This window comes from Dreissena polymorpha, chromosome 1 (assembly GCF_020536995.1).
Source record: "Dreissena polymorpha isolate Duluth1 chromosome 1, UMN_Dpol_1.0, whole genome shotgun sequence".
Taxonomy (NCBI): Eukaryota; Metazoa; Mollusca; class Bivalvia; order Myida; family Dreissenidae; genus Dreissena; species Dreissena polymorpha.
This window is the reverse complement of record NC_068355.1, coordinates 52,004,868-52,149,046: the sequence shown is the minus strand read 5'-3', so window position 1 is coordinate 52,149,046 and position 144,179 is coordinate 52,004,868. Positions and strand designations below refer to the sequence as shown.

General features: G+C 34.7%; 4 protein-coding genes and 1 long non-coding RNA gene across 8 annotated transcripts in view; 3 read left to right on the top strand and 2 right to left on the bottom strand.

Annotated features, from left to right (window-relative positions):
- LOC127880765 (uncharacterized) overlaps positions 1 to 9,662 on the top strand; it is a 9,667-nt gene extending 5 nt beyond the window's left edge. Inside the window, exons 1-9 of one of the 4 annotated variants that reach the window (XM_052428148.1) lie at positions 1 to 99; positions 395 to 477; positions 1,350 to 1,446; positions 2,984 to 3,124; positions 4,359 to 4,472; positions 4,775 to 4,867; positions 5,167 to 5,384; positions 5,741 to 6,002; positions 6,743 to 9,662. The exon at positions 1 to 99 is cut by the window's left edge and continues 5 nt beyond it. In XM_052428148.1, coding sequence (XP_052284108.1) covers positions 1,419 to 1,446; positions 2,984 to 3,124; positions 4,359 to 4,472; positions 4,775 to 4,867; positions 5,167 to 5,384; positions 5,741 to 6,002; positions 6,743 to 7,011 — 1,125 coding nt within the window. In that variant the 5' untranslated portion in view covers positions 1 to 99; positions 395 to 477; positions 1,350 to 1,418 and the 3' untranslated portion in view covers positions 7,012 to 9,662. Of the gene's footprint in view, positions 100 to 394; positions 478 to 1,349; positions 1,447 to 1,537; positions 1,744 to 2,983; positions 3,125 to 4,358; positions 4,473 to 4,756; positions 4,868 to 5,166; positions 5,385 to 5,740; positions 6,003 to 6,742 lie in introns of those variants that run through there. The other 3 variants (XM_052428138.1, XM_052428159.1, XM_052428170.1) reach the window with 3 other exon arrangements.
- Positions 9,663 to 65,404: 55,742 nt separating this feature from the next.
- Positions 65,405 to 68,457, top strand: LOC127873920 (uncharacterized). The gene is made up of 4 exons (XM_052418055.1): positions 65,405 to 65,481; positions 66,959 to 67,137; positions 67,539 to 67,700; positions 67,935 to 68,457. Exons 1-4 carry the CDS (start codon positions 65,405 to 65,407, stop codon positions 68,099 to 68,101), a joined length of 585 nt encoding a protein of 194 aa, XP_052274015.1. The 3' UTR covers positions 68,102 to 68,457.
- A 526-nt stretch (positions 68,458 to 68,983) lies between these two features.
- LOC127871767 (uncharacterized) lies at positions 68,984 to 69,491 on the bottom strand. The gene is made up of 2 exons (XR_008045549.1): positions 69,455 to 69,491; positions 68,984 to 69,170 (listed from the first exon to the last, which is right to left on the bottom strand). It is a non-coding gene; the product is annotated as an uncharacterized LOC127871767 (long non-coding RNA).
- Positions 69,492 to 70,779: 1,288 nt separating this feature from the next.
- On the bottom strand, positions 70,780 to 117,098 carry LOC127880698 (MAP kinase-activated protein kinase 2-like). Its single transcript, XM_052428037.1, has 10 exons — positions 116,838 to 117,098; positions 104,635 to 104,774; positions 97,781 to 97,845; positions 97,308 to 97,387; positions 92,027 to 92,153; positions 85,766 to 85,841; positions 82,253 to 82,377; positions 79,002 to 79,087; positions 76,413 to 76,493; positions 70,780 to 73,074 (listed from the first exon to the last, which is right to left on the bottom strand). The coding sequence occupies exons 1-10, from the start codon at positions 116,997 to 116,999 to the stop codon at positions 72,913 to 72,915; spliced, it is 1,104 nt and encodes a 367-aa protein (XP_052283997.1). The 5' UTR covers positions 117,000 to 117,098; the 3' UTR covers positions 70,780 to 72,912.
- A 1,734-nt stretch (positions 117,099 to 118,832) lies between these two features.
- Positions 118,833 to 143,898, top strand: LOC127880663 (protein mono-ADP-ribosyltransferase PARP3-like). Its single transcript, XM_052427994.1, has 12 exons — positions 118,833 to 118,974; positions 123,863 to 124,051; positions 125,634 to 125,759; positions 126,376 to 126,433; positions 127,666 to 127,787; positions 129,906 to 130,044; positions 133,513 to 133,733; positions 134,561 to 134,719; positions 136,046 to 136,132; positions 137,703 to 137,880; positions 139,573 to 139,716; positions 142,001 to 143,898. Exons 2-12 carry the CDS (start codon positions 123,863 to 123,865, stop codon positions 142,168 to 142,170), a joined length of 1,593 nt encoding a protein of 530 aa, XP_052283954.1. The 5' UTR covers positions 118,833 to 118,974; the 3' UTR covers positions 142,171 to 143,898.
- Positions 143,899 to 144,179: the final 281 nt, after the last annotated feature.

Genomic DNA, 144,179 nt, shown 5'->3' with positions numbered 1-144,179 from the left:
GGGGGGGGGGTACTCGATCATCTACTGCAGTGCGTCTGCATAGAGTTCTGTGTTGATGCAATTATAATTTCCAAATAATTTGCAGATATAACTTATATGGTATGATTTTTTTGTAATTTGTTATTAGCTTAGTATCTTTGATTTAATTGTAGTTCATGTTTATGCTTTATTTTGATTTTGTTGTGTTTAAAGTAGGTAAAAACGAAACATGCCAAAAGCGGGTGGGGTATGGAAAAATATATTATTTGTTAAGTTTGGGCAAATTAGAAGCTTGATTACCTTTGGCAAAATACTTTTCTTTGAAAAGAACAATTATTTTAAAACAGAAAACTATGTTGTCTTTAAATGTTATTGAATGGTTTATTGTTATAACTTATAGAAACCTTTTTTTCAGGAACATCACAGTGTCAACAGAAGTCAGAAACTGGAATACTGTATCTCATTCTGCATGAAGCTCAAGAATTCTACACCTGAAATGTTATTAACTCTTGCAATTAATAGTATACATCACCACAGTTACATAACTATCTTCTTTGAAAAAAATAAAATAAAGATACATCAGATGTGTGTCTACTTCATACCCTTACATTAAAAAATATACTACACATTCAGAAATATAATAAAATGGATGGTGGTTTAAGTTGCTACACATCCAATGTTGTCATGTAGTCATTTAACATAACGTGTGATGTGTTGACATGACTTTTAACACTGCTAAGAAAACATTTACTTCGAATTAAATAAAGTGTCCCTGGTCAAATGTCCATTGGCTAAATATCCATATTGGTGAAACTTTCAGCAGTATCACAGTCATCCTTAACTGGTTGTTTGTTGGGCTATCCCCATTAACTACCCGTCATGGCAGATTTGTTCAAAACAAGACAAGCATCAATGTTTGAAGAATTGTTATTGCTTTTACAGTCTTGACGCTAATCCCTAGCCCAACAGCCCGGGGCTAGTGAAATGTATTAAATTTGGGCTATTAAAGTTTCCTGATTCATATAGTCGGGCTAGTGGGTATTTTAATCTGTTCTATTAATGCATAAAGATTCAGGCTAGTTGTTCAAAAATGCTAAAGTGAAGACTGCTTGTATATCCTGGTTAGTCTGAGACATTCCAACAAGCAATATTCGTGAGTCCAAATACTTGCTCATTAAAGTGTGTATAAAATTTACAGGAGCTTGTGTGTGTGTGTGTGTGTTTGGTACAAGCTCATCTCAAAAGCTGATTCACTATTTAGTTTTTAACCTAATAGAAGTAAAACCTGACTGTAAAATGAATACTATCATTATAAAGATTTTGTTGTTGGGATGAAATATAATAAATTGTAATCCCTATGATTAACACAGAAAACATGAACCCAACGCTAATTCCTGTTGATGTAGCAGAACCAAAAGACCTGAAAGTATAGATGGTTAATGGATGATGTTCCTTATGAAAGTACTAGTAGGTACTAGTTGGTTGGTCTGTTTGATACATCTAATAGTATATTTATTTATTTTTCATTAATAATATGGGGTTAACTTAGTTATCCTGCTCAGTGGTTGAATCTTCAGGAAATGTTAACATAAGCACATACATTGTATTTGATACATGTATGTCGGTGACCCTCGACTGCAATTTGGGTTACGGACAGGGTAGCCTAAGTGGAATTATTTCTAAGAGATAACCCGAGTTGAGGCTTAAACTTACCAACCCATGAGCGAGTCAGAGATCAGCACTCTACCGGTTTAGCTGGCCGGGGTAAGCTGTCGGTCAAAAGCTATTCATAGCTTAAGTTATAATGTTTGTATACCATACCGACAATAAATAAATATTGATTTGATTTGATTTGATTTGGGGGACTTACTTTTGCTTAATAATGATCTTAAATTATATTATAGTCGTCAGCAATATGATTTTTATGTATTTTAAAAACACAAGTTAGGCTTGCAACAGAACTAATAAAAATAAATGGATTATTATACAATTTACAAATGTACATGTACCATTTTGTTGGGAAAAGTTGCCTCGTGACGAACTATGACCCCGAACGGCTACTTGCCAACATAAACTACAAGAAAACACTTCTCGAACTCGTAGAAATGCTAGGTCGGCTCTCGTCTGACCGAACGTTCAGTGCCGATTTTTAAAAGAGTAAAACTATCGAAATATCCCAGCACTGTATCATAACGAGCGCCGTCGGTCATCGTGCGGAGGCCCTCCGGCAATCAGACGGTCGCCGGCCGATGTATATACCCCTTGGAAATACCTTAAATTTAGCCGATACACGTTAAATGAATCCGATATCGGGCGATATCGTGCGTTGATCCTCCAATATTTTTTTCGATCTCAATTCGAATCCTTCCCGGGCCCGACGTCGGATAAAATTCTAAGTGAGACTTAAAATTACTCCGGACGCCGCTCGATTCTACAAAATGACCCGGTGTCCGTGCGATCATCGGCCAAGCGCCATGGCGCCCGATGAGCGAAAAAATAAGTCTTCCGCTGATAGGACGGTGATCGGTCTCTATTTGTGACTGAAGTAAAAGCAATCCACGCATATTTAACGATACATATAGAAGTTTTCTAATGATTAAATCAATTCGCGGTTGTAACGCACCATAATGATTGCAATTGTTAACGATGGTTATTCGTAAAAGTACATATATTTACAGTACGAGTACCCGTCAACAGTGCCTTTTCGCTCACTGATGTAAATTGTCCATTTATTAATTTGAATATGTGACGAAAAGTTCTCGTTTTGACAAACTGTGACTAAGTTATATTAGAACGAACACAGAATTGAATTTTAAATGCACACACTTTACATCGTTATGTTTTCTTTATCGAAAATAATGTTTTATAGACTGGACATGAGTCCATGCCCAAATATTAGAACTACGGGAAACTCGAGCATACCATGACGCATCTGACCATGTTATGCTTCGTTTTATATGCTGTTATGCAAGTTATAAAAACCAATTGTAGTCTTCTCGTTAAGGAGACCGTTCGCACTGGGCCGGTCCTAACAGTCAGTCTTCGTTTGTGGTGAACATCCGGGTACGCTGCTGGGCCGCGCTTGCGCTTCCACCTCCGTGCTTCAATCAGTCGAACATATACATGCAAGCCAAGTCATCTAACAGTACGTAAACGAACCTGTTTGACTAGTATTGCATAAACTCTATCTCTAATGCCCTCCGGCGGGGTGCAGAAACTTGGCGAAAGGAGGGCTTGATCGGGAGAAATCGTGTATTAACAAGGCGATTCACGTGCCGTTCAAGCCCTGTTATGTGTTTTTCATATTCATAATCTGGTCCACGCGCAGTTACTTCCCTTCTCCAGCCTTCTGCACTCTCTTGACAACAGCTTTATTTTATTGGAGACGTCAATGACGTTAATCCTTAAGGTTATTTACTAAACACTTTCAAAAGACTATGCTGTAAATGTAAGTGTTTATGAACCGTCAACGTTCCTGCTGTAAATTCCAACATAATTCCTCATTTCTTACTTTGCGCGGCTGCATTTCAACTTTGCATTAATCCACTGTTTAAACACATTTAAATCGAAAACTGCCTATCCGAAGGTAAAGCCTCGTCATTTCGAATGATGACCGAGTGAGGCATATGTAAAACACAACCTTAAACTGTATTGAAATAATCGAATTATTTTGTCGATGTCGAATGAACAAGACATATTGTTTTCAATGTTATTTTAATTTATTTTGGTATGTGTGATTTGTTTATGCCATAATAGCGAAAATACACATGCGCACTCGGACAGGAACGGATTTTTCGAGGCCCGCAGATGATCATGCCCTCGAAAACGTGTATTATCCGCATAAACATATCAAGAATAAAACTTCTAATAGATGACGTTATATATTAGCTAAAAAGTGTTACTTAAAATAATTGTTTAAATATGCAGTGAGACATATGTCTTTATGATATCGAAAATTAGAGAGAAAAAAACATTACGTTTTGTGATATTTCATTCGTCTGTCGGTAAGTGAGGTAAAGGCCGAATTATTTGGCCGTAGTTTGTGAGTCAAACACACCGTAGTTTGTGAGTCAAACATCTACTTTCGTGCAAACCAATCTTGACTGAGTGAACAACTAAAAGGCGAATGCATTTCCAATTGTTCGAATAAAACTTCTAAAAGTTACGTTGTATATGAAATGTTGCTCACCTCTTCTTTATCCATACAAATGCAATAAATACAATTTATTTCCATCATGGCGTCACCATTTTGAACACTATTAACTATATTTTTACGAAAACAAGTGTGTACATATAGTATTTAAAGACAACATGAGTCATGTCTGAATAACATAAATGACTAAACATACGCATCTGACTCTAACACACGTATGCCACAGTTGACAACACGTTTGTGGAGCTGCATCATGGTCTATCAAAGTACCCGGATTTAGTGAAGGTGCGTGCAAGGCTGATTGACAGTTTGGACAAGAACTGGTACACGGACGCACAGGGTGAGCTGCTTCTTAAATAATAGTGTTCGTGATTAATGTGAATGGATGCATGTATTTTGCATTTCAATGACGCTCTTATTTATTTTTATTTTATCAATTGTGAAAGTAGTGTTAGTTATTGTATTGTTGTCAACGAAACATATACATGTCATATTAATTGGATTATTATTTATTATGCATAAGTGTTGTTGCTGATGATGACAATTTGATGAGCATTGGACATTCATTAATACGTACATCCAAATATCTATTTTTGACGAATTCCACCTTTATTATGATTTTAGCTGACTATTGTCATACAGGTACGTCGCTATGGCATCGCATAGTGCCAAAAAACGATCCAACTGGCGGGTTCGGTTATAGCAATGCCTCAATCAGGATATGGACTTCTAGAGGTATATCCGCCTTTCACGATATTGCTGATTTTAATGCAAACAGTTCATTGTGTTACCATTTTAAGTGGCATACACTACCAAAATATTTAGTGATGACATTTATTAATATATTCTATAAAATAATTAACATAATACCCACCAGTTTACAACATCTATTTTTAAAGACATGTTCAAACTTTAATTGAATACCATATACAATTTTGCAATTTTGTAATGTTTGTTCAACGTTTCAATAGATATTCAATAGTTTATTAACATTGTAGCAATATGACTACAAACTGTACATAATTTTATTCTAGCAAGTATACTCTACAAGCGAGAAGATGGGTGGGGTTCTCGTAACGTTCTAGGGTACGCATATGAGGGCGACGTTGAGGTCATTGCTTGGTGTGACGTAGCTTCTCCACGGGTCTTTAGTGGTACTACAAACATAGGCCCAAATGCCGTCAACGAGACATTGGAACTCACATTGCCGGGAGAGAGAGTGCTAGTGGAAGATGTTCTCGTGCACGCAATGGTAAACATGCTAAATTTTTCAAAAGATATGTTATTGGAGCCTAAATGTATGTATGATCTTGTGCTCATTGCATGTTTTTGCGACAACTGTTAACACTTGAGCGGCTTGTACCAATCAAAGTGTCGCTTTTAAGGATTTCTTCAACTTCTTACGCTAGTGATATTTCATGTCTTCTTTATTTTCAGATTATAATTGTAAAACACATGCACATACATTAAACATTTACTATTTACTTACAGGATTGAACGTATTTTAAACAAAGTATTTCCTGAAGTAATTATGACTTACCAAACGAGTGTTTGCGACTGATATTTTCATTTTATGTAATCTTTTCTTCCTTACGTTTCGTTTTACAGATGAAAGTACAAGATGGCAATAATGAAGGCTTCATGTTTGAAACGATTGGTAGCGCCATGACTAACACCATGTTCCATGGAACCCCGTGCATGTACGGTGGGGTCATCGTCGCCTTCGACGGGAGTGTCGTGCGAATTTGGCGCCCTGATAATGTAAATGGATCTGCTGTGTGTATTCCGGACACCATGGGGGACGGGAGGTACAGCCAGGCGGCTTTCGGTGGGAAGTTGACTGTTGTTGTGTACGTGATTGGAATTGCAGGTGAGATCAAATCGCATTAGCTTGAATTATCTTCATGCAGGTAGACACACGGCTGACAAATATTGTTGAGTCAGCGCCAGGATCAAGCGGCGACCGGGGCTCGTAACATGTGTACGATTTGTCATGAATTCCTTTCTTACTCAATTCTTACCCTATCTCTGATTCAAAAGGGGCAGAAGATTATTATTGAAATAAGTCTGGGCACAAAGTACAGGTAAACCAGCTTTCCCAGGAAACGTGTGCTTTGTGTCGCCGTGATATAGGCGAGAAACTGCTGAAAACGGCGTTGTCAAACAACTTAACAACCAAAAGCATACTAAGCATACAAAGTCTACTCACATACCGTACGATTTGTGCGATTATGGTTTGTCATTAAATATTTTTTCTTTTCCTTAATCTATAGTGCAGGAGATATTCTAATATGATTGATGCATTCCGGTTTTGAGGAAACTATTAGAAAAATGTTTATGCTTGACCTACCCAGTCTTTCTAGGATAGTTACATAGGCCCTTCGGTTATGTTTCCACATTAAAAACGGTCTCTCAGACTGGTACTCAAATTTCATCGATGAAGTTCAAGTGTATTTATGCCAATACGTCACAACCAAATATGATTCAGACGTTCTAGTATTTTTGAAACAATTTCGATTGCTCTTGTTGCCTCAATAATCTTTAAACTGTATGTAGTTGTACAAGCTTTAAATAAATCGAAACTTAATTTTAAAAATCTACGTTTTGCAGACGAAAACGTTTATGTACCATCGATATATATGTGCAACCACTTTCAAAGAAACTCGACCAACACCGGATACAACTCTTCTGCAATTGCGACAACTAATGCTACTTCATTGCTAGCATGTAACACCGACTGTCGCACGCACTACGCATGCGCACTGTACACATTCAACATGGCTCTCGGATGCAGAATGTACAACGATACTGACTGGAATCTGGTGTATGCAGAACCCAATACAGAGCTGTGGACACTTCAGCGGAGACAATATTGCTAACACATGTATTTTTAAACTTTTTTTTAAAGATCCAACCCATTTTTAGCAGAACATACGGGTTTATAGAATGTACGTACCCTATGCTACATCGCGATCGAAAGAACATACCATTTTTGTGCCAACTAGCGCAAGTAGTACAATTCTGTTATAATGAAAAATCCTTATTTAAATACAGAAGTTTGTGATCTAGTGGTTTAATTGGCTGCGTAAAGTGTTATTCTTTTGGCAGTTATTCAAAATAAAGTACTGTTTATGTATTGACAATACCAACACACAAGTTAATGAAATATCAAGCACGAATAGTTCGTCCAAATGAATACAATGTTCTACAAAACAATGTATACGCTAATACAGCTCTCTTTTCGTTTTTTATGTTTGGGGGGAACATATAGTCGCCGCTTCGTCTGTCCGTCCGTGTGTCCGTCCGTGCACAATTTTTGTCCGGGCTATTTCTTAGAAACTAATGACCGGAATTCAATGAAACTTTATGGGAAGCTTCACTACCATGATGAGATGTGCATATTATCAGCAAGTTCTGGTCGGATGATTTTTCACAGAGTTATGGCCCTTTGAAATTTTCTATAAAAAAATTATTGTCCCCCCAACTACTGTGCCCTCAAGACGTTTCCTTTTATCTGAATATATAGTGCAATATTGTGACAAAAACACTTTGGGGAGCATCACCCGTCTCCGACGGTTTCTTGTTTACATTAGTGAATTCGTAAGTGTTTTAGCAGATACTAAGCTTCAGCAGTTAAAGTAAGTAGTGATTTTACATTGCGAACTAAGTTCGCAAATGATAAATAGAGAATTACCTCGACGTCCCCAATTTTAACGACATAATGAAACAAAAATCACTAAACATTGCAGTTTGGGCCGGAAAGAATATGACTTTTGTCGTTTGACGTGTTAATAATGACGTCATGAGCACGCGAGCTAAATATTTGTAAAAAAATGTTTTGTTTGCTGTTTGTGTAGCATACTGTGTTTAAAATATATTACATCTTGGTATCAAATTGTTTGTTTTGTGGGATCTGATTCGATTTTACTAAAAATGATTACTTTTTAGTTGATTCTGAGTTATATGACCATCCTCCATATATGACTGATATAAGAACTTCTGGTTGACCATGATATAAAAAAAATATATCAGGCAACGTTATATCAGGCATATATCAATGCGGTGGTACGATAAAGTAGTGTACATGCTTCTACCACACATAATATAAGCAATATTTTAGTGTAGTTTAAGACATTGTTATGAAATTATAGGTAGTACTTATGTGGCATAAATCACAATAACATATACCTATTTTTGTTTGTCTATGCATATTTGCATCTGAATATGAAAAAACAACAACTATTTGCTTACTACAATTTATTCATACTTTAAATATGTATACATCCTGGAAAATGTCTTTATTTTGAAAATATACTTAGTATTGCTTTTTATGCCTTTTATTCATCTGAATACGCAGATATTATTTGCTTATAACAATATATACATTCTTTACATATGTATTTATATACTCTAAAATATACATTTCTACTATTTCGTCTATGCTCTTTATAATATTTTTTATTGTTTTTCGAACACTAAATTACATACAACTGTCTTATATTTACATCATTCTTTTCAGTTTGTAAACTTTAAATGTCTGTTGACATGAAGGGATGTTTTTACCTTGAACATATTTGTTATGTAATCGCTAACAAAGACATACATGTAATATTGTTTCTGATTTTGTTTATTAACAAACGTTATATTTACACCCTTAAGGGTATAATGTATAGCGGAAATGAACTCATTTTGTATAATATTTCAATAAAAAATTAAACATGATCTAAGACATTAAGCACTAGCTCTAAATTCTGTGTTTTTGTGTACGTCATTCTTTCTCTTATTGTAAATGTAGGGATTTTTTCCACCTTCTATGCTAATTGCTCTGACTGTGTAGGTCACTGTCTACAATTATATATATATATAGCGTATTACTTTAGATGTGTTGAATATGTATTTCTTGATATGTTTATAATTATATGGTAATATTGTGTTTCATATGTATTTATATATGTATCTGTTTCCAATCTTGTAATAAAACGCGTTGAAAAAAACAACAAATAAATATGTTACTAAAACTAAAACAAAAATAGATTACGTAATTTCTCAACAACCACATAATATATGATTATAGAACTTGGTTAACGAATTGTGCGAAATTTCTAGCTTATATATGTATGTCAATATGTTGTAAAACATAGATGAAATCTTTTTAAAACATAAGCTGCCGAACCCACTGATGCCTATGTTGACGGAAAATGATTTTCCAACTTGAATAATCTAGAGAGTTTCGCCGTGAACTAGTTACCTTGTCAGAAACCTTACATTCGAAACCAAATGGCATGCTATTTGTTTAATATGTGGTCATAATAATTGTTGCGTGTATGTGTTAAGTCATCCAAATATTTATATCAGACGACAATTGATCAACAAAAGGTTAAAAAACGCTCAAACATGATCTGAAATCAAAAGGAAAGACATAATATACCTTTTCTTTTGCCCATTACATGTTTTGGTGATCTCTTGAACGTAAAGCATATAGCAACTTTGTCATGGTCTTTACACGTGTCTTGGAGTGAAATTCAATAAATGCTGCAAATTTTACTTTATCAAATGTCTTCATAGTTGTTTAATAATTTCACAGCTTGAAACAATTATTCATTGATAAATTGTGTATTGTTTTCCTTCAACCATCGTCGATCTTCCCAACTATTTCGTCTACATTTATATTACTGACAATCTAGACTCAGCATTTAACGTACAGTCTATATGAAATTTACGTTGAGCATTTGGCTGTTATCGCAAATATGTTGTAAGAAACAACTCGTAACATCTTAAAGGCTCTATACAGGTGACAAATCCAATTATTATGCATATCAACTGGTCTAATTTTTACCGGATTTCAGTTACTCTTGCATAAAATCTGCTTATAACACAGCTTAGGTAAAACGTTGTCAAGAATTATGGAAGATATACCCGTTTCATTATTGGAAGAAATGTTTACATTTTTGCAACTAACGTGATGTGTAGCCTCAGAGCGGTGACATATGCTAAAAATAAACGAAAGAAAATTCAATTTTAATTATATTTTAAACAACTTTTTACCAGCAGAAAGTAACTTATTAGTTAACAACAAACGTTTTAACCATTTAGAAGAGACCTACTTTGTGAGTAATACCGGAAAACGTTAAAAATCATCGATATATTTTTGGTGACCTGAGTCACTTTCTCTTTCCCGAGTAAACAGCGATGTAAATAAACGGTTTGTTTGTAAACACAATTGACTTGGAGGACACTTTATTTTGAGCTCAACACAAGTTATATTGCTCATTTTTTATTGTAATGCCCAATAGCATTTATATCTATTGTTTTTTGATAACCTTTATAAATAAAATATGAAAATAATATTTAAAAATCGGTAAATAATTACGGATCTTCACCTTTATAGAGCCTTTAACGTAAACACGACGGATATTCTTATATAAAAAGTCTATGTGTAAAAAGACGAAACTAACAACACAATATGTTCAACTGAAGTGAAACAGATCCTATGCGATGATTTATTTTCTGGAATGCATATCGGACTTCCTTATTCTTATCAATTACGTAACAAAACTAAGAGCATAGGAATATAGACATAGTTGTAGTATATTGATATTCGCTGTATCCAAACTGATTTTTTTTACCTAGAATTATCACTTCAAGAAGAAGTGTACGAATGTAATGTTATTATTAGTTTATTTAGCCATATTTATGTACAAAATGATAATAAATAAAACAATCAATTATACACGGACGTATATAGGACAGTACTGAAAAAACTTATTCACGTGCCATCCCGGTTTTAAGCATACACAAACATATGCAAAGGTTGCATACAACCAATTCCGAACAAAATATATACGTACTGAAGAGTTTACGTATGCATTATAATTGAAACCGGAATATTTCACATGTAAGCTATGACTAAGAAGTATTTATGAACAGTATTAACTATTTCAAAGTTACATATGGATAATAAAACAAAATCCGAAGTCGTTTGCACAAAAGATTTTGAATTTAATCCTAAAATATATATACATAAATATGCACTAATTATGCGTTATAACAAAGACATTTATAAAATAACATGGTTGTACACATAAATAAAGTGCAATAAAAATGCGTGTGTATCCTTTAAGTGAATCTTCAACTTAGCCGACGTCCACTAAGAAGACAAGAAGTAGGTACGAAAAAAACGCAACTATGAAAACTTACTTGATAATACATACACTTATTATAACTGCTAACTACAATGGAGAAACAATCTGAATACTATAGAGAATGCTTTTATAGAAATACGTGTACATTTTTAAAACAGGAATTCATAATTGCATTGTTAGAAATCGCAATAACATATGCATCATATCTTTAGTAAATCTACGTGCATCATTTGCTATCAAGATTGTCTATGTTTTCTGTAAACTGTCGTCGTATACCGAGTTCACTAATTTCCTCACTGCCATAAACGGACGTACATTCTCTACTCGAGTCAAAGCTTGACGAAACTTCTTCGCATGACCAGCGGTTTCTCTCATGGTCACGCAAATACTGCAAGGTAGCGGCCTAATCGTACCAGTAGATAAAAATTCTTGTGAACTCCTTATCTATTTCTTCTTGGTGCAACTAGGCTTCTTGAAGGCTCCAAGTATCACCGAGACAAGTTTTCAGAACCAAGAATGTAAGTAGTCTTATAATCGAACCATTCACGTGAGATGAACGATTAATTCCTGCGTGTATTATCAATAGTAGCACTTTCCCGATCTGCATTACGCGCTGTTTGTATGTTGTTGTTTTTAAAAATCGTGTGTTTGTGCAGTTACCAATAACTACAGAATAAAAATCAATAAAAACGTAATACCTCTTTATTAGCAACGAAGCCATACTTAAAGGTTTCTATTATCTCTCGCACAATATGCCACAGCTTATGTATTGTTCGCGAGCCATTAATTTCATCTTCTTAAGTCGCTCTTTTGTCTAGCAGCTCTATATTCCTTTTTACACGGAGTCGTCTGACGCACTATATGCGTTCAACATCTCTCGATACTGCGAATCAAACCAATACAACTGCCTTTGATCAAGAGAGCCTAGATAAAGTTATAAGAATAAAGGCAAACCAAAATGAATAAATGATTATTATTAAAATTAAATTAAATTGAAATATTTTTACCTTGACACAAACAACGAATTTTAATACAGCATTTCAACTTACAGCTTTTGTACGAACACAGCTAAAAACTTTGAAATATCTCGAATTACACCGTAAATTATAATGCGCCACATTGAAGTTGAGCAATGCATATGGACTTTTTTTACCATGTCATGTGATTTTGCAACATTTTCGATGATACTCAATAAATCAATGCAAAATCTGCATTATATGTTATTTTTTATACAAAACCCTCATATATAAAACACAAAATATATAGCCCTTGTTCACATTATCATTTATTAAATATTATAATAATATTATTGTATAACTAAATCCTTCAAATCCGGTATGATGATGTCATAAACGATTTTTATAGCGAGGTAACCGACTGTTGAAGCAGCCATAAAACGTGAGATGATATATGTTCGTCATGCTATCGGAAAGAAACGACTTTTACATCCAAGATTAAACATGTAACGTATTCAGATATATACTTTGTTTGTTTAGGCCATTATTATAAGTGGTTTATGTTTTAAAATAAAACGATTATTTATTTAGATACACAGATACGGGCAGCTTAATTTGAAGTGAACCTCAGTGGCTTTATAATGAGTATTTTGTATGATTAGCTACACCTAACCTATAGTTTAAGAGCTTTATCTTTGTTAAAAAACTGCTTATGTGGAATTTTATTTCCTTCATGGTATTAATTGCATGTCTTAACCATTTGGAAGCATTATACAAATGAATTGTTTCATTACGTGCTAAACCTTTTAATAGCATATATGTTCAAACAACACTATAAACATCATTTATCAAACAAAGGTTTATTAACAGTTTGGGTTGCACACAAATAAATCAACAAAACCACCTAATACACGTGTGTTCCTTTTGTTTATTATGCACATTCTATGTGACATCCTTCTATATTTTATCAGTTAGAGTATGAATAACTGAAGACAAAACAAAATTAAACACGCATGTGTATACCTTATAACGATTAACATGCAACGGGAAATACAATGTTTTGGCTTGTAGCAACAATTAAACATAAATATATTTTACGTTTTCAAAGTGTATTTATATTCGTTTACACATACACATGCAAGTTTAAATACTGTTTTACATAAATCAGATGGTTTTCATCTTCAAAATCCACGGAATAAATCCGATAACCTAGCCAAAAGTGTAAAAGGCCGGAAAACCGCCAAATTAATGTAGGAAATGTGTGTATCAAACTATATGCACCATAAATTATACGACAAATCTGAATTGTGTATTTGAACGGATAAATTCTTAGGGAGGCGGGCTTTGTTTTTTTAAACTATTTAATGAACTTACCTCGGTATAGCGCATCGCCAAAAAAATCTTCGGACATATGTTTTATAATAAGTGTTCGAATAAATTCAGAGCTGAACGCCAACCATTTTAATTACTTCTGAGTTAAGTACATTCTGACATCATAGTTGTTACTGAATCTTGGCTACGAGACAGTATACATTTGAAGGAAGTTGTTCACACTGGTTACCAAATTATTCCATGGACTAATTGGCAAAACAATCCACATGGCGACGGTATCATCAACATAACTAAGCTCGATATTTCAGAATCAAATCTGTGCACCATCACACGCACTGAACTTGCTACGTCAAAATTGCAATATCAAAAAGGATCGGATAAGCACTGCGTTGTTCAAATCACCAAAAACTTACATGTATATATGAGACAGTCGCGTGAGCTCCACCTCTTGTATCCCAGTGCTACTTTTTGGACTTGGCGACAATAATAAATAAACATTAATTGCCACGCCAACATATCGACATCGTTAAAATATAGTCTGGAAATCAGCAATTGTCTGGACCATCCACTATCGGTTCAACTTCCTCTCGTCGTTTCCCGTTAGGACCTTGTTTTAAAAACCATAGTGCTCAATTTTTTTAAGGCGTCGGAAAAGGTCCTCGACCAATGTCTGCTTCAGAAACTAAAGCATTACAGTGTCCACGAGAACACGCTTTCCGGAGTTTCCGGGCCAAGCGGTGTCAAAAGTTCTAAATTGACAGCCACATACGTGAGATGTCAAGTGGTTAAGGGGCTACAACCCGCCCGCTTCTCGTCTCTCTGTACCTCAATGGCAAGCAAGGACTAGTCATCGCTATTTATAAAGTTATCGCGGAAGCATCCCCACTAGACTTGTCACCCACAAAGAAAATCTGCAGAGTCTCGGGACGTGGGAGGAAGACTTGCCGATGGAGAACGACTTATCGATATTTGGGTTCACGAATTACCAGAAAACGATTTCCACTGATGACAAAATATCAAATGCATGGTCATCCAATTGAAAACAGCCCAAGACGCCGTACAATTGGTGTTACTATTCAAAGGAAGCTTCTCAAGAGTTCCAACGTGGACTCTGTCACGAAATAATCAAACAAAATCCATGCATACCTGTGACAGATCAGATCCTCGAGCAATTAAAAAGGGGTCTTAAATTCACCAATTAGATTAATGGTCAAAAACGCATTCCCAGTTTGAATTCCACCATCAAACTCAGAAATACAAAAAAAATGCAGTCTCTTTAAAAGAATATTAAGATAATGGCCCTGTTACACACTTAAACGCACAATAAGATAACGTTTCTGCACTAAATAAACTCAAACAAACGTTATATTTTCCAAGATATTTCAATTGTATCGTAGTAAATGAATATTGATAGGGACGTTATTTGAGTCACAATTAAGTGCAAACTTACGCAGTCTTCATATTTTTCTACTAGCCTGTTTTTGCAACTGACAAATCACTATATTACTTTTTTTCACAAAGAAACGAATATCCTGGATTACACTAATGCAATAGTTGTATTCCTAACACGTCATTGGAATTTTTTTATTATGAATAAACCATCAGGGAGCTTGTACATTGCTATGTAAATATATTTCCTTTAGACGATGATACTTTGTAGAACATGGTTAATCTGGGCCACCCAACTCATTAAGTCAACCAGAAGAAAATATTTTTCCGCAGAAAAGACTCTCTGTTTTAACATTAAATGTAGTTCGTTATGAACAGTGTATTAGTATTCTATTGTTATTTTCGTTAAAGCATCAATGGATAGAATGGGATGTCAAAAGAAGATAAATGTAAAGTTTATACAGCATCAACGACATCTTATCAATACTCTTTAGTGTATTATATTATTTTGTTTACAAAGAGGCGTGCAGTGCTTTTCGAGGTATGCCATGAAATGAGGACCATCGATTACCTTTTCCATATGTGACGAGACAAACATGTGATTTTGCAATTTTCATAATGGGCAATGCCTATTTGTAGTTAATCTACACAAACTTAACACAATATAAGAATATTCAATTGGCTTTTTATATTACAAATACACAATCACAAACAACAGTGATAATGATACCGTAAAGTCGTTTCATTTAAAAAAATCATTTAAATATAAATCATTATATAAGCATCAAAGCCATGTGCTCTACAATCAATATTAAAGTAAAAAAACAAGCAATGCTAGTGTAACCGAAACCTTGTTTGTTCCCATTTCAAATATTGCAAATGGATTCAGTTAATTCACCTTATGTCCATATCAAACATTTCACAATTATTCTTTTTTGTCTAACCTATTTTTTGTTTATACCATATGTGTACGTGTTTATTTGATTTTTGTCGTAATCAATGACTGTGACCAGATTGGGAAATGGTGAATGAAGCCTTACATGCAGGCATTTTTTCTTTTTCATACGTTCAGTATATTGAAATATAGTTGTAATGAATACGCAGGCTATAATGCATATATTGAATGGACGTCACAATAAAGCGTGTAATTTGAATAAAACCGTCGTGCAATTTATATCATACGCAACTCGACTTCTTTGAGCTGCCCGTGTGAGGTCATACTAGAACATTGCGGTATGACTCGTCAATATTGTATAAAACATGTTTAGCTAATAATATTATTAACATAGAACTTTATAAAATTAAAATTTTCGACGACAGAGTGATGCCAATATTAAAAGAAAAATTATCCGTGTAACGTCAGTGTTTCATACAGATTGGTTTTGAAGTAAACACAAGTGTTTTTTTTATCGGAAATTACATTATTATGAATAAATGCCCCTTACATATTAAAAATATATTCTATTCAAATCTATTAGCTCTGCAAATATAGTTAATTACGCTTGTTCCTGGTAGTGTCAGTACATTCACGTTTGTTTAAAAGCATGCATGACAATGTTGAAAAGAAACGTGACATGCAAGACAGTTATAGCATTTTTGAAATAAACGTGTCAAACGCATATTGTTAAAATCTGAATGTTGACAATTCATCACTCTGCTGCCTTGTATTTGTAGTTGTGTATTTTAAAGGCCAACGTTTACTTAATTTTAATAACAGCCAATGTCTCGGACTTTAGAAAGTCACTTCTGAAAAAGTTGCATTCTTCTGTTTGGGCTAGTTTAGACTTTCTGACTTGAAATTTATGTTTTTGATTTCAGGATTTTGTTCGTATCTGATGAGGAAATAAACACATTTTTTTTTCAAATATATTTTGAATGAAATATCAATCAACTATTTTACATAAATTCATGTCATACGCGATTGCCAAAGTCTTAACACGTCACTATCACAATTCGCCTTCTTTGAGACATCGACAGTAAAAGCGTTCATTTGTGAACACACAGAATAGTCCCTCGTTATTTGATAACGAAGTATAGCTTGACTTTTATTGCAGCATCTTGCAATGCAGTCACCAACGCATTATTTGACTTTAGAATAACGAGTAGACCAAGGTATATTTATGGAACGCCATAGCGGCCTTCTGATGGTACTTGTCTTTACGTTCTGTGCATTTGCTCAGTTGTTTTGTGTAAACTACATTTGTCTGTAGAAAAATCATTTTGTTCTGTACATTTTTCAGTATTGTCCATTTGCTATATCGTTTTGTACTAACGACATTTATTTTGTTAGGTGAATACATCATTTCGTTCTGTGCATTCGTCATTATGATGTGTGCATTTACTATCTCGTTCTGTACTAAGGACATTTTATTTTGTGCATACAACATTTCGTTCTGTGCCTTTGCCATAATGTTATGTGCTTTTACTAACTCGTTCTGTATTAACGATATTTTTTATACCTTATGATAAAATATGAAATTTCTGCAGTGAAATAACAGCAGTGAAAATAAGCTAATTGTTATTTTTACCGGTGAAAATAACACATTTTCGGAACTACTTTTTTATTTTTAGATTATCCACGGACAGCGTTTTGCTTTAAACGGCAGGTCGCTGGACGTGTTCCAGTTCTTTACAAATAGACAGTTCCCGAGACGACAGCCAAGGGAAGATAGCTACGCGGCGGACAATAATTCGGAAAATTAGTGTTTAATTCTCTTTTGTTGTGACTGCGGATTGATATGTTTAATGTGTAAGTTTAATGATCGTGATAATTTGCATTCATGGGACGCTATTAATGCGCCAGATTTTGTTAAGACTTGGATTAAGGCTCTTTTAAGGATTCCATTTCGGGTAAATAGTGACACTTGCAGTTTTGAATTGGCAAACATACCATTTAATAGAAAAGAATCTGTTTTCTTAGAAAATGAGATTTCTCGTTGAGTATTACTAGATTATGTACAACATAGTACTGTCAAACCAATTTGTGTAAATCCCATACATTGTGTTCCAAAGCGTACTAGTTTAGGCTTATTACGGACCTCAGACGTATAAACTCATTGTGTAAAGTGCCTCATTATAGAAACGAGGATATCAGAGACGCTTCTCAGTTTTTGAAGGCTGATGATAAGTTTGTATCAAGGGCGGTTTTTTCATGTGCCAACTGCAAAAGAACACAGAGCTTATTTGGGGTTCAGCTACAAAGGCGTTTATTACCGCTGGTGAGTTTTGCCTTTTGGTCTTTGCTGTAGCTGTATTATGTTTGCAAGATTGTTAGGCCTTTGGTTACATATCTAAGGTCTATCGGTTTGCGGATCACAGTTTACGTTGACGATTTTCTATAAGCAGTCGAGAGATCCTGTGCCACTGATCACATTGATCAATTGATACATACCCTTACGGAGTTAGGATTTGTCATTAACTTTGAGAAATCTACACTTGTTGCGTCCAATAAGATCAATTATATTGGCTACACGCTTTGTAGTGACCAGGGTCAAGTACAAATTAAGACTCAGGCGACCCGTGTATTGAAACTTGAGCGCAGTATTTGAAGAGTTCTTAAGCAGAAAAGTGTCAAATACAGATTTTTAGCGCAAATTTGCGGTCAGTGTGTCTCGGTAGCTTGGGTGGTTCAACCGGGAAACTTTTTCTTCTGCATGCTTTAAGGTTGTTAGGAACGCGTGATAGTTGGTCGAGTCAAGTGGTTTTTTCACTTGAAGTGATTCAAGAGCTTGAGTTGTGGTTAGAATCCGTTGATCAGTGGAACGAAAGTTCAATATGTTCCGAATCGGTGCAGGGGCAAATGGAAACGGACGCGAGTTACCTCGGTTGGGGTGCAGTGTACGAGGGACGGATTGCATCCGGCGATTGGAACCTCCGAGATTCTTATCTGTTATCAAACGAACGCGAAATGCTCGCAATATTAATGGCATTGAAAGCTTTATAAAAGTTTGATACAGGGAACGAACATACAAATCCTTACTGACACTATTTCAGCCATGGCTTATGTGAATTCCAAGGGAGGACCCAGCCCTACACTGTCAAAATAGCTATAGCCATTTGGACCGAGGCAATCGAGATTGGAGTCTTGATCAGGTGCGCTCATATAGCAGGAGTAGAGAACCAGGAGGCTCTTGTCCAGAAAACCCGACAAACACAATTGGCTGCTTCATCCACGATTTTTTGCGTACATCGACCGTCTATGGGGTCCGCACACCATAGACAGGTTCGTGAATTGGCACAATGTGCAGGTTCCGCGCTTCAACAGCAGGTATAGGGAACCAATGTCAAAAGCTGTATACGCACTTTCTCAGGCCAACTGGTTTTACGAGAACAATTTTGTCAACGCGCCGTATTGTCTGCTTTACAGAGTTTAGATGTAATTCAAGATCAAAGCGCTCAAGCAACAGTCATTGCGTCCAAATGGATAGCTCAACCGTGGTACAATCGCCTTGTCAAAATGTCCGTAGCACCGCCGTTAAAACTCCCGAACAACCCGCGTTTGTGTCGGTCGATTGGAGTAGCAGAACATTGCCGGAACTGGAAATGGGCACTTTTTGCCTAGATAATTTCTGGAAATTCCACCTCGAGCTGAGAGGTTGGTCGATTAATTGCATGAATAGATTTGGTTTTGTCTCGCTCCGAACACGTTGAATTCTTACAATGGTGCACTAGAAAAGTTGCATTCATTCTGTCGTATAATAAGTTGTTAATTTCCGCCCGTAGACGTTAGTTTGGTTGCTGAGTATCTTGCTAGTTTGGCGGAAAATTCAGAACGACCGCCTGCAGTATTGAACAATGCCATGTCAGCGCTCGGTCACGTGTACCGCGCTTTAGGTTTACCGAACGTCACAGAACATTATAAAATCAGAATGTTGACAGTAGCGCTTGTGAAATCGAGGACAGTTGTGCATATGGTTAGGTCAAAGAAAATTCCATAAAGCAATTTTCATGGCTAATCTATGAGTTGGTCAGACAATGGCGCGCTTGATTCGAAATCATTGCGGCTAAGGTCGTTACACTTTTGGCGCTTACTGCGACGCTTAGGCCTACTGATATTTCCCCGAAAGCACGATATATTGATGATCAAGGTAGTGAATGAAGGATAGTCTTCTCTGTCGACCAGGTATCACGTTCTTTTTGGTATAAAAATGGCACCGCGCGTTCAGGATTCGAAGTTCAAATTCCGCGATGCAGTTATGCCAAAATAGATCCTGTGCAAACACCCAAGGATTACATCGCGCGTAACGAGTCTCAAAGGCCAGCCAACCGAGCCGCTTTTATTTTTCTTAGGACTCAATGCAAAGCTTTAGAGGCGTCATCAATCGCTAAAATAATGGAACAGTTCATTTGGCTGGCAGAGCTTGGTTAGCAGGGTTTCTCGGCTAAGTCTTTTCGACCTACCGGTGCAACTTCTGCGATTGAGCATGGAGTAAATCCAGAGGTTGTTAGGAAGGTCGGTCGCTGGAAAAATTCTGAAGTGTTTTTTTTTCCGCACATTATGTGCATGCTAGAACCCCAGATAGTTTTTTCGACAATATACTGAACCATGATTAGTTACCTGGTGTGACCAAGACTTACAATACAGCAAATAAAGGGACATTATGAGTTGACTTGTATTTTCTGTTTTACATGAATAATTTCATCTTTAATTTGATTATTTGATGGGTTTTTTCATTTTGTTCATGATTACTTCTCATCATTATGGCAAATAGGCTATTTTGTTTATGAATACACATTAAAAATCGTGTATGTTTGGGTTATTGATCCCAGTTACGTATATTATGTTATGTGCTTTTACTACCTCGTTCTGTATTAAAACATTTTGTTAGGTGCATACATCATTTCGTTTTGTGCATGCGTCATTATGTTATATGCTTTAACTTACTCGTTCTGTACTAAAAACATTTTGTTAGGTGCATGCATCGTTTATATATATATATATATATATAGGGGTGGCAAAATTATTCGAATATTCGATTGAATGGTCAGTATTTGAATAACAAAATTTATATTTGCATATTCGCAGTTTTTTCAAACGTAATTGCCCTAATATTTAATGACCTGCGATCCGCTTACTAATTGGCACCCGAAATCATTTGGGATTAACATGTTTGATGTGACGTTCTTCGTGTCAAACTGATAACGCGGCCCGTATAAGCGTTGATTGCGCAATGCAATCTACACACTCAAAGGCCCCGAACTGTTTGTCAATGGGGTGACATTTAACAGCTTCAATTGACTAGCGAATAATAATTAAGTTTTTGTGATCACAGTATGAACAACCATTAAGATGTGTGAATTACTCCAATGCGCTATGCAATATACACACTCTAAGAAAGGGCCCGAATTGTTGTTTGTCAATAAGGTGCCAATTAAGGGCTTCAATTGACTGGCGAATAATAAGTTAGTTTCTGTGATCACAGTTTGAACAGAAACAAAACTATGTGAATTACTAAAATTTAACAAATAATATAAACTGAATAAACATACAGGATATCGTTATTTTAAAAATTTCAAATAAAAATAAAATTCTATGACATGATAGTTGTCCTTATATTTTTTCTTGAATATTTGGTATACTTTGCATGCCTTATTGATATGTTTTTTATATAAGCGTACATGCAATCGGTACTTTAAATTTCAAATAAAAATACAATTCTATGACATGATGTTTTTCTGTCTATTTGTGCCCGATTACAGTATCGGTGTCATAGTATTAGCCGACAGCGATACAATTATTCGATAGCAACGTTTATAAACAGCCTCGTATTCAGCAAACGGATATAACTTACACAACAATGGAAGTTAACACAGAACAAGTTTCACTCTTTCCTAAAATATATATCGCCTAAATAGGCTTTTTCAAAGTTTCTTTTTACCACTCAGATACAGTTTATTTCTATTTCTCAACACAACAATTGTATATTCAAATGTATCTCTGTGGCAATGTATATGTATTATCCCTAGTGATTACGAAACTGAGAAATAAAAGTTAAACCAATCCAGCCGTTTTATGCGAATATTCGAATATTCGATTGAATGGATTTGCGAATATTCGAATACCGATATAGGTACTCGATGTCATCCCTAATATATATATATATACATATATATATATATATATATATATATATATATATATATATTTTAAGAAGCGAATATAAAAGTCTTTGTTTTTTTGGGCAAAATTTAGGATAGGAACGTCCAACGTCCAAAATGCTAAAATCAAACAGCTCTGGCCTAAAGTACCTTCAGACGTATGCTACGCCGCCCAGCGTTCAAATATTGTCAATGTTACCAGTGAAGCTTTTTTATTCGGGGTATTATTGTCCAAGCTTCACAATTTTGGCATAGATTTCTTGCAAATGTGGACATATGAAATGGCGCGAATAGTAAATTATGCTGCTGTACAATTAAATATCATTATTCGTTTTTTGCGCGGGAGGATTTTATCAAATTATAACTAACTACAGTGTTTTAATGTCAATCAATCTTAAAATGTCCTGATTTTAGAATCATTAAGAATCTAAGCACACGAAAAAGTAACATAAAAGAATATAACAATAATAAAGGGTTTAGTCTTATTTAGTATGTGTGTAGTATGTGCTTTACTGATCTAGTCTAACATGTGATAAATGAGTACATTATAAGTGAAAATCCTCAATTACAAATACATTCAAACACCGTTGTTTTGAAGTCGTCGGTACCGGCGAGAAAACGTGAATATTATTCGCTATAACGCTGACTGTGAATGAACTTAGATCCAAATAACGATGTTCAAATGTATATCAGTTTCCAATATTTATGAAGCAAAGCCAATGGACACTCATTCTTTTTCAAACTTTCCATTTACGCCGAACATCTTTTTAAAATATGTTTCTTGTTGTTTCAGAATCTGATTTGAATGCAAGAAACTAATTGCAACATAAATTTATTCACAAACAGCTGTCGTCTTAAAGTGGTGTAAACTCTCAAATCTGAAATGGCTACAGAAATGGAAAAAAATATCTTAATATATTGGGTCTTGGATCAAATATTTCATCATTTCAACAAGAGAAGATAACCCCAGATATTTTGTGCAAATTATCAGTGCATGAATTTAAATAGTTGGGGATTAAATATAGCAGCGATATGATGCGACCTCGAATTGAGTGTATGAAATATGGTCAAGGGTAAAGGAATATTTCTAGGGATTTGGATGAGCCAAAATAGCATATTCCTTACGAGATACCTTTATAAAAGCAAGATTGAAAATTACAGAAATTTCGAAACTGCTGTCTGTAGTTAAGAGGACAATTTACAGGCGGATGAACTAATTCAACATCACCTGTTATGATTTCACTGACACAGATGATTTAAACCTTGAGACAGAAGTCAGGCATGCGATAGCAGAGTTCCCGAGAGCAGGCGAAACAATGACTCGACAGATTATTCATGAAAATGCAATAAAGGTATTTACATATTATGTTTTCGTAGTATGATATGATAATTAAATAAAATTAATAAAAGTTGGTGATACATGCACGTACCTCTTATAGACAGGCCGGAAGGCAGACAGAAAGACACAGAGACAGACAAACAGACAGACAGACAGACTGACAGACAGAAAGACACAGACAGACAGACAGACGGAAAGACAGACAGACAGACATACTGACAGACACACACACAGACACACACGCGCACACCCGCACACACAAAGGCAGAGATATTATGGCACTTCTTGTTTTGTCTGAAACAGTATCTACCGTTTAGTAAAAACTAATATAAATCATAAATTTTATTTTAATTGCATGTTACAAGATCATGTTTGCGATAGGTTTTGCACAATATAGACCAGGTTGGTTTAACAGAAAGGCTACGTCGTAGGCTGCATCGTATAGTATACAACGTGTCAGTCCAAAACCATTTATGGCATTTGGACACCAACTATAAACTTATCAGGTAGCATTTTATCATTTGTTGTGGTATTGATTGATTTAGTAGGTTTATCGTGTATTTGAAATTTAAAAATAACAATAAAGCCGAAACCATTCTGCGGTGTGTTTGGGATGCTGTTTCCTCTTATGGAACAGACCAAGGAATGGAAAACATAACAATTGCCGAATATATGATTCGTGCACGTGGGTTGAATAGGAAGAGTGTAATTGCAGGCAAGAGTACAACCAAAGAATAGAAAGACTTTGGAGGGATGTGTTTGAAGGAGTGCTTTGTTTCTATTACAACCTGTTCCACATTATGGAAGAAAATGGAATACTTGATCCTTTGGACAAGACTCACATTTATGCACTTCATTTTGTCTTTAATGACCGAGTTAATGAAAAGCTTCAACTGAAGATGGCATGTGCAAGACATCGGTTTCGAATAGCACGATCGTCGCCTCTGCGGCTATTCACTGCGGGATCCTTATACTGCTCAGTTGACATACCAGATGCAGATCTAAATATGTATGGCGTAGATGGAAATATAGAGCTACATTCAGCTGAAATGAATGATACCAGACCGGCACTGGGTGCTCTTGACTTTCAATTAACCGATGATTGTAGGCAAGAATAAGACAGATATTGTTCACCAAACTAGAACTCGAATAATTACGGTATAGATATTTACATAAAAGCAGTAAAATTATCGGGAGAAAAATGCTATAAATATTTTGAAGAAAATTCATATTATCAGAATGTAGGAATTAACCTTGTTGGTATTTAAAGCATTCTCAGCTAGTAAGCAGATGCCGCTTCAGAACCACTTCTGTCTTTTATATTGGAAAGAATGTTAACGTGTTCACAATTTGTTCGTGATTGTTCCAAGTATGAAAATAGACTTGGCCGCTCTTCCTCAATGGATAAAACGGGATTGGAAGCTAGTCTTATAATGCAAAAGTACTTTACGTAAGTCTTTTTATTTACGTGACTTATATGGGATCATATGCAGCGGGTGGTTTTCTTCCATTTAACGGGTTTGCGCTCTAAATCAAACACTTTAACCACGATCAAACTAGATAACAGTGTAAGTGGGAAAACATCTCTGTTAAGTTCCAGAACCATCCACATAGTCCCATACATAACATGTTCTAGTTTTACTTTAACCTGTATGTTCATACATTTTTCAGGATTATATTTTTTCTTAATAAGTGTTGTTCAAAGAAAAATTGAACAATGCTTAATGCACTGTATTTGGCGTGTTGTACAAATGCTGAAGATCTGAACGGAGCTTTATACGCGGATGATTGTAAATTAATGTTAAAAATGCAATGTTAAGGCTTTTATGGTCATGAAATACCTCGACTATCGTCAACTACATTACATTGAAACAACAAAAACGTTTTTTTGTATTTACCCAACAGAATAACCAAGAACAAGGGCCGTGAAGCAGTTCTTTAAAATAGATTCCCAGATGGTGATGTGTAACCAGATGAGGCCGAAACAAACAATCTCTTAGTGTTAAGAACCTTCATTTGTGTTTAAAGAATTTAAAAAGATTCGAAATATGGACCTTTTTTCCAAGATCCGTTTAAACATTAAGCCACAATATACACAATTTTAACAAGTTTGATCTAGTTTTTGAACTGACCTGACCCATGTTCAGATCAGGCCTAGATATTATCAGGCAAACGTTCTCAAATGTGTCACAAAGAGCCATTCAAAATCAAAGAATATTTTGTTATTACAAACATTTGGACGTGTGAACTAATTTTCCCCAACGTGACCCATATTTAACATTCATACCTAGTTTTCGACCAAATTTTGAACTTTAGCTACGTATCGTTGTGAACAAACTATCACACTTTTATGAAGATTGACTGCAAAATATATTTGATATTGTGAAGACAATGTTTATTTTACGATTTTACATACTGACCTAGTTTTCGACCGATATTTTCCATTTTAAATATAAAAGAGGAAAACTTCAGTAGCTCCAGCAGTACTGCTCTCTCATTATACACACGCACGTGGTCCTTTATTTATGGCAAGTGACCAATTGCCCAAACAGCACTGCACGATACAAAAAAAACAGCATTGCACGATACAAAACAACATACAAACATAATATAATACAACTGGAGTCACCGCCTCAAAACGGTCAATGCTAAGCATTGAGGTTTTACCCCGGTTTTAGAGCGCTCAACCTCACACTTGGTCCAGCAGTATTACTATACACTTAATTGTAAATAAATATTAACCTCAGAGCATTGTAGCTGAAATTAAACAGCAATAAAAGAGAATAAAATGTTGTCAATTTAATTACCATTTAATTACTCAATGGTACGAAGGAAACCAGAGCAGCAGACTTACAACTTTTTTAGAGCCGATGACATGAAAGAACTAACAAGTATCAACTATATATCTTCTTTTAAAAAAGATTTTAGGATACAACAGCATGTAGTTAATTTAACAGATCATCGTCGTAAAATACAGAAAGAAGTCGAATACAAAGAGATCCAAATTACAAAGCTTAAAAACTTAAACTAGTAAGTATCACAACTAAATACATACCTGACAGTGTTTCTTCAAGAAAATAATGCAATGCAACCTCTATTGTTTGAGCTAAAACTGGGTATTTACAGATATTAAACTTCAAAATGGTCCACCTGACCGAAAACAGAAACTTGTCAAAAATACATGAATATTTGACATAATCTATAGAAAACCATAACAAAAAGAGACATGTATTTTGTATTTATTTCAAAAGACTCGAATCTCTTAACAGCATTGTTTCTAAGTAAAAACGAGTGTTTGTCAATTTTTCAATGTGCTTTAATGTTAAATATACATGCACTTTTGATATATTTCCCAAACAATTTGACCATTCTGGAGTTCATTACAATTAACATCATATGCATTTAGATTGTGTCAATTTGGAATTTGGAATTGTTATTTAACGAGGAGTAAATATAATAAGGTATCATCGGCCCTTATTTAAAGGCCAACCTACCTTTTTGCAATAACACCACCATAGCTGCTTTTTGCAATAACACGACCGTAGCTCTTCTAGACCAGTTTTTGTTATTTTTTCATGCATTATTTAATTTTAGGCAATTCTTCAAATAGGCTGATGCAGGCTTTGCCACGAATAGATTAAACTCCTCCCGAGCTGTTGTTAAAGGATACATTTCCATTATCAAAAATCACAAACATTACCACATGCGCTGTTGAGTACCACACGTTCTCTTTAGAAAGAACATGTGATATCCAATATGAAGTGCGATTATTGTGTAATATTGCAGAGTAATTTGAACATCATTAACATTTGTGGACGTGTCTACAGTCGTGATGTATGCTTAGCAGTTCTTGTTTTAGAACTGAATAAAGACACATCAATACTTTTATTCAGTTATGTAATTTATAAAACTGAAACATTTAATTCTTTATACAATAACTTTCGAATAATAAATGTGTTCATAACAATTAACTAAACATAGAAAATATTTCAAAGAGTTCTCAAGTTATTGAGGGAAAAACGTTTTACTCCTTTAAGTAATGGTGACCTTGACCCCACCCAACCTATATGAATCCCAAGCGAGGCTCGATATACGGTATCTATGTATGAAGTTTCATTAAAATATATCGATGCATTCTCATGTTATTGTTATTATGTTGGTTTTCTATTTTTAGTAACAGGAACATTGACATTGACCCCATCCAACCCATATCCAGTCCCAAATAAGATCTAGATATAAGGTACTAGATAGTAAGTTTCATTAGAATATATTTTCCATATTTTTCCCAAACCGTTTTTCGTTGTTTTTGTGACGGTGACATTGACCCCACCGATCTAAAATGCTATCACAAACAAGGTTTCGATAAAAGGTATCTTTTAAAAAATAAAAAAAAATCACGATGTTTTCTCAAGTTATTTAGCAGAAATTGCTTTTTTATTTAAGCAACGCAACCACCCCATATGTGATCCCAAACGAGGTCTCGATATAAGGTATCTATGTATGCATTTTCCTCACAATATCTCAATCCATTATGAAGTTAGAGGGTTGACCCAAAAAGTGGTCTGCGACATAACGACATACCCCAATCTAATAACCGATTTTTTTTTAAATTTTGTTTAAACAATAAAACACAAATACCAACATTGTAACAAACCAGCTTAATGAAAGTACTTTATGAAACATAAATATTTGATTTCTATGTTCTTTTTTATTTTTGAACTCTGCTGAGATATCATTAGAACAAATGGTCTAGTGACCTAAACTTGGCTGCGATTTCATTGGAACAAATGTTCTGACCACGTTTCACGATAATTGGCCAATAAATGTGACCAACATAGCGTTAAGAAGGTTTCACTATAGCCATATTACGAAAATCTGCTTCGCCCCCCTGGTGGTTATGTTTTTTAACGAACCGGAACCATTTTCGAACTCAGCAAAGAATTAATTAGAAAAGAGTTCTGACCAACGTTCATGACGAATTGACTATAAATGAGACTTATAGAGTGTTAACAATGGTTTACTTTAGCCATATAAGGAAAACTGTCCCGCCACTTGGCGGCCATGTTTGTTCAACGGACCGGAACCATCTTCAAACTCGCCCCAAATATCATAAGAGCAAATGCTCTGACCAAGTGTAATGAAGACTTGACTAAAAAAATGTGACTTCTAGAGTGTTAACAAGATTTTACTATAGACATAGAAGGAAAATAATGTTGTCATAAGTTATAATACACATAGATTTAAACAGGACCCAGTAGTTATTGCCTAAAACCCTACGCATTTATATCCCATCTTTCGAAGAATATTGATTTTTGTTTGCGCGAATTAGTACGACTCCTAAAATTTCACAAAATAACCGCACCTTCATGTATGTAGACTTTCAATTGGGATAAACCAATAATTATTATATACCTTTAGTGTACTGCCTAAGTGCATTACAGCATGTACTCCTGTTTGATACAGTGTTTAAAAGCAAGTTTCTTTATTTTCATAGTATAGAATATTCATTAAAAAACAGTTGGAATTGAGTACATGTTTGATAAAAATCACTTGTTTGTTATGATATCGTCCAAATAATTTTATGATAAACATATTATTTCAGAGAAATTCAACCCGGCTTGAATGTTGTAAGCGTACAAAACTCAAATAAGGGAGACATCGGGTTTGACTTTACAGCGGATCCTGGAAATAATTTCGGCCCAAAATTCGGCGTGTTTATTGCAGACAAGCCTTCCGGTGACACACTTAGGTACTGTCTTAGCGGGATAGACAGTGGCAATGGCGTTGGAAGCACAATGCGTCCAAACGTTAACCCTGCAGTCACCTTTGACTGTATGGGGTAAATAAAGACCTCCGATGTTTGTTTGAAGACGTACAATACCGTTTCTGTTGTGTATTTTGTTTTGTTCAAATCCCAATCAATCACACTATAAAATCAGACTTTCAATGTTTTAGAAATATGTCGAGTATTTGTATGTCGTTTGTAAAACAATAAAGGTTATTTGATTCATTTTCAATTGTGATTACGTGACTATGATTTTCAAAATGAAAGCCATGGGCGGACTTTGACGGGGCCGGAAACGGCCTACACGCCTATACCCTTATAAAATTTGCTGATTTCAATCACTTGAAGACGATTTATATGAAAATATGTGTTATTATATGTTTCTGTAGTACGTAAATTTTGCTAAATCACTTTTTTTCGTTCAACAGTTTGTGTCTTTAATCATGCAATAAAAGATAACAGGCAAAAGTCGTCCGCACAATAGCGAAAACAAACATGCTTCAGAGAAAATAACATCCTAGATTTATGTGCTTTATCTATCGGAACTTTTTGTGTGGTTCAAATAACAAAAGTTAAAGGTAAATTGTACACATGTACACATTAATTTGGCTTTGCTTAAATATGTGTTTGTGCCCATTACACGCTACTATTACATGTGTTGTGCAGTTGTCCAATGGTTGGCATGTGGTGCTGGTTAATAATACCGCCAAGTAACCCAAAACCAGTAGCCGCACCTGAAGCTACCATTCCAATTTTAAATTTTACCTTTTTGGAACATGCAATCATATAGCATGGAAATAAAATGTGTTGCAAGTTTGGTTGCTTATATAAGTCATAATTGAGTAATAAACAGGCACGCACTAGACGGGTTTTACTTCTTTAAAGTATTATAAACGTTTCGTTTTGTTGATACTAAACATTCATTTGTATACACACAATATATTTACTTACTATATGTGTTTTGTGAGTTTACAGTACTCTTTGATTGAAACCTGTCAACTTGATTAGATTGTGTTTTTCCAACAATTTGCTTAAATTTGTTCATTTAACTGTCTATGGTATTTTGATATTTTACGGACGACTAACTAGCCTATGTGTAGGTAACAATAAATGTGTAGTATTTTCATGTGATATTCTGTGTTTATAAACTTTCTCAAGTTCGAGTATACTTAGCTGTAAAGGAATCCTGTATTCGTATAAGTGTCGGTTGATTGTAAAAAAAAATACAATACAATAATTGAAGACATGTCAGTTGTTCAGTTGTTTATTAATCCGTTAAACAGTTCAGCATTTAAAATGTTAATCGCAATACACATTAAATTTAATAAAGCATACTCGTCAAGTACGGCTATGGTTTTGTCATAATTTGCTTTAAGATTCAATTATAAGAATCACATACAAGCAAATACAAGCATGATAAAAGCAAATGCAAGCATGATCACTTTTTTTTTTTTAAATACCATTTGTTTCCATTGTTTCCATTTTATCAACATAACTTGAACAAAGACATTGCTTGACGATTCGTGCATAGTCCAAATTATATGGGGGGTTTTAATATGCACAGGATAAATCGTGTTTCATTATCACAGGTATGCAGCACTTTCATACATCTATTTTGTAAAACGTACACATGAAAATGACTTAGGAAGTTTACTGTTTTGAACAAGTAACATTCTTACATTTTATTACAGTAATATATTTCATTACATTCCTCCACATTATCCGCCACTATATTTGTACAACGAATACACAGTGTGTATTCATATGCATGCATACATTAGTAAATCAAAATGACGCAACTGTAGAAAAAGAATTGCTGCATGAACAACTTATTTCTCTGGTTTTTGACTGAAATTTAATTACCGACCACTTAACTTGATAATGTGTCTTGTTTTTCATGGAGCATGCGACATCGTTATAAATAAAAATTCCTTTAAACAGATATGCTGCATTGGTTTTAACAGTATATTTTGAAGTATAGAAAAGGTAAATAAATAAAAAATGAATACATTTCATGAATGTAACTAAAAAAAAAGGCTAGCGCCAAATGTTTAAAAGCATTGTTTATAATCAAATATCACATCTTATCCGACAGTAGAAGACCACACCACAATTGAATATCTGTCAGCAAAAATTAATAGCTGGAAATTGCAGCTTTAATTCTTAATTCGTCCCAATTTGTGTGAGTCTACTTAGTTAATCAAGAGGTAGAGATGGGACACACTACATGCCCTCGCCAAATTCAGCTTCTGACGATAAAGGACAACATAAACTTCAAATTACAAATTGGTGCATGCTGCAGCAACATAAAAACATGCGTTTGAGTATAATGCTTTGAAGAGAAGTGTTATATAAAACGCATATTTTGAAAGTGAGCATGTATTTAAGATTAACAACAGGTTTAACTGCCGTAAGGCGCTTTTCTTAGACTTCAAGGAACTAAACAGTTCTTGTGTATGTATTGTTAAAAACAATTACAGCAGAAAATAAGAAAAACTGCCCTTTGCGTGGCAGACATGTTATTTCAACAAATCAGATCTATTGCTGAACTTATCCAAGAAATCGGGACAGCACATTTTTAGTTCTGAACACGTTTCAAGTGGGTTGAAAAATGTGCCGTCTTAAAAGCGCAAAAGGCTTTAATATAGCCGAATTAGAATAAATGCCCCGCCTCATGATGGCTATGTTTTTCATTTGACTGGAACTCGTTGAAGAAATAATAACAAAGTTTCAGAACAAGTTTCATGATCGTTGCCGAAAAAAGTGTGACTTCATATGATACTTCTTTAATATAACCTAGTGACTTATAGACCAATTGAATGTTATTGTTAACATTCGGGATTATCCGCGCATGCGCACTGACTGGTTGGCTAAAACACTGGTTACAGGAACGTAAAAAGTGTTTAAATATATTTTGCTTAGTCAATAAAACGATAACGAAAAAAATCCTAAATAAATATTACAGCTCTTAAATAATAGTGCAAAGATATCATATTTAATACCAAAAATGTATATCCATAAACATAATTTCCTGACCTCTCTATAAATATACGAATTACCGGTAGTTATAAGCATCAGAACACGGAAACGTTATCAAGTTGCAAACTCATCCGAGATATCCTTTGAAAATGTTCTTACCTATTTAAATAAAGATTGGTTAATACATGTGGCCTATAAGATCAAGGCCAAGTTCTAAACATAGCAAGATCTCACCATGCACTTAAGACCTATTGCATTTTTTTTTATTAAAAATTCAAATTTACTAATACAGTTTTTTCTGGTGACTCATTCACTATTTACAGACTCTTCATCAAACGTTCAAGATTGGTTTGTTCCCATACGATGAAAGTATATTTAAATAACGAGCCAAATCGTATCAGGCACTTCAGAGTTATTGCCCTTTGTTTATGCAACAATAAACAAGAGCTGTCACCATAGGATGACTTATACCCCCCTTTAAACGCATGATAGAAGTTATGAGCTTTTTTCGAAACCTAAACGCAGGTTTCGAAACTTAAACGCGGACCCTAAGTTCAAGATCAAGGTCACAGGGGTCAAAATTTGTGAGCGTATGGAAAGGCCTTGTCCATATACACATGCATGCCAAATATGACATTGCTATCTGAAGCGACATAGCAGTTATGAGCATTTTTCGAAACCTAAACGCAAAGTGTGACGGACAGACAGTCCGATCACTATATGCCCTCCTTCGGGGGCATAAAAAATCGTTGTTTACGATCTTTTTTCCGTTCTTTTAATCGTATATTCATGTTCGATAACCAGCTATTGCGCACCAGGCACTTCAGAATAATGGGCATTGCATTTACATATAAGTTGTTTTTCCAATACAGCCTAATATAGGACATCCCATGGGATCCAATTATATGAATACGGTATGTAAATTAAATATAATAATGAAGTACTTACTTGGCATATGAGGTAACTTCAATAGTGGGTATAGTTGTTTTCACTTTTCATGCAATTCTTTGAGCCAATCCTGAGAAACTAGCTTACTAAACAAGAAATGTGTCACATATAATGATGCCCAAATACACATATTTGAACATAGACTTATCTACTTTACACTATAGAGTGGAAGAAAAAGACAGAGAGAAATAGTTATGCCATTATTGGTAGTGGTCAAAATTCTTTGCTTCATATAATCATATTCAAAGTAAGTAACGCAATATTTTGCGGACCATGCATATTCTCTATTGTGTAACTAGCTGTTCTATGGCCTTATTTGACCTTTGTTCTATAAGAGTGACCATGACCTATGAGGTAGGGAGATGGGTGTTACACACAACACGTCGTCTTACGATGGTTTACAATTGTGTCCATTTGTTTCAAAATCCATCAATAGATATGGCAAACAGAAATGCTTGGACTGACAAAGGACTTCCAGATAGACTGTGCGACTGCTATATGCCACATTCTTTAAACATGTCGCCCAGGCGAGTAGAACAGATTTGCTTTTCATCCAGAAATCAAGCTTGGCAATATGGTCAGCATAATCCTTACAATGCCCTTGGTAAATACATAATGTTGTATCTATGTATCTTCAGTTCTTTGTGAGAAACCAGGGAATTTGTTTGTGTAAAGAGGACAGATTGACTGACCGACAGACAGACACCTCTGCTGATACTTGTCGGGACCCTAAATCACATCGATTTATGTAATTGAAATTGTGTAAATTATTTACAATACCATAAAAGGTTGGCATCAACTTAATGTCAAGTTTTTATTTGGTTCTGTGCAAGATCGTATGATACCATCAAAGCCATTCTCACTGTGTGTTAAGGAATGTCCTGCTTCTTTAGTGAAAAAATATATCAATAATTTATTGATAGAGCTGTGTTAAATGCTAATTCCTTGATTGCAAAGAATGCATCCAATGATAAAAAAACCACATTAATAGTGCGACAGTATTTATTATCACTTAAGATTTCTACATCTAGTATAATTTCTGATCAACGATGACATATGTACACACAATTACTGTTTTTCTTTAGAACAAAAGTTTAACTTTAGTTACAAACATCGAAGATTAATATTTTGAATATTCGATTCAATGTTTAACAACAATCTAAAAATCAAAACATCAAAAAAGTGAACATCAAACGGATGTTGTAGTTTTAATCTATGTATTTTTTTTAATTGATACAATGTATACTGGCTTTTATGGTGTTAAAATTCGGCAATATATTTAATACAATGTAATCATGTAATAATATATTGACAACTATATATCTTATTAAATGTAATTTAAATCATTTACAATGTATACATATAGACCTTCTATAAATGATGGTATATTCTGAGACAAAATCAACTTGTATGGCAATCCAACTTGGTCATATATCAATTATAATTTTATGTTCATGTTTATCTTTATTACTTAATTTGGTACAATTTAATAAACTGGTAATCGCTAAGCCTCTTACTGCATTTATAATGTTCACAATAAATAGAAAGTTCCGTTTTCAGAGGTAGTTAACCACGAACAGTTCAGATGTATACCTATATATGTATACCTACATAAATTAAAAAAGCACGCATCGAGCGCAACTGCATATGTAATCCAGCATAAATGGATACAAACAAAACAATTTTTGTAAAGCTGAATCACAAAATATGTTTTATTACTAAATATGATAGAGGATTCAAATACATTAAATAATTCGTAACTAACAACGCACAGATTATTTGCTACAATTAAACAGAATAATATTACAAAGAACATGTGATACATCAACTATTTGTTCATCTTCTTACAACTTTGTCCGTTTGTCACTAAATAAACAAAGCATCGTGTGCATTCTTCTTCCACTGCACATTTTGTTTAAATGAAACAACAAAACACTATAGATGTTAATACAGTAGAAACCTCTAAATTCAATAATTATATGAAATAGCTATTTTATTTGATCACTAAATATTGTCATGAAAAATAAACATGTTGAACTCATTTTAACTGAATGTCAATAAAAGTCGATTACATTACTGAATATCAACCTGTCTAGATGAATACAACACAATACACAAAATATTCACAACCAGCAGTTTGCAATTGAAAATATAAAAAGTAAGCAACATGTCCAAAACAGTATTAGTTGTATTTAACTTTAAGGAAGAAAACTTCAAAATTCTTTACAATAATGTAATGTTATTTGATCTTATCGCTACACATTCCTTGACTGAGAAATGAACTATTTCGAAAAGTTGTGTACATACCCCAGTAAATCACCAAAGGACATCTCTTATAATACAAGTTTAAATGCAGTGCAATTTTCTTACCACATCAACAGTTACAATAGACCAAAATCTGATTCAGAGTCTATTCCAGAACAACTTGCTTGTAAAGTTCAGCAGCCTGATTTTAAATAACCTTATTAATTACATCTAAATAAAATCATTTGCAAAAAACAGATGAAAACAAAATGTCTTCCTTACATGCTATCTTTAATTGACTTTAAAATTTGACCAATACAATATTAAATATATCATCCAACACCAGTTCAAAAACTTGCCCAGTACCTTGGGACAAACATTGTACAAGACAAAATAACAACCCCTGCCCATCAAATTCATAGGACAAGAAGTATCGATCTTCTTACATGAGAGAATGAGTCTCATACTGGAAAAGTTGGGCTTAATACGAGACTTTTCTTCTTACGAGAAAGAATGGAACTAACACTTCTGGGTGCACATTCTGAACACTACTTCCTTACTTAGGGCAATACATGATGGAATGGAAGAACCTCATCATTCTCAACATTTCACGGTACTTACTGCGGACAAAGTGTGCGTCTTACACATCATTGCAACTTGTAACCCTATTGGGTTAAAATGCACTAATATTAATGTTGAACTGAAACTTGCAAAGAATTCAAATGCAGTTTTGTGCAAAGCAGACTAGGGATATACATCGTAACATGTACCAACATGTATACACAAGAAGTAACTTTATTTTATATGATAGACCTATCTAGGAAACAATTTCCTCGATAATGAGTTAATTAAGCACGTTGAATGTCTTCATTTAAAGCATTCTCTGATAAATTCTTCAAAGAAAACATTGATACTTTGAGTCAATATTCTCAGAGCAACCTGCAACAAACTTTGCCACAATGCTTTTCTACTTCACTGAAGCATGAAGCCTTAATCATTTCTTACTTTCCAAGCAGTGAAAATCTGTATGTAGACATGCCAGATGTGAGGATACCTTGCAAGTGTCGAAACCTGCACAAACATTACTTGAAATGAGGTTCAGAAATTTAAATTACATTGTTGTAATTTATTTTTAAAAAATCCTACATATATGCAGAAATATGTAAACATAAAATCATCTTCATGATCTAAATTCATGTGTATATAAATATTAACATTAGAAAAAAAAATTGGCACTCATTTAAAGAAAGAAAAAATATACATTCGTATACGGTCCAAGCCTATAGCGTACCAGCACCGTAAAATGTTCGTTAGCTTTTAGTTATGGTCTTTCAGCCGCACTTTTGTTACGGTGTTGTGGTATTTTTTCAAATATTTTCTAGAAATTTTGTTAAAAGATTGTGTGTTTTTTCACAAATATTTTCTAGCATTATTTGTGTATGATCAGAAAATCACACGATTGGTCGTCTTGCATTCAAACAATTTAGTTTTCATCAATTTAAGATTTATGTGGATCATTCCCGTACATTTTTGACTGCTCAATAAGTCTTACAAGAGATGTCCTTCAATTGACTATAATTCATTTTGTAAACAGAATAGCTTCATGCGACTGTAATTGATTTTGTAAACAAAATAACTTCAATTGTCTGTAATTTATTTTGTAAACAAAATAGCTTCAATTGAGTGTAAATATTTTTTTACATTAACTGACTACAATTGATTTTGTTAACAGAATTACTTCGATGACTGGAATTCATTGGGTTAACAGAAAAAGTTCTATTAAAAGTAATGTTTTTTAACAAACAACTTCAGTTGAATGTGATTAAATATGTACATTGTTTTTAGCTTTTGGGAGCATATCATAATAAATTTCTCTTCTCTGCAATGTATTAAAGAAGATGAAACATTTTAAATGTCAAAGTGTTACTCAACATGTTTGTTACTACAATATAAAGAAGTGAAACTCCAGCTGCTGGAGCAGTATTGAATTTTCATTAAAAACAATTAGTTGGTCCTTTATTTAAGGCAAGTGACCGATTGCCCAAACAGTACAAAACAGCACAATACAGCACAATACAAACCAACATAAACACAAAATATGAATAAAGCTGGGGTCACCGCCTTGGAACGGTCAATGCAAAGCATTGGGGGTTTAAACCTGGTTATAGAGCGCTCAACCTCACACTTGGCCCAGCAATATTCATAATACATTCAAGTGTAAATAAAATTTAACGTCATAGCATTGTAACTCTAATTAAACAATAATAAAAGGGAATTAAAACGCATTCAATTTAATTACTATCTAATTACTCAATTGCATTGAAGATACAAGAGTAACAGAATTACAACTTTTTGACGAACGATCAAATAAAACTATTAACAATTGTCAACTACATTCCTTCTTTATAGAAAAGATTTGAGAATGTAGAATCATAGAGTTAATATCTCAGATAATCATCGCGCAAATACAGGAAGAAGCAGCAATAATGGGTGTAAAAATTCCATATTACATAGCTTGGTTGTTTATGTGACTGCTAAACAAATTAAAAATAATTAAATCAAACAAGAAACGCCTATCAGAGAGAAAATATAAATAAAATGGAACGTTATAAACCCAATGACCTATGCATGTAGATTACAACTGGGAAAGTCGGTCGTATGACGTCACAAAAATCCATAATGGCATAATGACGTGAACAAATTCCAAGGGCAGTACTAAATAAAAATATTAATCGGGCTGTATTACTAATAAAACAAGTTTACGTGATTTAATATTAAGAAGCAAATGAATACAAATGGTAATTCCATTAAAGCGACATTATTGGAATCAAACAGTATATAGGTGTTTTGACAACTGAAGACAGAAATGATTTGATGTACGATTTGAGTCCAAATGTAGTTTACATGCAGATTTGTTCATACGACACAATGACACAATTTTATTCAACAGTGACAAATGCCTATAATGTAGTATTCATGCAGATTTGTTCATACGACACAATGACACAATTTTATTCAACAGTGAAAAATGCCTATAATATCACTAATGATTCCAAATTTTAAGGGAAGAAAGATATAGTGAATCGAAAACCATCAAACACGTGTTTTTAAGTACATAAGCATCGTATCCTTTTGATAAAAACAAGTTAATTAAATTGAAAAGTTTAATATGAACATTTGGTTTAACAAATTTTAATTTGCGGACACGCTTCAAAACATCTCCGTAAAATGATGGATGGGAGATTCCATTATTTAAATGCCATTTTAAAGAAACATTATATTTTGAAATTAAATCACCATACTTAGAGTAAAATCTAGCAAATTTATTTCTTAAGTTATGATACAAAAAGCCTTGTTTTAGCAATTTTTTAGTTAATATTAGATTACGATCATTAAAATCTTTAATACACGAACATGCTCTGGCATAACGTACCAACTGCGAAATGTAAATACCATAGGAAGGTCCTTTAGGGATGTTGCCATCTAGAAACGGAAAATTCACAATTTCAAAGTTAAAATCGTCCCGTTTGTCGTATAAACTAGTTTTGATCAAATTATTATTAATAGTTAAATGTAAGTCTAAATACGCAGCGTCTGTATTGGATATACACGATCTATTTAAGACTAGTTCTTTTGGGTAGATTTTGTGAATATATTGTTCAAATAATGGATTATCTAAATTAAGTATGTCATCAATGTACCTACTAGTAAGGTTAAAACAATTAATCAAATCTACTTGCTTGGTTTTAGATAATTCTAACATAAATTCGCTTTCATAACAATATAAAAAAAGGTCAGCTATAAGTGGCGCACAATTAGTACCCATAGGAACGCCAATAATTTGTTTAAATATTTTACCATTAAATTCAACAAACAAGTTATCCAAAAGAAAAGTAAGTGCTGCACAAAAGTCAAGACCAGTCCAAATGATGTAATTATCTAATATCTGATTAGTAAAAAAAGCTGTTTTAGTGTTTAAAGCTAGATACAAACATTTCTCTCTAGCAAAAGTTTTTTCAATCAAAGAAACAAGTTTGGATTTTATTAAAGCGTGAGGAAGCGTTGTATATAATGTCGAAAAATCATAAGTACTTACCTGCGACACCTTATATTTTTTATTTTCAATTTTATCAATAACTTCTAAGGTGTTTTTTATTGACCAAAATAGGTTAATATTACTATTTTCATAAACTTTATTACAAAATTTAGCTATATGATATCTAATAGCACTCAATGCAGATGTAAGATACACTGATAATTGTTTGGTGGTACAAGACACTGAATTAGCGATAAAACGACTTTTATATGGCGTCTTATGTAATTTAGGTATCCAGTAAAGTGATGGCAATTTCTTGTCAGTAATATTGACTATTACATTTAACTTTATGCATTGGGCAATATGGTCGGTAATAATTTCATTAGGTAGCTTATTGTACTCACAATATGATGTAGTTTGTGAAAGTTCTTGTGAAATAGTTTGAACATAAAACACTCGTCATATTATGATAACATTATTAGCAGCCTTATCAGCAGGAACTAAGACGAATTTAGATTTTAAGTCTTCAAGCAATTTACAGAGATTTTGTTTATTAAATTTAGGTGAATGTGGTAGGGCCAAAGGATGTGTATCATAAAAACATATTTTATTCATGGCCATACTAAATATTTTTGTTTTCCAATCATTGAGTGCAGTAATTTCAGCATTTTCCTTCCTGCACCATTTAGTGCAATAATCATGTAAGGAAGTTACGATATTCTTAATGCAGTCATCAAAATCAACAGGAATAGGCAGTCTGTACTTAGGGCCTCTGCGTAGCAAATTTCTAAGGTTTTTATTTTGAATGAAATTAAGGTCCCCAGTAATAACATGTCCAACTGGACCATATATATATTTAGAACTAGTACAGTCACATAATGTAGGACAATTTCTTATTACATTTAAATCTGTGGAAATAGAATTATAATTAAAAACGATACTTCTTACAGGTTTACTATATTTGTAGCAAATAAGTGGTGATTCAGTATTGCGGAAATAAGGGGGAATCAACCGACGTACATTTTTATCATTGAATATTTTAGGAAGGTCAATTAAATCAAGACCTTTGTTACAAAACTCAATTTTGATACGATTTCTAGTTTTGTTAAGTACATTTTCAATAAAAGGTTTAAGATAGTAGTCAGTGAAAGATTCAATAATACAAGCACATTCATATAGAGGGTCAGATTGAAGTAAAATAAGTTTACATTCCTTATCAATATGCGCCAACGAAGAAACAGAAAGAGAGCAAAGTGCACTTAGTAATTTATGTTTACCACCATTTTGTAATACTGTGTAGCAATCATTTAAAGAAAGCAGACGTTTAAATTTACGCCTTAAGTTACCATTTTTCCTAATGCCATGTGAACGTTTATTTCTTAGACGTTTACTAAACAGAGAAAATGAATTAATCGATTTATTTTTAGAAATTGTTCCAACATTTAGAATATTATCATTTAATCCAAGTGGGTAAGCTGATTGCAAACGTTTAATCCATTCAAATTCTGACATGCACCTTGCTTTTAATTGGCACTGACTTGAAGTACTATTATTAAAAATAAGTTGCTCCACAGGTTGAATTGAAATATTAGTTACGCTATGACCTGTTTTATTAAAGTGCTGGTAAATGAAGTTATAAAATTTATTGTTATTTTTAATTTTAAAAAAATGTTCCCTAAAACGTGTTTTAAGTGATCTACCCGTCTGCCCAACGTATTGCGCACCACAACAGGGTACATTTCAAGTAATAACATAAACCACATGCATAGAATTTCATGAGACATCGGATTTAATATTAACTGAAAATTTGCGGTTATTAACCGATGAAAGAATAAAAGAGGACATATTTAAAAACTTGCAACATAAACACTTCCTGGAGTTGCACTTATTTATTGTAGGATACCGATTACACGGAGCTAAATTACGCTGCGAACTAGAACCCAGCCGCATTGTACCTCCAATGAAAGATGTTCGAAGTAAACTTAATTTGACTGTAGGTTTAGAAAAAAGTAATTGTCTATAATTTAACGGCAAATGAATACTACGTGTAATCGGAATTCTCAATGGTGAGAGAACAACTTTCGGGTTTTTTGTAATCAATCTGTCCATAGGTTATTTATTTGGCGAAACCACCAATCTTATAATCACATTAATACACATTGCCAAGTCAACATACATAAAAGAGTAAGAGGCAGCTTGTCAGATAATGGTCTGTAAAAATTCAGTATAACCTGCAGAACTCTCAATTGATGAACATACACGTTTACTTTATAAGTACAGAGAATGTATAAGAATCTAAGTATAAGAAAGGTCTTAAACAAGGTTTCTTAAAAAATAATAAAAACACAATACCGCTACCAGCCTCTGAAGGCTGAAAATATAACAACATCGAAGATATGTACGGGGATACACGCTACTGCATCCACGCAGCACACATCAAACTGTTGTGCAATGCAATATAAAGAAGTGAAACTCCAGCTGCTGGAGCAGTATTGAATTTTCATTAAAAACAATTAGTTGGTCCTTTATTTAAGGCAAGTGACCGATTGCCCAAACAGTACAAAACAGCACAATACAGCACAATACAAACCAACATAAACACAAAATATGAATAAAGCTGGGGTCACCGCCTTGGAACGGTCAATGCAAAGCATTGGGGGTTTAAACCTGGTTATAGAGCGCTCAACCTCACACTTGGCCCAGCAATATTCATAATACATTCAAGTGTAAATAAAATTTAACGTCATAGCATTGTAACTCTAATTAAACAATAATAAAAGGGAATTAAAACGCATTCAATTTAATTACTATCTAATTACTCAATTGCATTGAAGATACAAGAGTAACAGAATTACAACTTTTTGACGAACGATCAAATAAAACTATTAACAATTGTCAACTACATTCCTTCTTTATAGAAAAGATTTGAGAATGTAGAATCATAGAGTTAATATCTCAGATAATCATCGCGCAAATACAGGAAGAAGCAGCAATAATGGGTGTAAAAATTCCATATTACATAGCTTGGTTGTTTATGTGACTGCTAAACAAATTAAAAATAATTAAATCAAACAAGAAACGCCTATCAGAGAGAAAATATAAATAAAATGGAACGTTATAAACCCAATGACCTATGCATGTAGATTACAACTGGGAAAGTCGGTCGTATGACGTCACAAAAATCCATAATGGCATAATGACGTGAACAAATTCCAAGGGCAGTACTAAATAAAAATATTAATCGGGCTGTATTACTAATAAAACAAGTTTACGTGATTTAATATTAAGAAGCAAATGAATACAAATGGTAATTCCATTAAAGCGACATTATTGGAATCAAACAGTATATAGGTGTTTTGACAACTGAAGACAGAAATGATTTGATGTACGATTTGAGTCCAAATGTAGTTTACATGCAGATTTGTTCATACGACACAATGACACAATTTTATTCAACAGTGACAAATGCCTATAATGTAGTATTCATGCAGATTTGTTCATACGACACAATGACACAATTTTATTCAACAGTGAAAAATGCCTATAATATCACTAATGATTCCAAATTTTAAGGGAAGAAAGATATAGTGAATCGAAAACCATCAAACACGTGTTTTTAAGTACATAAGCATCGTATCCTTTTGATAAAAACAAGTTAATTAAATTGAAAAGTTTAATATGAACATTTGGTTTAACAAATTTTAATTTGCGGACACGCTTCAAAACATCTCCGTAAAATGATGGATGGGAGATTCCATTATTTAAATGCCATTTTAAAGAAACATTATATTTTGATATTAAATCACCATACTTAGAGTAAAATCTAGCAAATTTATTTCTTAAGTTATGATACAAAAAGCCTTGTTTTAGCAATTTTTTAGTTAATATTAGATTACGATCATTAAAATCTTTAATACACGAACATGCTCTGGCATAACGTACCAACTGCGAAATGTAAATACCATAGGAAGGTCCTTTAGGGATGTTGCCATCTAGAAACGGAAAATTCACAATTTCAAAGTTAAAATCGTCCCGTTTGTCGTATAAACTAGTTTTGATCAAATTATTATTAATAGTTAAATGTAAGTCTAAATACGCAGCGTCTGTATTGGATATACACGATCTATTTAAGACTAGTTCTTTTGGGTAGATTTTGTGAATATATTGTTCAAATAATGGATTATCTAAATTAAGTATGTCATCAATGTACCTACTAGTAAGGTTAAAACAATTAATCAAATCTACTTGCTTGGTTTTAGATAATTCTAACATAAATTCGCTTTCATAACAATATAAAAAAAGGTCAGCTATAAGTGGCGCACAATTAGTACCCATAGGAACGCCAATAATTTGTTTAAATATTTTACCATTAAATTCAACAAACAAGTTATCCAAAAGAAAAGTAAGTGCTGCACAAAAGTCAAGACCAGTCCAAATGATGTAATTATCTAATATCTGATTAGTAAAAAAAGCTGTTTTAGTGTTTAAAGCTAGATACAAACATTTCTCTCTAGCAAAAGTTTTTTCAATCAAAGAAACAAGTTTGGATTTTATTAAAGCGTGAGGAAGCGTTGTATATAGTGTCGAAAAATCATAAGTACTTACCTGCGACACCTTATATTTTTTATTTTCAATTTTATCAATAACTTCTAAGGTGTTTTTTATTGACCAAAATAGGTTAATATTACTATTTTCATAAACTTTATTACAAAATTTAGCTATATGATATCTAATAGCACTCAATGCAGATGTAAGATACACTGATAATTGTTTGGTGGTACAAGACACTGAATTAGCGATAAAACGACTTTTATATGGCGTCTTATGTAATTTAGGTATCCAGTAAAGTGATGGCAATTTCTTGTCAGTAATATTGACTATTACATTTAACTTTATGCATTGGGCAATATGGTCGGTAATAATTTCATTAGGTAGCTTATTGTACTCACAATATGATGTAGTTTGTGAAAGTTCTTGTGAAATAGTTTGAACATAAAACACTCGTCATATTATGATAACATTATTAGCAGCCTTATCAGCAGGAACTAAGACGAATTTAGATTTTAAGTCTTCAAGCAATTTACAGAGATTTTGTTTATTAAATTTAGGTGAATGTGGTAGGGCCAAAGGATGTGTATCATAAAAACATATTTTATTCATGGCCATACTAAATATTTTTGTTTTCCAATCATTGAGTGCAGTAATTTCAGCATTTTCCTTCCTGCACCATTTAGTGCAATAATCATGTAAGGAAGTTACGATATTCTTAATGCAGTCATCAAAATCAACAGGAATAGGCAGTCTGTACTTAGGGCCTCTGCGTAGCAAATTTCTAAGGTTTTTATTTTGAATGAAATTAAGGTCCCCAGTAATAACATGTCCAACTGGACCATATATATATTTAGAACTAGTACAGTCACATAATGTAGGACAATTTCTTATTACATTTAAATCTGTGGAAATAGAATTATAATTAAAAACGATACTTCTTACAGGTTTACTATATTTGTAGCAAATAAGTGGTGATTCAGTATTGCGGAAATAAGGGGGAATCAACCGACGTACATTTTTATCATTGAATATTTTAGGAAGGTCAATTAAATCAAGACCTTTGTTACAAAACTCAATTTTGATACGATTTCTAGTTTTGTTAAGTACATTTTCAATAAAAGGTTTAAGATAGTAGTCAGTGAAAGATTCAATAATACAAGCACATTCATATAGAGGGTCAGATTGAAGTAAAATAAGTTTACATTCCTTATCAATATGCGCCAACGAAGAAACAGAAAGAGAGCAAAGTGCACTTAGTAATTTATGTTTACCACCATTTTGTAATACTGTGTAGCAATCATTTAAAGAAAGCAGACGTTTAAATTTACGCCTTAAGTTACCATTTTTCCTAATGCCATGTGAACGTTTATTTCTTAGACGTTTACTAAACAGAGAAAATGAATTAATCGATTTATTTTTAGAAATTGTTCCAACATTTAGAATATTATCATTTAATCCAAGTGGGTAAGCTGATTGCAAACGTTTAATCCATTCAAATTCTGACATGCACCTTGCTTTTAATTGGCACTGACTTGAAGTACTATTATTAAAAATAAGTTGCTCCACAGGTTGAATTGAAATATTAGTTACGCTATGACCTGTTTTATTAAAGTGCTGGTAAATGAAGTTATAAAATTTATTGTTATTTTTAATTTTAAAAAAATGTTCCCTAAAACGTGTTTTAAGTGATCTACCCGTCTGCCCAACGTATTGCGCACCACAACAGGGTACATTTCAAGTAATAACATAAACCACATGCATAGAATTTCATGAGACATCGGATTTAATATTAACTGAAAATTTGCGGTTATTAACCGATGAAAGAATAAAAGAGGACATATTTAAAAACTTGCAACATAAACACTTCCTGGAGTTGCACTTATTTATTGTAGGATACCGATTACACGGAGCTAAATTACGCTGCGAACTAGAACCCAGCCGCATTGTACCTCCAATGAAAGATGTTCGAAGTAAACTTAATTTGACTGTAGGTTTAGAAAAAAGTAATTGTCTATAATTTAACGGCAAATGAATACTACGTGTAATCGGAATTCTCAATGGTGAGAGAACAACTTTCGGGTTTTTTGTAATCAATCTGTCCATAGGTTATTTATTTGGCGAAACCACCAATCTTATAATCACATTAATACACATTGCCAAGTCAACATACATAAAAGAGTAAGAGGCAGCTTGTCAGATAATGGTCTGTAAAAATTCAGTATAACCTGCAGAACTCTCAATTGATGAACATACACGTTTACTTTATAAGTACAGAGAATGTATAAGAATCTAAGTATAAGAAAGGTCTTAAACAAGGTTTCTTAAAAAATAATAAAAACACAATACCGCTACCAGCCTCTGAAGGCTGAAAATATAACAACATCGAAGATATGTACGGGGATACACGCTACTGCATCCACGCAGCACACATCAAACTGTTGTGCAATGCAATATAAAGAAGTGAAACTCCAGCTGCTGGAGCAGTATTGAATTTTCATTAAAAACAATTAGTTGGTCCTTTATTTAAGGCAACTGACCGATTGCCCAAACAGTACAAAACAGCACAATACAGCACAATACAAACCAACATAAACACAAAATATGAATAAAGCTGGGGTCACCGCCTTGGAACGGTCAATGCAAAGCATTGGGGGTTTAAACCTGGTTATAGAGCGCTCAACCTCACACTTGGCCCAGCAATATTCATAATACATTCAAGTGTAAATAAAATTTAACGTCATAGCATTGTAACTCTAATTAAACAATAATAAAAGGGAATTAAAACGCATTCAATTTAATTACTATCTAATTACTCAATTGCATTGAAGATACAAGAGTAACAGAATTACAACTTTTTGACGAACGATCAAATAAAACTATTAACAATTGTCAACTACATTCCTTCTTTATAGAAAAGATTTGAGAATGTAGAATCATAGAGTTAATATCTCAGATAATCATCGCGCAAATACAGGAAGAAGCAGCAATAATGGGTGTAAAAATTCCATATTACATAGCTTGGTTGTTTATGTGACTGCTAAACAAATTAAAAATAATTAAATCAAACAAGAAACGCCTATCAGAGAGAAAATATAAATAAAATGGAACGTTATAAACCCAATGACCTATGCATGTAGATTACAACTGGGAAAGTCGGTCGTATGACGTCACAAAAATCCATAATGGCATAATGACGTGAACAAATTCCAAGGGCAGTACTAAATAAAAATATTAATCGGGCTGTATTACTAATAAAACAAGTTTACGTGATTTAATATTAAGAAGCAAATGAATACAAATGGTAATTCCATTAAAGCGACATTATTGGAATCAAACAGTATATAGGTGTTTTGACAACTGAAGACAGAAATGATTTGATGTACGATTTGAGTCCAAATGTAGTTTACATGCAGATTTGTTCATACGACACAATGACACAATTTTATTCAACAGTGACAAATGCCTATAATGTAGTATTCATGCAGATTTGTTCATACGACACAATGACACAATTTTATTCAACAGTGAAAAATGCCTATAATATCACTAATGATTCCAAATTTTAAGGGAAGAAAGATATAGTGAATCGAAAACCATCAAACACGTGTTTTTAAGTACATAAGCATCGTATCCTTTTGATAAAAACAAGTTAATTAAATTGAAAAGTTTAATATGAACATTTGGTTTAACAAATTTTAATTTGCGGACACGCTTCAAAACATCTCCGTAAAATGATGGATGGGAGATTCCATTATTTAAATGCCATTTTAAAGAAACATTATATTTTGAAATTAAATCACCATACTTAGAGTAAAATCTAGCAAATTTATTTCTTAAGTTATGATACAAAAAGCCTTGTTTTAGCAATTTTTTAGTTAATATTAGATTACGATCATTAAAATCTTTAATACACGAACATGCTCTGGCATAACGTACCAACTGCGAAATGTAAATACCATAGGAAGGTCCTTTAGGGATGTTGCCATCTAGAAACGGAAAATTCACAATTTCAAAGTTAAAATCGTCCCGTTTGTCGTATAAACTAGTTTTGATCAAATTATTATTAATAGTTAAATGTAAGTCTAAATACGCAGCGTCTGTATTGGATATACACGATCTATTTAAGACTAGTTCTTTTGGGTAGATTTTGTGAATATATTGTTCAAATAATGGATTATCTAAATTAAGTATGTCATCAATGTACCTACTAGTAAGGTTAAAACAATTAATCAAATCTACTTGCTTGGTTTTAGATAATTCTAACATAAATTCGCTTTCATAACAATATAAAAAAAGGTCAGCTATAAGTGGCGCACAATTAGTACCCATAGGAACGCCAATAATTTGTTTAAATATTTTACCATTAAATTCAACAAACAAGTTATCCAAAAGAAAAGTAAGTGCTGCACAAAAGTCAAGACCAGTCCAAATGATGTAATTATCTAATATCTGATTAGTAAAAAAAGCTGTTTTAGTGTTTAAAGCTAGATACAAACATTTCTCTCTAGCAAAAGTTTTTTCAATCAAAGAAACAAGTTTGGATTTTATTAAAGCGTGAGGAAGCGTTGTATATAGTGTCGAAAAATCATAAGTACTTACCTGCGACACCTTATATTTTTTATTTTCAATTTTATCAATAACTTCTAAGGTGTTTTTTATTGACCAAAATAGGTTAATATTACTATTTTCATAAACTTTATTACAAAATTTAGCTATATGATATCTAATAGCACTCAATGCAGATGTAAGATACACTGATAATTGTTTGGTGGTACAAGACACTGAATTAGCGATAAAACGACTTTTATATGGCGTCTTATGTAATTTAGGTATCCAGTAAAGTGATGGCAATTTCTTGTCAGTAATATTGACTATTACATTTAACTTTATGCATTGGGCAATATGGTCGGTAATAATTTCATTAGGTAGCTTATTGTACTCACAATATGATGTAGTTTGTGAAAGTTCTTGTGAAATAGTTTGAACATAAAACACTCGTCATATTATGATAACATTATTAGCAGCCTTATCAGCAGGAACTAAGACGAATTTAGATTTTAAGTCTTCAAGCAATTTACAGAGATTTTGTTTATTAAATTTAGGTGAATGTGGTAGGGCCAAAGGATGTGTATCATAAAAACATATTTTATTCATGGCCATACTAAATATTTTTGTTTTCCAATCATTGAGTGCAGTAATTTCAGCATTTTCCTTCCTGCACCATTTAGTGCAATAATCATGTAAGGAAGTTACGATATTCTTAATGCAGTCATCAAAATCAACAGGAATAGGCAGTCTGTACTTAGGGCCTCTGCGTAGCAAATTTCTAAGGTTTTTATTTTGAATGAAATTAAGGTCCCCAGTAATAACATGTCCAACTGGACCATATATATATTTAGAACTAGTACAGTCACATAATGTAGGACAATTTCTTATTACATTTAAATCTGTGGAAATAGAATTATAATTAAAAACGATACTTCTTACAGGTTTACTATATTTGTAGCAAATAAGTGGTGATTCAGTATTGCGGAAATAAGGGGGAATCAACCGACGTACATTTTTATCATTGAATATTTTAGGAAGGTCAATTAAATCAAGACCTTTGTTACAAAACTCAATTTTGATACGATTTTAAGCAGTGAAAGATTAATCATTATTATGACTTTTAAAATAAAGTTTCAAATATTTCGTCCTTTTCAATCTTAATAAAATATAAATTTTATAACTAATTATCAATGACAATGAATTGCTATAATTATCATCATGAAAATTAGAGTGATAACTCATTTAATTACAACTAAGTATATTTTCACAAAATTACATAAATTATTTTGTCAAAAATTTTACACATCAATTTCTTACATTCTCTACTTTGAAAATCACAGATATTAATACAATTTTTACACTATAACAAAACATGTCCAATAATGATACTATATGAATACTAACCACAATTCTAAGAAATAACATTTTAAAATACCTGATAATGGCCAATTATTGTTCTAGAATAAAATAATTATACAAGATAAATGAGCATCACAAACAATAGCACTGTAACATACAAAACATGCCAAGTACGTACAAAAAAAAACAATATTGGTACAAACTAAGTTGAACGAAAATAAGTATTTCATTATAAAATTGCATGACAACCTCTGTATATATATAAGTTAGGCATTTGAAAAGACATCATGTATTTTTAAAATAAAGAATGACGCTCAAAAGCCTTAATTAAATGTTGGAATAAATACATAGGCCCTGCATAAAATCAGCCATATTTTATGTTATTATTAAAGTTAAATAATGCTAATGCTATGCGCGTAATGCCACGTCAGTAAAAGTAATCCGTTTAGTAATCTTGACCTCTGAATAAATGCACAATGTATCACAAAGTATTGGCAAAAATGCTTTAAAAACACTAGTTCATATGCACTGCAATTTCTTGGTCCTCCGTTGCTTTAAAACAATTCCCACACCTCAAAGCTTTTTTTTCAAATGTTTTACTTTTTTATAGAATTTTACTAGTGTTCTATTTTCCTCTTGCTTGCATCCTACTTCTTCTTTGATTGTTTCTTTTGCTCCTTTTCTCTTGCTTTTCCCTTTTTTTTTATTCGCTTTCTTTCTTTTTCTTGCTGTTCTTCTCATTTTCAAGGACCATTCTCTGGTCTTTGAGCCTCTTCTTGAGGTAATCTCTGTCTTTAGCACGTGCGACCCACATAGCCTTTTAAAACAAAAAGTTTAATTTATAATTTAGCTTTATGAGCTAAATGGTGATGTTAAAAAAAAGAAGTATGCTACCAATGTTAGCTGAGGGGATTCCATTAGAAATTTTTGTACAGCAAATACAAAAATACAATAATTTAAGAATGTATAATATTGTTCACATAATTTGGTAAAGTATATTGTTGACAACATTCTTTACTAGAAAACTAAACTATCCAATACAACAGCAAATTTTAAAACATGTTCATTCTGCAAAGAAAAGTTTTAATTTTATAGTTTTCTAACAAAGGTTCAGTGAATCTGGCAGGCAAAACAAAGAGCAACGAGTCATACGTCCATTTGTGTCAACAATCACGCACACAGACCTGCACACAAACTAATGCAATAACCAACATTCAACTTGTTTGCGTCCAAGGTAGCGAGCTGGGCCCCGTTGATTCCCCTCTCAATGAACATCTCAGTAAAGCGTTCCATCTCAATGCCTATCATCCAGTGTGTCACGTTCTCCACTGTCCAGTCGTTAGTTGATCTGACATTAACCGAACTGGTTGAGGCCGCCAGTCTTTGACAATGAGTCCTTCATGAAAAAAGTGCTAGTGGTAACATTGAAACAGGCATGAGAATGGAGATTATGAACAATTACTCAAACCACCCAACCAAAGGGATGGCGAAGCAGAATGCACAATGCTCATCTTGGTAGACATTTCATGCACATGAATTGAGTCCTCTTTTCCTACAGCGAGACTCATATGATATCAGGACACGCTGAATTACAACAAAAGTTGTGTACCTCGCTACCGGAAATTCTTGAGAACTGGTATGCTCTGGCCGACTCTGTCTCGCCAACCATGTACTCCGATGAGGAGTCACTGTTGATACTAGCACCTGCAGAGCAAACACAAGACTCATTATTAGCTTCGTTCTCAGTAAATGGGCTTAATGCATGTGTGTAAAGTGTCTCGTCCCAGATAGCCTTAGCCCTTGCACAGGATAATCAGGGATGGCACTTTTCTTATTTATGTCATTGTTTAAAGTAAGTCTTTTCTAAAAAGAATCAAGTTAATCGGAAAGCGTTGTACCTGATTAGCCTGTACCGACTGCACAGGCTAATATGGGACGAAAGTTTATGAGCATGCATTAAGCCAAGATTTCATAGGACCTGGCTTAGTTAAGTCAAATTTCTGAGTTGATTATCTTTCTTCTTCATCCATTCATAGCCATCCAATAAGGACTATTTTTTCTGAGACACATTGTACTTGCTTATAATGGTGGAATCAGATGGAAGTAGACATACGTTTCTGAATGCATTAAGTAAAATTTCAAATCCAATATGATTGATTTTCTGCACATTTTGTGTAACTGAACTTCATTCATTTAGTTTACTATACTGTACTGTGCTATATACTTTACTCTAATATATTTTACAGAGGATGGTCAAGATTATCCTACAGACAAATCTGTTTTGAAAACATGGACATAAGTTCTTACGTTAAGTCAAAACGTAGGAACAAATATGGGCTTGTGTCTGAAGAAGCGTAGACTAATATCCGGGTTTTTGTTATTTAACACAAGTCTAAATGACATGTTTCGAGTCCTTTGCCTTAGTAGAAACAGTGTATGGTGCCTTTTAAGAAAGATCATTTATGCATAAGTGTGCAAACCATTTCACCTTTTTTCAATGATGAATCAAGCAAAACAACCAGACACACTGTATACTTTAGCACCTTTTGATAGCAAGATTTTTCATGTTAAAATAATGCTTGTTGAGTATGATCAGATGGATGTGTTTTTTAACAACCAACAAAAACTGTGGATGTTTTTACAAATTAAGTAATCCAAACATTTCAGATAAATAGAGATGGATAACTTGCAATGCTCAGTAAATGCTGGCCAACTAACTTTTACAATGATCATTCTAGCACACAATAACTGTGAAATAACCATTTGATAGCGGCGACAGTGTCTTAATTTAACCCTTTTTTAACTCCAAAATAGTTTTACCAATGAGATTACTTAAAGATATTTAATTCATGAGAATTTCCACAAACCTTCAACTTTATTTTATAATTTCATATAATTCAGATTGTGCCTTAACAATTTATTCATTGTAATTTAAAGAAGATTCGTGAAATGAAGAAAAAGCATTGAAAGTAAACATACATATATGCCTTTAATGTTCTTAATTTGGGCAAATGCAAGTGATTAGTGCTACGTGGTGTATACGTGATTAGTGCTACGTGGTGTATACATGATTAGTGCTACGTGGTGTATACGTGCTTAGTGCTACGTGGTGTATACGTGATTAGTGCTACGTGGTGTATACGTGATAAGTGCTTCGTGGTGTATACGTGATTAGTGATACGTGGTGTATACGTGATTAGTGATACGTGGTGTATACGTGTTTAGTGATACGTGGTGTATACGTGATTAGTGCTACGTGGTGTATACATCAAAGCTACGTAATTTGGCAAATCTGTTTGAAAATGCTAAAACAAAATAATTTGATATTGCAAACATTCACAACAAAAACCTAAACACTTGAATTTCAAAACTTTAATTATTTTCAGGGATTTTACTAGGTACGATGGACTGTTCTAGTCTTTGTAAAACAAACTCAGCTTGCCCTGCTTTTAACTGGATTTGTGCATGGCTCAAGAAGATGGCGGAAGGAACACTACGCACATGGGTACATATAAACCAATGTAAAATCAAAGAAGGCCACACACAATACACAGTATGATTTTAAATCAAAACAAGCCATGATCCTGTTAAACTGTGATTGAAGTGCGTAGGGAGAGGATGTGTAGCCCTTTAGACGATTTGCAGATAGCATTACTGCATGTCTATTTGTTACTGGTTTTATACATACTAAACAATAATAAAACAAGATTATTTCATATTGCAATACTTGATTATTATAATTACAAATGTACTTATTTTGTTTAATAAAATATTGCTGTTAAAGTTTACAAAAGTTAATCTATATTTGTCCAATTTCTAAGGGATTTGTTTGAAAGAGTATAACGCAAACCTTTTTTTTAATTCAATATAAGACATACAATGCATACATGTAGTGATCATAAAACAAATTGACCAGTCGCCAAAGTATCGATCGCTCCGCCCACATTCTTTGATCAGCCAATCAGATATCGATTTTTCACACAACCCTCAGCAACGCTTATCTGGCCGCCATTTTGTCCGACAAACAAAGCGTATCGTACATATGGAATGGACGTAATTTTTAAGAGTTTACACAGATTTTATATCAAATGCATGATCATTACTGTTCGATCATTACTGTTCGATCATTATTCAAAATTGTAGGTGCTATACATACTTTATAAAAGGTTATTATTTTATCTTTATTTCTTGAACATATGAACGAGTAATGAGAAAACAAACACAATAAATAGTGTAACCACACCAGTTGTGTGTTATACCGTTTGATGCACAATATTATTAAGCAATTTGGGCAACATAATAATTGCCACACGTGCTTATTAATCTCAGTGTAATTGTCGATGATTAATAAATGACAGTATGTTGCGTGGATCTCAGAATGAATGAACATTAAGGCATTGTTAGGTACTGTACACAAGAAAAGAAATATTTAATTACTTAAATGATTTCCAATTATATATTTATTTTCTGTGGATCATAAACAATGGAAATCATTATAAATTGTTAACATAAATATTGTTTTAACTAAAGTTAAAACAACAAAAAGGTGGTTTCAACGCGGCTTAGCTAGCTTAAAGCGACTTCAAGTGTAAAATGTAAGGCTTATTATACAACAACAACAACAACATTTCTAATACAACATATATTGATACCGGGAGAAATGTGAAAATTGCAATTAACATATAAGGGCCATCTTGCTATAAATAAACAAATGCATAATATGCTAAATGTATTCGAATGTTCGTGAACAGCACCGTAATACCAAAATTTCATTTTTCGATAGTGAAATGTAGCAGGTTCCCATTAAACATAAATGAAATAAAATGCATATTAGATCTGTTAATGAAACCACGAAATTAGGCCTTTATTATATTATGGTTACAATCAAAATTTAATTTATATCTAAATTTAAAAAGGGGGTCTTTTTAAAAAGAACACAATAAAACAAAGATCTAAACATTTTTAATAAACAAAAAACCCATCATGATATGGATGTGTCATTTGCATTTAATAAAAAAAATCAAAATTATATATGAATAGCAACCGGTATCACTGCCAGACGGTTTTAATACAAGTTCAAAATAAATATGAAATAAATGCTCATTTTTACCACTGATTTTTCATCACCTTCCCATAATATGTATCAGAAACGTTTCTGATAGTTAACTCATTTATTTTGAGTACGCCATTTCTCTCTAAAGCATTTATGATTGTATTAAAGTTGTACAAAGCAGTTTAGTTTAGTGAGCGGCTTTAATAAAAAAAAACATGATACATCGTTACAAGTATAGTATTTCACTCACGTAATGCGCTATAATTGCGATCTGCTTGTCGGAGTTTTCTAATCACTAGACCACGTGACTATGTGGGCGGAGCGATTGATAATTTGGCGACTGGTCAATTGATACCATGTTACAATAATGTTCAAACATGTTATACAAGATATGCTAATATATACTCTTTTTTTAAAGAAAAGAAAGAAAAGAAAAGATTGAAAATAAAATAAAAATTATGAATAAGGATGAGTTGTATGAAGTGGGTAGAAAGCATACTAGACTTGTAATGAAAGTTTAATGCGTTTCCATTTGTGTTCAAATATATGAAGTGTATCATTGTTTAGGGCTGTTTCTTTTTCAATTTGATTCTTCAGTTTTTAAAAATTGATAAAACAGTTCATTGTAGGAGTTATTTTTCTGTATGTCATACTGAATATGAACTATTTCATTAATATAAAATGTAATTCACAGCGTTATTAACCTCTTGTATTTTGAAGGTATTTACCCCTAAACTGAGAGATAGTTTAACATTTAATTGTTGTTTCTCTAGAAAGGTTGTCAATTGATTCCATAGAGATTGAATATGTTTACACCCCCAGAAAAGGTGTTCTATTGTTTCAATATGTTCACTACACATATCACATAGATTTGTATTGGATATGTTGCACTTAAAAAGATATTCATTTGAAGCTTTGATTCTCTGGATGTATTTATATTGAAAATTTCTCAGTGTGCTATCAGTAGTTGATTTATATGGCATGACAAATATTTGTTTCTAATTAAATTCTTTTTCTCCAAGAAGGTTTTGCCATTCAGTTTGAGCTTTAGAGATTTCGGCAGGGGTTTTAATTTAAAGTGTGTAAAATATTTTGTTCGTTTTGTTTTGTTTTGCAATTATGTTTTCTACGAAAGTTTTTTTAGTACATGGTGCGTTATTTGTATTGGTGACAGCTTTAATATGTATGGGTATACTTTTGATCAATGTGTAGTACATCAGGAAATTACTTGTAGGTATTCCGAATATGTAGCATAAGTTACCAAAGTAATAGAAGTCGTTTATTCTGTAGTCGCACAATTGATCTACATAGTTTATGTTTCGTTCAAGCGAATTTTTATAGAAAAAAAATATTGTTAGCTGTTATGTCTTTATTGTTCCATAAAATGTTTAAAGTAAGTCTTTTCTAAAAAGAATCAAGTTAATCGGAAAGCGTTGTACCTGATTAGCCTGTACCGACTGCACATGCTAATATGGGACGAAAGTTTATGAGCATGCATTAAGCCAAGATTTCATAGGACCTGGCTTAGTTAAGTCAAGTTTCTGAGTTGATTATCTTTCTTCTTCATCCATTCATAGCCATCCAATAAGGACTATTTTTTCTGACACACATTGTACTTGCTTAAATGGTGGAATCAGATGGAAGTAGACATACGTTTCTGAATGCATTAAGTAAAATGTCAAATCCAATATGATGGATTTTCTGCACATTTTGTGTAACTGAACTTCATTCATTTAGTTTACTATACTGTACTGTGCTATATACTTTACTCTAATATATTTTACAGAGGATGGTCAAGATTATCCTACAGACAAATCTGTTTTGAAAACATGGACATAAGTTCTTACGTTAAGTCAAAACGTAGGAACAAATATGGGCTTGTGTCTGAAGAAGCGTAGACTAATATCCGGGTTTTTGTTATTTAACACAAGTCTAAATGACATGTTTCGAGTCCTTTGCCTTAGTAGAAACAGTGTATGGTGCCTTTTAAGAAAGATCATTTATGCATAAGTGTGCAAACCATTTCACCTTTTTTCAATGATGAATCAAGCAAAACAACCAGACACACTGTATACTTTAGCACCTTTTGATAGCAAGATTTTTCATGTTAAAATAATGCTTGTTGAGTATGATCAGATGGATGTGTTTTTTAACAACCAACAAAAACTGTGGATGTTGTTACAAATTAAGTAATCCAAACATTTCAGATAGATAGAGATGGATAACTTGCAATGCTCAGTAAATGCTGGCCAACTAACTTTTACAATGATCATTCTAGCACACAATAACTGTGAAATAACCATTTGATAGCGGCGACAGTGTCTTAATTTAACCCTTTTTTAACTCCAAAATAGTTTTACCAATGAGATTACTTAAAGATATTTAATTCATGAGAATTTCCACAAACCTTCAACTTTATTTTATAATTTCATATAATTCAGATTGTGCCTTAACAATTTATTCATTGTAATTTAAAGAAGATTCGTGAAATGAAGAAAAAGCATTGAAAGTAAACATACATATATGCCTTTAATGTTCTTAATTTGGGCAAATGCAAGTGATTAGTGCTACGTGGTGTATACGTGATTAGTGCTACGTGGTGTATACATGATTAGTGCTACGTGGTGTATACGTGCTTAGTGCTACGTGGTGTATACGTGATTAGTGCTACGTGGTGTATACGTGATAAGTGCTTCGTGGTGTATACGTGATTAGTGATACGTGGTGTATACGTGATTAGTGATACGTGGTGTATACGTGTTTAGTGATACGTGGTGTATACGTGATTAGTGCTACGTGGTGTATACATCAAAGCTACGTAATTTGGCAAATCTGTTTGAAAATGCTAAAACAAAATAATTTGATATTGCAAACATTCACAACAAAAACCTAAACACTTGAATTTCAAAACTTTAATTATTTTCAGGGATTTTACTAGGTACGATGGACTGTTCTAGTCTTTGTAAAACAAACTCAGCTTGCCCTGCTTTTAACTGGATTTGTGCATGGCTCAAGAAGATGGCGGAAGGAACACTACGCACATGGGTACATATAAACCAATGTAAAATCAAAGAAGGCCACACACAATACACAGTATGATTTTAAATCAAAACAAGCCATGATCCTGTTAAACTGTGATTGAAGTGCGTAGGGAGAGGATGTGTAGCCCTTTAGACGATTTGCAGATAGCATTACTGCATGTCTATTTGTTACTGGTTTTATACATACTAAACAATAATAAAACAAGATTATTTCATATTGCAATACTTGATTATTATAATTACAAATGTACTTATTTTGTTTAATAAAATATTGCTGTTAAAGTTTACAAAAGTTAATCTATATTTGTCCAATTTCTAAGGGATTTGTTTGAAAGAGTATAACGCAAACCTTTTTTTTAATTCAATATAAGACATACAATGCATACATGTAGTGATCATAAAACAAATTGACCAGTCGCCAAAGTATCGATCGCTCCGCCCACATTCTTTGATCAGCCAATCAGATATCGATTTTTCACACAACCCTCAGCAACGCTTATCTGGCCGCCATTTTGTCCGACAAACAAAGCGTATCGTACATATGGAATGGACGTAATTTTTAAGAGTTTACACAGATTTTATATCAAATGCATGATCATTACTGTTCGATCATTACTGTTCGATCATTATTCAAAATTGTAGGTGCTATACATACTTTATAAAAGGTTATTATTTTATCTTTATTTCTTGAACATATGAACGAGTAATGAGAAAACAAACACAATAAATAGTGTAACCACACCAGTTGTGTGTTATACCGTTTGATGCACAATATTATTAAGCAATTTGGGCAACATAATAATTGCCACACGTGCTTATTAATCTCAGTGTAATTGTCGATGATTAATAAATGACAGTATGTTGCGTGGATCTCAGAATGAATGAACATTAAGGCATTGTTAGGTACTGTACACAAGAAAAGAAATATTTAATTACTTAAATGATTTCCAATTATATATTTATTTTCTGTGGATCATAAACAATGGAAATCATTATAAATTGTTAACATAAATATTGTTTTAACTAAAGTTAAAACAATAAAAAGGTGGTTTCAATGCGGCTTAGCTAGCTTAAAGCGACTTCAAGTGTAAAATGTAAGGCTTATTATACAACAACAACAACAACATTTCTAATACAACATATATTGATACCGGGAGAAATGTGAAAATTGCAATTAACATATAAGGGCCATCTTGCTATAAATAAACAAATGCATAATATGCTAAATGTATTCGAATGTTCGTGAACAGCACCGTAATACCAAAATTTCATTTTTCGATAGTGAAATGTAGCAGGTTCCCATTAAACATAAATGAAATAAAATGCATATTAGATCTGTTAATGAAACCACGAAATTAGGCCTTTATTATATTATGGTTACAATCAAAATTTAATTTATATCTAAATTTAAAAAGGGGGTCTTTTTAAAAAGAACACAATAAAACAAAGATCTAAACATTTTTAATAAACAAAAAACCCATCATGATATGGATGTGTCATTTGCATTTAATAAAAAAAATCAAAATTATATATGAATAGCAACCGGTATCACTGCCAGACGGTTTTAATACAAGTTCAAAATAAATATGAAATAAATGCTCATTTTTACCACTGATTTTTCATCACCTTCCCATAATATGTATCAGAAACGTTCTGATAGTTAACTCATTTATTTTGAGTACGCCATTTCTCTCTAAAGCATTTATGATTGTATTAAAGTTGTAAAAAGCAGTTTAGTTTAGTGTGCGGCTTTAATAAAAAAAACATGATACATCGTTACAAGTATAGTATTTCACTCACGTAATGCGCTATAATTGCGATCTGCTTGTCGGAGTTTTCTAATCACTAGACCACGTGACTATGTGGGCGGAGCGATTGATAATTTGGCGACTGGTCAATTGATACCATGTTACAATAATGTTCAAACATGTTATACAAGATATGCTAATATATACTCTTTTTTTAAAGAAAAGAAAGAAAAGAAAAGATTGAAAATAAAATAAAAATTATGAATAAGGATGAGTTGTATGAAGTGGGTAGAAAGCATACTAGACTTGTAATGAAAGTTTAATGCGTTTCCATTTGTGTTCAAATATATTAAGTGTATCATTGTTTAGGGCTGTTTCTTTTTCAATTTGATTCTTCAGTTTTTAAAAATTGATAAAACAGTTCATTGTAGGAGTTATTTTTCTGTATGTCATACTGAATATGAACTATTTCATTAATATAAAATGTAATACACAGCGTTATTAACCTCTTGTATTTTGAAGGTATTTACCCCTAAACTGAGAGATAGTTTAACATTTAATTGTTGTTTCTCTAGAAAGGTTGTCAATTGATTCCATAGAGATTGAATATGTTTACACCCCCAGAAAAGGTGTTCTATTGTTTCAATATGTTCACTACACATATCACATAGATTTGTATTGGATATGTTGCACTTAAAAAGATATTCATTTGAAGCTTTGATTCTCTGGATGTATTTATATTGAAAATTTCTCAGTGTGCTATCAGTAGTTGATTTATATGGCATGACAAATATTTGTTTCCAATTAAATTCTTTTTCTCCAAGAAGGTTTTGCCATTCTGTTTGAGCTTTAGAGATTTCGGCAGGGGTTTTAATTTAAAGTGTGTAAAATATTTTGTTCGTTTTGTTTTGTTTTGCAATTATGTTTTCTACGAAAGTTTTTTTAGTACATGGTGCGTTATTTGTATTGGTGACAGCTTTAATATGTATGGGTATACTTTTGATCAATGTGTAGTACATCAGGAAATTACTTGTAGGTATTCCGAATATGTAGCATAAGTTACCAAAGTAATAGAAGTCGTTTATTCTGTAGTCGCACAATTGATCTACATAGTTTATGTTTCGTTCAAACGAATTTTTATAGAAAAAAAAATATTGTTAGCTGTTATGTCTTTATTGTTCCATAAAATGATTTTACTGTTTATGTTGGTTTCTAAATTTTGCGAAACTTTACACCAATCCGATAGAACGTTCGATAGAAATATGTTTTTGGTTGAAATTTTATCTAAGATATTATTGTTGATATTACATTCAAAACGTAAGGAGTCACCATATGATTTTATAATTTTCTGGTAGAATAATTTCCATTAACGAACGTATTGGTATTATCTAAATATCTTTTAACCCAACTGCATTTGATTGCATTCGGGAATTAATCTATGTCCGTCAGTCTGATACCTCCATATGCTACTGATTGAATTAATTGAGTTCGCTGAGTTTTATCCGGTTTCTGTCCCATATGAAATTTAATATTTCTGATTTTATATCGTCGATATTGTCACTTGGTTGGTTTGGGAGAACTGTTAGTGTATAAATTAATTTAGGGAGTGCAAACGTTTTCAACACGGTGTTTTTTCCGATTAGTGTAAGTTTACGATGCTGCCATGATTTTAAACAATTTTTAAATATGTTTTTAGAACTGTTTCATTTTCATTGTTTGTAAAGGTTATTCCTAACGTTGTTGCTTCATTTGATGTCCAGTTGAATTTCATTTCTTTTTTAAGATGAATATTACTTTGTTTAAATTTACCTACACGTAGCACAGTGCATTTACTCTTCTTTAGTTTAAGACCCGATGCTATTTCAAACGCAAACCTGCTAGTTTAATTTTTCGTCGAAAATTGAAAGAAGCATACTTTTCTATCAGGTAAACAATTGTTTCAAAATCATTTTCAGAGTATCGTGGCCCTTATGTTCAATCCAAACCACTTAAAACTAAATCAAGGCTGACAATTAAGGGACACCCAATTGCTCGCAAAATAAGGAGTTTAGGAATGGGTACCGGAAATAACGATGCAAACAAAATGGTAATGACCATGCTAAAGAGTGCAGGAATTTGTAACCTTATGTGGAAAAAATGTGCAAAGAACATGGATGCTAATGCACAACTTGCAACAAATATTTGTATAACCAATTTTTTGGTCTTGGAGCGGATGCTAGGGAATTAGAAAATAAAGATCATCACCTTAAAACATGAATATAATGAGTCTGATAATAACAAACACTGGATATATTGTCCCATATAATATATGTACGGGCATGCGTTTTCACACACAATTCATATAGATTCATGCAGTTTTAATATAGCGCAAAGTTAAATAGTTAAAATCATGCTTTTCAAACTGTTAGCATACACATAGCTGGGTAAAATCTATTTCTGAAAGTATGTTGAACCAACAAATATTGTAAACAAAGTTGCAAATCCCTTATTATTTTTTTAGAATTAAAAACAAGGCATACAGAAAAAGTTCACAGTATCTTGTTAGTTTAAAGAAGTAAAGCTCCTGGCCACAAAACAAATACTTTTGTTAGCATCTTCCTGTCATTTTTATCCATTATTGTGTCGTGTAGAAAGCATGCAGTAAATTCTAAAAGCTCAACAGTTTGTTAGAAAATTATTTCCTGTCTGCTCTAGTTGACAACAAATCAGGTGCAATAACTTAAGATAATCAAGGGCAGTAACTCTTTAATTATCAATACATTCAGGGACAATAACTCTTTAATATAAAAGATGTTATGTTACTTTAATTGTGTCTTTTAAACAATCTTCCAATAAAGTAAACTATAAACTGAAAAAGTGCAATAAACCTCCTTACCATCAAAATCTACTCCTGTATCAAGTTTGCGTTTGCAAATAAGAGTTATGCCCCCTTCGCTTGAAGGGACATCTTCAGAGTTAATTCCCCTGGCAGAAATAAGTGTAATGCCACCTCCTTTGTCAAGATCGCTGCTACCAAATTTGAAAGGCAGTTTTGGTAAAAGCCCTGTATGACATAACTGTGTGTTAGTAATAGAACATGTTAGCATAATGATGATAACATTGGCAAGAAAGAAAAGCATTTCACAATTTCATGTACTTGTTAATAAAGTAAAGTAATAATAGCATTATTAAGGGATTAATATTTCTTTAACATACTTTTGCATATGACCATAATCTTTCAAATCTTCCCCCTCTATATCCTTGGACCTTTTACTTGTTGTTTTAAAGACAAACATTCTAAAAAGTTGAAATGTTTTTTCTTTCTTATTAATACAGAATAAAAAGTATATAAGACATGTACACATTTACATATGTCAACATGATGCACACAAAATGGCCAGCATCTTCAATGAAGATTGATTCATTGCTTATAATCTATGATTTCTTACTAAATCTATTGAACATCAAACTATTACCATAACCAAATCTTGTCCAGCCTTCATTATATTTTTTTTAATAGTTGTATCCTGAATATATCAAAAACTTCTCGCAGTAGTGACAAAAATTGTTAGAAACAAGAGCTGTCACCATATGATGACTAATGTCCCCCTATAAACGCTTGATAGACGTAATGAGCTTTTTTTCGAAACCTAAACGCAGATTTCGAAACCTAAACGCGGACCCTAAGTTCGAGGTCAAGGTCACAGGGGTCAAAATGTGTGTGCGTATGGAAAGGCCTTGCTCATAATTATACTCATGCATGCCAAATATGAAATTGCTATCTAAAGAGACATAAACGTTATGAGCATTTTTCAAAACCTAAACGCAACGTGTGACGGACAGACGGACGGACGGACAGACGGACGGACAGTCCGATCACTATATGCCCTCCTTTGGGTGAATAAATATTAAGTCATCTTAAAGCTTTGAAATTAAGAAATGTGTATAGATATGTATTAATATTGTCAAGTAAAAGAGTATCCAGAAGGCTGCACTGACAGTTAGAAGTGAATGAACAACGTCTTCTTGATTCATTCTAACAGGCAATGAATCAAATATCAAAGTCTAAAGTACGGGAATTGGTTTCAAACAAAAGAAAGCCCCGTTCTGGGAAAATGGGGCTTAATGCATGTGCCTTAAGTGTCATACCTGTTTAGCCTGTGCAGTCTGCAGAGGCTAATCAGGGACGACACTTTCCGACCAGATTGGATTTCGAAAAGAAGAGACTACCTTTAAACAAAAAAAATCATCGAGCGGAAAGTTTATTGCCTGATAAGCCTGTATGTGCAGACTGCACATGCTTATCTGGGATGACACTTTGCGCACATGCATTAAGCTCCATTTTCCAAGAGCACGGCTCAAGTATTTGTACCATGCAGCTCTACTACCATGCAGGCAGACACAACATTTTCCATAAGTTTCAACAAATGCACGATGGCCATCTTACAAAAACTAATCTACTTCATGTGTGTACTTAAATAATCACACAGGACATCCATGCACACACAATGCCCTGACACTCTTGAAAGTTTATAGTTAAGTCATAAAATGTGTAAGAAAAGTTCTGTGCATAACTATAGGACCATATCAATGGCATTTTACAAAAAAAACAACATACATTTATAAGATAAAAAAAATAAGGCCTAAAATTATTTTTTGTTTTGTGCCTCTTATGGGATTTGAACTCAGGTCTACAAAGTTTGCATTCTTCAAATAGAAGTTTGCTATCTACAGTCCAATTTTCGATAGTTTGCATGCGTATAGTACAAATAAATGTAGATTTCATTTATAACCTTATTTCTACAACAGATTTTTTTCTGTGCCGTAAAATCTGTTTCTGGGGAAAACTTTTTAAGGCTATTAAAAATATATGGGTATTTGAGCATTAAAAAAATAGACTAACATGTTAAGGAACCATTTTATAAATATAAAAATCTTATGTAACCGATATGCCTCTTTTAAGGAGAAACAAATGTCATGCCTAAGCTATATCAACATAATTGAACATTTGATAGAAATTATGAAGGTAAGTATGAAAAGCATTTAGAACTTCAGTAGAAAATTGGACAGAAATTAATAAAAACATTAAAACCTTACTGAATTTCTAACGCGTTTTCCAAAAACGTGTTTTGTAAAGAGGGTATATTGAATTTGATACAGAAGTCGATAGTGTATTATAAAAATTCAGAGCAGTTACATAATAGAATTCATTCATTCAAATATGGGTCACACACACACAAAACACAACAAAAGACAAATGAAATCAATGGCTGGCGTAACTTAAGCCGTTTAATGTGTGCTAATTACAAGCGTTACTGCCTTTAAAGTGTGGGTAGCATACCGCGACATTTTAATAAAAGCGAAGTTAAATTTGATATAATTATTCGAAATTAGATACTTAAAGATTACTCGTTTATGCTATAGGCTGTGTTTTACCATTTAAATGGTATTCAAAACAGGTATTGTTGGTTAGGCTACTACAGTAGAAATACACATGCATACAAATAAAACTGGTTAAAACGCTGAGATAATTTATTGTTTTAAGTAGTAAAAACAGATCAAAAGGTGAATCGTTGGATAATTATCAAGACAGGATTAACTTTGTAGCAGAAATAAACAAATATGGAGCTACCACTCTGAGATGCGTTCTTTCGTAAAACTTACCGATCAGTGGCGCTTGATTGTGGCTTTGGTGTAAATAATAACTATTTATCAATTCCAATTTTCTTGGAGAAGACATACAGGATGTTCAAGTCCTACCCGTTCAGTATTAACTTCCTTGGTTACACGGCTATCGTGATGCTTTCCTGCTCGGTCGTGCTGTAAGTGAGCACTATCGTGCACCGCGTGCTGTGCGAGTGTGAATTTCGCAGTTTATGAGGTCCTTCCCCGCCTGAGGCTGCATTATGTGTAGGGTGTGCTCCAGGGGGCCGTTTCATAAACGATCGTACGACAAATTTAACTTACGAGAGAATTGTGTTATCTTAATAAGTAGACGAACAAGCTGCCCATGCTCGTCAAATATATACGGCGCTTGAGATGCCAATGTTATTAATTAAGTGCTAACATTTTATAATCAAATGATATGGACTTAAGCAATTATGTATCTTCGAATAATGTATCGTATCGTATATGTGTACTACGATGTTTACTGAAACGGTCCCAATTGCACTCCTATCCATTTAAGTTACTAGACTCACGAAAGATGTGACGAATCTGATTTATAACTGGAATTTCATAATTTCCAGCTTTTAAGTTGTTGCTGAGATATGTTCGATTTTGATGTGGTCTTATGTTTACGGGGACGGGGGGGGGGAGTACTCGGAAAAAACACCTGTACGGTGTGGTGACCACCAACCAAACCCATATGCTTCCGGGAACGATAATTTGAGCCTGGTTCTCCTTTGTAAGAAGCGCGCGTTCTAACCATTGCGCTTACCGGACAGTCGCAATGCACGCTGTGTTGCTCCTGCGTCATTATAGTTATAACAGAATTTTCATTTGTAGAAAACGTGTGGATGGAAAATGCATAGTTGAAATAAACACTGCACCCTTTTATTGACGATTTTCTGTTAGTTTATTTATATGACATCATTCACTTCATATTTCACAATTCAACACTGTAAGGTTTCTAAAACCACATGTCGAGCTGATGTAGCATATTGTAGTAATACAGGTATCAGAATGGGATGTTCTTTTTTCACAACACCAGCGTGAAAATAGACATTAACATGGTTACGTGTGAGATCCGCATGCTATAATAACGTGATGAAAAAAGTCAAACTTGAAATAAAAATAATTTTAGCCGTGGTCAGTGAATAGAGTGTAAAGTGTCGTCCCAGATAAGCCTGTGCAGTCCGCAGAGGGTAATAAGGGACGACACTTTCCGGCTTAACTGGATTATTACTAAGAAGAGACTCTTTAAACAAAAAAATATCATAAAAGCGGAAAGTGTCGTCCCTGATTAGCCTGTGCGGACTGCACAGGCTAATCTGGAAAGACACTTTACGCACATGTATTAAACCCCCTTTTCGCATAGCACGACTGATTATAATTGTATATAATGTCTGAACAACGTCTTGGCCATTATGACCTGCGTTATGTTTGATATCATAAACTGAAATGAATTCCTTTAAATGTAAAATACAATATAAGCGGAAATCGTCTTCCCTGATTGGCCTTTCGGACTGCACAAGCTTGGCCGACACTTTACGCACATGCAATAATCCCCATTTTCACAGAACACGTAATATGTGTGTATAAACATATGGATGGTAATACGTGAACGTCCTCTCTCAGGGCCGCGGTGGCGATAGGGCTGCCTTACTGGGAGCGCTACGAGTTTGATTTGGGCACTCAGACGACACTCACCAAACAGGGCTTGTGGACGTACTGCATCGACTACACGCCCGAGACCTTCAACAGCACCGGGGATAACTCATCTATGGTCGACGTTTGTGGCAACTACGGCGATCTCGGTAAGCGCCCTTTGCAGATGTTAGTTTAGCTGAGACCGTTTCTAACAAATACGTACGTTCAAAACTTTTTAATTACTGCAAAACGTAAACTACCGGTAAGTAGCGTTTCTATAAAATTAGTATGCTTCGGTATAATTTATGTGTACACGTAGAGTTACGTTTGCCATAACGCTTGCGTAATTCAGTTCTTTGTCGTAAATATGTCGGCATATGTACCGTTATTTTAGAGGCGCGCACGTTTGCCTCGAATTCATAAAGCCGCATCGTTAGTGTGTAAGTAAATACTGGAAGACAAAATGTCCATTTTATGAATTTGCAGTTTTTTTAACAATCGCACAATACCTCTCATACTTCCAACACGTTGATCTTTGTTTAGATATTTTCTCGTTCTTCTTTACCAGGCACTAATGGCGATCTGACGCCAATCAGGGTGACGCGCGCGTTCGCCATTATCGGGGCTGTGCTGTCGGTGGCGGCGCTCGTATTTGCCGTGCTGGCCACGTTTCCACTGAAGACCACCTACCGCGTTCACTATGTCTCGTGCGGGTTAGGCGTGGCGGCCGGTAAGTATCACAAAGTCTTTTTATAAATGTGATTCTAAATCACCCCAAAAACAAAAAGTATAACTTAATAATTGTTTTCTAGAAAAAAATACTAACATCAAAAAAGTGACTGATACATCAACTTCCTGTTGACGTGATATACACAAATATATACCTGACAGCGTTATATCAGGCAGATATCAATGTAGTGGTAAAATAAGCATATCAAATTTCTTTTTTTTTCCACATATTCAGGGGTGTACCTCTTGATAGCATTTGCGGTGTTTGTGGGCAAAGCGCGGCTTCCCGGATATGACATAGACGTCTGCGTGTCGCTGGACATCGTAGCCTGGCTGACGGCATGGGCCGGAGCGGGATTCATGTACTTCGCGGTCCGCGTCAAGATAGAGGAGGACAAATAATACAGTTTTGAGCATATATCTGAGCAGTGGTCTGGGAAAACAGGGCTTATAACATGTGCGTTAAGTTTCGTCCCAGATTGGTCTGTGTAGTCCGCCTAGGGACGACACTTTCCGCTTCTATGGAATTTTTCGTTTAAAGGAACACAATAAATCGAAAATTCAATCGTTCACACGGAAAGTGTCGCCGATGATTAGCCTGTGCGGACTGCACAGGTTAACCTTGGACGACATTTAACGCACATGCAGTAAACCCAATCTTCTCATAACGAGATTTATATTTTTAATTCATCAGTTTATGACTTTCAATTGACTTTATTTGTGTCTTGTTCAGAGAAAACTGGGCTTAATTCATGTGCGTAAAGTGTCGTCCCAGATTAGCCTGAGCAGTACGCACAGGCTAATCAGGGACGACACTTTCCGCTTTAATGGTATTTTTAGTTTCAAGAAAGTCCCTCTTAACCGAAAATTAAATTAAGCCGGAAAGTGTCGTCCCTGATTAGCCTGTGCGGACTGCACAGGCTAATCTGGGACGACACTTTACGCACATGTAGCATGCCCAGTTTTATCAGAACAAGACACAATTTATTTACTTCGGCGCAACAGCTAAGACAACTTAAATGTTGCGTGTAGGGTAAAAGTTACACTCAATCTAAATAATATATATATTGATTCCTGATATAATTATTAAATTGTTCCAAATACGTGCACAACTCTTAGTTGAAAATGAGAAACAGCATTCACATAAAAATAAATTTAAATGGTTGACGGGATACTGAATAATTATAAGTGAAAACCGAAAAACATCACTGAAACAAGGGCTGTTTGTAAAACATGCATGCCCCCCATATGGGCTGTCCGTTGTAATGGCAGCCATTGTGTGAATACGTTTTTTGTCACTGTGACCTTGACCTTTGACCTAGCGACCTGAAAATCAATAGGGGTCATCTGCGAGTCACGATCAATGTACCTATGAAGTGTCATGATCCTAGGCCAAAGCGTTCTTGAGTTATCATCCGAAAATCATTTTACTATTTCGGGTCACCGTGACCTTGACCTTTGACCTTGTGACCTCAAAATCAATAGGGGTCATCTGCGAGTCATGATCAATCTACTCATGAAGTTTCATGATCCTAGGCGTATGCATTCTTGAGTTATCATCCGGAAACCATTTTACTATTTCGGGTCACCGTGACCTTTGACCTAGTGACCTCAAAATCAATAGGGGTCATCTGCAAGTCATGATCAATCTACCCATGAAGTTTCATGATCCTAGGCGTATGGGTTCTTGAGTTATCATTCAGAAACCATTTTACTATTTTGGGTCACCGTTACCTTGACCTTTGACCTAGTGACCTAAAAATCAATAGGGGTCATCTGCGAGTCATGATCAATGTACCTATGAAGTTTCATGATCCTAGGCCCAAGCGTTCTTGAGTTATCGTCTGACAACCACCTGGTGGACGGACCGACTGACAGACTGACATGAGCAAAGCAATATACCCCCTCTTCTTCGAAGGGGGGCATACAAATCTTATTACCATTTATAATCTATAAGATGTATTAAATTGTATTCGATGTGTTTAGGTATTTTGTGTGTTGTCTCCCATAATGAAGCCTTAAAAGGCTGTATAAATAAACATTGACAGTTACTTCAATTTCTTTCAATATGTAATGCTGATACAGTTTAAACTGTATTAAAAGTTCAGGACCTTTGGTCATTATAAACAGCAAAAATACTAAGGATATGTATGCATGTCTGAAAATTGTACATAACAACACAGAGTCAAAGCTAAAATCTTTATCAACTTGTGCTTTAGTATCCATTATGAGTTTTAATTTTGTTTTCAAGTTTGTTCAATATTATTAAATAAACAGTATGATTTTTTTATTAAAATAAATATTAAGTTCATTATTCAGTATTTTACGTCTTAAAACCACACCGTTTCATTCAACCCATGTTGCTTTGCAAAAAACAGTAAATGTAACTAGAGCACTGCATAACGGCTGCCATGCTCGGCTGCAGATGCAGTTTTGAATAAATGAAAGCTTGTCCGAATATTTTTTTATTTATTTTTTTAAGAGGTCACAGTGACCTTGACCTTTGACCTAGTGACCGAAAAATGGGTGTGGCATGTAGAGCTAGTCAAGGTGCAGCTACAAACGAAGTTTCAAGGTGTAGGTAAAAGCACTTTGATTTTAGAGGCAATGTTCAAAACCTTGACAAAATGTAAAGGTTTTAGCACAAAGTGGACGACACGACGACGGACACGACCAGCTGGTTTTGACAATACCTCGGGTTTTCTCCGAAAACAGCCGAGCTAAAAACAAATAAGTGTAATTTTTAGTAGAAAAACCGTAAGTTGCCAACATTTTTACTAAGCTTTAACACATGAAAATAATTTCAGATGTGAAGTCTAATGTTATGTTGTCTGTTGTAATTAGTTGTGTTTGCACATGCATGCAAGTGACATTAGCCCTGAACACTTGATTTGGTTGGTATAATTTGTAAATATATAAAAAAATGTTGTTAAAATGTATATAGTAGGTTCTATTTTGTATTTTGTCAAATATGGTGGGTGACCAAACAGGAAAGGATTCTTGCGTATGTTTGATGGATGGTCTCAAGCTAAACAGACAGAAGTGACCCCACGGAATTCAAGGAAAACAAATACATCACATACAATTTGATTAATTTTATTACTATGTTTTAGTGTCTCAATATCTCTGCAGAACAGTTGGGTCATACAAAGTTTGATTGAAGAAAATATTAAGGGCCAACACAATACATAAGACTATAAACTCTTTGACATTTTGTTTAATTTGATGATTCCTTACATGTATAAGCTAAAAGCTTACATTACAGAACTACACAGATAGTATTTAGAACTGATAGCATGCGCTTCGGATTGTCTGTATTTTTTAACATAAGAGAAGGAAAATGTTTATGGTCTCCTTAGAAGGTGTTTTTCCAAATCAAAATTGTAACAAATATTGTAAAAAAATATTAAAAAACTTATACATTTGTATTTTTCTTAGAGATACATAAGAACACGTTAATTAATAATGTTATTGTATGAATCATGAAACTTTTTACAAGATTAACGTTGTCATTGACTTTTAAGGTTGATCAGTACACATGTATTACAATTATTTTTTAGCTTAATCCTATATTCAATGCAAACCTAAGCAGGCTAAAATAATATGTGCAAAATGGTTAATTTGAGTTACATGTACATGGAATAAGGCTTTGTTACAGTGTTCACACTTTATCTGCCAATTTTACCCAACATAAAAAATCATTTCTATAGCAACAAAATGAAAAACTAACAACTTAATGACAAATAAGGAATTGTTAAGTACTTTTTGTATACTTGATTCTAGTTCAAAAAGAAAGAAGATCCTTCACTAAAACCTATCAACATTTTATACAGAAGTAAATATAATATGTATATATGCACTAATGCAAATCCAAAAATTGTTCCAATACAATACCATCAACATTATTTGGTACAAAAAAACAACAACAATTAATGTAGACATAACAATTGCATAAGCAAAAAATTCTCAATAAAAAAATATATCTTAAGATAGAACCATCATGTATTCTACTGCAATGTCATCCATCCTCAACCTAAATTCATTTACTATTATGAAATGTTCATCTTACCAACATAGGAAACAACACATAAACAAATTAAACTTGTGTGCATCGCTTACAATGTTCAATACATTATACAAGTAAAGATATAATATTTATACATGTACATAATGCTTCGCACAAGTCAACATGATATTGTTGAACAGTTGTGTTTCATTTAAAACTTTCTGTTTACAGTATACTTAAAAACTTTTCAAGTCTTTCAAAAACTATTTTTCAATACTTAAGAATAAATTATGTTCACCATTTTGTGCCCTCCTGCCATTGCATGAGTTTATAACAACTGCAAATATTTACTGATTTACCATTTGCAACGTTCTATGCAGCTTACACATTTGTCCATACATATACATTTGTAAATAGAAGCAACAATCTATATGTTCAATGTTCTTTACATAAATAATTTGTTATTCTAAAGTGCCCAACGTTTAAGTGAATTCACAGTTCTGGTTTTGTTTGTTGTTTCTCTAATCATTATAATTTCAGAAGTGTCCACTGTGAATGAAAGCATTCATTGGAAATAATAACATAAAGACATGATATTTAATAACATGTCCATAAAAAATACAAATGACATTATTAATATTTAAAAAGGTGGGACAGTAACACAGAGCGTGTTATTCAACCAATGGCACTTCTCTTTTTTTTAAATGTTTACACTTATTCTGAATGATCTGAAGATATCGGACATGATTTTAAAGAGCATTCACAATCAAGACTAATCTACTGTTTGTTTCTAGTACCAGTAAATGACTTCAGTTTGGTATGAATAACCAACCACCAAATTACTCAGGGTAACTGAAATTGGGTAATATAATCTTAACCCTAAACATTTTATATCCAGAAAACATCTAGCAAGGTCAATTTGTTCAATTTCTATACTTATGTGACCACACATGCATAGATTTCATTATGTAAACATGTTTTGATTTTAAAACAAAAAGACTTATCTTTCCCCCAAAAAATTGTTTGCATTTTTTTGGCACAATGAACAAAATGTGCCAAATGCATACCTAAAAAAAACAAGACCAACAAACACACATTATATTATAAGTAGCACTGTTAAAAGCCTTATATTCCATGAATAAACAGTTTAACGAGCGTCAGTAACACACTTTTATCATACGCAGGTGCCAACAGGTGGCTGCATGCATTACTCCATGCCCGAATCTTCGACAAGAGCCGGTGGGATTTGTGGGTTTCCCGTCTTCTTACGGCGCTTCTGGAGGATTGGATTTTGCGACTCGTCTAAACTTTTAATATTTATTTGATCATAGTCCACACGCATGGTTGCAAGGGCATTGGTCATCTCATCCTGAAAGCAGCAAGACCATGAACATGTTGATGGCCAGATCTATCTCCTGTCACCTATTCATAGAAAGCTGACTTACAGGAGCCTAGTGATTAGAAGGTAATGGGTTCGATCCCCACATTTGTAATTAGATCTCTCCCAAATATACCTAGCGCTGATTCTACACAGGCAACGGACTCCAGAGAATTTCAATAAGCATTAGGCTTTTTATGCAATCAATATTAAACAAGAGATTGCCAAGCAATATTGTCCCCTACCGGTGAAACTCCACCCTTGTCAGTAATTTTTTTATATATATTTGTTGCAATAGCAACCACATTTTTGGACGTAGGAACAAAATGAATTGACGTGCATAATCCCCATATTGCCATCTGTCAATGTTTCAAGTTTCATGAAACAAGAAGGCCTGAAAGGCCCAAAGTCGCTCACCTGAGATAACAAGATAGTATAAGAACAAATCTTTCGAACAAGTTTCATGAAGATTGGAAAATAAATGTGGCCTCTAGAGTGTTAACAAGGTTTTACTATAGCCATATAAGGATATTGCCCCGCTCCCTGGCAGCCATGTTTTTCAACCAACCGGCATCATTTTTTAACTCGTCCAAGATATTATCCGGATGAATCTTCTGACCAAGTTTCATGAAGATTGGACAGTAAATGTGGCCGCTAGAGTGTTAACAAAATTTTACAATAGCCATATAAGGAAAATTGCCCCGCCCCTTGGAAGCCATGTTTTTTAAGCAAAGGTGATTATTTTCAAACTTATCCAAGATATCATTGAGACCAATCTTTTGACCAAATTTCATGAAGACTGGACAATAAATGTGGTGTCTAGAGTGTTAAAAAGGTTTTACAAAAGCCATATATAGCCATATAAGGAAAAATGCCCCACCCCCTGGTGGCCATGTTTTTAAAGCAACCACAACCATTTTCTAACTCATCCAAGATATCATTGGATCAAATCTTCTGACCAAGTTTCATGATGATCGGAAAATAAATGTGACCTCTAGAGTGTTAACAAGGTTTTACTATAGCCCTATAAGGAAAAATGCCCCGCCCCGTGCTGGCCATGTTTTTCAACCAACCGGCATCATTTTCGAACTCATCCAAGATATTATTGGGATGAATCTTCTGACCAAAGTTCATGAAGATCAGACAATGAATGTGGCCTCTAGAGTGTTAACAAGATTTTACTAGAGCCATATAAGGAAAAATGCCCCGCCCCTTGGCAGCCATGTTTTTCAAGCAAATGTAACCATTTTCGAACTCATCCAAGATATCATTGAGACCAATCTTCTGACCAAATTTCATGAAGATTAGACAATAAACGTTGTGCTCAGGTGAGTTAAAAATATGAAGAACTTTTTAAAAGTTATCGCAGGATCCAGAAAAGTGTGACGGATAGACTGACACACGGAGCTCAAACCATAAGTCCCCTCCGGTTTCACCGGTAGGGGACAATAAAAAGGTTTTAATTAAATTGAGAGCATTTTCAATGACTTTTTAGTGTCATGAATATCACTTAGGCATATGACATACTCCGGCACTTCTCTTCTGAATGTAAAATGTAACAGTACTGGACTTCTGTAGATAACTGACTAGTGTTGTCAGGTGTATGTGAGAGAACGTATTTGTGAGATCCCATGTTGACTCCAAACTAAAGCAACAATCTCAAAGACTATTCAAAAGTGCAAAGAACTGGTTCGTCCAATTAAACAGACACAAGAGCATCTCTATAAAATGTTTACTTCTTAAGCAATTGAACTTAAGGAGACTCATGAGCAAGGGTGCAAAACCCTGGGTCCTTTTTACCAACCAATGTCTTAGACATATGTTTTAAGATTAGGAATATTTTTAAGCTGTAATGTTCTCATATTATAATACCCATAACAAATCAATTGTTCACCTCTTACTACACCAGTTTTTATTTAAGACAATTTATTTATGGCTAGCTGAACATATTTAGCCTCTATCTATTCAAACTTTAAATGTACTTTCTTGGTTCTAAGTCTGTTCTTTATTCTGAAGTCTTAGAATCAGATGGTGAATAAGGGCCCAGGTTACAGTAACCTGTATATGACACCAGTTCTCTCCCTTTTATACACAAAGGTCGCAACTTATCCCTGAGGGACCACTCATTAGAAAGGGAGTGAACGCCTGTTTGCAGTTACCTGTACATGACACCAGTTCTCTCCCTCTTGTAAACATAGGTCTCAACTAATCCCTACCAGTACATTCATTAGCAAGGGAGCAAACCCCTGTTTGCAGTTACCTGTACACATACATGCCAGAATTTTTCAGACCAATTCTGGGACATTGAGTTAAATTGTCCGGGACTTTTGTCGATTTTCCGGGACATGTATAAAATGTAGCGATATTTATAGACATATGCATTTTTGGTACGTTTTTTTGTTGTTTCGCATCGTTAATTGCAAAAGTTCGAAAGCTTATCTGAAATAAACTTGATCTATTAACGTCAAATTAAACATTACTTCTTCCGTTACTAGATACAAGCCACGTGTTTTCAGTGTAAGGGTTCTAAACATAGATGGTGACGTCACTGCGTTATTGTTATTAAGACCGGTGTGTAACGCGTAGTTGTTGATACGCCTTTATTCATTTATATCATTTATATAATAAAAAATACAACAATACAGTACGAATCTGCTGGGCGTTTTGACATGGCGAGCGCAATTCAAATTCACTTATTATTTTTAACGTTATGTTTACTGGGGGTTTAGAACAAGACAATAATAAACCTAGTGAGGATGACGTTTTTATATGCTTACTTTTTTACTCAACTACTTTGTCGGTTAAACGTGCGAACATAAACTGCTTTTAATTTTTTACTCAGCGATGTTGGACTTCAGATGTGTGAACAACTATCCTTTGCCCTACGCAGCGGGAAATAATGACGAAGTAGATTAAAGTCAATTTACAACCACATTAAACAATGCCGCCTTTTCGGTTTGACCGCGAACGTGAGACAATAGATATGATAACAGGACCCCTGTTAATTGATCGATTTTGACACGTAGCGTAGTCTGCCTATTCAGGTATGCATTGTCATGGAGACGCTGCAGATATACACAGATTCGAGGTGCAGTTAAGCCTAAGATAAGGTACATGTATATATGGATTTTGTAAATTCCGGGACATTTGACAGATTTCCGGGACAGCGGGACAAGTTCTTCTTTTCCAGGACTGTCATGGACAATCCGGGACATATGGCATGTATGCCTGTACATCACACCAGTACTCTCCCCCTTATACACATAGGTTTCAACTAATCCCTACCAGACCACTCATAAGCAAGGGGGTGAACCCCTGTTTGCAGTTACCTGTACATCACACCAGTTCTCTCCCTCCTCCCTGAGCACCTGCGCAGACATGAGAGGCGTCGCAGGAACCACCTGTTGGTCCTGAATGTTAAAAATGTGTTTGTTTTACAATACAGAAAGTGAAAAAATGTAAAAAAAATCTACTGCCTATTTGATTATTTGATTGTAAAATATGTATGAGGTTATCAATGCTGAAGTGGCAATATTGTAATATTAAGCAAATGTCTTATTTGATAAGGGGCATGCATGTCTAATTTGGTTTCTTATTTGTTTCATTAATATAAGGTCTAACTCATAATAAGTACTTATAACCAGCACTCAATATCATTTTTGTATGGACAACACACAGCAGGTCATGTAATATGTTGTGTTTACACTTCGGGCTTTATTAAAAAAAACACCTTTATTATAGGAAATATCATTTATCTTAGCAAAGCCTGACTGTATACTGACACATGCAATTAATTAATTTTCATTATTCCTTGACAATTAAGTGCTGCAACAATAAGCCAAAAGGCGTATTGCAATATATTGTCAGTTAAAAAACCTGTATTGCAATATATCGCAATATATTGCTAATTTGTACCAGAACTCGCCAATTACCCGATAATCCCGTATATTCCAGTTTAATAGCAAATTCTGGTAAATATTTACTATAAAAGTGCTCAAGTATAACACGAAACACAAACATTCGCCAATTGTCTTAAGTACATGTATCAAATACATTTTGGCATTAGTTACTATTTAAAGTGTGATGAAATAACGTCCAATCAGGCGTTTTTGTTCCACTGAACACGCGTAAATTGCCTGACATGATGTTCCCGTTTTTATACAACACAAAATACACCCACACTCAAAATACACCCACACTTTCCATGCGACGTTCTACATGTCTGCATAATTTTGCCCGCTTTTTATTGAGACAAAGGATAAAGCACTTTTTTATTGTCGCGTTAGCATTACAATTCGGAAGCGAAATTCCGAAATTCGGATTACGAATTTAATAATGCTCATTTCAGAATCGAACGAAACATTTACAGTTGTTCGTAATTAATTCAACGATAATTCGTTCAAGAGCATAGAACAAATTATCCCATGTAACAACGCTACTCTGTATAATAGACTTTTTAGAATGCTATTTTTACGCAACAATTAATTTTTACTAAATACTGCTTTGTTTTGTTTACCTTGATATTATTTCGGATGGCTTTTCTGGACGAAATGTAGATGAATGTTTGTAATTTTCGTACCGGTATGATGAAAATCGTGTCGCAATACAATATGCGGATTGCGTATTGCGAAATATACCGATATACCTGTATATTGTTGCAGCACTACTTGACATACACTAGTACTATGGTCTACAGTAAAGAGGTTATGATATTTTGAATCGGAATATAGGGTCAGAAATTATACCTGTTTTTATGGTTAATACTAAAATCTATTAATCATCATACGCACTTATTTATAAATCAATTGCCATGCAGAACAATCTGTTTTATTTTTTTAAAGGAGCAAAAATTACAAGCTAAATTTACAAATCCTGTAGCATCTTTTTTTATTACCAAAGTTTAAGCAATATTTAATGGCAATTAATTTTTAAACTATTGCAAATGATTATTTACCGATTAGATTGTTGTTTTTTTTCAACAAACTGCAAGAATTGTCCAACTAAACCAAGATATCATTAGAATAAATGTTCTGACAAAGACTCTTGAAGATTGAGATATTAATGTGATTTCTAGATAGTTAACAAGCCTTTACTATAGCCATACAAGGAAGAACTGCGCCACCCCCTGTCAGCGATTTTTTCAACCAGAACTATTTTCAAACTCAGCCATGTTTTCCAACCAAAACTATTTTCCAACTCAGAAGAGATATCGTTAGCACTTACAAACTCAGCAGACATATTGCAAGCACAAAATGTTGCTTTGACAATAATTACGACTTATTGAGTGTTATACAAGCTTTTCTGTAATTTAACCTAGTGACCTCTTTTTTGACTCACATGACCCAGAAGATTGGATAAAAAATATAGCATCAGAGTTGTGATAAAAAAAACACCTCAGGGGAGGAAAATGCGCTACCACGCTTACAGGCTTTAGGTTAACTCTTCATTTGTATACAGATCCGTCCAAGTTAAAAACTATTGTAAAATTAATTTGACATTGAAAGGGAGGAATGAGCTGGAAAAATAACACCCCTGAGCATTCATATTAACAAGGAAATTGTTGACGATTCACTACGGAACATGAGCATGTTGTGTTCAGTTGAGCTAAAAACAATTTGTATTCAAAACAAGATATGTATTTGTCAGAAACACTATGTCCCCTTCTGTGCCGCTTTGAGGCTATGTATTTGACCTTTGACCTTGACAGATGACCTTGACCTTTCATCACTAAAAATGTGCAGCACCATGAGATAAACATGCATGCCAAATATGAAGTTGCTATCTTCAATATTGCAAAAGTTATGGCAAAATGTTAAAGTTGGAGCAAACAAACACACAAACCAACCAACCAACCAACAGACAGGGCAAAAAAATATGTCCCCCACTATAGTGGTGAGCGACCTAAAACTATTACTTACAGAGATCCATTTGTTGCTCATAACTTGTTCAATTGAGAATCTCTCCTCTGGAACAGTCTTCAGCAAGCCACGAATCAAGTCTTTGGCTGGTAAAACAGGAAATATGAATAAATAAAACAATTATTGGCAAAAGTTATCAGAGGTTGTTAGCAGAGATAAGGCAGTAAATAATGGTAACTTTCATTCTAAAACTACAAAGTTTGTTACAATCTTAGGTTTCATTAATGATCAGGGGTCTTTTTTCCAGAGATAAAGAGGGTTGAGTCTATGATAAGGATATAATAGGACTTTGACTGTATAATTGAAAAGAACAAGGGCTATTTGCAAAACATGCAAGCCCCCCATATGGGCTGTCAGTTGTAGTGGCAGCCTTTGTGTGAATACGTTTTTTGTCACTGTGACCTTGACCTTTGACCTAGTGTTCTGAAAATCAATAGGGGTCATCTGCAAGTCATGATCAATGAACCTATGAAGTATCATAATCCTAGGCCTAATTATTCTTGAGTTATCATCAGGAAACCATTTTACTGCTTTGAGTCACTATGACCTTGACCTTTGACCTGAAAATTAATAGGGGTCATCTGCCAGTCATGATCAATGTACCTATATAGTTTCATGATCCTAGGCCTAAGCATTCTTGAGTTATCATCTGGAAACCATTTTACTATTTTGAGTAACTGTGACCTTGACCTTTGACCTAGAGACCTGAAAATCCATAGAGGTCATCTGCCAGTCATTATCAATGTACCTATGAAGTGTCATGATCCTAGGCGTAAGCATTCTTGAGTTATCATCCTGAAACCATTTTACTGTTTTGAGTCACTCTGACCTTGACCTTTGACCTAGTGACCTGAAAATCAATAGGGGTCATCTGCCAGTCATGATCAATGTTCCTATGAAGTTTCATGATCCTAGGCTTAAGCATTCTTGAGTTATCTTCCAGAAACCATTTTACTGTTTCGAGTTACTGTGACCTTGACCTTTGACCTAGTGACCTGAAAATCAATAGGGATCATCTGCCAGTCATGATCAATGTACCTATTAAGTTTCATGATCCTAGGCGTAAGCATTCTTGAGTTATCATCCTGAAACCATTTTACTGTTTCGAGTCACTGTGACCTTGACCTTTGACCTAGTGACCTAAAAATCAATAGAGGTCATTTGCCAGTCATGATCAATGTACCTTTGAAGTTTCATGATCCTAGGCGTAAGCATTCTTAAGTTATCTTCCGGAAACCAATTACTATTTCGGGTCACTGTGACCTTGACTTTTGACCTAGTGACCTGAAAATCAATAGGGGTCATCTGCCAGTCATGATCAGTGTACCTATGAAGTTTCATGATCCTTGGCCTAAGCATTCTTGAGTTATCATCCAGAAACCATTTTACTATTTCGAGTCACTGTGACCTTGACCTTTGACCTAGTGAGCTGAAAATCAATAGGGGTCATCTGCCAGTCATGATCAATGTACCTTTGGAGTTTCATGATCCTAGGCCTAGGCGTTCTTGAGTTTTCATCTGGAAACCATCTGGTGGACGGACCGACCGACGAACCGACCGACAGACCGACTGACATGTGCAAAACAATATACTCCCTCTTCTTAGAAGGGGGGCATAACTATTAACAAATTTTTGAGACAAACTAACTTCACTTATTTCCATAAGTGTACTTTCTTTATCATTAACCGCTCATAAGCAAGATGAAAATTGCTATATACAACCAGCATAAAACCAAAACAGCCTTGGAGTAACTCGCAAGTCTGTTCAGGTGTTGTACGTTTTGCTGCTCATCAGCATCTAAGGGTAAGAAATGAAGGCATAAAAAAATTGAATCCAAGAAAGTTCTTAAATTTAATTTCATTTTTCTAAGGGACTACAAACGCTTCAAACTGCATATCCGACTAGAAAAGGTTCAAGAACACAGACAACAACAGTGTTTTTTTCGTTCAAATTCGAGGCCATTATCCGGCCCCTTTCCCAATGTAAAAAAGAATATATTTCTCCTTAATGGAAATTATTCCCAATTGAAGGTTTTCCAATTATTTTTTTTGCTCCACATAAATCTCAACATTTAAATCATCTCCCATCCAGCTCTTTACGTAGAACCAGTAAATACAATATTGAAAACACTTTTATTCTCAATTATAAAGTATTTGTAAGGCAAAAAATAACAACAACACTAAATTCCCCAATTTTAGTCAAAACAACACAAGTTTTCCCAATACAAACCCTGCCCATCCCCAATCCATGGGTGAAAGTACAAGAAATTGAAAATACTGAAATATTTGAGCTGGGGGCCAGGGGAGCTTTGGGCCCCGGAAGCTCCTGAAGGATAGCAAGGATAGAAAATTGATTTGCAAATAGGAACATGCTGCTATCCTCAAGTATAAGACCAACATATGTTGACAGTAATTCTTGCAGCTTACTTAACATGCATTCAATGGAAAACGTTAACAATGGTTTTGTTTGTACATGTACAATAACTTTATTCAGTCATTTAATCTACAAATGTACTAATTTTTTTGTATTAAGCATACACTCTTTAACTTAAAGAATTACTATAAATGTTTAATTATGAACACTAAAATTTGAGCTTTATTTCCGTTGGACTTGTAATTGATCGTTTTCCCACGAAAAGTACAATAGGTAACGCCATTTGTTTTTCGCTTGCTTTTCAAGATCTTGTGTATTATATCCTACGGGTAAGAACTTCATTGTAAATTTGAACTTTGAACGCTAGCAGACAACGAGACAAAATGGCTTACGATGACAACAGCTTTTTTAAATAATTACTTTAATATATTAATAATATTACTTTTCGGCAGTCATCGTTAAAGTTCGTTACAAAACACAGCTTCTTGTAGAAATGCACAAAAGTCCTTTGTACTTGGTACGGAGATTGACAAAAGCACTGACCAGGCAAATAGTGCCCAGAGGGATTGAAAGATTCACGAGACTAAAGAAAATGAAAGACCAGTATTCCCAGGGGGATAGACAAAATGAGAAGCAATGGCCGTGTCGTATATATAATTATATACAGAACAGTGGGAAACCAATTTATCACATCTGGATTCAAACGTATTTTGGTTATTTTGTTTCCCCCCCCCCCCCCCCCCCCCCCCCCCCAACAAAATCTCATTGGATTTACATAATTCACGAAAACGACCTCTGAGAAGCCAAAAAATACATAAGTCCGTAATAATACGGAACACTTCCACCCATGCCAATATGGTTAAAAAGAAACAGTGTACCATCTTTTGACACTCTGTTCCACTCTGGGTTGGGGAACTCGTACTGTCCATTACGGATACGCTTCTTCATGCCTGGAGAAATAGCTGCCCCATGATTGCTGTAGAATGGTGGATACCCACATAACCTGCAGCATAGATAAATCATAAGATTTAAAATAGTTTCCCCATGATTGCTGTAGAATGGTTGATACCCACATAACCTGCACCATAGAGAAATCCTAAGACTTAAAATAACTGCCGCGTGATTGCTGTAGAATGGTTGATACCCACATAACCTGCACCATAGAGAAATCATAAGACTTAAAATAGCTGCCGCGTGATTGCTGTAGAATGGTGGATACCCACATAACCTTACCATAAAGAAATCATAAGACTAAGGTTGCATTACGAGCAGTGGTCTTTTTTCCAGAGATAAACAAGGATGGTTTAGCCTTTGAAAAGGACTTTGAAAAGACTGTGATTAGTAAAATGAAACAGAACTAAGAATAAATGCCCCTTGTTCTTGGACATCTGGGCTTAATGCATTGGTGTAAAGTGTCATCCAAGATTAGCCTGTGCAGTCCGCAATGGCTAATCAGGGATGACACTTTTAGTCTGAACTGAATTTTTGCTAAGAAGAGACTTCCTTTAAACAAAAAAATATCAGCACCAAGTCATCCCTGATTAGTCTCTGAAGACTGCACCGGCTAATCAAGGCAGACACTTTACGCACAGGAAATATCATATAACATCTAACAGAGTTTAAATGCACAACATTTCAACTCATTGCAACATTATCTAAACCAATACTCTGGTGAAAGTCTCAATTTTCTAACAAGCGATTAGAAATGGTAGCTACATTGACCGACTTTCACTATTTACATCCCTCTTGAAAATGTATCAAGACCTAGGACACTGAACTTCTTAAGTAACACAGCATGTCTCAAGTGTAAAACATGTCATTTTCAATTGCACTACATTAGCACAATACACAATGATGGAAAAACATTTCAGTACAAGGTCATTCAGATCTAAAGAAATGATGGCTAACTTTTGGGAAAATGTAATAATAATTCAAACAAATAGAAAAAAACAGGGACTTCTTTAATTATGTTACATGTCAGGTAGCATAATAGTTAAAGCAAGTTAAACGGTGTACAAAATATTCATTGAACAAATTTTATAAGAACTGCAGTGTCAACTGGCATATTAAACAAGAGGGCCATGATGGCCCTGAATCGCTCACCTGACTAACCAAATACAATCCCAACCCAGATTTCATCAAGATAAACATTCTGACCAAATTTCATAAAGCTTGGATAAAAACTGTGACCTCTATTGTCTACACAAGGTTTTTCTTATATTTGACCTATTGACCTAGTTTTTGACCCCAGGTGACCCAAATACAATCTTAACCCAGATTTCATCAAGATAAACATTCTGATCAAATTTAATAAAGATTGGATGAAAACTGTGACCTCTATTGCCTACACAAGGTTTTTCTATTATTTGACCTAGTGACCTAGTTTTTGACCCCAGATGACCCAAATACAATCCCAACCCAGATTTCTTCAAGACAAACATTCTGACCAAATTTCATGAAGATTGGATGAAAACTGTGACCTTTATTGTCTACACAAGGATTTTCTATTATTTGACCTAGTGACCTAGTTTTTAACCCAAGATGACCCAAATACAATCCCATCCCAGATTTCATCAAGATAATCATTCTGACCAAATTACATAACGATTGGATGAAAACTGCGGCCTCTATTGTCTATACAAGGTTTTTTTATTATTTGACTTAGTGACCTAGTTTTTGACCTAGTGACCTAGTTTTTGACCCCAGATGATCCAATAACAATCCCAACCCAGTTTTTATCAAGATAAACATTCGGACCAAATTTCATAAAGATTGGATGAAAACTGTGACCTCTACTATCTACACAAACAAATTAATGACAGTTTTTCTATTATTTGACCTAGTGACCTAGTTTTTGATCTCAGATGACCCAAATACAATCCCAACCCAGATTTCATCAAGATAAACAATCTGACCAAATTTCATAAAGATTGGATAAAAACTGTGACCTCTATTGTCTTCACAAGATTTTCTATTATTTGACCTAGTTTTTGACCTAGTGACCTAGTTTTTGACCCCAGATGACCCAAATACAACCCCAACCTATATTTCATCAAGATAAACATTCTGACAAAATTTCATAAAGATTGGATGAAAACTGCGACCTCTATAGTCTATACAAGGTTTTTCTATTATTTGACCTAGTTTTTGACCTAGTGACCTAGTTTTTGACCCCAGACGACCCAAATACAATCCAAACCCAGATTCCATCAAGATAAACATTCTGACCAAATCTCATAAAGATTGGATGAAAACTGCGACCTCTATAGTCTACACAAGGTTTTTCAATTATTTGACCTAGTTTTTGACCTAGTGACCTAGTTTTTGACCCCAGATGACCCAAATACAATCCCAACCCAGATTTCATCAAGATATTCATTCTGACCAAATTTCATAAAGATTGGATGAAAACTGTGACCTCTACTGTCTGCACAAGCAAATTGTTGACGGACGCACACACGGACGCACATACGGACGCCGGACATCACCATTCACATAAGCTCACCATGTCACTTTGTGACAGGTGAGCTTAAAAATGTACATAATATATTATAGGTGTGTTCACACAGAAAAAGGGGCAATAACTTATCTCCCAGAAATCATTACCAATTAAAGAACTGATATGCTTATTGGCCAGGTTACTTATTGAGCACACAATTATGGAGCCAATTAATGAAGTGAATGGAATGTAGTAATCATTGTATGTGGATCGAAGGTTAATTATAAAAAAATTCAACCAGCTAGATAGTGCTTTGTAAATCAACATTAACTAATTGGTTTTGTTTCAAGTTACACAAGCTACAACAAGGACTGTTTGTAAAACATGCATGCCCCCCATATGGGCTCTCAGTTGTAGTGACAGCCATTTTGTAAATATGTTTTTTGTCACTGTGACCTTGACCTTTGACCTATTGACCTGAAAATCAATAGGGGTCATCTGCTAGTCATGATCAATCTACCTATCAAGTTTCATGATCCTAGGCATAAGCGTTCTTGAATTATCATCCGGAAACCATTTTACTATTTCGGGTCACTGTGACCTTGACCTTTGACCTTGTGACCTGAAAATCAATAGGGGTCATCTGCTAGTCATGATCAATCTACCTATCAAGTTTCATGATCCTAGGCCTAAGCGTTCTTGAGTTATCATCCGGAAACCACCTGGTGGACCGACAGACCGACCGACATGTGCAAAGCAATATACCCCCTCTTCTTCGAGGGGGGGCATAAAAATATGATCAACTTGTACTTAAAAATTTACAAAATAGTCTCTTAAAATAATAAACTCTTTCATACGGAACTGTTCAATAGTGTAATATTGTACATGTAAGTTCAAGCTGTCAAAAGGATCTTAAGGATTTTGCATCCCATGACGTAAATAAGATACTTACAAAATATACATTATAACGCCTAAAGACCACATATCACAGGATTTGTCATATTTTTCTGGCCCAAGCACTTCAGGAGCTGAAAAACAGAAAACAATTTACAATTGAAACAATCTGAACAATACTGCTTCAAGAATAGCCAAAATATATCATTCAAAACCTAAATAACACAATTAATTTTAACACACTTACATGTAAATATTATAGCAGCAATCTATAAAACGTTGCTTTAACGTATACTTAAAAACATTTTAGCGGAAGATTTATATACAAATATTCTCCTTAACATCTCAGTTTTCAGTGAAAACATATCTTAAGAAAAGTAAAAATTGTAAACTGTGCATAGGCAAACTTCTGAATATATTAAAACCCTTTTTATCAAAATATTAAAACAAGAACATGAGTGATACTGGTATACATAGATAAGATCTCAATGGCAATACTAACTGAACAAAGGGTCTGAAAGGCCCAAAGTCGCTCACCTGAGATTCAAAGGAACTGACCTGTTCTGTGCAGCCCAAGATGTTATTAGAACAATATGTTCTTACCAACTTTCATGACTAGTGAACATGGTACCCTGGCAGCCACGTTTTTCAACAGACCAGAACCATTTTCATACACATCCAAGATATCATTTAAACAAATATACTGACAAAGTTTCATGAAGATTCAGAAGTCCATATAAGGAAAAATGCCCCGCCCACTGGTAGCCATGTTTTTCAAGCAACTGGAACCACTTTCGAACTTGTCCAAAATATCATTGGGACAAATCTTCTGACAAAGTTTCATGATAATCGTACAATAAATATGGCATCTGGAGTGTTAACAAGGTTTAACTATAGCTACATAAGGAAAAATGCCACGCCCCCTTGGCGGCCATGTTTTTCTAGCAACCGGAACTATTTTCGAACTCATCCAAGATATCATTGGGACAAATCATCTGACCAAGTTTCATGATGATCGGACAATAAATGTGGCCTCTAGAGTGTTAACAAGGTTTTACTAAAGCATGATATATAGCCATATTAGGAAAAATGCCCCGCCCCCTGGTGGCCATGTTTTTTAAGCAACCGAAACCATTTTCGAACTCATCCAAGATATCATTAGGACAAATCTTCTGACCAAGTTTCATGAAGATCGGAAAATAAATGTGGCCTCTAGAGTGTTAACAAGGTTTTACTAAAGCCATATAAGGAAAAATGCCCCACCCCCTGGCAGCCATGTTTTTTAACAAACCAGCATCATTTTTGAACTCGTCCAAGATATTATTGGGGTGAATTTTCTGACCAAGTTTCATGAAGATCGGACAATAAATGTGGCCTCTAGAGTGTTAACAAGATTTTACTATAGCCCTATATAGCCATATAAGGAAAAATGCCCCGCCTCTTGGCAGCCATGTTTTTCAAGCAAACTTAACCATTTTTGAACTCATTCAAGATATCATTGAGACCAATCTTCTGACTAAATTTCATGAAGATTGGAAATAAATAAGGCCTCTAGAGTGTTCGCAAGGTTTTACTATAGCCATATACATGTATAGCCATATAAGGAAAAATGCCCCGCCCCTTGGCAGCCATGTTTTTCAAGCAAACGTAACCAATAAATGTGGCCTCCAGAGTGTTAACAAGATTTTACTATAGCCCTATTTAGCCATATAAGGAAAAATGCCCCGCCTCTTGGCAGCCATGTTTTTCAAGCAAACGTAACCATTTTTGAACTCATCCAAGATATAATTGAGACCAATCTCCCGACCAAATTTCATGAAGATTGGACAATAAAAGTGGCCTCTAGATTGTTAACAAGGTTTTACTATAGCCAAATAAGGAAAACTGCCCCGCCCCATGGCGGCCATGTTTTTTCACCGATCTAGACCATTTCCGAACTAGTCCGAGATTATCAACGACCAATATTTTGACCAAGTTTCATGATGATTGGGCAAAATTGTGACTTCTACAGTGTTCACAAGGTTTCTCTATAGCCATATAAGGAATACTGCCCCGCCCCCTAGCGGCCATGTTTTTCAATGGACCGGAACCATTTTTGAACTCGACCAACATATCATTTAGACAAACATTTTGACAAAGTTACATGAAGATTGGGCATCAAATGTGACTTCTACAGTGTTCACAAGGTTTTTCTTTTTTTTACCTAGTGACCAGGTTTTTGATCCAGCATGACCAAGTTTCGAACTCAGTCTAGGTAGCAATGGGACAAATATTCTGACCAAATTTCATGAAGATCAGACAATAAATGTGGCCTCTAGAGTGTTCACAAGGCGAAATGTTGACGACGGACGACGGACAAAAATCGATTACAAAAGCTCACCATGAGAACAACGTGCTCAGGTGAGCTAAAAACACTCAATTCTCTTTCCTTTAAAATATATAGCATTTAAAGATAACAGAGACGGTTTTCTTTTATCGAAAAGGAAATGAGGAATTCTGAACGACATTGGCATATACCAAGGGCTTCGCAGCAATCTGTCACATCTGCATATTACATGTACTTCCTATATCAGATATTCAGTTACCACGGTTTCACACATAAATCTTGAATCATCTGCAGTCCTTTAGATTAGTTTTTTGAAGGCACTGGGTTTTTATCATGCTTGTTACCTTACGAATTTAACTACCCCAAGATAATTATAACTAGCCCAAACTAATGAGATAAGGAAAACTAAAGTTGGTTAATGATTGAAATAATGCTACATGTTCAGCATATTTTAATTGATAACAACAAAAAGGTCAACAGCATTTTACTCCCCTTTGCTAACGAGTGAATGCAAATTTTTAAGACTGATTTGTATACACAGTTAACAATTATGGATAATCTCTGTCATAAACAAAAGTCTTCTGTGTTCATTAACCCATTTATGCCTGGTGTACTCTCCCATCATTCTAAATTAGATCAATTTATTTCCAAAATTAGGGATGTCTAGTATATTTATTTCTCTATTTAGAATATTTCTTATTGAAATTCCTTTAAGCAAACAGCGCAGACCCAGATGAGACGCCGAATCATGCGGCGACTCATCTGGGTCTGCGCTGTTTGCCAAGGCCTTTTTTCTAGACGCTAAGCATAAATGGGTTAACATGGAAACAAGCCTTTGTTTCTGGCAATCAATATGACAATTTGGATCAGTTCTGCAACATGTACATGTATGTCACAGAATGACAGTCCAACAAGTATCAGTGTGACTAGTAATGTGGAGTGGTCTAATCCAACAATCTCCTTAAGAAATTTGTCCAATTGTTTTGGTAATAAAAAGCACAACTTAAATATGTTGTTGTTTTTTTTAAATGCGCTTCAATAAAGAACAATCACTAATTTTATTAACAGTTGCATTCAACAAATGGTCATTTATTTTGTTTAATGAGTGAGGAGAATTAAAAAAAAATATTGCATTGATTAACACAAATTTTCTTGACAAAATGCAATTCATAAACGTATCACTGACAAACAAAACCACACTGAACTTCTATGAAACCTTTGAACAAATGTTAAAAACAAGAAACCGTCGGAGACAGGGTGATGCTCCTCAAAGTTTTTTTTGTCACAATATTGAACTATATATTCAGATAAAAGGAAACGTCTAGAGGGCACAGTAGTTAGGGGAACAAGAATTTTTTTATAGAAAATTTCAAAGGACCACAACTCTGTGAAAAATCATCCGACCAGAACCCGCTGATAATATGCACATCTCTTGGTAGTGAAGCTTCCCATTAAGTATCATTGAATTCCGGTCATTAATTGCTGAGAAATAGCCCGGACAAAAATTTTGCAAGGACAGACGGACACACGGACAGACTTAGCGGCGACTATATGCTCCAGGGTTTTCCACAGGCCATTTAACGGTCCCTCGCCGGGGCGCTTGAATTTTGAAATCAGAGTCCCCGGGGCGCTTGAAATTTTCCGATCAGTGTATTTTTACAGAAAAAAGAAAATGGAGAATGCCAAAAAAATCAAGGTTTCTTTAGCAGTGTATCAATATTCCCTGTTTTAAAAGAGCACTTGGTACCTACTTTCGCATGTAATCGCCATAAACACCACATGGGGTCATAGATAATCCACTGATAGGAGATAGCATGACGCGCATATCGATTATTCTAGCCACATACACAGTCATTTATGCTGGCAAGGATGTATCACAGGAAACTCTCAGGTAACTTTCCAGTCGTCAAACTGCGATGTTCATCGTCCAATCGGTTACACGAATGCTTATGAGGGCGTGGTTTACTATTGACAATTATTTTTGATTGACGTAGGGCATGAAGTAAGAGTTTATCGCAGCTTGATTAGCAAGGAGTTGTACCATTCACGTAATATAAAAACGGTAAATAGAACAGTACATTAAAGACGGTTTCTGGCATCATCATCACACCTTTTTACTGTCAACAAGTGTTACTCATGACACATAATTAATACGAGAAATTAATTGCAAGTGGTAAGCAATTACTTACTTGTAGCGAGTAAGTTGTGCAAATAACTCCCGGTAACAATTATGCGATAACAATTTAATTCCAGTACATGTTTATTTCATCATGTCTATTTATAGAACTGATTAACCTTGTTTTTCTGACATTTATTAGACATGCACTGCGCTTTAACAAATAATCGTTGAATTTATTACGCACAACTGTAAATGTTTCGTTCGATTTTCAAATGAGCATTATCAATTTGTAATCCGAAACACGCTTCCGAATTTTAATGCTAACGCGACATTAACAAATTGTAGCGTCAAATACATGTAAACAGTGTATTATCCTTTGTCTCAATAAAAAGCGGGCGAAAAATATGCAGACATGTAGAACGTCGCATGGAAAGTGTGGATGTATTTTGTGCTGTATAAAATGATGAACATCATGTCAGGCAATTGACGCGTGTTCTGTGGAAAAAAAAAAACGCCTTGATTGGACGAAATTTCATCACATCTTTAGATAGTAACGCATGCCAAAATTTATTTGATACTTAAGAAAATATGGCGATTTTTTTTTACAATTCTTGAGCACTTTTATCGTAAATATTTACCAGAATTTGCTTTAAAACTGGAATATACGGGATTATCGGGCAATGAGTAGCGACTGGAAACGTAGTAAGTATGCAGTAATAGATAGAAGGTATGGTTGATACGGATATATTAAGGAATTGATCGAGACGGGATTATGCGTATCTATGCGGGAAAGGGTAAAATATAAATAAAGGGTAAAATATAAATAGTCACTTAAAATTTATTTGATACAATAGAAAAAAAGGCAAGGTTTGTGTTAAAGAATTAATTGAGAGCTTTTATTGTCAGTATTTACAAGAAAGCGATTTTTAAAATCGGAATAAACGGGATTATCGGGTTATAAATAGAAACTTGAAAAGTAGTAAGTATACAGTAATAGAGTCGAGTTGAAACGGATGTATTGGGGACTCGTTCGAGTCGGGCTTTTACTTTCTATGCGGAAAAGTTTTAAAACAATTAAACAATATATTATAAATTTTTTAATTACTGGGGGATTTTCTTGAAGAGTCATAGCGCACCAAATGACGTCTTTTGACGCTGTTTTTATTTGAGTTATAACGCACCACAGAACGTCAATTGACACGTTAATATTTTTTTTAAATCAACGTCGGGAGGGGTTAACCACCCCTATCAACCCCGGGGCGTCTGACAAAAATCCTGAGGAAAGCACTGTGCTCCCTCAAAAAAATTTTTGGGGGAGCATACAAATATTGCTGTTACATCTTAAATAATTTGTCTACATTATATTTATGTGTATCATAATTAAGAAATAACTGCCAGGAAAATGCTGGTTATTGCCATAATAACCAACAGTTAGGAGTTCAAATGAGTGAAAATTAAGCAACAAAGGCAATAGCTTTAACACAATTTTTTTTCAGGTTCTGTTTTCAAAACAGAAGGCCATACTCAATTTTGTCTTTGTCGATACAACACAGGTTTGTGTGCCATGGTAAAATATACTTTTTATTGCTATAGAGTTAAAATATATCCAATATATTAACATGGAAATAAGCCTTTGTTTCTGGCAATCAATATGACAATTTTGGATCAGTTCTGCAACATGTACATGTATGTCACAGAATGACAGTCCAACAAGTATCAGTGTGACTAGTAATGTGGAGTGGTCTAATACAACAATCTCCTTTAGAAATTTGTCCAATTTTTTTAGTAATAAAAAGCACAACTTAAATATGTTTTTATTTTTATTTCTATAAGATTCTCAATAACTGAGAATATTACAGAACTATCCTGCTTACCGACATAGTATGGCGTATAACAGGGCGTCTGCAGGGACTTGTACGCAAGAAGCTCCTTCGCAAAACCAAAGTCTGTGAGCTTTATGATGCCATCATTGCCTTTCTTAGAGTATAGCAAATTCTCTGGCTGAAAAACACACATCAACCGAAATTAAACATGAATTGCCACAATGCTAAACTGTAATCAACTTCGAAACTTTGTCTAATTTTATATATTTTGCACAAAGATTTTCAACTCTTTCCCTCTCAGAGGCAAAGTGTAAATGGCTATGTACAAACAGCATAAAACCAAAACAGCCTGTTTGCTGCTCATCAGTTTCTAAGGGTTAGACATGGAGCCTTTAAAACTTAAATGTAGTAAGAAAGGTCTTAAGTTAAATTTAACTTTCTAAGGGACTACAAGTAAACACGTCCAAATACGTATCTTAATGGTAAAGTGTTAAAAGAAATTAACATTTTTTTTATGCAGGAAAGTAAAATTTGAGTATAAAGTATTAATTATAGTTTATTATAATGTAACTCCTCCTACTTTAACTCTTTCAGAGCTGGAACCAAATTTTGACGGCCTTTGCAAACAGTTTGGATCCGGATGAGATGCCACAGAACATCGCGTCTCATCAGGATCCAAACTGTTTGCTATTCTGATAGTATCTTTAAAACAAGAGGGCCAAGATGGCCCTAGTTTGCTCACCTGAGAGGAGTCGGTTCATTCAATCTTTACCTAATGTCAAACTTGACCTAGATATTGACCAGACGAACATCCTGGTCAAGTTTCATCATTATTGAACCAAAACTCTGGCGTAGGGAGTGTTTTTGTTTTTGTAAGATTTTAAATGGTGACCTATCATCAAACTTGACTGAGATCTTCCAGCAACTTTGATAAAGAATGCTTGAGAAATGTGAATGCTAGAGTGTTTACAAACCAAATGTGGACGGACGGACAGCGGACAAAGACCAATCCTAAAACCTCACCTCAGCAATCAGGTGAGCTAAAAAGTGTGGTTCACCGATCTGAGCCATTTTCCAACTTGTCCAAGAAATCAATAAAACTGATGTATTGACTAAGTTTCACGATGATTGAGCAAAATATGTGACTTCCATAGTGTTCGATCACAAGGTTTCTCTCTATATAGTTACATAAGGAAAACTGCCCCACCCCGCTGGCAGCAATGTTTATTGACCCATCGGGAACATTTGCAAACTCATCTAAGATATATATAAAACCAATCTTTTCACCAAGTTTCACGATGATTGGGCAAAAAATGTGACTTCTAGAGTGTTCACAAGCTTTATTTTACTATATAAAAAATAAATATAAGAAAACTGCCCCCCTCCCCCCGGCAGCCATGTTATTCAACTGACCGGAACCATTTTCCAACTCCACTCTCGTATCTCGTATCAAGGAAACAAATCTTCTGACCAAATTTCATGAAAATTGGGCCAAAAATGTGACTTCTAGAGTGTTCACATGTTTTCACTTCATACATATAGAGAAAAATGCCCAGCCAACTGGCGGCCATGTTTTTTCACCGATCTGGACCATTTTCGAACTTGTCCGACATATCAATAAAACCAATGTTTTGACCAACTTTTATGATGATTGGGCAAAAATTGTGAGTGTTTACAAGGTTTCTCTAAAGCCATATAAGGAAAACTGCCCCGCCCACTGGCGGCCATGTTTTTCAAAGGACCAGAACCACTTTTGAACTCAACCAACATATCATTAAGACAGACATTTAGACAAAGTTACATGAAGTTTGGGCATTAAATGTGACTTCTACAGTGTTAACAAGTTTTTTCTTTTTTTTGACCTAGTGATCTAGTTTTTGACCCAACATGACCCAGTTTCAAACAGTTTCGAACAATAAATGTGGCCTCTTGAGTGTTTACGAACAAATGTGGACGGACGGACGACGGACAAAGACCGGTCACAAAAGCTCCCCTGAGCAATCAGGTGAGCTAAAAAAAACATCCAACCTCAAATAACAATTAACACATAAATGATACACAAATATACACTGTATTATTATGAAAACATTAATAATCAAAGGGGAGTAACTACTGTAAACTTAAATGCAATATTTAGAAGAGTTGTCTCGCATGTTACATGACCTTATTTCATGATTGTTTAACAAGCCTTTTTACTATATAAATATAAGGAAAACTGCCCCGTCCCCATGGCAACCATGTTTTTCAACGGACCGGAACCATTTTCAAACTTAACTCACGTATCTAGGAAACAAAAGTTCTGACAAAATTTCATGAAAAGTGGGCCAAAAATGTGACTTCTAGAGTGTTCACATGTTTTCACTATATACATATAGAGAAAAATGCTCCATGTTTTTTCACTGATCTGGACCATTTTCGAACTCGTCCGAGAAATCAAGAAAATCAATGTTTTGACCAACTTTCATGATGATTGGGCAAAAATTGTGACGTCCAGAGTGTTTACAAGGTTTCTCTATAGCAAAATAAGGAAAACTGCCCGGCCCACTGGCGGCCATGTTTTTCAAAGGACCGGAACCACTTTTGAACTCAATAAACATATCATTAAGACAAACATTTAAACAAAGTTACATGAAGATTGGGCATGAAATGTGACTTCTACAGTGTTTACAAGTTTTTTCTTTTTTTTGACCTAGTGACCTAGTTTTTGATCCGGCACGACCCAGTTTCGAACTTGACCGAGATTTCATTGGGATGAAGCTTCTGACCAAGTTTCATGAAGATTGGACAATAAATGTGGCCTCTAGAGTGTTTACGAACAAATGTTAACGGACGGACGGACGACAGACAAAGACCGGTCACAAAAGCTCACCTGAGCAATCAGGTGAGCTAAAAATGGAAGAAAATGCTAGTTTTAGAAATTCAGCAGACGACATTTTAGCAGACAACAAATTTCCCAGCATGCGAAGGGTTCATGATGATCATCTATACTCAAGAGTTACAGATTCCAATCCAATATGCAAGTCACATGGCAAAAAGCTAGTCATTTTACTTGGAACTAACTAGACATAGCTGTTGAAGAGGCAACCATCCATATCAGATTAAACACTGAAAACTTTTAGTAATGAGTTCTACCTTGAAGAAAGTTGCTACAATAATCTTTTGCATGACCTTTGGTTTTGATCAGAAAATATTTAAAACGGCCAACATTTTAGACAATCAGAATGTTTTATGTCATTAAAGTGTTTTATTGGCTAACCCTTATTCAATCAGAAATATACATTTAACAAGAGATTGCCAAGCAATATGGTCCCCTACTGGTGAAACTCCACCATTGTCAGTAATATTTTATTTTTTTAAATATTAAATTTTTTGACATAGGAACAAAATGAACTGACGTGCATAATCTCCATATTGCCATCTATCCATGTTTCAAGTTTCATTAAACAAGAGGGCCTGAAAGGCCCAAAGTCGCTCACCTGAGATTCAAAGGAACTGACCTGTTCTGTGCAGCCCAAGATGTCATTAGAACAATATGTTCTTACCAACTTTCATGACTAGTGAACACCCTGGCAGCCACGTTTTTCAACAGACCAGAACCATTTTCATACTTATATAGCCATATAAGGAAAAATGCCCCGCCCCTTGGTAGCCATGTTTTTCAAGCAAACTTTACCATTTTCAAACTCATCCAAGATATCATTGAGACCAATCTTCTGACCGAATTTCATGAAGATTGGAAATAAATGTGGCCTCGAGATCTAGAGTGTTCACAAGGTTTTACTATAGCCATATAAGGAAAAATGCCCCGCCCCTTGGCAGCCATGTCTTTCAAGCAAACGTAACCATTTTCACACTCATCCAAGATATCAATGAGACCAATCTCACGACCAGATTCATGAAGATTGGACAATAAATGTGGCCTCTAGAGTATTAACAAGGTTTTACTATAGCCATATAAGGAAAACTGCCCCCGCCTCCTGGCGGCCATGTTTTTTCACCGATTTGGACCATTTTCGAACTTGTCTGACATATCAATGAAACCAATGTTTTGACAAAGTTTCATGATGATTGGGCAAAAATTGTGACTTCTAGAGTGTTCACAAGGTTTCTCTATAGCCATCTAAGGAATACTGCCCCGCCCCCTGGCATCCATGTTTTTCAACGGACCGTAACCATTTTTGAACTCAACCAACATATCATTTAGACAAACATTTTGACAAAGTTACATGTAGATTGGGCATCAAATGTGACTTCTACAGTGTTCACAAGGTTTTTCTTTTTTTTTGACGTAGTGACCTAGTTTTTGACCAAGCATGACCCAGTTTCGAACTCGAGATATCAATGGGACAAATGTTCTGACCAAATTTCATGAAGATGAGACAATAAATGTGGCCTCTAGAGTATTCGCAAGGCAAAAAGTTGACGACGGACGAAGCACGACAGACAAAAAGCGATCACAAAAGCTCACCATAAGCACGTTGTGCTCAGGTGAGCTAAAAATATGAAGAACTTTTAAAGTTATCGCAGGATCCAGAAAAGTGTGACGGACTGACTGACAGACAGAAAGACAGTGTGCAAACCATAAGTCACCGGTAGGGGACAATTACCAAAGGCATTGAATACTAAGATATGCTGTCTATGTGAAATAAATTTTCCAAACCAGTCATGATCAATGTACCTATGAAGTTTCATGATCCTAGGCGTAAGCGTTCTTGAGTTATCATCTGGAAACAATTTTTCTGTTTGAGTCACTGTGACCTTGACCTTTGACCTAGTGACCTGAAAATCAACAGGGGTCATCTGCGAGTCATGATCAATGTACCTATGAAGTTTCATGATCCTAGGCGTAAGCGTTCTTGAGTTATCATCCGGAAACCATTTTTCTGTTTCAAGTCACTTTGACCTTGACCTTTGACCTAGTGACCTGAAAATCAATAAGGTCATCTGCGAGTCATGATCAATGTACCTATGGAGTTTCATGATCCTAGGTGTAAGCGTTCTTGAGTAATCATCCAGAAACCGTTTTACTATTTTGAGTCACTGTGACCTTGACCTTTGACCTAGTGACCTCAAAATCAATAGGGGTCATCTGCCAGTCATGAGCAATGTACATATGAAGTTTCATGATCCTAGGCCTAAGTGTTCTTGAGTTATCATCCGGAAACCATCTGGTGGACGGACGGACCGACCTACCGACATGTGCAAAACAATATACCCGCTCTTCTTCGAAGGGGGACATAAAAAATAAAAAGGACTCCAATTTTATGAGCAGATAAGTCCAGTTGCTTGACATATTTGAAATATATCCCTCTCAAAATGGCTGGATATTTACCTTTAGATCCCTGTGTGCCATGTTCATGGAATGTAGGTAGTGAATAGCCTTGGCAATATCACTGATGATGTGTGCTGCCTCTGAAAGGAAAGAGCAACAAGTGTTAAATATGAATTGTACGTGTTTGTAAGGTGTACAAAACAAGACATACATAACTACATAGGCATCTCCATGTCAGCACCAAAACATACAAACTTAATCTAACCTGTCATCTACCTGTAAGAAGATGGCATTTACCTGCAATACAACCATTTTCAGACTTTAATATCAATGCCTTTGTCTTGATACTTGCAAAAATTTCATGTAAGATTCATATTTAAATTAAGACACTTCAACTGTACATTCTGGGTAGCAATAACTTCTCCTTAACACACAACTTTTGCATAGGTGAACAAGGACAAGTCCTAGAGTTCTTGGAGATGGTAACTCAACATCAGTGGGACAATAAACGCTACATGTTGATTGCTACATACCTCGTTCTGTAAATGCGGAGTCCGCTCTCTCCTGTATCCTACTGAAGAGCTCTCCGCCTTCCATGCTGAAACAACAGCAATTGAGCCAAAATGAAATACAAGTCCACATGCAGGCTTCTTTCAGCCGTAACATGTGATCAGTTAAACTGTCCCATGCCCAAAGTAAAATGGTAAAAAAAAAGTGACAAGAAAAATCCCTTTTTTTTTATAAGTGTCTCGTGATAATCATCTTTCATTTTTAGATTTTATATGATGTCATAATTCAGGAAATTTTTTGTTCACATTTCTCATAAATAATAAATTACCAGAAAGAGGCATGACCTGTGGTAAGGTGATGGTATTCTGTTGTAAGTGGTCAAAGGTTTGTGGTACATGTACATGTAGTTTAGATGAATTAAGTCATTTTGGCTAAACAAGAATTTGGACCTTTTGAATAAGTTAATGGTCAAGGTCAAATTGATATCAGGTAATGTGTATGTGTGTTTTATATTGTTAAAATACATCATTCATTCAGGTATCAAAGCTTTGTAAGAAGCATTGTTGATGTTATATGAAACATGTCATTCTGGGTTGATCTTCATGGAGGGAGAAACAAAAGTACTAACAAATGAACAGGCCAACCCCTGAATCCCTCCCAACATCAATAGATGCTGGTGGCACAAAAATGACTTTTCAAGAAAACAGAACAATTGCCATCCTTAAATAGATGAAATACCAGAAACTAGAGTGTTAACAAGATTTTACTATAGCCTTATATAGCCATATAAGGAAAAATGCCCCGCCCCTTGATGGCCATGTTTTCCAAGCAAACCTAACCATTTTCGAACTCTTCCAAGACATCATTAAGACAAATCTTCTGACCATATTTCATGAAGATTGGACAATTAATGTGGCCTCTAGAGTGTTAACAAGGTTTAACTATAGCCATATAAGGAAAAACCGGCATCATTTTCGAACTCGTCCAAGATATTATTGGGATGAATCTTCTGACCAAGTTTCATGAAGATTGGACAATAAATGTGGCCTCTAGAGTGTTAACAAGACTTTATTATAGCCATATATACATGTAGCCATATAAGGAAAAATGCCCCGCCCCTTGGCAGCCATGTTTTTCAAGCAAAGGTTACCATTTTTGAACTCATCCAAGATATCAGTGGGACAAATCTTCTGAGCAAGTTTCATAAAGATCGGAAAATAAATGTGGCCTCTAGAGTGTTAACTAAGATTTTACTATAGCCATATAAGGAAAAATGCCCCGCCCCCTGGCGGCCATGTTTTTCAACCAACCAGCATCATTTTCGAACTTGTCCTAGATATTATTGGGATAAATCTTCTGACCAAGTTTCATGAAGATCAGACAATAAATGTGGCTTCTAGAGTGTAAACAACATTTTTCTATAGCCATATACAGGGTTTTTTTTGGCCCGATTTTTTAGCCGAAATTCGGCTATGTTCCCAATCCCAAAAAGTATACTTTTTTCCCAAAATGTGGGAAAAAATTCCCAATTTCCCAAAAAAAAAAAAATTTTTTTGTTTTTTTTTTTTAGAAAGAAGTGTCTAATGTGTATTTTATCTCAATTTTAATTCAATTACCTCAAACAAAGTATTATATTATTTTTTATTTTTTTTTATTTGAATGATTATAAAAAGTTATATCAAATTAAGTATTTCCCTTGTCTGTGGACTTTTTGTGTGGAAAAAAAGGCTAATGAATTTATTTTCCCAATTTCATGAAAATGCTGATAAAATTCCCAAATCCAAAGCCATGGGCTATCTTCCCAAAAAGTGGAAAAAAAACCCTGATATATAGCCATATAAGGAATAATGCCCCGCCCCTGGGCAGCCATGTTTTTCAAGCAAAAGTAACCATTTTCGAACTCATCCAAGATATCATTGAGACCAATCTTCTGACCAAATTTCATGAAAATTGGAAATAAATGTGGCCTCTAGAGAGTTAACAAATAAATGTGGCCTCTAGAGAGTTCACAAGTCAAATGTTGACGCCGCACAACGCAGGACGGACAAAAGGCGATCACAAATGCTCATGAGCACGTTGTGCTCAGGTGAGCTAAAAATAAACAAGAGCACCGCATAGCGGGTGCCAACGCTCGACTGCAGGTGCAGTTTTGAATAAATGAAAGCTTGTCAGAAGAATATTAGAGTCACCTTGACCTTTGACCTAGTGACCCATAAATGGGTGTGGTTTGTAACACTCATCAAGGTGCAGCTACATTTATATGAACTTTCAATGTTGTAGGTGGAAGCACTTAGATTTTAGAGCCAATGTTAAGGTTTTAGCACGGCGGATGACGAGCTGGCTATGACAATACCTCGGGTTTCCTCCGAAAACAGCCAAGCTAAAACCTACACATTACTTAATGGCCACAGAATAATATCACATTAAATCCATGACTGCATGCTGGTATATGAAAACCTTAATATTAAAATATTTCTATCGCCAATGTGAGTTGGGATTCACAAGCTATCAAGGTCATTGCAAACGATCAATTGAAAGGACCCAATTTAAATGTTATCGCAAACACAGAAACTATACAAGCACAGATGACATTTTCAAGGTTTAACCATTTTACTGATTTCAGATCAAGAGTCCAACCTTCATCAGTAAAACATGTTTTAAAACTGTCACAATGGAAATGTTCTTTCTTCTTTCAGTTTATAATATGAGGCCATAACAGACAAAACATAAAGATATTAACCAGTATGCATAATGAAAACATTTATAACCAGTACCGTAAAACGTTGTGTATAACGCGCATTTATGTATAACGCGCATCTACTTTTTAAAGCTAAAAAATCGGGAAAAAAGTTTTTGAAGCAAAAAAATCGGGGGAAAAATTCCGTACCGCAGGCTAACTGAAAATCGTTATATTTAAATTGCCGATCTTACTTATTCTTTTATTGCTTCAATTATAAATTATTTTTAAGACGATAACGATACAACTAGTTGGTGTTTTTTTTAATCATATTATGCGTAAAAATAAATGTTTGGATTTAAATGAATTATGCATGAAATGCACACTTTCCAAGAGGATACCATCAAGGTTTTCATCATATGTCTCCGAAGTAACTGTCCACGATTTTATCGTGGAGTACACATAACGGATGGATTAGTTATAACTAAGAAACTGACATTATTGATTGGTATTGTCACCTGGTTATTCATGCATGACTAATTCACAACAGCGCGTTTTATTTACAATGCCAATATCATGCGTTCTTTTCGAGTGTCTAAAATTGACAGGAGACTTTAACGACTCAAACTCCTCAACACCATCACGACATTACCGGCGATAAACAAACAATGGAGTTGTGAAGCCGTTTGCCGGTTCGCATGTTTTGATAATAGCCCAGCTACACAAAACTTGACAGGTAACGCAAATTGCTCAATAATCACATCCTCAATCTTGACAAGACGTATGAAAACGTGTAAACAAACACAGCATCAATTTTATTAACACATTTGAAAAGCAAGAAAAATAATCTTAAATATATCGGGAAATACCTTGCCGACATACTATTGTAAATCGACAAGTGCCCCCAAATAAATTGTGTAACCCTAGTACAGTAGGGTATAATATTGTGGGAAAAGTAAACAATAACATTTAAATAAAAATGGCTTCCTTGTTTTTCATTCTCTTCTTCAAATTTATTTGATTTCAATGCTCTGTACGTACCTGAAATAATAGAAAATATATATGTTAACTTTATAATGTTTGTTCATCTTATTCAGATCGTCAATATAACACTATTATTAACATAGTTACAGTTAAAACACCGGAAAACAGAATGATGCGAATTACCGCTACTGGGTAACTAACAGCGAAAAAATGTCTTGGCATGGCTGAAGTTGTGCATAACGCGCATCAAGTTTTTAAAATGAAATTTTGGGGTAAAAAAGTGCGCCTTATACACAACTTTTTACGGTATGCATAATGAAAACATTAAAAGCCAGTATTCATAATGAAAACATTTATAACCAGTATTCATAATGAAACATTTATCCAACTATCATTACGAATACATAAAGCTTCATGATGATATTAATAATCTTTTTCCGTCTTTGTATTAGTCAGAGCAGTGAGCTTATATCATTATAATTGGACAACAATGAACTCTGTCCTTCCTGAACAGTGTCATGTACTTCCATTAAATAAAAGCCCAATACAGCTGCACTAGGATGAATTGTATGCAATTAATCAAAGTAAATGCAATGCTCTTCAGATGGTAGTTAACATGTTTGTATTAAATTAAGGTAAACTTAAACACTTAATTGATCGTAAATTAAAGGGACCTTTTCATGTTTTGGTAATTTGACAAAATTAAAAAACATGTTTCAAATTTGCAAATTTTCATTGTTATTATGATGTTTGTGAGCAAACAGTAATACTGAACATTTACCATGCTCTAAAATATCCATTATATGCATCTTTTGACGATTTTAAAACCTTAAAATTATAAAGCATTGCAATGCGAATCGATTGAATAATTTGGAGAGTTCTGTTGTTGTTGTTATCCCCACGCTTTTTGAAAAGCGTGGGGATATTGTGGTTATCTCCGGCGTCTGTCTGTCTGTCTGTCTGTCCGTCCTGGACACTATCTCCTCCTACACTATAAGCACTAGAACCTTGAAACTTACACACATGGTAGCTATGAGCATATGTGCGATACTGAACATCTCTTATGACAATACGGTCAATCTAAACTATGCATGGCCCCATTACCAACCCTGAGGCGCCCCGCCTACATAAACAAAGCCCACCCAAAATTGCCTTTTACTATAATTTCTTCATTTCTACTCCGATTCACTTCAAATTGATACTGAACTTCTCTTATGATAATATGGTCAATCTCAACTATGCATGGCCCCATTACCAACCCTTGGGCGCCCCTGGGTCAAACATGCGGCGTGGGGATACGCGTCAGCCTCTGCCGCGCCATTTCTAGTTATATTTTGTGACACTAGGAGGATTACTTATACATGTATAAAGAATACAATACAGCACTCATTGTATGAGCAGGGATGACAAACTTCAATACATGCCAAAATCTGTGAAAAGGTCCCTTTAAGATCATACAATATCATGTTACAATTATGGATTATACATGTACAAAACACATTTATTAATTCAGGAATATCATTTATTATAAAATATGGTTTCAAAATGGGCTTTCACAACTGTTTTTTATTCTAGGAATCCTATTGATTCTGCATCATTTCTGATTTCACAATTACTTATACATTATTATAAACATTATCTAAATCACCACTTAGTTAATATAAGCCTCAATAAATTCCTCACTTCAAACCTAATAAAATATTTAATTAAATACTAAATATACCTATTAGACTAGGACACATATGCAAATTATACCAATTGCGACATCAACAAGAGGGCCATGGTGGCCCTGAAGCGCTCACCTGAATTCAAAGTGCGAAAATTGTCCAAGACTTGATCTGATGACCTAGTTTTTGACCCACTTGACCCAGATTCAAACATGGCCTTGCCGTGTCAAGGCAAACATTCTGGCAAAATTTCATCAAAATTAAGTCATAAATGTGGCTTCCAACATTATGTGATTTTCCTAAGATTTGGCCAGGTAACCTTATTTTTGGAAACCTGTGACCCAGATTCAAACTCAGCCTAGATATTGTTTTTATGAAGATTGAGTCATAAATCAAGCCACTAGAGAGGTAACCCGATTTGACCAGGTTAACTAGTTTTTGCATGCACATGATACATATTCAACTAAACATGTAGCATAGATTTTGTAAAGATTATTATTCTGACCATATTTCATCAAAATTGAATCATAAAGGATGGCCTTTAGAAAGTGGTAATAGTTTTTCTTGGATTTGACTTGGTAAAAATTATTTATAATAAACTACATGTAATAGTAAAAAGCAAGGTGTTATTACTTCTCATATTAGATTTCAATGATGGTATATTGCAACACTATAGTATTTCATACATAAAAAAGCTCTTTGTGACAAAGATATACAATTCATTGAAGCGTAAACCTATAACCAGTACAGAGTGTACCTATAACAAAAATTTAACATACTCTTAAGCTTTAAACGTTCAAATACACAAGGTTTATATGTTTACTTTTAGTTTATAATTTAGAGCAGATTTCTTACATACGAAATGCTCAAGTGTAGGTTTACAAATTCACAACATTTATTTAAATATTGTCAATATTTTCGCCTTTACAATCAGGATAAAAATAGCCTTTATTGTTAAATTTGTTGCCAATCAAAGTGGGATAAGGGCAATATGTTTTTGTTTTTCACTATACTGTATCTGTTAGACAACAAAATATGCACATCCCATAAACCCAAGGACTAAGCAACCATAAAGCTAGTGTTTACAACAGTCATCTTATCATTGAAAAGGCCAACTTAATCCAAGATTGACAATTTCAAGTAAAAAAACAGTTTGGTTAAGTTAATTTTAACGTTCAATGTAAACATTTGTTTGTTCTTATAAAAAGATTCCTACATCAGATTGTTTAAACTTTACGTTAGTATCATACAGCTTGAGTTCTGTACATGTACATTGAACTTAACCTTAAATTGACTAATGAGCTTACCCTCAATTTCAAATATAAACTAGATTATGGACAACGTGTGTTATCTATAAAGGTGTCTTAAAGATTAATGGTTTCACATAATATTTTGACAAAGCACCCAATATAATGACAGATTGACTTAATATAAGGATGGTTGGACACAATATATTGACAAATGCACCCAATATAATTACATCTTGACTCAATGTAAGGGTGGCTTGACATAATATATTGACAAATAGGGGACTAATAAAGATACTCACCACTCCATAACCACAAGCAGGCACTTTTGACCTCCATAATTGTTCTCATACACATCTATTATTCTCACTATATGTTTGCAATTTGATGCTCTCCAGTGCAGGTCGATTTCTCTTCTGGCTTTAGGGACATCCCTCAGCACCTGTATAGAACAAAGAATATTCCACTTTACAACAGGTTATGTCAAGTGTGGACAATAATAACTTAAAAGGTTTTTGTCAGTGAACAGGTTTGTCTGAATTTTTAAGTCATTCAACACATATATTATATTTTGATTTATAAATTGATACAATGAAAATTCAAGAGAGTAAAATTATTTGAGAGGTCTTTATAGCAAAATAGATAAATAAATAAATCAGTCATTCATAAATTTACATGAAAGAGCAAAAAAGCATGTATAATTCAACAACCATCTATTATGAGTGTGAATGGTTTGTTCAAATGTAAAATTCTAGTACTGGCTTCATTAACTTGAAATGTTGCTTTTTTTATTTTCTGACATTACTTGACCCCGGCCCCATATCAAAGTATACCAGAATTTGACAGTAGATCCACATGCACACAAAAAACACGACATTTCTTGTCATCAGAACGTATTTAATTCAAAGGCAGCATAATCGGATAAATGGATAATTTTTACAGCTACATACATGTACATGTAAATTAATTTTGATAAATATTCACTAAACACACCTGTTAATAACTGTTTTTCAGTGGTTATATCAGCAAAATGGAAGTCATTTGTGAAATGATAAACTTGTGGTATATAACAATCATGTGGCATCAAATTAATCTTTATAAGTAACAAAAAATGTGCTCTTTCTTTTTTGAAATAAAACAAAATTCTATCCAGTTAAGCCTCTCTTTTATGAACACATTATAGTTTTATTCATAGACCAAGAATACTAAAATATTATAATCATCAATATTAACAATATGTACCCTGGTTTAGACTAAATTTGTTTAACAAAAATTGCTATTAAACAGAGAGCAAAAGATGTGTTGAAAATTCTGATCACATGGTCAAGGTTGATTAAACAAGAGGGCCATGATGGCCCTGAAGCGCTCATCTGACTAACCTTACCACATCAACTTAAATTCTATCAGCCCATATACAATCCCAAGCCAGATTTCATTAATTAATACATTTTGACAAAATTTCATTAAGACGTGATGAAAACTGTGACCTCTTAAATCTACACAAGGTTTTACTAGCATTGGCCCGGTGACCTAATTTTTGACCCCAGATGACCCATATACGATCAGGGCTCCCCCTGGCCCAAAAATTTCTATAGCCAACATTTTAGCCTAATGTAATTTTTTGTAGCCAAATTTTAGAAACTGTAACCAATTTTTTAGCAAAGCATTAGGAACCACCTGCAGGGGACAAAAATATTTCTAAACTGCACTCGTCCTGCAGGACAAGTGCATCAACATTTTCACTCGTCCTGCAAACACATGCACTTGTCCTTCAAAGTATGTGTGAAATAAAGATTGCTGATATGACTAATAAAGTTTCCTATATCACTGCTAAAATGCTGCTTACTCATTTAATCATGCCAGCTGATCACAAAACAAATGTTAAGCAGTGAAATAAGTTGGATCTACTTTATGAGGAACACAAAATAACTAATGAAGACTCGCGTGCTTTCCGTTTCGGACATCCCGCAACTTTAAAGAGCACTCGTATGTCAGACATCTTTCAGACAAAATTCAGACTGGTTTCAAACCGTACTTCAGGGTTAAAAAATTCTTTAAAGATCAATACTAACAGTGAATGCAGTCGGATGGTTCCCTGTCAACATGGACGCGCAAAGTTTACACCAACAAGAAATGTGTCCACAGGACACGGATGCCCCCAACTGTAACTTTGTCACTACATAAAAGTTTAACAGTGTAAACGCTTGGTAGAAGTTATTAGTTTTTTTCAAATCCTAAACGCAGATTTCGAACCTGAACGCGGACCCTAAGTTCAAGGTCAAGGTCACAGGGGTCAAAATTTGTGTGCGTATGGAAAGGCCTTGTCCATATACACATGCATGCCAAATATGAAATTGCTATCTGAAGCGACATAGAAGTTATGAGCATTTTTCCAAATCTAAACGCAAAGTGTGACGGACAGACGGACGGACAGACGAACGGACAGTCCAATCACTATATGCAAACCTTTGAGGGCATAAAAATGTCTAAGAATATCAAAATAAATCATAAAGCAACATAAACTAGAGAGCGGACAACATGCTTAATCCTTGAAATGCACTAAGTGACCCCATGACCTAGTTTTTGACCCGGCATGACCCATATTCGAACTTGACCAAGATATTGTCTTAATACAACTTCTTACCAAGTTTAGTAAAGATCAGATGAAAACTACTTCAATTAGAGAGCAGACTACATGCTAAATCCTTGAAATGCACTAAGTGACCCAGTGACCTAGTTTTTGACCCGGCATGACCCATATTCGAACTTGACCTAGATATTGTCTTGATACAACTTCTGACCAAGTTTAGTAAAGATCAGATGAAAACTACTTCAATTAGATAGCGGACACCATGCTAAATCCTTGAAATGCACTAAGTGACCCCGTGACCTAGTTTTTGACCCGGCATGACCTATATTCGAACTTGACCTAGATATTGTCTGGATACAACTTCTGAACAAGTTTGGTATAGATCTGATGAAAACTATTTGTATTAGAGAGCGGACACGAAGTGTGACCGACTGACCGACCGACCGACGGACAGTGTGAAAACTATATACCCCCTTTTATTCGAAATGGGGGCATAAAAAGCCAATATTTACTTGAGAAACAGTCTCGCATAACAACGCGCACCTGCTGTTTGAAATTTACAATTACAATTTCCGGTTCATTCGCATTCTACTTTCGCAATAGATATGCTTTAAGAAAAAGATTTTATTTAATGAAAACGAGTCTTTCTGGTCAGAAAATACATATTTTAACATCATTTTTTTTTACTCGTCCTGAAGGACGAGAGCTTTAGGGAAATTCACTCGTCCTTTCAAGATTTCACTCGTCAATACGAGCAGACGAGTGGTATTTTTGTTCCCTGACGTGTTGTAAGTCTAGGCTAAGGGGTGTAAAAGAAGAAACTACAAAACAAAGCTTTAATATGTTTATTACTATAATCATCATGTGTGCATAACAAAAATAAACAGTTTACAACAAACCATTTATAGAAGTACATACATCATAACTCAAGCACATGTTCATAAATAAGCATATGATAAATTTACATTACATGAGCACATGATATCCTGAACATACATTTTAGCAGAAGGCCATAATCCACATCATGTGTGCAAAACAAAAAAAAAAACAACAGTACAACAAAACATTTATAGATATACACACATCATAACTCAAGCACATGTTCATAAAATAAGCACTTGATAAATTTACATTACATGAGCACATGATATCCTGAACATACATTTTAGCAGAAGGACATAATCCGCCTCAACTTCAATCCAGCCCAAATCTTGAAAGCACGTTTGAAATCAAACTTTTCCATTGGTGGGCTGTCTATGGACAAAATCAACACGTTCTCCAAGTTTTCAATTTTAATAGAATTTCTGAGTGATGTTGAATGTCAATTCCCTTTCTACCAAGCAAATTAACTACATTCTCATATATGCTCTCTGCATTTGCTCTTTGAAGTTCAGCCATTCCAAACTCATCAGTTTCCAAAAGTCTAACATAGGACACTAAGTTTTGCTTCACTGTACTCTCATCGATCATGATACTGTACTTGCATGATGTCTGTATCTTTTGGAGAAGATCACTCCTCAGAACGTCTGCCATACAGTTTTGAAATTCTGACACACTGGAGCTTTATTCATATGACGTGTGGCTGTCAACTCGAAGGTCATTTAGCTGGATTTCACCCTGAAAATATATTTATACAAATTTGCATCCTGAAAATATAATCTATGATTTCAAGTATATTTTGCTCAATATTTGTAGCAAACTTAAACAAAATCAAATTTCATCAATCAATTTAAAACAAATCAAATTTGTTTTAAAGATGTTTTATTTATTTTTTTACCTGCAAGACACACAATCTGTTCAGGTCTGGAACCAGCGATGATGCGAGAGTATGTTGTGCAGCAAAGTACACATTAGTCATAGCCGACACTACAGCCGCTTCACTTTTGGATATTGCTGCAGCCTGCGCATTTGTCATTGATGTTTTCAGACTTCAAGCTTGTGAGGCCTCTTTGTGATCTGAAATAAACAAAATTAAATATGCTAAATTTCAAAACAAAAAGCTCATTTTGAAAAGTGCCAATATATATTTATTATGAACATAACAAAATATTACACTGTAACTCCAATATAAAGCGCTCCGTTATAACGCTGAATCCAATATAACGCGGAGGGTGCTCGGATCCCATTTTTTCTCCAACCTTCCATTTGATTTCTGATTCAAATCCGTATTATGCAACTTCATGTATTTTCAGACAATTCAAAGATGGCGGCAATCACAGTCATGTTGATTGCTTTATTCAACCGTCCGTTGAACCGATTATAATCGCCTCGAGGTTAAACAACACCGACAGCTAATTGGTGTTAATCTGTTGTGTAATGTCAATAAAGGTGTGAAAAACTCGCGTGTCAGTGTTTATTACATGTATTCCTCATCAGAGCGGTTCAGTGCGATAATTTCCATAAGTTAAGTGCAAGCGGGATAGTTATACAATTCAAGTAATTCAAAACAATTGAAACATGCTTACTTTGATATGGTTGCAGTTTGACTATATTAAATGAGCGGCTGTGAAATATACTGCCTACTGTATAAAACAACTTTTTCTGTCATTTCATTATCATTCTAGTATTATGTCATTTAATCTTTCAGTTTGTGTATAAGAAATTAAATAATGCAGACGATTTATTTACATGCGAACGCAGTGTACCAGCAATTGTTAACAGAGTTTCACTTTCATTTTCGCGCGGTATCAGAAAGTCCCCGGGAAACACGTTTTTTGCATGCATATGACGCAATAAACAATTTTTTGTACATGAGTCGTATTGCATTCAATCTAAATTTAAAGTCGCTCGTCCAATGAAAGCTCTGCCCCATAATGCACTGTACTCTTAACACTTCTGAAAATGGCATATATGCGTACGGTTGTGTTTACGAATTTCTTAAACATGTATCGTCATTAATGTTCAAGATTATTATTTTTTAAGTGATGTTGCAATTTTATTGGATTATCGGATAAATGTGCACATAAGAAAGCGGTATGTACACTGTTATCGATACGATTCGGTTTATATGCATGTATTTGCGTCAACACAGCATGGCAATATACATGACCTATATTATAGGCTATTCTATACCTGTTTTTTTTATAGCGCCCTGCAGTAAATGAGCTCAAAACCTATAACGCGGATCCGTTATAACGCTGTTTCGCGGCTTGGACCCCATTGACCGCGCTATATTGGAGTTACAGTGTATTGTTATTTTTAATATATTATTATTAATATAAAAATTGTTCATGTATATTCATTTTAATATTGATTGTCATTCTTTTTTATTACCTTTTGATTCTTTGTGTTTTGAAATGTTGTCTTTTTTTCAACATACTACACCCAAAGTGAATGAATTTGATTTTTGAAACTGTATGCTTATTTTGCAATAAATTGTTTTTGATTTTGCATTATAGTCTAACCACTTGAATTCCGAAAGCCAAACATCTTTGAATGATCTATTATCAGATTTGATTTTTTTTAAGAACGTGTCATTAGATTCGTCAGAGTCCAAAGGACGCTTATTGCCTATGGTCGCCATAATGGCAGTCGCAATTTCCGACACTTTCGCCGAAAATGTCAAGGGTTAAATTTATACCCGTTCATCTATCGTCATTCACAATTGTAACACATTTAGCCTTTAATCATTGCAAACATTACGAACTTCTCGAACTTAAAATCAATTAACAACTTCTTTACTTACATTCATTGTGTGACTAAGTTGATAATTCGCTAACGTCTTTTACTCAAATTGATTGAAATTGGCAGCAATCTTTAATCTTAAATCAGATATAATTGTTTATTTAAGCCAATTAGATGTACATATACGATTACACCATTGTTTTGTTTTCACACCAGTCATTTTCCTTTTTCTCGATGACAGGTTCTGACCGGTGTTAATGTCGACTGCGTATCACAGTCTACAGCTGAAAGAGTTTATTATCTGGGACGGCATTTGCCAGGAAAAAAATCGTTTATGGAACGTTTTTCACCAAACGATTATTTTATTCGCTGAATTTGCTAAATTTTCGCCATTGGCAAATCTGGCGAACGGCAGTGGGAGCCCTGTAACAATTCAAAATCAGTTATTATCAGGATAAACATTCTGACCATATTTCATTAAGATCAGATGAAAACTATGACCTCTATTGTCTTCACAAGGTTTTTCTATTATTTGACCTAATGACCTAGTTTTTGACCCCAGATGACCCAAATACAATCCCAACCCAGATTTCATCAAGATAAACATTCTGATCAAATTTCATAAAGATTGGATGAAAACTGTGACCTCTATTGTCTACACAAGGTTTTTACAAGGTGTTTGTATTATTTGACCTAGTGACCTAGTTTTTGACCCCAGATGACCCAAATACAATCCCAACCCAGATTTCATCAAGATAAACATTCTGACCAAATTTAATAAAGATTGGATGAAAACTGTGACCTCTATTGTCTACACAAGGTTTTTCAATTATTTGACCAAGTGACCTAGTTTTTGACCCCAGATGACCCAAATACAATCCTAACCCAGATTTCATCAAGATAAACATTCTGACCAAATTTCATAAAGATTGGATGAAAACTGTGACCTCTACTGTCTAAACAAACAAATTGTTGACGGACACACGCACGCACACACGCACGCACTCACAACGGACGCCGGACATCACACAGTCACATAAGCTCACCATGTCACTTCGCGACAGGTGAGCTAAAAATATTTGTGCATGTGTATACATTGATTTCCTTCATAAAGATCTTTTTTTTTAAGTGGGTGATAAATATTTCACGAATCTGGGAGACTTTTGATTAAGGGTAGGCTTCAGCATAAATAATATTTACTATAAAACATGTTTCCACGTGATGTTAAGTGAACCTGCATGTTTACATCAGGGCTACTCTGGTAGGCAAAAGAAAGACACAATAAAATGGAAGAAATAGAGCTTGATAGTTTATATTTTTATGATTATATTTAGAATATATTTTTAAGCATGTCAATAAGTTGTTGTACTGAAATGTTACAAATACGGATGAAAACAAGCGATGACTAAAGTAATAAGTAACCAATCCCGTGCGTCGTAATTACAGGTAAAAGATAAAACCTTTACCTTCCCGTATCAAATAGTAAGAGCACAGCACGCTTTATGTATCCATGTCTATATGTTAAAGAATCAAATCGAATTTGGTAGGGTTGGTATCGTAATCGAATCGACGCATTTAAAACCGATTTTCAATTAATCGGATCGAATCGTTACAGCTCTAAAATCCACCAATACTTATGCATTGTTTGTAATAATATTACCGGTTACATGAATTATGCTATTGATAAATTAACAAGCAGCAATTGAAATATGTCAACAACATGGACAAATATTCATGAAGGGAACATCTGATCATCAGACTTCATGAAGTTCGTCACCCCTGGGTTTAGTCCATATAAACGGACTCCCAGAACCTTTGATAATTTTTGCTATGGCGGCTCTGGCAGTCCATATGCACCCCTTCATAAACATGGGTGCAGTTCAGCGCAGCGAATCTGTGCGCTTCACTAAACAGAGTTAAAGACGTCGTTCGAGACAAATTGAGGAAAATAATGAATAAACTTCATAACCATATTAAATTTACCTGAATGGAAACCTACGGATGTTATCCTTTGCATGCATCCGATAAAAACACGACGATGTTTCAACACACTTTTCTCGCTGACATTGTTATGTTTAAATTTGAAACAGTGTATTCTGTATCGAATACCACATCGTTATCGACTTTTTGGCTCCAACACATAACGCGACGTACAAAATATTGGTGTAATGCGACCTGACCTATATTGGGTCAATTTTCCAATATGGCAGATACAGCCTACAAAACAACACCTTAGTCAATACAAATCAATTATTTCTTGCTTTAATGGTACCATTTGGATGAGTTTGTGAATTAGATAGGTAAATTTTAATAAGCTCTTGCAGTTTCAGTGTTCATTAACCTTTGAATTGTTGATAACATTTTGCACCCATGGAGGTCACATAACCCCAAACCGGAAGACCTGTTTTTAGGGTTACATGCAGTCAGTTTGATACTTAGCACACATTGTTGAGTGCATGCTGCCTAGGATTTGTAAAATACATTGCAAATGGTTAGTTTTAGTATCAACTTGAAGGTATATTTGTAAGCAATAAGAAAATAAGCCATTTTTGTGCTCTACTTTTTGTGTTGATGGTTCCCGGCTTTGAAAGTAGGTCATACTTTTTGTGTCCAAAATGGTTGTCTGCACAGCTGTCAAAACAGGTTTGCCTATTTTAAGGTAAATATTTTGAGTTAGCGCGTATAGAATTTAAGGTTCATGTAAAGTGTAAAAAGGTGTATTCTTCACATAGGAATACTTCAATAAATATTATGGCAATAAATTCAATTTATAAGTCAATAGCCTCGTAAACACTTGTAGAACATATAAGAAAATGCTAATAAAAAAAATATGATGCAAAATGTTGCTTTTGAAGAAATATACAGCGCATGCATGAAATTATCAAAATAACAAACGGAGTTAAATTGAACAAATTCCTTTGGTCAAAATATTGTATACACTTAATGTTAGGTACTACAAATGAAAAGTCCACACAACACACACCAACAATCCTTAAATATGCAAAAGAAAAAACATAAAAAAATGTCAAAAGTTAACACAATAATTGGGAACTACTTTAAGTATGGTGGTCTTACCAGTGAACCTTCATCTTCAAAATTACTTATTTACTCGCAATACAGTACTCATTATAGTCACAAAATGACACAATTACAAAAAATTAACTATATCACCAAAAGGCAAACACTTTGATTGTTCATTTGAAATACATAGGACTCGGAACGACGACTATTTGGCTACCTTAAAACAAATAACAACATGTTTATGTCACATCTCGAACTCCATACACGTTAGTTAAACATGTGGGACATAAAACATCTGGTTTCAAGGAAGTCGACATAACAATATTTCAATTAACGATCTAGGCATAATATTTGTGGGATCGGAAAAATGAATTATACAAATGTTGGGCACACGTACATATTAAACCAACTGAACACTTACATTTCTATAAAAACCTTGTAATCGATCAAAAAATGCATTTGTTATTGTCTTGTCATGTTTGTTCAGGTAGCCATTATTTGCCAGAAGTACAGTATATTCGAAAAATATTTCGTTTCAAAATCAATCATTTATAAATAACTCACGATCCGTTTGTTCTAAAATTTGTATAATTTGTTTATGAGGTAATTTCAAGTTATGTTATAAAGTAAATATTTAATATAAGCAATATTTAACAAATTCGCAAATACGAATCAATACACATTTCTTACCATGATGGACGACCGATGAAATTAAATCGGGAGGAGAGTCAATTATATCAAGATTCTTTTCAAATAGTGCGTTTCAAGTGAGTGTCATTGTTATGGAGATATTATGAAAATGATATATTTTCATTAATTTTATTTTATAAGATCATAACTCTTATTGATCGCATGCTATGCGCGTGGAAAGTTAGTAATTTTCCAAAATCTATAAATAGCGACTCATGGCATTGACCTGTTCATTTTGAAATACGCATAGTGTCTTTGTGGGGCTGTATTGACGCAATTCAATGCTAGGAGAACCTTACGTATAACTTGCATATACTGTTGGTGTTTTTATTTGGTGCATTTGTGTTTTTTTAATGAAATTGAGAATTTGCCATACATTGCAATATTTTTGCTAATAATTACATTATTACTAACATTTGTGAGTGTTTTTTTTTTTATTGTATACATATATGGAATAAAAATGTGATTATTGCAACCATATGTAAATTTCATTAACTTATTTTGGGTATAACTGATCATTTTTATATTTTAAAATTTCATCTATGTGGGGTCATTTTGGGACTTTACATGAACCTTAATAGACCAGTTCACGCGTGACGTCACGCGCACCTGCGTGTTTACATCCGGGCTATATTGGTAGTCAAAAGAAAGATACAATCAATGGGGAGAAATAGAGCGTGATCGGTTAAATTTAAACGATTATATTTTGATTTTATTTTTCAACATGCCAACAAGTTGTTCTATGTTACTGAAACAAATAAGATTGAACACAATGAATAAATAGATCAAATCCAAATAAAAAACATTTACAAATTAACCATAATGTCTGGGCAGGGACCTTTACCCTGGTCCGGGAAAACTAACATGTTGACACATTAAATAAACATTTAATTAAATTAAATGCAATAGTTTTCATTTGATTGTTTGCATCTATCTTAAAATCGTTTAAGCCTTTGTATACCGGTGTTTTATTGCCCCTTTGTTCTGCCTAATCCGATTATCTCGTTTTGATCAGATATTGTCCAGACCTAACTTACAACATGGTGTCATAAATCACACTAGGTGGCAGATGACAGTCTGGTCATTAAACGCAATTGAAGATGCCACCATGTCTTCATTCTGGTAGTATTAAGTAACTAGGCATTTGGTTGAATAAATTTACCACCGACATACTTAACAGTTGCTTAAATTAGATATGTTACATAATTATTGTACAAATTTGAAGTCTATAGATTATCAGTAATTGAACACGGTAAAGAAAAAGGCCCGTTTTATTTATAAAAAAATAAAGTATTTATGAATTCTAAAATGTAAATAAAAAATATTTAACGTATTTAGCGGGCATCGGTTAATTATAAATACGTCATTCAGTATGAAGATGTAATGTTACGGCAATGCACGAAATACATCATAAAACAAGAAATTACGTTTGACATCAATGGGGGTAAATAATAATGAAACAATGTTTAATATTATATTATATATGTATATATATTATGTTGTGTGTGTGTGTGTGTGTGTGTGTTTGTGCGTGTGTGTTAAATGTTAGATAATTGTCACTCATACTCGATCACTAGTAACGAGTTTACAAAATACATGAATACACAGTTCAATTTGCATCATGTGAGGTTGTGTTTTTCAGTTAAATGTTAATATTCTTCAAGTCATTCTCTGAACAACACCCATCCAAATTAAAATTACATGTAAATACCGTCATGAACTTCGCTTTTAATAGGGCTTTGTAGTACGTTTATTTTCAATGAAACACTGACACATTCTGGCTATCACTAATTTTTTATTATTCTAGTTTACGCATGCAATTGATAATTATAATTTTATAATTAGATGTATCATTATTTTTATTGAAGCTTTTCTGCAAATAATTATACGGCTAATGCATAGAGCTCTTTGTTGCGTCGAATTGTCTGTCGTTCAGTCTTCAGACAATCTTAATTACTTTTATGCTAATGACGCGTTCTTTTAAAATGCAAATAAATGTGTTAATGCATTCTTTTGGCACTGAAAATTATATTTTTTAAATATTATTTAGGTGTTGTTTTTTAAGTTTCTTTTCGATGTATTGACTAAACAAGTCTCGTTATCCATATGCTTTGCGTTAGCTGTAAGCAATGCTTTTTGACTACCAGTGCATTGCGCATGCGCGAAAATCGGGAATCAAAACAATAACAATGAACTGGCCTATGACATGCATTTTTTTTCAAAAGATTATGCATTTATCTTTCCTATGATGTATGATGATATAGTAGGTATGCGCTTGATCATGGTAAAAATTGATATCGAACTTCAACTATTTTATATGTAATATAGAAGGAAATTAATTGCGCATGCGTAACCTGGACAAGAGAGAGTGCATTGCAACTCTCAGCCTTAGCTGAGAGTTGAATTATTGCAACTACCCTGGGTTGTCTCCCTTCGAAAAAACACTGTAAACTAGTCTCGTGAATCGGATGTGATTAAATGGAAGCTGTCGGTAATCAATTGAAAAAAAATCATTCCTTTTTAGTGAATGAAAGTGAATTTGTAAGAATTGAAGAAGTACAATAGATACTATTTTCTAACCTTCAAGGCAAACTTTTCGCCACTACGAAGCGAGTAACATTCCACCACTTTTCCGTTAATTCCTAATCCCAATACACTTCCAGTGACTTTGTAGTCATGGCTGATTGATGTCTTTTTAGGTTGTAGTGTCCGCGAAAGCGTGTCACCCATCATATTAAACATTTTGCCGATTTTATTTTGGTTTTCGACAAAAAGTTTGTAAAATCGGATGGCGTATTGTGAAAGGGCACTTGTTCATGAGTACAACGTCACAGATTTATGTTGTTTACCACGATGTCGTTGTATCCGTAACATATCGGAGATTTCCGGACAGCTTAAGCAATATCTATTTATAGAAAATGTACTATTTTTAAAAAGAACGTCACCGAGGCCCAATGAAGGGTTTATTTTCGAAGCAGGAAGTTCCAATAAATGTATAATGACAACAACAGCAACCACTTCTACAAATATACTTTAGAACCCACACCGCTGCTACTGCTAAAGAGTCTACTACTTCTTCTTTTACTGCTACTACTGCCACTGCTACTGCTACTACTACTACTACTACTACTACTACTACTACTACTACTACTACTACTACTACTACTACTACTCCTACTACTACTACTACTACTGCCACTACTGCTACTACTACTATTACTACTACTACTACTACTAATACTACTACTACTACTACTACTACTACTACTACTACTACTACTACTACTACTACTACTACTGCTCCTACTACTACTACTACTAGCTACTACTACTACAACTTCTACGACTACTAGTTACTACTACTACTTCTTCTACTACTACTACTACTACTACTACTACTACTACTACTACTACTACTACTACTACTACTACTACTACTACTAGCTACTACTACTACCACTTCTACGACTACTAGTTACTACTTCTACTACTTCTACTACTATTACTACGACTACTACTACTACTACTACTACTACTACTACTACTACTACTACTACTACTACTACTACTACTACTACTACTACTACTACTAATACTACTACTACTGCTACTACTACTACTACTACTACTACTACTACTACTACTACTACTACTACTACTACTACTACTACTACTACTAGCTACTACTACTACAACTTCTACGACTACTAGTTACTACTACTACTACTACTACTACTACTACTACTACTACTAATACTACTACTACTACTACTACTACTATACTACTACTACTACTACTACTACTACTACTACTACTACTACTACTACTACTACTACTAGCTACTACTACTTCAACTTCTACGACTACTAGTTACAACTACTACTACTACTACTCAAAGAGTATATTTACTGAAAAGGTTCTACCCGCTTGAATCCGAGAAAGTGAAAAGTCAGACACGACGAGCCGTTGCCTCGACCTAACTTTACAGGCCCAAAATTAAAAATTTCATGAGATGCATGCTACTAATTATATCAGAAAGAGTTATCGAGTTGTCGCATGTCAAGATCATTTGATGAACTCTGAGATACTATAAAGGTTGGTTTAGTTTTTGTTAGTGCGCGATTCATTGAAGTGTCAACGGAAGCTGGAAGTGTTTGTTGCCGGGGTTTATTGCAACGTTGAAGTCAACCACAACATGCACAATGACGGCCTCAGCTTCCGGCTACGCCTTTGCTCACAACTGGCCGGACTGGGAATCAAACCCACACAAACAACTACTTCGTAATCTCAAACTAAAGCTATTTTCATAGTCAAATTTAGGTTTCATGAACGAACGCCCATAATTTAGACGATTGTAATGCACGTAGATATCGTGCATGAAGGTTTACATTAGGCTGAAACCCTCCTTTCAAACTACATGTTTCCGTGTTTTGCTAAAAAAAAATAAACAATCGTTCTTACTGATATATCAATTCAAATATACCACGGGTCCGTTTGCTACTTGTAAATAAAATCCTTATGCGTGCTCAACCTAAATATTGTGTGTATTGTGACCTTCCCTTGGAGGGCCCCACAGTATACTATCTGGTGATTGGCTGCAACAGGACAAGTATCAGCATGAATGAAGTAGGTAAATAAATAACGCCTTCCTACAACCGGTGTGTAGTGATAGTTTGGCTGTGGTTGTGGTTTCCAGGCCTAATACATCGATCGAAGGTAACACGATTTTGTTTTCAGTATTTGTATTTACATGCATCATACTGCACATAATAAGTAAAAAAAATATATGTTTATTAATATTGTATAGTTAAGCTGTATTAAGTTATGCACGTCAAAGACATCGTACATATTGATTAAAAAACGTATGCTGTATACCGGTAATTAAAATGGTACATATTGTTGATAGTTACTCACAAACTTTATGCAAGTAGCAAGTAGATACATGTGTTTTTATGCTTGTTATATTTTGAATTTTTTAATATGTAATTGTATTGCTTGATCATGTCCTTACATTGTTTAATTGTTTATATTGACACGGTAGAATGGTTTAAAATGATATTTCCTTGTTTCGCGTCTGTGGTCTTTTGCAGGTTACATATTCTGTTAAGCATGCTTATGACACCGTTCAGCTTGACTACCTGTCGATGTTGCATACTATGACAGTGTACAGATTGACCTACCTGTCCGTGTTTCATGCTTACGACATTGCACAGATTGGCATACCTGTCTGTGTTGCATGCTTATGACATTGTGCAGATTGGCATACCTGTCTGTGTTTCATGCTTATGACATTGTGCAGATTGGCATACCTGTCTGTGTTGCATGCTTATGACAGTGTACAGATTGACATACCTGTCTGTGTTTCATGCTTATTACAGTGTACAGATTGGCATACCTGTCTGTGTTTCATACTTATGACAGTGTACAGATTGGCATACCTGTCTGTGTTGCATGCTTATGACATTGTGCAGATTGGCATACCTGTCTGTGTTGCATGCTTATGACATTGTGCAGACTGGCATACCTGTCTGTGTTTCATGCTTATGACATTGTGCAGATTGGCATACCTGTCTGTGTTGCATGCTTATGACAGTGTACAGATTGAGATACCTGTCTGTGTTTCATGCTTATGACAGTGTACAGATTGGCATACCTGTCTGTGTTTCATGCTTATGACAGTGTACAGATTGGCATACCTGTCTGTGTTGCATGCTTATGACATTGTGCAGATTGGCATACCTGTCTGTGTTTCATGCTTATGACAGTGTACAGATTGGCATACCTGTCTGTGTTGCATGCTTATGACATTGTGCAGATTGGCATATCTGTCTGTGTTGCATGCTTATGACATTGTGCAGATTGGCATACCTGTCCGTGTTGCATGCTTATGACATTGTGCAGATTGGCATACCTGTCCGTGTTTCATGCTTACGACATTGCACAGATTGGCATACCTGTCTGTGTTGCATGCTTATGACATTGTGCAGATTGGCATACCTGTCTGTGTTTCATACTTATGACAGTGTACAGATTGGCATACCTGTCTGTGTTGCATGCTTATGACATTGTGCAGATTGGCATGCCTGTCTGTGTTGCATGCTTATGACATTGTGCAGATTGGCATACCTGTCTGTGTTTCATGCTTATGACATTGTGCAGATTGGCATACCTGTCTGTGTTTCATGCTTATGACATTGTGCAGATTGGCATACCTGTCTGTGTTTTATGCTTATGACATTGTGCAGATTTACATACTTGTCTGTATTTCATGCTTATGTTTTTGTACATATTAACATACATGTACGCATTTCATGCTTATGACATTATTCAGATTGACATATCTGTCTGTGTTACATGCTTATGACATTGTGCAGATTGACATATCTGTCTGTGTTACATGCTTATGACATTGTGCAGATTAACATACATGTCTGTGTTATATACTTATGCCATTGTGCAGATTGACATATCTGTCTGTGATACATGCTTATGACATTGTGCAGACTGACATACCTGTTTGTGTTGCATGCTTATGACATTGTACAGATTGACATACCTGTCTGTGTTGCATGCTTATGACATTGTACAGATTGACATACCTGTCTGTGTTGCATGCTTATGACATTGTACAGATTGACATATCTGTCTGTGTTACATGCTTATGGCATTGTACAGATTGACATACCTGTCTGTGTTACATGCTTATGACATTGTGCAGATTGACATATCTGTCTGTGTTACATGCTTATGACATTGTGCAGATTGACATACCTGTCTGTGTTACATGCTTATGACATTGTACAGATTGACATACCTGTCTGTGTTACATGCTTATGACATTGTACAGATTGACATACCTGTCTGTGTTACATGCATATGACATTGTGAAGATTGACATATCTGTCTGTGTTACATGCTTATGACACTGTGCAGATTGACATATCTGTCTGTGTTGCATGCTTATGACATTGTACAGATTGACTTATCTGTCTGTGTTATATGCTTATGAAATTGTACAGATTGACATACCGGTCTGTGTTACATGCGCATGACATTGTGCAGATTGACTGATTTGACATATTTATCTGTAAAACATGTTCATGAAACTGTGCCAATTGATAAACCTATCTGTGTTGCATGCTTATGACATTGTTCGGATTGACATACCTGTCAGTCTTGCATGCATATGACATGGTGCAGATTAACATACCTGTCTGTGTTACATGCATATGAAACTGTGCAGATTGACATACCTGTCTGTGTTACCTGCTTATGACATTGTGCAGATTGACATACCTGTCTGTGTTACCTGCTTATGACATTATGCAGATTGACATATTTGTGTTACATGCTTATGACATTGTGCAGATTGACATACCTGACTGTGTTACCTGCTTATGACATTATGCAAATTGACATATCTGTGTTACATGCTTATGACATTGTACAGATTGACATACCTGTCTGTGTTACCTGCTTATGACATTATGCAGATTGACATATCTGTGTTGCATGCCTATGACATTGAACAGATTGAAATACATGTCTGTGTTACATGCTTATGACATTGTGCAGATTGACCTACCTGTTTGTGTTACATGCTTATGACATTGAACAGATTGACATTCCTGTCTGTGTTACATGCGTATGACATTGTACAGATTGACATACATGTCTGTGTTGCATGTCTATGACATGGAACAGATTGACATATCTGTGTGTGTTACATGTTCATGACATTGAGCAGATTGACATATCTGTTTGTGTTGCATGCTTATGACATTGTCCAGATTGACACACCTGTCTGTGTTGCATGCCTATGACATTGTACAGATTTACATACCTGTCTGTGTTGCATGCCTATGACATTGAACAGATTGACATACCTGTCTGTGTTACATGCTTATGACATTGTGCAGATTGACATATCTATCTGTGTTGCATGCTTATGATATTGTACAGATTCACATATCTGCCTGTGTTGCATGCTTATGACATTGTGCAGATTGACATATCAATCTGTGTTGCATGCTTATGATATTGTACAGATTTACATATATGCCTGTGTTGCATGCTTATGACATTGTGCAGATTGACATACCTGTCTGTGTTGCATGCTTGTGACATTGTGTAGATTGGCATATCTGTCAGTCTTGGATGTTTGTGACATTGTGCAGATTGACATACCTGTCTGTGTTGCATGCTTATGATAATGTAAAGATTTACATATCTGCCTGTATTGCATGCTTATGACATTGTGCAAATTGACATATTTATCTGTGTTGCATGCTTATGATATTGTACAGATTTACATATCTGCCTGTGTTGCATGCTTATGACATTGTGCAGATTGACATATATGTCTGTGTTGCATGCTTATGACATTGTGCAGATTGATATATCTGTCTGTGTTACATGCTTATGACATTGTTCAGATTGACATACCTGTCTGTGTTGCATGCTTATGACATTGTGCAGATTGACATTTCTGTCTGTGTTGCATGCTTATGACATTGTGCAGATTGTCGTACCTGTATGTGTTGCATGCTTATGACATTGTGCAGATTTACATACCTGTCTGTGTTGCATGCCTATGACATTGAACAGATTGACATCCTGTCTGTGTTACATGCTTATGACATTGTGCAGATTGACATTCCTGCCTGTGTTGTATGCTTATGACATTGTGCAGATTGACATATCTGTCTGTGTTACATGCTTATGACATTGTACAGATTGACATACCTGTCTGTGTTACATGCTTATGACATTGTGCAGATTGACATACCTATCTGTATAACATGCTTGTGACATTGTGCAGATTGCAGAACCTGTCTGTGTTGCATGATTGTGACATTGTGTAGATTGGCATATCTGTAAGTCTAGCATGTTTGTGACATTGTGCAGATTGACATACCTGTCTGTGTTGCATGCTTGTGACATTGTGTAGATTAGCATATCTGTCTGTGCTGCATGCTTGTGACATTGTGTATATTTACATGCCTGTCAGTCTAGCATGCTTATTACATTATGCAGATTGACATACCTGTCTGTGTTGCATGCTTGTGACATTATGCAGATTGACATGCCTGTCTCTGTTGAATGCTTATGACATTGTGCAGATTGAGATACCTGTCAGCGTTTTCATGCTTTTCATTCTTCGGATATTTTCAGGTTTTCATACTTGTGTTGTTTTTTCCTTGTAAAACTACATGTGGTGAAATGCATTTGTTGCATTCATTGGACACTGCACAGTTGTGGTACATTGTGCTGGTTGACAAAGATGTGTTGCCTGCTTGTGACATTGCACAGGTTGTTATATCTTTGTTCAGTACTTGTGTCAAGCTTTCTTGAATGACAGGGCTGAACATTTGGTTCAGGTGCAATAATGTAGCCCATCTTTGTTTTATTCAAACTATTATCAGCCAGTGTTAAGTGGATTGAAGTGTGCTCATCGTAAAAGTAAATGAGTGGTTTTGTGTTTGCTGTCTTTTTTGCTTTGTACTGCACAACTTAATCTGAAAATACACAATGTATTTTTGCATCAGAAACGGTAAAATAGTCATAACTCCAAATGTCACAAACATCACTGCTATTTTCTCAGATGCCCCCAAAGCGAAAGGCAGCAGCAGGAGCAAAGGCCAAGGGAGGTAAGAAGGTCAAGGTCGAAGAGCCTGCAGCCCCTGCAACCCTGAAAGATGCGGCCGCCAAACTGAAGGCAGAGGACAAGAAAGTCGGCGGAAAGAAGTCCCACAAAGTGGATACCTATGTGCCTTTGGCAGCTTCTTATACAGTATGGAATCTAATGTTTATGGTCATTGCTGCCAGTGGCTGAACTTAACATACCTTTATCTTATCCAGCTGTAATGTATTTCTGTATTTTACTTGTTTGCAAGCATATTCATTGTACTGCGCTGAGTAATATCTTTTCGGGGTGTTTAATTGTTGTTGTTTTCTATGAAGAAAACAGTTGCCAAATTGTCTCAAGCACCAAAGTGCTGTCATAAAATGTTGAAAGGCAGACATGTCTGATAAACTATGTTTTTGAAAGTCTTTGACTAAAATATATTTTAAATCTAACAAGAGCTGATCCAAGACAGCACGCTCGACTGTTCTTCTGCTTTAATAGTATCATGTATATTTAATATCAGTGACCTGATATAATGATCTAGCGAGGATTGCATTTGGGCCAGTGAGGTCAAGGACACTGATACTAAAAAATATACATATTGTATCTGCTCAAATCTTGAGTTTGAAATATTTTGTAATTGTGTGTGTATAAATCTATTATTCAACCTTTCTTGCAAAGTTATCTAAATTCAACTATTTAATTGATAATTAAAAAGTTAAAACAACTAGTTTCTTGAAATGGTCACATTTTTTGTTTCAATTTATTATAGATACTGAATTTGTTTTTCAGAAATTTGTTGATGTCCCTCATTAAACAAATAATTTAGAAACCGGTTGACATTCCACAAAGTATGACTAACTCCCTTCTGCCAATATTGATACATTTGAAATAATAGTGAAAAATTAATTTTTAGGGAAAAAAGCTGACAGCATTTTCAGTTTTTGTTTATTTACATAGCATCACTTGCTTTGTCGATTAAGTCACATGACAGAGCACACTGTACATGTTATTTGTAAACACTTAATAATGGAGGTTGAAAAAAGAAAAGGTGGTTGTCAAAGTGAACAGATGGTAAAATATGGTTTGTTTTTACCTAAATTGCCAAATAGCAAAGTCATTTGAAATAATTGAAACAATAATAGAAACAATGGTTTCAACCAAAATATTTTGTGACATCCATCATTTAATGTCAAAATTTGTTTCCATAAAATAATGCAGCTTTACCACTTTGGCATGTACATGTAGATAAGGATTACTTTATCAATAAACAATGAAATATTTTGCTCAAGAATGTAAAATATAACCACCACAATATTTTCAAAATTGTTTGGTTGGTAGAGAAGTCATTACACTGAAAACACATAAATTGATACCTTTGTAATGCATACCTTTAAAAAAGTATGCGTATATTTGCACAACAATTCTATTATTTTACAGACAAGATACACTGATGCAGCATCTTAAATATTCAGCTGTAAGTTCACATATAATACATGACAGCTGCAGATATTCATCTTAACTCTTTCAGTGCTGGAACCAAATTTTGAATGCCTTTGCAAACAGTTTGGATCCAGATGAGACGCCATAGAACGTGGCGTCTCATCAGGATCCAAACTGTTTGCTATTCTGATAGTATTCTTTTAGAAATTCAGCAGACAACATTTTTTTATCAGATGACAAATTTCCCAGCATGCAAAGGGTTAATTTGACAACAGTTGGTTTTCTCATATTTTTCCTATCACAGGTCCTTGATGATTATGACTGCATGCTGAACCAGACAAACATCGGTGACAACAACAACAAGTACTATGTGATACAGGTCCTTGAAAAGGGAGGCAACTTTTATGCCTGGAATCGCTGGGGAAGAGTGGTAAGAATTTAATATGCTGATTGTCTGTATTGCTTTCATCGTCAGACCTCACAGAATATATTTTAGCGGTGCTCTGTGAAAAGGGGGTTTAATGCATGTGTGTACAGTGTCATCCCAGGCCCCAGATTAGCCTGTGCAGTCTGCACAGGCTTATCAGGGATGACACTTCCCGTCTTAAATTGATTTTTGCTACATGTAAGAAGACACTTTCTTGAAATAAAAAAATATAATAAAAGTGGAAAATGTTGTCCCTGATTAGCCTGTGTGGACTGCACAGGCTAATCTGGGACACGGCTTTATGCACATGCATTAAAACCCCTTATCACAGAGCAAGGCCTATTTCATTTCCACTACATTATATGTCTTGAAGTACAACAAATTTTAGCCAACATGAGTTATGACGATGGTAAAGCATTCATATATGAGGCTTGCTTTGGGCTTTATGCATGTGTGTAAAGTGTTGTCACAGAACACCAGTCTGCACTGGCTAATCAGGGACGACAATTTCTGCCTAGAATGGATTTTCATTTAAAAAAAACAGCTTCCTTTAAACGAAAAATACCATAAAAGCGCAAAGTGTTGGTCCTGATTAGCCTGTGTTGATTCTTTTCTTCAGGGTGAAGCTGGAGCCAATGCTATGAAAGGGCCTATAGGCAGAGATGCAGCAGTTAAAGGTAATTTCTATAATGAAGGTTTACATTTAAGTTAATTTAACCCAATAATTGGTACATTTTGCAGGTAATGATATTGCAAATGACAACGATCTATTTTTTAATTATATCACTCAATGATTTTGGACCATTATACACTTTTAAAGTGCTGTTACTAAACAGATTTATATTTCAGCCATTTGGTTACAATTCACTTCAACTTGGTCAACTATGAACACATAGGTGTATGATTCAAATTATAATAGCTTACATTACAAGCAGAACCTACAATATCATCTTATTGATTTAAGAATTTGTTAGAATTATTTACGATATCCCCCAACAAATGTGTGCAACAATCAAACTTTCATGCCTTGCCCCTTATTCATGAAGATATGCAAGTGCCAATGTATTCTTTCTTCAAAATAATGCATCTTTTTTCATTAAAGGTTACTGGTACGTATTACATGGTTATACCACCCTAATACATTTGGTAAGATCAGCAGGTATTCAGTTGTTACACTCTGGGTTCGTATTAATCAGCCCAATCTTAGAATAAGAAATCAAGAAAATATGTTCGGCTTTGAATTATTGATAAACAGGCTATACATTTTGCTTTATCAAAAATAAAGTCGTTACAATGAAGAATTGTGTCATAAGAGGTTTTCACTTTTGTGTCATATTGAACTGTATAACACTATGAGAACAAAACCGTTAAAAAAATATTTGTTATTTTTATACTTCAGTCTTAACATTGGTTGGTGAATATTAGCCCAGGTTTACGTTGATATTCTCTCGTTCAGTCTCATCTCAAGAAGCAGGCCGTATTAAGGCTTGATTATAAAACTTAGAAAGAGGAAGATTACTTACAATTAATCTTCGCTGTAGTTTGCAACCAATATACTTTGGTATGGTTAATGGTTATTTCCTTTATGGTTTTACGTTATGGTGTCATGCTGATTTTTAACCAAAATACCTTGGTTTTGTTATTTCCTTTACAGTTGTACTTTTATGATGCCATGAAGATTTTTAAACAAGATATTCAGCATTTGTCATGCAGATTTTTAACAAGATAAATTGCCATTGTTATTTCCTTTACAATTTTACGTTCATTATGTCATGCAGATTTTGAACCAACATAAATTGCCATTGTTATTCCTTTACAGTTTTACGTTCATTATGTCATGCAGATTTTGAACCAAGATAAATTGGCATTGTCATTTCCTTTACGGTTGTACATAAATGGTATTATGCAGATTTTGAAAAGAAGTTCAAGGACAAGACGCGCAATAAATGGGAAGATCGCAGCAACTTCAAACCGTCTTCTGGAAAATACACACTCATAGAGATGGCTGATGAGGATGAAGTAGACGCTCCAGTGAGTGGTGCACAATTCATTGAGCTGTGCTCTTGGAAAACAGGGTGTAATGCAAATGCGTAAAGTGTTGTCCTGGATTAGACTGTGCAGTCTGCACAGGCTAATTAAGAGAAGAAACATTTCACTTTTATGGAATTTTTCATTTAGAGGAAGTCTCTTCTAAACAAAAATCCAGTCTAAGTGGAAAGTGGTGTTCCTGATTAGCCTGTACAGATTGAAACAGCTAATCTGGGAAGACACTTAATGTACATGCATTAAGCCACATTTTCGCAAAGTGTGGCTCTTTTTTCATCATAGGTATAAAATTGGGTCATCTAGTTTAGTTACCGGTATGCCAGAGCTGGACTGCACATCATGGAGGATGGTTGGTTTGTTTTCCAACTCAGTCCATTAATTATGTTTTGATTAGTCATGAAATTACTTCTGTGGCTGTTCTCCCTTCCCTTCTGATTCAAGTAGGGCAGTTGACAGTTACCTCCCTTCCCTTCTGATTCAAGTAGGGCAGTTGACAGTTACCTCCCTTCCCTTCTGATTCAAGTAGGGCAGTTGACAGTTACCTCCCTTCCCTTCTGATTCAAGTAGGGCAGTTGACAGTTACCTCCCTTCCCTTCTAATTCACGTAGGGCAGTTGACAGTTACCTCCCTTCCCTTCTGATTCAAGTAGGGCAGTTGACAGTTACCTCCCTTCCCTTCTGATTCAAGTAGGGCAGTTGACAGTTCCAGGCATGAGTATGTGCCTTTTAGTACTGGTTAACCAGCTTAAGCAAGACAATTTTAAGTACGTTTACTGACCAAACTGGATTTGACAAAAATGCTTTTAAAATAGCAAAAATAAAAATAAATAAATAGTATTGGGTTAATGCACATTTATGAGGTCGTAAATGCTTGCAGAAGCCTGATAAATGGCCTAAATACAACTTAATGGCCTATTCTGGGGATAAACTACAGCATACTAGAGACAAACATCAAGGATATGCAACTGAAACAACTGTGTACCAGTAATTGAGTTTAAAATAATATAATCATGGTGTTAAAGGGGCCTTTTCACAGATTTTGGCATGTTTTGAAGTTTTTCATTATATGATTTATATTGATAAATGTAAACATTGGATCTAAAAAGCTCCAGTATAAAAATAAAGCATAAAATTAAAAAAAGTAGAAAAAGAGTAAACCTCAGCAGGGCTCGAACCACTGACCCCTGGAGTCCTGGAGTAAAAACTCAACAAATTTGACCACTCGGCCATCCTGCCAAGTATGTATGACGGATGTATTTTACATTTTATATAAGCAATCTTCGTAGTTTCACAAAATATAACTACAACAACAGAACTCTCCAAATTATTCAATTGTTTTGCGTTGCAATGCTTGATAATTTTCAGCTTTTTAAATCGTCAAAAGATGCATATAATGGCTATAGTGCATGGTAAATGTTCAGTATTACTGTTTCCTCACAAATATCATAACTAAAATGAAAATTTGCGAGTCTGAAACAACTTTTTTCAATTTTGTCAATTTACCAAACCGTGAAAAGGCCCTTTAAAGCTGTTCAGTATCTTCTCTGTTATTTATAACCCAAATTACGCCCTCTCTGTTACGGTACCTGTCATTCATGGTTAAATTAAGATATTTTGATGAAAATAGACACAAAACAAGAAAGAAAACCAACATTAGGTGGTAAATTGTTTCAAAATAAACTGCACACGGAAAATGAGCAATATGAAGCTATGTAATACAAATGTAATAACGACCTCAAAACAAAGAAAACCATTTCAGATAGTAGTCCACTGCTCCTGTTTACATAATTTGTGTCTCTTAAAATTTCTGTTTAATGCATTGTCTGATTGGTCCTCTGTAAGAAAAAGTTTATATGGCTGTTGATAAGAATAGGATATATTCATAAAGGCGTAGTGTAAGGTAAAAGTAAATTATTGGGTTATTCAAATAATAATGTGTATGAACCAATAACATGAACAGCATTATCTTTATGCAAGCTGTGAACTGTTGGCAAGTAGGTTTTGAATTTTGAAAGCAGGGTTTATTATGATCTTTATGAGTTATACCAATATCTAAGACTTGTATACTTGAATTCTTCATAATTGTGGACTTTCATTTGCACAGGCGGCATCTGTAACTGTAGCAGCAGCAGCATCAGGCAAGAAGACGGCCCCATCCAAGCTGGATAAGCCAACGCAGAGTCTTCTACAGCTGATATTTGACCACGACATGTTTAGGGACACCATGAAGAAATTTGATATTGGTAGGTAACTCCATTTGTATTTTTTTCACTTTAGCTGTCTATTCCAGGTTTTCACCTAAATTGACCTTTATCTACAGCCAATAATATCTAAAAGAAAATGTCTTTCCAGTAGGCCCAAATGCAAAACTGGAATAAAATAAATAAATATTGTTTTTGCAGTTCTAAAACCTTCAATGAAAATAGATATAACCAACAAAAACCAATTAACACCAACGCCTTTTATCTTTTTAAAAGATATTTGTTGTTAGTTTTAGTTAGGACATGTGATATTATTTTAGAACGATTGTACTAAATGTATTAGAATCATAAAATCTTTTTTGGTACCTGGGAAGAACTATCTATTGTCTTTATGATGTTGGGACCTATACCTGAATGGGGATCAAACACTGGATTATTCAGTTCTAGGCAGACACTTTGTTTTCCTTACTTAACAATGGCAAACTCTGTTTTTTGTTTCAAAAATCATAGCAAAAGTTTTGAATTAAATTGAGATATCACAGCTGTTTCCGAAAATAAGTTTCGTTCTGAGAAAACTGGGTTAAATGCATGTGCATACAGTGTCATCCCAGATTAGTATGTGCAGTAAGGTCAGGCAAATCAGGGACTACACTTTCCGCCTAAACTAGATTTTCGTTAAGAAGTGACTCTGGATTTTCGTTAAGATGATCGTAAAGACTGCCTTTAAACTTAAAATGCCATAAAAGTGGAACGTGTCGTCTCTGATTAGCCTTTGCAGATTGCAAATGCATTAAGCCCAGTGTTCCCAGAATGAGGATAAAATAATCCTAAATAGTCGTTATTTAATAAATATACTTGTGCATGGTCAAAGAATATGTTGAATATTGGATGAGTTACACTTAAAAGGGGTTTGTTCATTTTTCAGTATGTCCAGTTATGTTGCCGGTAATTCTTTTTACATGGTACACCTTAATATCCTATTGACAAAGAACCAAATAATATGTAGTAAAAAGATCATTTTAAAACAAGTGTACCCACATAGCACAGTTAAGTATAGTTATCATTTAAAATGCAGAATATTTATATGATATTTCCTCATATTTATCTCTCAATAAAAAGCTCTCTGCATTCAAATATTTTACTATTATATAATTTGGGCTAACTCGGTCTTGATTAATATTCTACACATGAACATTTAACTATGAAAAATAACTTCTTAATTAAGCCTTGCTCTGGGTAAATGGGGCTTACTGCATGTGTTTAAAGTCTTGTCTTAGATTATCCTGGGCAGTCTGCACAGGCTTATCAGGGACGATACTCTCCTTTCATGGTATTTTTAATATGAAGGAAGTATTATCTTAGCGATAATACAGTCTAGGCAGAAAGTGTCGCCCTTATTATACCCACACAAACAAAGTTTAGGGGGGTATATAGGGGTGAACTTGTCTGTCGGTCTGTCTGTCGGTCTGTATTAAGTGTCTGCTCTCTAATTCAAGTAGTTTTCATTCGATCTTCATCAAACTTGGTCAGAAGTTGAATCTACATGATGTCTAGGCCAAGTTCGAACATGGGCCTTGCCGGGTCAAAAACTAGGTTTCGTGGTCACTTAGTGCGTTTTAAACATTCAGCATGTTGTCCGCTCTCTAATTGTCCCCTACCGGTTTCACCGGAGAGGACTTATGGTTTGCGCTCCGTCTGTCAGTCCGTCTGTCCGTTACACTTTTCCGGATCCTGCAATAACTTAAAAAGTTCTTAATATTTTTTCATTAAACTTGGAACATGGAAAGATGGCAATATGGACATTATGCACGTCATTTCATTTTGTTCCTACGTCAAAAATTCTGGTTGCTATGGCAACAAATAGACTAGAAATACTGCTGAAAATGGTGGTTTTCTGGATCTTGCGATTACTTTAAAAGTTCTGAATATTTTTTCATGAAACTTGGAACATGGATAGATGGCAATATGGACATTATGCACTTCATTTTATTTTGTTTTTACATAAAAAATTGTGGTTGCTATGGCAACCAAAAAAAAATAAAATCTGAAAATGGTGGAATTTCTGACAATGGTGGAGCCGGTAGGGGAACCATATTGCTTGACAATAGCCTTGTTCAAGTAGTTTTGCATCTGATCTTCACCAAACTTGGTCAGAAGTTGTATCTAGATGATGTCTAGGCCAAGTTCGAACATGGGCCTTGCCAGGTCAAAAACTAGGTCACGGGGTCACTTAGTGCGTTTTAAACATTCAACATGTTGTCCACTCTCTAATTCAAGTAGTTTTCATCTGATCTTCACCAAATTTGGTCAGAAGTTGTATCTACATGATGTCTAAGCCAAGTTCGAACATGAGCCTTGCCGGGTCAAATCTAGGTCACGGGGTCACTTAGTGTGTTTTAAACATTCAGCATGTTGTCCGCTCTCTAATTCAGGTAGTTTTCATTCGATCTTCACCAAACTTGGTCAGAAGTTGTATCTAGATGATCGTAAGGCCAAGTTCAAACATGGGCCTTGCCGGGTCAAAAACTAGGTCACGGGATCACTTAGTGCGTTTTTTAACATTCAGCATGGTGTCCTCTCTCTTATTCAAGTAGTTTTCATCTGATCTTCACCAAACTTGGTCAGAAGTTTTATCTAGATGATCTGAAGGTCAAGTTTGAACATGGGCCATGCTAGATCAAAAACTACGTCACAGTGTCACTCAGTACGTTTTACACATTCAGCATGGTGTCCGCTCTCTATTTCAAGTAGTTTAAATCTGATCTTTACCACACTTGGTCTGAAGTTGTAACTAGATGATGTGTAGGTCATGTTCAAACATGGGCCATGCCGGGTCAACAACAAGGTCACGGGGTCACTTAGTGCATTTTAAACATCACAATGTTGTCCGCTCTCTAATTCAAATAGTTTTCATCCAATCTTCACCAAACTTGGTCAGAAGTTGTATCTAGATGATGTCTAGGTCAAGTTTGAATATGGGTCATGCCGGGTCAAAAACTAGGTCACGGGGTATCTTAGTGCGTTTTAAACCTCACCATGTTGTCCGCTCTCTAATTCAAGTAGTTTTCATCCAATCCTCACCAAACTTGGTCACAAGTTTTATCTAAATGATCTCTAGGACAAGTTTGAACATGGGTCATTCCAGGCCTAAAACTAGGTCACGGGGTCACTTAGTGCGTTTTTTAACATTCAGCATGGTGTCCGCTCTCTAATTCAAGTAGTTTACATCCGATCTTCACCAAACTTTGTCATAAGTTTTATGGAGATGATGTTAAGGCCAAGTTAGAACATTGGCCTTTCTGGGTCAAAAAATAGGTCAAGGGGTCACTTAGTGCCTTTTAAAAATTGAGCATGGTGTCCACTGTTTTTTGTGAAGACGACATGCAAAATATTATGAGTCAATGCGGCATGTGGGGGTATTCGTCACGTCTGTAACAAAGCTCTAGTTAGCCTGTGCGGACTGTACATTACATTATAATTGCCAATCACAAATGTTGTTTTGATTGTCAGATGTCAAAAAAATGCCTCTTGGTAAACTGAGCAAGGGTCAGATCGCCAAGGGATTTGAAGTGCTGGACGAAATCGAGAAGGTGTTGGATAAAAAGAGCAAAGCCAATCTTGCGACTCTCTCCTCACAGTTTTACACGGTGATCCCGCACGACTTTGGGAGAAAGACTCCACCCGTGATTAACACTCTTGAAGGCCTGAGACAGAAGATGGACATGCTTCTAGTAAGAGTTTTGTTGTTGTTTAAGCTGTTACCAATCCCATACGCACTTTGACGCGTTTGAAGTTTCTTAGAAAATCAAATTAAGTTTTAGACGTTTCTATTAAAATAGATTCAATTTTTTAAACTTTTATTTCAAACCTTAAGATATTGATGAGCAGCAAACAGCATGAAACCTGAACAGACTGTAGTTTTAAGCTGGTTGCATGTAGCCATTTTCACTTTGCTTCTGATTAGGAAAGGGTTTTATGCAACCTTTTGCAACTCTTTGAAGAAGGCGGCATATAGCAGTCGCAATGTCAGTCTGTACTGATGTCATTCTGGACATAATCTCAGCAATACCTTGGCCATATATTAAAACAAAATTGGACATAAATGTAAACTGTAATAAGACAACGTCTCGAATGTGACACCCGTCTCCCTATTTGATAGGCAAAGGTGGCACTCACAGGTTAATGCTCAGATTTGGCAATGAAGCAGCTTGAAAACTGAGCTATAATAAACTTGACGTATATGATCAAGCCCTGTTTTCACAGAAGGAGGCTCAATAAATCATATGTGTCTTGTTCTGCGAAAACTGGGCTTAAAGTGTCGTCCCAGATTAGCCTGTGCAATCCGCACAGGCTAATCAGGGACGACACTACTTTCCGCTTTAATGGTATTTTAAGTTTCAAGGAAGTCCCTTCTTAGTGAAAATCAAGTTTAGGCGGAAAGTGTCGTCCCTGATTAGCCTGTGCGAACTGCACAGGCTAATCTGGGACGATACTTTACGCACATGCATTATGACCAGCTTTCACAGAACAAGACACATATTTGTTTGCGTACATTTAGGTGCTGGGAGACATAGAGATAGCACAGAGTCTCCAGAAAGAGAAGGACCGCAAGATTGGGGATGTGACGGGTGACACACTGCCCAACCCCATCGACGTCAACTATGGTCTGCTCAACTGTGAACTTGAGTATCTGGATCAGAAATCACCAGAGTTCAAGGTAATAATTGCTACCCTATCAACATCAAATACTAACTGTGAACTTGATTAGAAATCAACAGAATTTAAGGAAATAATTGATTTGTGAACTTGAGTATCTAGATCAGACATCACCAGAGTTTAGGGTGATAATTTCAGTTGTTGAAATTTTTTCAATTGCTAAACTGTACATTTATTTGCAAGGTAAACTTTCCTTAATAAATCTTACACTTGTTATGTACATATTAATAACATTCATACTTATTGAAAACACTTATTTTTAATGTTCATACTTATGGACAACACTTATTTCTTATGTTCATACTTATGGACAACATGTACTTCTAATGTTTAAACTTATAGAAAACACGTATTTTTTAATGTTCCTTCTTATTGAAACACATGTTTCTAATACTTGTCCATACTAATTGAAAACACGTGCTTCTAATGTTCATATTTATTGCAAATACGTGTTTCTAATGTTCATGCTTATTGAAAACACGTGTTTCTAATGTTCATACTTATTGAAAACATTTGTTTCTAATGTTCATACTTATTGAAAATATGTGTTTCTAATGTTCATACTTCTTGAAAACACGTGTTTCTAATGTTCAAACTTATTGAAAACACATGTTTCTAATGTTCATACTTATTGAACATGTGTTTCTAATGTTCGTGCTTATTGAAAACACGTGTTTCTAATGTTCATACTTATTGAAAACACGTGTTTCTAATGTTCATGCTTATTGAAAATACGTGTTTCTAATGTTCATACCTATTTGAAAACACGTGTTTCTAATGTCCATACTTATTGAAAACACGTGTTTCTAATGTTCATACTTATTGAAAACACGTGTTTCTAATGTTCATGCTTATTGAAAATACGTGTTTCTAATGTTCATACCTATTTGAAAACACGTGTTTCTAATGTCCATACTTATTGAAAACACTTGTTTCTAATGTACATACTTATTGAAAACACATGTTTCTTATGTTCTTATGTTTATACTTATTGAAAACATGTGTTTCTCATGTTCATGCTTATTGAAAACACGTGTTTCTAATGTACATACTTATTGAAAACACGTGTTTCTTATTTTCATACTTATTGAAAACATGTGTTTCTAATGTTCATGCTTATTAAAAACACGTGTTTCTAATATTCATACTTATTGAAAACACATTTTTCTAATGTTCATACTTATTGAAAACAGGTATTTCTAATGTTCAAACTTATAGAAAACACGTATTTTTAATGTTCATACTTATTGAAAACACGTATTTCTAATGTTCATACTTATTGAAAACACCTGTTTGTAATGTTCATACTTATTGAACACATGCACAGGTGATCCAGACATACACAGAAAATACCAGCGGAGGTTGGAGGAAGCCGAAGATCAAAGAGGTGTGGAAGGTCAGCAGGATTGGGGAGGTAAGGCCTTGTACATACTTAACCCTTTCCCAGTCAGAAGCAAAGTGAAAATGGCTATGTGCAAACAGCATAAAACCAGAATAGCCTGTGAATAACTCGCAGTCTGTTCAGGTTGTATGCTGTTTGCTGCTCATCAGTATCTTAAGGTTGGAAATGAAGCATTTAAAACTTGAATCTAGTAAGAAAGGTCTTTAATTAAATTTAATTTTCTAAGGGACTACAAATGGGTTAATATACGTATCTAAGTGGTAAAGGGTTAAATACGTATCTAAGTGGTAAAGGGTTAAATACGTATCTAAGTGGCAAAGGGTTAAATACGTATCTTAGTGGAAAAGGGTTAAATACATATCTAAGTGGTAAAGGGTTAAATGCGTATCTAAGTGGTAAAGGGTTAAATAGGTATCTAAATGGTAAAGGGTTAAATATGTATCTAAGTGGTAAAGGGTTAAATACGTTTCTAAGTGGTAAAGGGTTAAATACGTATCTAAGTGGTAAAGGGTTAAATACGTATCTATGTGGTAAAGGGTTAAATACGTATCTAAGTGGTAAAGGGTTAAATATGTATCTAAGTGGTGAAGGGTTAAATACGTATCTAAGTGGTGAAAGGTTAAATACGTATCTTAGTGGTAAAGGGTTAAATACGTATCTAAGTGGTAAAGGGTTAAATACATATCTAAGTGGTAAAGGGTTAAATGAGTCTCGTTCTGACAAAACTGGGCTTACTGCAAGTGCCTAAAGTGTCGTCCCAGGTTACCCTTTGCAAAGTCTGCACAGGCTAATCAGGACAACACTTTCTGCTTTTATGGTATATTATGTTTTAAGTATGGTATATACAGTTTAAAGGAAGTCTCTTATTTTATATCCAGTTTAGGCTGAATGTTGGGTCCATTATTAGCCAGTGCGGACTGCATCAGGTGTAGTGTGGGCAGACATATACTGCCCCATTGGTGCAAAAAGGTACCATGTGCCAATTAATTTCAATGTCATAATGTACATTTTTGCACCAAGGGGGTGAATTTATATATTACCAGACTAATAATGGGATTCTATGAGAATCCGTATTACTAGTTTTTTCAAGTAACATTACTACTCCAAATCAACAAAAATTTCGTACTTTATTTCGTTAAATAAAGTTTAACAATTATAAATCATTGTTCCTTATGGAAATTGCAGAAATTTCAACGCCGGATGTGGTCTGGATAAATAGATGTTTGTAGATACAAAATGCTTGTTTTTATTATTGTTTTGCATGGTACCATTTAAGTGTTCGTGTGTCGTATGAATAGATATGTTATCTATGTAATCATACCATATCTAGAGTTGAAATTGTTGTTTTTGCTATAAGGAACACTGATTGTTTAGGTGTTATCTTTATTTTACGAATTACTTTACAAAATTTTTGTTGATTTTGAGCGTTATAGAGACTTTAACCTTAAATTATGCCATTTTTGCATAACACCATTTCAGGACAAGAGATTTGCAGAACACAAGTCTGACAGAAAATTGTTATGGCATGGAAAGAGTGTTTCTTAACCTGTTATAAGGCTGTTTGTGCATAATACCATTTCAGGACAAAAGGTTTGCAGAACACAAGTCCATCACCAACAGAAAATTGTTATGGCATGGAACGAGCGTTGCAGTGGTGGCGGCCATTTTGAAGAGTGGGCTTCGTATCATGCCCCACAGCGGGGGTCGGGTGGGGTCCGGAATCTACTTTGCCTCCGAGAATGGAAAATCATCTTGCTATGGTAGGATAACTCAAATATTAAAGTTACTAAAGTCTGTCAGAATGTTATATTGGCAATATTTTGGTCAAGTTCAAATATGGGAACAAGTGGATTTAAAAAAATGTTCACCTGAATAAATCTTATAAGGAAATTCTTGACACTCTAAAAAAGCTAAAAAGATGTGAAAATCTTTATCCATTTAACCTGCTCTCACTAAAATGGCTTTTGTTTCATTTTCAATGACATTTTTTGGATACCAAGGCAATACAAAAGATTAAAATGAACATAGTGTTATCATTATTTCAATTACAGTTTAGTCCCTAAAAACACCCATGAGATGAGCTCCTGTGAAAGAAATATGTCATTGGTCGCACATCAATTCAAGTTAAAAAGTATTAAGATCTCAAATAACTTTGTATGGGGCAAAATTATGTTATATTTTCTAATTTCCAGATTTTCATGCAAGGAAATGAGTTAAAATAAAAATGAATCAACAAGTGTTAAATATTGGATCTGTTTGATCTGAGGGAATAATTACTTTCAGATGATTTTTAGCTCGGCTGTTTTTGGAAAAAAAAACACAAGGTATTGTTATAGCACGTCGTCGTCCGCCGTCGTCCGCCGTCTGTGTCGTGCTAAAACCTTTACATTTTGTCAAGGTTTTGAACATTGCCTCTAAAATCAAAGTGCTTCAATCTACAACTTTGAAACTTCATAGGTAGCTGCACCTTTATTAGTTCTACATGCCACACCCAATTTTGGGTTACTAGGTCAAAGGTCAAGGTCACTGTGACCTCTAAAAAATAAAAATAATAAAAATTCTGACAAGCTTTCATTTATTCAAAACTGCACCCGCAGCCGAGCGTGGCACCCGTTATGCGGTGCTCTTGTTATTTCATATTTGTATTTTAGTGGGTACTGTTGGGTCAAAGGATGTAATAAATTATTTTGTATTGATAATTCAGTGGTTGACGGGAATGCAAGGGTACTTTTTTAAAGTTTTTTTTGCCATTTGTGAGTATTACACTTTGGGCTTGAACTTTTGGGGAATGTATTCAACAGCATTACACTATTATTATTGTTATAATTTAAATTATCTAATTTCCATGTAACTTTTAAAGATTTCATATAAAACAGAATGAACAAAGAAACACAACATTTTTGTGAGCAATACGAAGCAAACGATACGTAAGCGGTCCAACAAAAAATAGAATAATGACACTTGAAAATGAACATTGTATAATGCTTATAACTTTTTACTCCGAAATATTAATACAAAATTTTACATACATTTACAAAATTATTAGAATAAATGTTGTAATACATTTTTATTGGAAACTGATATGGCCGCTTTGGTAATCAGATCTAAAAGAACTTTCTTTTCTGTAGAGAATACGTGTTTGAGCGATATGGCATTTTTAACATATAGTTGAACATATTTCCTTGTGAAGGTTGATCACTTAACTGGTTAATAACCGGTAACAGTAAAAGGCTAACCAGTTTAAATTATAAAAAAATTGTTACCTGTTGCATCCCTAGTATTTTTATTGTAGTATTTTATTTCAGTGGGTAGGATTAGTTTCAATATATTTACGGTACACTTTGTATTTCAATGGGAACAGTGGGTTTAAATGGTATTTTAAAGTTATACTTTGTATTTCAATTGGTACGGTTGGTTTCAAAGGTATATTTATGGTACTATTTGTACATCAGTGGGTACGATTGGAACCAAAGGCATCATGTTTCTGAACGAGGTAGCACTGGGCATGGAGCATCATGTGGATACCAACCAGTCCCATCTGAAGGCCGCACCTGCCGGGTATGACTGCGTGATTGCACAGGGAAATACTGAGCCAGGTAGGAATTTTAACCCTTTGCATGCTGGGAAATTTGTCGTCTACTGAAATGTTGTCTGCTGAATTTCTAAAATAAGCATTATCTTAGATTTTTTTTTCAAAAAATACTATCACAATAGCAAACAGTTTGGATCCTGATGAGACGCCACGTTCTCATCTGGATCCAAACTGTTTGCAAAGGCCTTCAAAATTCGGTTCCAGCGCTGAAAGGGTTAAGGTGTATAGATCTTCATAAGAAATAATTGCATTAAGATTTCCGTATTTATACCATAGGTCATTGCTTTTTCAAAGGCAAGCAAGCTCCTTGAGCAAAAAACAATGACTTTCCGCATTTATTGTCGTTATGAACACTTATATGCGTATGGTTTAAAATCTCCTCTTCAATAAGTTCGTGTTTTTTTTACATTTTTATGCTAAGTGCTTTTAGTGTTTATACAATTTCTAAACTTAAGCATATCCCTCCCAAAGCCTTTCTTAATATACATTTATATACCATATACATTGTATACAGCATTTTGTAAAAGGGCCTATACTCCTGCTACATTTATGAAGATTTAATGTAGATTCAGTTTACATATACTAGTACTCAGCCATGAAACTTTTCTCTAGGAAAAGAGGGCTTATTGAATGTGAGTAAAGTGTCGTCACAATTGAGCCCATGCAGGCTAATCAGGGACGACACTTATTGAATGTGAGTAAAGTGTCGTCACAATTGAGCCCATGCAGGCTAATCAGGGACGACACTATTGAATGTGAGTAAAGTGTCGTCACAATTGAGCCCATGCAGGCTAATCAGGGACGACACTTTTGAATGTGAGTAAAGTGTCGTCACAATTGAGCCCATGCAGGCTAATCAGGGACGACACTTTTGAATGTGAGTAAAGTGTCGTCACAATTGAGCCCATGCAGGCTAATCAGGGACGACACTTTTGAATGTGAGTAAAGTGTCGTCACAATTGAGCCCATGCAGGCTAATCAGGGACGACACTTATTGAATGTGAGTAAAGTGTCGTCACAATTGAGCCCATGCAGGCTAATCAGGGACGACACTATTGAATGTGAGTAAAGTGTCGTCACAATTGAGCCCATGCAGGCTAATCAGGGACGACACTTATTGAATGTGAGTAAAGTGTCGTCACAATTGAGCCCATGCAGGCTAATCAGGGACGACACTTTTGAATGTGAGTAAAGTGTCGTCACAATTGAGCCCATGCAGGCTAATCAGGGACGACACTTATTGAATGTGAGTAAAGTGTCGTCACAATTGAGCCCATGCAGGCTAATCAGGGACGACACTTTTGAATGTGAGTAAAGTGTCGTCACAATTGAGCCCATGCAGGCTAATCAGGGACGACACTTATTGAATGTGAGTAAAGTGTCGTCACAATTGAGCCCATGCAGGCTAATCAGGGACGACACTTTTGAATGTGAGTAAAGTGTCGTCACAATTGAGCCCATGCAGGCTAATCAGGGACGACACTTATTGAATGTGAGTAAAGTGTCGTCACAATTGAGCCCATGCAGGCTAATCAGGGACGACACTTTTGAATGTGAGTAAAGTGTCGTCACAATTGAGCCCATGCAGGCTAATCAGGGACGACACTATTGAATGTGAGTAAAGTGTCGTCACAATTGAGCCCATGCAGGCTAATCAGGGACGACACTTTTGAATGTGAGTAAAGTGTCGTCACAATTGAGCCCATGCAGGCTAATCAGGGACGACACTATTGAATGTGAGTAAAGTGTCGTCACAATTGAGCCCATGCAGGCTAATCAGGGACGACACTTTTGAATGTGAGTAAAGTGTCGTCACAATTGAGCCCATGCAGGCTAATCAGGGACGACACTTTTGAATGTGAGTAAAGTGTCGTCACAATTGAGCCCATGCAGGCTAATCAGGGACGACACTTTTGAATGTGAGTAAAGTGTCGTCACAATTGAGCCCATGCAGGCTAATCAGGGACGACACTTTTGAATGTGAGTAAAGTGTCGTCACAATTGAGCCCATGCAGGCTAATCAGGGACGACACTATTGAATGTGAGTAAAGTGTCGTCACAATTGAGCCCATGCAGGCTAATCAGGGACGACACTATTGAATGTGAGTAAAGTGTCGTCACAATTGAGCCCATGCAGGCTAATCAGGGACGACACTATTGAATGTGAGTAAAGTGTCGTCACAATTGAGCCCATGCAGGCTAATCAGGGACGACACTTTTTGCTTTTATTGTACACTATCAGACCTCAAATTCTCACCATCTGGACTTGCTTGTCTACCATATTCCAGACCCTGTAAAGAACACGACACTCAAGTTTGACGGCCAGACTGTCGTGGTTCCCCAGGGCAAGCCAATCCCCAACCCCGGCTGGAACCACAGCCACTTCAGTCAGAGCGAGTATCTCATCTACAAGGAGAGTCAGAACAGAATCCGATACCTGCTCCTAATGGAGTTCTAGACTAGGGGCCCATGTACATTTAGCTTCATAAGATATGTCATTACTTAGGATTAACTGATATGTCATTACTTAAGATTTACTGATGTGTAATAACTTAAGATTAACTGATGTGCAACAGTGTATCTTTTAGTCTGCTTCTCATAGACTTCTTGAACTGGTATCCATGTTCATGTTGATTCATAAAGATTTGTCATAACTTAGGATTCTTATGTGAAACTGTGCATTTTGTATCCGCTTCTCATATAGACTTCTAGAACTGGAGCCCATGTTCCTGTACCGTCATAAAAATATGTCATAACTTAGGATTAACTTATTAGTTTAAGAACTGGGGCCCTTGCTCATGTAGCTGCATAAAGATATGACATAACTAAGAATTAACTTATGTGAAACCCAGCATCTTTTAGTCTGCTTCTTATAGACTTCTGGACTAGGGGCCCATGTTCTTATAGCTTCATAACATACAGGTATGTCATAACTAAGGATTCAATGATGTGAGACTGTGCATATTTTATTCATGGTTATTATAGACTTGTAGACTAGGGGCCCATTTTCATAAAGCTTCATGAAAATATGTTGAAACTAAAGATTCATTTCACCAAGACAAATAATAATCTTGACAATTAAAATATTCCTAATAATGTTGTATTGTTTATGAATAATCCTCATCAGATACATGTACTCATGTAGTATAAAGTATAAATAATTAATAAGGATAATCGGTGTATCTATGACATGAGTCCAAAAAACCCCGTACACAGTTTATAGTCCAGATTACCATAATATTGTTTTGCATTTAATTGTTAGTCATTTGTAAAATGCTTTGTTAGGTTTATCATGTTAGTGTTTGCTTTTGTAATAGTTATTTTTATGCTGTTTTCTTTAAATCTTGTAACTGAAAGGGACTTGTTCAAAGATTTTTTTAAATTAAACAAAATATAATTAACCCTTTCCCACTCAGATACATGTATGCATTTTTAAATGTATGTAGTCCCTTAGAAAATCAAATAACATTAAAGACCTTTCTTACTAGATCCAAGTTTGTAAGGCTTCATGTCCAAACTTTAGATATTGGTGATCAGCAAACAGCATAAAACTTGAAAAAGGTTGCAAAACTTGAAAATCTGTTCTGATTTTGTTTTTAACTGTTTTGTTTTTTACATTTACCCTGTGTCTATTTCACTATTTCCATGTACTTTTATTTATTATATATATATTTTTGTTTTGTTACTGTCTGTATTTAACGTTTTACTATTTCCCTTTGATATATTTTATTAGTTGTCTATGTTTTGTTTATTTAATTTACAGGTTAATACTGTTACTTATAATGTTAAGCTCCTTTACTTTCAACTCAGACTTTTACAAGTTTTGGAAAGTTAAACATCAATATGAAGAGATCCATTCACAGCATGCCTGTTTTTAACCATTAAGTTGTGTCTTCATTTGTAGCTTTTAAAAATTTCATTTCAACTTGCATGTGTATCATTTTCTTGTTTCATTTTTTGAAACCAATATATAACATGTTTATTTTTTAAAGTTTTACTTATTTTACATCTAGTTGTATTGCTTTCAATATTGCACTTTTGTGATAGAAGGTTAACAGCGCTCATTTTCATACAGATTGTATGTTTTTATTGTACTGTAATAACCATATTTGCACGTTTGCAGTGATTAATTGCTTTTTTATTTTGAGTGTTGAAATATTGATAATTAAAGAAAAAATATTCCAGAGTTCAAGGGGTTTTTTTTACCTTAAAGGGTCAACTGTAACGTATCATCATAAAATTGATTTCATGTACCTAACATATATTATCACTATTATACATTCCCATATCGAGCCTTTTGGACTGTACCATATCATCATAAAGTTGATTTTATGTACCTAACATATATTATCACTAATTATACATTCCCATATCGAGCCTTTTGGACTTCAACATACCTATAGAACAATATGCAAAACATCAGATATACAGGAAACAAATGAAAATTCCCATCAATCACTCAAGGTG

What these genes read in the sequence shown, in the direction of transcription:
- LOC127873920 (XM_052418055.1), top strand. Translation starts at nt 65,405, where the DNA reads ATGTTCAAGTCCTACCCGTTCAGTATTAACTTCCTTGGTTACACGGCT. An exon ending in CTTTCCTGCTCGGTCGTGCT is followed by an intron (nt 65,482 to 66,958) that starts GTAAGTGAGCAC and finishes GTCCTCTCTCAG; the next exon opens with GGCCGCGGTGGCGATAGGGC. An exon ending in CGGGTTAGGCGTGGCGGCCG is followed by an intron (nt 67,701 to 67,934) that starts GTAAGTATCACA and finishes CCACATATTCAG; the next exon opens with GGGTGTACCTCTTGATAGCA.
- LOC127880698 (XM_052428037.1), bottom strand. Translation starts at nt 116,999, where the DNA reads ATGTTTAATATGATGGGTGACACGCTTTCGCGGACACTACAACCTAAA. An exon ending in TTATACGCCATACTATGTCG is followed by an intron (nt 85,842 to 92,026) that starts GTAAGCAGGATA and finishes TCTGTTTTTCAG; the next exon opens with CTCCTGAAGTGCTTGGGCCA. An exon ending in AGAACTGGTGTGATGTACAG is followed by an intron (nt 73,075 to 76,412) that starts GTAACTGCAAAC and finishes TGCTGCTTTCAG; the next exon opens with GATGAGATGACCAATGCCCT.
- LOC127880663 (XM_052427994.1), top strand. Translation starts at nt 123,863, where the DNA reads ATGCCCCCAAAGCGAAAGGCAGCAGCAGGAGCAAAGGCCAAGGGAGGT. An exon ending in AGAAGATGGACATGCTTCTA is followed by an intron (nt 133,734 to 134,560) that starts GTAAGAGTTTTG and finishes GCGTACATTTAG; the next exon opens with GTGCTGGGAGACATAGAGAT. An exon ending in TGGAAAATCATCTTGCTATG is followed by an intron (nt 137,881 to 139,572) that starts GTAGGATAACTC and finishes TTTGTACATCAG; the next exon opens with TGGGTACGATTGGAACCAAA.